At 40.6% G+C, this 144,179-nt stretch overlaps 2 protein-coding genes across 5 annotated transcripts; both read left to right on the top strand.

The window, feature by feature from the left end:
- Positions 1–48,729: 48,729 nt before the first annotated feature.
- FMR1 (FMRP translational regulator 1) lies at positions 48,730–106,234 on the top strand. Of its 4 annotated transcripts, none has more exons than XM_038415854.2 (16): positions 48,730–49,554; positions 60,647–60,699; positions 62,209–62,302; positions 63,456–63,527; positions 63,820–63,968; positions 66,350–66,443; positions 66,531–66,647; positions 72,943–73,113; positions 73,209–73,287; positions 77,071–77,180; positions 78,647–78,709; positions 88,663–88,749; positions 93,333–93,528; positions 96,810–96,989; positions 98,505–98,587; positions 104,303–106,234. In XM_038415854.2, exons 1-16 carry the CDS (start codon positions 49,504–49,506, stop codon positions 104,462–104,464), a joined length of 1,761 nt encoding a protein of 586 aa, XP_038271782.1. In that variant the 5' UTR covers positions 48,730–49,503; the 3' UTR covers positions 104,465–106,234. The 4 variants fall into 4 exon arrangements, with proteins under 4 accessions (XP_038271782.1, XP_038271784.1, XP_038271785.1 ...); XM_038415857.2 differs by having other exon boundaries at positions 49,079–49,554; positions 104,308–106,234; XM_038415856.2 differs by lacking the exon at positions 78,647–78,709 and having other exon boundaries at positions 48,866–49,554.
- A 1,895-nt stretch (positions 106,235–108,129) lies between these two features.
- On the top strand, positions 108,130–143,518 carry FMR1NB (FMR1 neighbor). The gene is made up of 8 exons (XM_043492979.1): positions 108,130–110,021; positions 111,367–111,444; positions 113,875–113,988; positions 115,778–115,918; positions 120,289–120,385; positions 124,251–124,393; positions 125,229–125,289; positions 142,871–143,518. Exons 2-7 carry the CDS (start codon positions 111,369–111,371, stop codon positions 125,285–125,287), a joined length of 630 nt encoding a protein of 209 aa, XP_043348914.1. The 5' UTR covers positions 108,130–110,021; positions 111,367–111,368; the 3' UTR covers positions 125,288–125,289; positions 142,871–143,518.
- The last annotated feature ends 661 nt before the right edge of the window (positions 143,519–144,179 follow it).

Raw genomic sequence — 144,179 nt, 5'->3', positions numbered from 1 at the left:
CTTCTTTGTTCTATGCATGCTTCTCCTTCTGACTTGTTGTGTGACCTGGAGCCTAAAGGAGTCGGGAGACATTCTCCTTCTCATCTGTTCATTCTGAACTTCAATGTGAGCGAGACATGACTCCCTTAGGCTCCTTTGAGAATCCCAGTCTTGTGTTATCTATGGCTTGGTTAGTTTATCTGTAAAATGGACAACGAAATACATACCTTCTAATGGTGCTGTGGGGCTCAATTAAATAATTGCAAAGTGACTTGAACTACATAAATGCAAGTTAGTAGCTCCTTCTACCACATCCCACCTGATTGATTAGGAGTCTATCGCTCTTGTCACTTCACTGACCATAGTCTGTGCTCTGAAGAGTGCTAACACTTCAAACCCCTTGAGCGGCCCTGCTCTCAGCTCTGGTTATTGATAGCTGATGTGATCAAAGAAAATTAAAAATTGTTATTGTAAAAAAAAAAAACAGGCTAACTCCTGCTGTATAGTGAACAAACACAGCGCCCAGTCATAACAGTGCCCCTTGCTGGTACATTTGGGGGCAATGAACTCCTAACCCTTGGAGTTGAACATCTGAGCCTTTACTACCGGAGCTAAAAGATGAGCTCCATTAGCTTGAAGGCAGAAGCAGACTCTCGAACCTCTTCACATGGCCTAGCTACTAGAGGGAACAAAGGGCCACGCTGTGTTAGCAGGGGTTATGCTAATATCATTGCAGCTCACGGGAATTTTACAATCGACTTGAGTGGGATCAAGATCTGGCCTTAAATATCCCTGAGTTCATCCTAGGTACAATGAGTATAGCACCTTTCTTTTTTTTTCTTTTCCTAAAAAGGTTAAATTAATAGAAGCTCAATTACATTGAGGAAGGTTCCCGCCCTGTGGTAGGATACTTTTGTTCACTGTGTCCTCCCTCTCACCATCTTCCATGCCATCTTCTTGAGTGCTCCGAAATCCCTATCTGTTGGCAGGTCCTCTTGCCCTCTTTCCACATAGTACTCTCACTCCCTTGCTTTAGACAGCTGTCAGCTCTGTAGCTGTAAAAATGCATCAATTTACAAAAGACATTGTATCAAATGTATGTCTGGGCCCCTTGATTACATTCTTAACTGCTCATTTTGTTCCAATAAAAAGAGAACGAGAACATAGTTATCTAACCTGCTATGTCTAAGGATTTAGATAATTTCATCTGAATATTTATTGTCTCACAACACTTGATTCCATCACTTGTCCCTGGTACATGATGCATAGGCTTGAATATTCAGCTGTGGAGATAGATGAGCAGATGTTCCCCAGCTGTTACCTGTTTCTGGTGGTCATTCAGTTCAGCGGGAGTCAGCACAGTTCAGCCTTGTGCAAATGCAGCTTCAGGACATCTTCAAAGTTCATTCTTATTCATGCATCAAATTTTTTGCTTGTGTTCAGAATATAAAAAATAAATAAGCGACTGATTTCACAAGGTTTTCCTCCACCCTCATCAACAGATAGGGGGCTCAAGTCACTGCTTGTAGGCGTGCAGCTTGCACTTCTCTGCACCACTGGAGCTGCTACTCTTTCCTCCGCCCCTCCGCCAAGATCCTCCCCCAGAGGAAGGCAGGCTGAGACTGCATGTAGATATCTGTATTGTGACAAACAGAGGGTATCCTCTGTTCCACAGCCATCAGCCCCACATCTCTCAGGAGCAGCAAATTTATTTCAAAAGTTATTTAAAAGAAGAAAAAAGTCTTCTATCTGAGACTTGGAGATTCTCCCCTTTCATCTCCTCTAATGCCAGGCAACAGAAGTCCATGTGTCTGTGACCTTGTGGCTGGATTATTTTAATTTACTGTACCTGAAGTAGATACAATGATGATGGCCGGGGTGGGGGAAGCCATTTAATCTGAGCACCTCACAGTTTTAAAAACATCTCAAGGTCTTGAAATATTTAGCCTCACAAATAAGTGAGCTAGATCAATGCTATTGTCCCCATTTTACAGATGGGGAACTGAGGCACATAGAGGCTAAAAGACTTGTCCAAAGTCACACAGGAAGGCTGTGGCAGGTCTAGAAATTGACCTTAGGCATCAAGTCCTAAAATCGTGCTGTAACCACTGGACTATCCTACCTACATGAGATTGCACCGCAGTTCCCATGTAGGACAAGCCAAGGGGAATATATTACATGAGTGCCTGCAACCTTCTCCGGCTCTTCAGCCACAATCTGATGCATGACAAGGTTCTGGTGCAAGCCTTTAACAAGATAAAAACCCTGAGGTGTCCAGGATAATGTCTTCTTCCAGGGCTTACCAGGGAAGCGGCAACCATCCTGCCCACTGTAACTACCGGAGATTAGGTATAGGTCTTGATGCAGCTGGAAGTGGAGCTTTTAAGCAGCAGGTCCTAGGTTTGGAATACCCTTCCAAGTAGAGATGACTAGGATTGATAAACTCTTTTTTTCTGTTTAATTTAAATTTGTCTTTGAATTTTTTCCATGTTCATCAAGTAACCAAAAAGCAAACATTCTCGAATTTTAAACTTAAAAAAAAAGGATTTTTTTCTCAGTTGCAGAAAATTGAAAACATTTCGTGTTCCACTCCCAAAAAGTGTGTTTGGTCAGGGAGGGAAATTTGTTTTCTCTGTGTTTTCCACAAAAACTAGAACCTTTTGGACAAAAAGCAGATTTTTGTTTAGGAGAAATTTTACTGTGTTGCACTTTGCCGCAAGTAGACCCTTCTGGCATGCTCTGAAAGGTACCTAGCGCGTGTTGCCCCAATGGCTTGATGTAAGGGTCTACCTTGTGTCGTGATTACTCACATAGCAAAGGGCTCAAGCTTCAGTCAGATACAGTGCTGTGGAAAGTGGAACAATATATTATTTTGAAATATTTTTAAAATTAAAAGCTTCCTTTTAGAATCTCCATCTTCAAGCCACCTGTGTATCTTGGCATGTTACCAAAACCTTGCAGAAGAAATAAGCCAAACTGAACACCCAGCTTTGGCTTGCAAGTTAAACTACAGCAACATGTGCTGTATACTGCAATGCTTCTCCTAGGTTCCAAGAGCAAAAGATTCTGGAGAGAGGGGCACAGATTTCAATCCTACTTAGATTAGTCCTTGAGCAAAGAATCCATAGCAAGACTAGATGCTAACAGGATCAAGCCAATTGTGAGCAAATCCCTAAATGATTGGTTAAGCAAAACCAGGATGTTGGGACAGGTAGGAACCCGGAAATAGAAAGGACCTAAAGGGCCTATCATAAATATACAGGACTGATAAATAGGGTGCTGTCGTGTTGGTTAGTGGATATGAGAGAGACAGGTGGGCAAGGTAATATGTTTTATTGGACCAATTTCTGTTGGTGGAAGGTACAAGCTTTTGAGCTACACGGGGCGCTTCTTCACGTCTGGGGAAGGAAGCAGAGAGTCTGACTTAAATAAAAATTGGGAGAGATTGCTAAGCAGAAGAGGTAACACATGTTGGAGGTGGTCAGTTGGGGTAGATGGTTATGCATAAAGGTTAGAAGGGGTCAGTTAAAGGTAGATGGTAGTGTGGTGTGTTACAGATTGTTGTAATAAGCCATAAAACTAGTTTCCTTGTTAAGTCCATGGCTTTTGGTGTCTAGCAGAGTTACAAATTTCAGTTCCTGGGCTTGCTTTTTGAAGGCATTGTGCAGATTTCCCTTGAGAGCAAATATTGAAAGACCAGACACGGAGTACTGTAATCAATTTGTGAAATGTGTTCACTCACAGGTGATACGGTGTCTTCATCTGTGTGAGATCATTTGAGAGGATAGTGATTGTCTGGCTTCACCCCCACAGTTGTTACTGGCGCTTTCATGCTCTGGATGGGGTACACTACATGTTGTGATAGGTATGTGTATGACCCCTGGATCCTCAGAGGTGTGTTGTGGGGGTATTGATCATGGTTGTGAGATCACAATTCATTTCATAACATACCGGTAGTAATGGATCAAGATTTGAAACATAATATGTTTGTGAAATGGGAATTAGTGAAGAGGGCAGGACAGGTCTGATGTGTCCTAGGCAGAAGTCTGGCTGACAGGAGCACAGAGCATCTGTTGGAAGACAAAGGTTGTGATAATCAACCCTGGGTGAGAGTTGCAGAATCAGCCATGCTGAGTGAATCCCATTTTTGCAGGCAATATTTTTTTTTAGATGATAAAAAGCTGACCCAAGTGCCGCTGCCATATGCTGAGCAAAAGAAAGCACAAGGTCAAAATTAACCCCACGACATTCAAGGTTTTACTAACAATGTATAGTCCTCTCATCAAACTGCAGACTCAAGCACCTTTTTGTATTTTTCTAAGTGCCAAGGAGCAACTCTGGGTGAGATGGATTCAGCCATAGCTAGTTGCATAATGACTTCCAAGCAGACACCTGGGCCCCAGTCCTGCAAGTACACATGTGCTGAACTTTGTTACCATGAACAGACCCATTGATCATAATAGCACTACTCAGTCAAGTAAAATTAAGGACATGAGTAAGTGTTTTAAGGATTGAAGACTTAAAAAGCACAGAAACTGCCATACTTGTCAAGGAGGGAAGAAATAGACAGACTCTGATGTACCCTGTATAGCAATACAACTTCAGATTAAGCTGCCTAATACTTTTGCAGGCTACCATCTTGCTGGTTTTTATTAATCATATTGATTACAGAAGTTCATAAGGGCCAACCAAGAATGCGGCCCCATTGTGCTGGGCGCTGTACAAACAGAGTAGCAAGAAGTCCCTGCCCTGAAAAGCTTACAATCTAAATAGACAAGACTGACACATTGTAGGGGAGGATGTAGAGCATCCTGTGTGAACCATGTGATGGTAGAAAATGTCATGTCAGTTCCACAATTTCATGGGGATGGGGGAATTGGGTTTACCTAGAAGGGGCTCAGCTAAATGGAAAGAAAAAGGAAGGGGCTATGGGGGGACAGAGCAGGGGAGGAGAGGGTAAAAGGAGCAGGCATAGAGTAAAGCTGAGGTGAAGAGACTGGGGGGAGCAAACAGCCAATCAGCACAGGACAAAGAAGTCCATACAAAAATGTAGAAGGTTCTCTGAATGTCCCAAAGTCCCTATTTTGGCTGCTTCTGCCATCACTGATTGGTTCCTCTCTGCAGTCTTTTCCCAAGGCATATGGCAGATTGGAGGGGAGTCAATAGAATAGGTGTCTCTATTGAGCCCTAAGGGTTACCAGAGCTAATTCCTTCAGGGAAACCACTTTCCTCTTGCAGGATTACCAGGGAGCATATTTAGAATATTGGCCTTCAAACCACCCTAGCGTTTGAACCTGCTAAGCAGATATTTTCCAAAGAATTTCAGCACAAGAGCAGGGCTTTGGTGAAATGGGTGAATGAGAGAAAGGCAGCACCTGAGAACAAGCTGCTGGTAAAGCATGTTGTAGTGAGCCCACTGCTACCACTCCATTTCTGAATCTGCTGAACATAAAAAAGGAATAATTAGATGAACTAGAATCAAAAGCCCAGGCCCCAACATACCCCACCTTTTAAGTGGACCTGGATTTGTATCTGCATTTTCCAAACAGCCACTCTTTATGAAGGGCAGCACCAAATCCCTGGATCTCAATACCCACCAAAAGCTGAACTGTGAACATTTTGGCTCAAGCCAAATAATTAGGGATGGGTAAGAACCCGACATCCATATCCCAAACCTAACTCTCCCCCTCAACTTTTCCAGTAGCTGTATTCAAACTTCACAGCCTATTCACCTTTCTATTTAAAGATCCCTAACCAGAACCCTGGATCCAAATGCCTCTTTCTTTGAGAGAGTTCAAATCTGGAATCTGAGCCAAACTTGGCAGCTCAAACCCATCTCTAGCAATACCTTCGCCTGTTAGAACTTCAAAGCACTGTACACATTAAGTATAATCAAGCTGCCTGGTAACCTTTCTGGATTAACTGTAATTCCATTCTGCACAGAAGCTTGTGCTTCTGGGAACAAACTCATCATACAGTGGCAAAAAAAAAGGGTTTTCCTCCTCCCCACCTATAGCATAGCCCAACTGGTTAGGTGAACTGGGGTGGGGAGAGTTGTCTTCCTCTGAAGGAAAGTATTCATACTTTTTCCCCAGACAGGATACAAGATTTGATAGACAAATGGTCTATTCCTGTATGTCAAATCCTGTGTTCCTAACAAGTATGCAAAAAGGGATAAAACTGAACAGTATCACCCTAACTGCTACAGCCTCCCTGAACCTGGTGCTTTTATGGAAAAAGGAGAAAGCTGTAGTCACACTTATAATTTTCTCTGAGCATGGAATCTAGAAAACTCCATTGACAAAACTGGTCTCTGAAAAGACAAGCACTTGTATGCCAAAGTGCACGACATTTCACATGCTGTGCTGGTGCACCCTGAAGAAAAGGTATTTTATTGATAAGATTCCAACAACGGAGGAGATCCAATTTTTTTTAAAGAACAGAGTAGAAGACTGGGAAACAAAGAAGTAGACAACAAAAAACTAATACTACTATTGCTTTCCTAGGAAGATGAAGGAAAGGAACTAATAGTTTTCAGAAATGTGCATTTGCTCAGGGCTTTTAAAAAATGGGCTGAAATGTTGTGATCCCCAGAGCCCTTTGGGTATTAGTACCAATGTCCAGAAGAGCCACCGTATATTTCTGGAGATGAACAATCAGAAAACAAATAGCTTATGGAGGCTGTAGGGACTTTGCCACATGTGAAATATAAAGTCACTTATATATTTTTTTTTACCCCAGCACTCTCTCGTGGCTTTATTACAGGAGTGCAAGATTTATAATGGAGTGAAGGGGAAAACTTCATAAAAATGGATATTTAATTTGCATCAGTGTCTTGCAAAGGTCAAGGATTTTCAGGGTGAAATCAAAATACTTTCAAGTAACCAGAGAAACTCGCTGGAGTTTCTGCCGTGTTTTATGTAATTATATTTAATGTGACTATATTTATATTTTAGAGGCCAGTAATTGCTGATCTAGACTTATTAAAACTCATTTGAATTATTTTTTGTTTCTCTGAGGTATCTTTTCTCTGCTTCCAGACATAACTACCATATTTGAATTTTACTGGACCATCATCATTAGATATTCTTTTTTCCTTTTAGGATTAAGCTCATGTAGCTGAAGCCAAAGTGAAAATGCAGAACTGTTGGATACACTTGATGGGCACACCATCTGGTATCTTTTGTTCCTTTTCAAACCATCCTGTTACAGAAAAGCAAATAAGACTGGTCAGTATTATGTGCAGAACAAATTAGGTAAACTGGTGTCAGGCTATTGAAGAACTGGCATTTCATACCTATGCAGCCAGATTTTTGACTGGCATAAATTACATTAAAGTATCTGTATTGAAGTCAATGCTGATTTATACCAAGTATCTGGCTCATGATGTATACATTTTTTTAAAAAACCTTATGTGGGGGTGAATGACAGAGACAGATTTTATTACTTTGAAGAAGCACCAGATTAAAAGCCCTAGCGAATAAGAACATAAAGGGCATGCTGGGTCAGATGAATGGTCTGTCTAGCCCAGTATCCTGTCTTCTGACAGTGGCTGGTGCCAGATACTTCAGAGGGAATGAACTGATAAGAGCAATTTCGAGAGATCCATCCCCTATCATCTAGTCCCAGTTTCTGGCAGTTGGACTTTTAGGGATACCCCTAGCATGGGGTTGTGGACCTGATCCTCTTGGCTAATAGCCATTGATGGATATGTTCATGGAGGATAGATCTAATTCTTTTTTTTAACCCTGTTATACTTTTGGCCTCCACAACATCCCAGTGCAACAAAGTCAACAGGTTGACTGTGCTACCACTGCCCATGGCATGATTATTCTGTGGTTAAACCGAATACTTCATTCTTCACACCATGCATACATTCTTCCCAATGTATCTTACCCTGACTAGTGGGACCACATCTCTGAGTGAAAGGCTAGCTCAACATCCAAGCACCCACACTCCTTAACCCTGTGCTGAGATAGCCACTAGGATTGTCTCAGTGCCAAGTGTTTTCTAACCTCGTGGAAACCCCCGCTAGAGGGCATAGAAGAGAACAGGGCTTATAACAGTGTATCCCCAACAGAAAGAGAAATTTAAGGTCATGTCTAAAATTTTCAAAAGCACTAAAATCCCATTTTCAAAAGTTACAGTGCTTTTGTGAACCTAAATCCCATTGGCTTTCAAAGAGATTTAGGCTTCTAAATCACATAGGTGCTTTTGAAAATTTGACCCCAGATCCTTAGAAGCTTTAAATTACTGCAGCTCTGTTTTTTTAATTTTTTAAGCTGAAATTTATAAATTGTAAAACTTGCCTATTGCAGCGCAAGTTGCTGAAGGAGGCCTACGCCCTGTTGGAGCTACACGTTCTTCTTTGTTTTCCCACCTGCAGTTTTCTCCTCAGACTGTTGCTCAGGCACTTTTGAAGGATTTTGCTGTGTGCGTTCGATGAAGATATTTTCCCATTGTCACAGGAGCAACCTGTAACTTAGCAACCCTTGTCTGCGTCAAGCTGGGTGAGGGAGAAATCCGAAGAAGCCCCTAGTGACATGATAGAGAAAGCGGGCCTTTACTAATCTCTGCTAAAATCTTAGCAGATGCCAATAATCATGCTTTGAAATGACGCTTCAAACACATTTTCTTTTTCTAACTTAGAGGAGAATCTTAACCACATGCCAGCTTCAGAAGTTGTTTTGGAATCCTTTTTTTCCTGAGCCATTTTGGGGTTTCCAGAGCATGAAAACAAATCTTCTGTTTTGTAACAGCTGCAAAACATCACCGTCTCCTTCCCTTCCCCCACTTTCACTTCCGTATTTCCTTTGAACGCTCCCAGGATTCCAAAGTCACTAAGTGAACTTGCCTCAAGTCTTCTAAAACAAATGCATCTTTGGGCGTTGTAAATTTCATTCCAAAAGGAACGTTTTTGAGACAGCACGGAGTGTGCTAATAAATGTGTGCACAAAAACTTAATTTAGGGTGACCAGACATCCTGATATTACTGGGACTGTCCCAATATTAGGGGCTTTGCCCTACCCAACTAACCCTCTCCCCCCCCCCAAAATGTCCCCATTTTTCACACTTGCTTAAGTATAGCTCTCAATAAACAAAAATGATAGGCCCCAGTCCAAGAGAGCACATAAGTACCTGCTCAAATAAATTAGTTAGTCTTTAAGGTGCCACAAGTACTCCTTTTCTTTTTGTGAATACAGACTAACATGGCTGCTACTCTGAAACCTGTCATTATGCAAGGCTCAGAATTTAGCCATATGGAGTGGAAATCTATCAACTTCATGAAAAAACTTGTACAGATACAGACAGACATCATCTTCCTCTCCAAATGCAAACAGATGGACATCATACCAAAAAAACTGAAGGTAAAAAATCCATTACAATCTACATACCACAAAGACTATGCTGACAGCTTGTGCCACACACTCTCAAAGAAACTGCGGAACCACCTGATCAACATCCTCTACAGCAAACAGGGAAAGGTTAAGAATGAGCTCTCAAAACTGGATACTCTCATAAAGAACCAACCTTCCACACAAACTTCCTCGTGGCTGGACTTTACAAAAACTAGACAAGCCATCTACAACACACACTTTGCTTCTCTACAAGAGAAAAAGGACACTAAACTATCTAAACTACTACATGCCACAAGGGGCCACAACAGTGGTTCCCTTAACCCACCCAGCAATATTGTTAATCTATCCAACTATACTCTTAGCCCAGCAGAAGAATCTGTCCTATTTTGGGGCCTCTCCTTTTGCCCCTCCACCCCCACGAACATGATACAGTTCTGTGGTGACCTAGAATCCTATTTTCGACGTCTCCGACTCAAGGAATATTTCCAACACACCTCTAACCTACAGGGACCTTCCTATCAACATTACAAAAAGAAGGATTCTGGGTGGACTCCTCCTGAAGGTCGAAACAACAGACTGGACTTCTGCATAAAGTGCTTCCACTGATGTGCATGGGCTGAAATTGTGGAAAAGCAGCATCACTTGCCCCATAACCTCAGTCGTGCAGAACACAATGTCATCCACAGCCTCAGAAACAACTCTGACATCATAATCAAAAAGGCTGACAAAGGAGGTGCTGTCGCCATCATGAATAGGTCGGAATATGAACAAGAGGCTACTAGGCAGCTCTCCAACACCACTTTCTACAAGCCATTACCCCCTGATCTCACTGAGGGTTACCAAAAGAAACTACACCATTTGCTCAAGAAACTCCCTGAAAAAGCACAAGAACAAATCCGCACAGACACACCCTTGGAACCCCAACCTGGGGTATTCTATCTGCTACATAAGATCCATAAACCTGGAAATCCTGGACACCCCATCATCTCAGGCATTGGCACCCTGACAGCAGGATTGTCTGGCTATGTAGACTCCCTCCTCAGGCCGTACGCTACCATCACGCCCAGCTATCTTCGAGACACCACCGACTTCCTGAGGAAACTACAATCCATCGGTGATCTTCCTAAAAACACCATCCTAGCTACTATGGATGTAGAAGCCCTCTACACCAACATTCCACACAAAGATGGATTACAAGCTGTCAAGAACAGTCCCCGATTATCCCCGATAATGTCACGGCTAACCTGGTGGCTGAACTTTGTGACTTTGTCCTCACCCATAACTATTTCACATTTGGGGACAATGTATACCTTCAAATCAGCGGCACTGCGATGGGTACCCGCATGGCCCCACAGCATGCCAACATTTTTATGGCTGACTTAGAACAATGCTTCCTCAGCTCTCGTCTTCTAATGCCCCTACTCTACTTGCGCTACATTGATGACATCTTCATCATCTGGACCCATGGAAAAGAAGCCCTTGAGGAATTCCACCATGATTACAACAATTTCCATCCCACCATCAACCTCAGCCTGGACCGGTCGACACAAAAGATCCATTTCCTGGACACTACGGTGCTAATAAGTGATGGTCACATAAACACCACCCTACACCGGAAACCTACTGACCGCTATTCCTACCTACATGCCTCTAGCTTTCATCCAGACCACACCACACGATCCATTGTCTACAGCCAAGCTCTACGATATAATCGCAGTTGCTCCAACCCTTCAGACAGAGACAAACACCTACAAGATCTCTATCATGCATTCCTACAACTACAGTACCCACCTGCTGAAGTGAAGAAACAGATTGACAGAGCCAGACGAGTACCCAGGAGCCAGAAGAGTACCCAGAAGTCACCTACTACAGGACAGGCCCAACAAAGAAAAGAACAGAACGCCACTAGCCATCACCTTCAGCCCCCAACTAAAACCTCTCCAACGCATCATCAAGGATCTACAACCTATCCTGAAGGACGACCCATCACTCTCACAGATCTTGGGAGATAGGCCAGTCCTTGCTTACAGACAGCCCCCCAACCTGAAGCAAATACTCACCAGCAACCACACACCACACAACAGAACCACTAACCCAGGAACCTATCCTTGCAACAAAACCCATTGCCAACTCTGTCCACATATCTATTCAGGGGACTCCATCGTAGGGCCTAATCACATCAGCCACACTATGAGAGGCTCGTTCACCTGCGCATCTACCAATGTGATATATGCCATCATGGGCCAGCACTGCCCCTTTGCCATATACATTGGTCAAACTGGACAGTCTCTACGTAAAAGAATAAATGGACACAAATCAGATGTCAAGAATTATAACATTCAAAAACCAGTCAGAGAACATTTCAGTCTCTCCGGTTACTCGATTACAGACCTGAGAGTGGCTATCCTTCAACAAAAAAACTTCAAAAGTTCAAAAAGTTCAAAACTACAATGAGAGACTGCTGAATTGGAATTAATTTGCAAACTGGATACAATTAACTTAGGCTTGAATAGAGACTGGGAGTGGATGGGTCATTACACAAAGTAAAACTATTTCCCCAGGTTATTTCTCCTCCCCACCCCACCCACCACTGTTCCTCAGACATTAACTGTTGGAAATGGCCCACCTTGATTATCACCACAAAAGGTTTTTCTCCTTCCCCCGCCCTTCCTGCTGGTAATAGCTCATCTTAAGTGATCACTCTCCTTACAGTGTGTATGATAAAACCCATTGTTTCATATTCTCTGTGTGTGTATATAAATCTCCTCACTGTATTTTCCACTGAATGCATCCAATGAAGTGAGCTGTAGCTCACGAAAGCTTATGCTCAAATAAATTTGTTAGTCTCTAAGGTGCCACAAGTACTCCTTTTCTTTTTGCGAAGACAGACTAACACGGCTGCTACTCTGAAACCTGTCATAAGTACCTGGTTAACTTTAAGCACACAAGTACTTCCTGTAGTGGGGCGGCTGCTCCACTCCCATGCCAGACTGGGCTACAGCAGGCCAGAGCAGCTGTGCAGGGCAGCAACCAATCAGGGAGGGCCTGTTAGAGATCCAGTCAGGGCTGAGCAAGAGGCAGTCAATCAGGGCCAGGCTAGGCCCTATATAAAGGCTGCCCAGGCAAATGACAGTCAGTCTCTCCAAGACCTTCAAAGGGAAAGGTCTGTCTTGTGTGGAGAGCAGCACCTGGGACAGCGCAGCACAGGCTTGGGGGATCAGAAGGGAATTCCAGCCCTGTAGCTGGTAGGCTGCAGGCCCTGATAGAAGAGCCCACAAGGTTCAAAGGGGAAGCCGCCCAGGGAGGAGAAGTGGACAAGGGGAGTGAAGGAGGGCAGAGAGGCTGCTACCAGAGGATCCCTGGGCCGGGACCCAGAGTAGAGGGTGGGCCTGGGTCCTCCCCTTTCATTACACCCAGCCATTAGAAGTGGCCATAGTGGACTGTACCCGACCTGACAGAAAGGGTTAGACTTTGGGGGTATGGTTGACCACTGTGGCTGGGCAAAGCAGAAAGGCTGCTGTTAACACCACCACCGCCCTCCACCCCAAAAGGGGGTAAGGATGGACTAGGGGGCACTGCCGGAGGGCAGTGTCCTGAAGAGGATGTTGAGAGAAGGGAGCAACGCGGGTCCAGACACCAACAGAGGGTGGGAGACAGATGGGATATTTCCAGCAGAGGGCGCTCCACATGGACTGAGCTAATTCCTGGAGCTACCAACCAGAGACGCTGCAATGGTGAGTCCCAACCCTGTCACACTCCTGCTGAAGTTACACAGAGAAACAAAGAAGATCCATAAATAGTGCAGGAAATGTATGCTACACTAACAATGTGCTTACATTCTCTTCTGGACATGAGAAAGGTGAAGGAAAACATGGAAATAACTTGGATATTTATCCTCTGTTTCTTTATAGTACTTTGAAGATGTATTATGTGCCCTAAGAATTGTTATGATTGTTGTTTTATGGGTCTCCATATTTAGCAGCTGGATGCAAACATGGGAAACTCGGAGGTTGTGGTGTCAATGGCAAATCAGGAAAAGGACTTCAGACAGGTAATGCTGCCTTAGTCAGACACTATGAAGTCAGCTTTTGGAAACAGGAAGCCTCTCTCTGTGCCCTTGGAGCCAGCTGCTTATTTCAGTTACCCAGGTAAGTGTAAATCTGTAGTAACCCCATTGAAATTGATGCACTCTGCACTCATGCAGGTGTAACTCTGCTCCTTACAGTATATTGTTTGTGTTTTCCTTTAATAAAACCTGAAGAAGCCTGAATCATTTATATAAATCTGTATTTGCAACACTCAGACTTTGCCACCCAAAACATGCATTTTTAAGAAGTGCTGTGGCATAAAAACTATATTGTACACCAGAATCAAAGTCGTCTTTATTTAAAATGTGCAGCAAGTAAAGGTCTCAATTACTTCTGCCAAAAAAAATTTTTTTTTAATTTTTATTTGAGGATTTCTTTGGCAGAAGACATCCTAAGTTGTCAAGTTTCTTATAGAATGTTCATAAGACTTTATTTCCCATAGGATAACAGAACATGCTGGAAAGAAAGAGGAAAGCAAACTTCTCCTTACAAGATATGTCACAATTTTATTCTAATCTACCGAGGCACTCAGAGTATGATATAATGCCATAAAATACATTTAAGGTGAGAGAGCACCCCCGTGAGGATCAATGTTGTACTGAGACAAAGATGTCAATGACGGTTCTGTGGGAGCATAAAGTTAGACCAGTATAAAGAGAGAACAAATGATTTGGTTCTGGCCCACTTTAAACTGAAAATCATTTTGGTGTGAATAATGGCCTTTCCTGGAGAGAAAAGGAAAAGTTCTGTGGTGTTTAACGTAAACGGAAACATTTAATGTATTCCTTGTATTTGCATACAGCACCTGTGTGTATTCATGGTTACGCATGTTACATGAAGAATGAATTAATACAATTAGTGTTTCTAATCCTTATGATAACTATGGGGTTGTTCCTTAATGATTTAATACTTTGCTGGATCTGGCTCTAGCTGATGTTGCTGTATCATATATCAGAATGGATAGTCAATGCTAGGGTTCTGACTGGGTAGCAGAGCCTGACTATCTAGGGAAAGAGGGAGAAGGCTCATTCTATTAGACGTTTACCCGAAAGGCCTCCTAAGTGTTAGTGGTTACATCTACACTGCAATAAAAGATCCGTGGCACCACCACAGCAGGCCTGGGTGAACTGTCTCAGGCTTATGGGGCTCGGTCTGAAGGGATATAAAATTGCTGTGTAGATGTTTAGACTCGGGTTGCAGCCTGAGCTCTGAGATCTCACAATGGAGGAAGGTCTCCGAGTCCAGGCTCCAACCCAAGCACAAATGTCTATACTGCTACTTTTGGCCCTGCTAACCTGGGCTCTGAGATAGGATGCATCTACACTGTGATAAAAACATCTGCAGCATCCTAAGAGACAATACCAAAGCAAGTAACCTTAGTTGTTCTAGCCCACTGTGCCTGGAGAATACTGAAACTGCGTGGTGCTCCATCTGGATTTGCTCCCCAAGCTGTGCTCCATGGGAATGGAATAGGGGTAAGTATGATGGGCTGCGAAACAGAGAACAGGGCAGAGATTTGGCCTCTTTAAGGACACAAGGTGGGTGAGGTAATATCATGGACCAACTTCTGCTAGTGAAAGAAGCTTTTGAGCAACACGCAGCTCTTCTTCAAGTCTGGGAAACATACTCAGAGTTCACAGCTAAATACAAGGTGGAACAAATTGTTCAGCAGAAGGAGTTAACACACATTCTAAGACCATTCAAGGTGAAGTGGCTGATTAACACATCTGCAGACACAGGACAAAGGGGGAGTTAATGGGTTACAAAGTGATGTAATAAGCCATAAATCCAGTGTCTTTAGACCATAATTTTTAGTGTCTAGAAAAGTTATGAGTTTAAGATCCCAGGTTATCTTTTGAAGGGGTTGTGTAGATTTTCTTTGAAGATGAGGACTGAGGTCAGATATAGAATGATCACTTTATGAAAGTGTTCACCTACAGGTGACATGGTGTTTTTGTCTTATCATTTTCCTGTGTGCATTCATTTGAGAGTATAGTGATTTGTCTGGTTTCACCCACATAGTTGTAATTGTTGTTGGGGCATTTAGTTTAGTGGATGAGGTACACCACATGTTGTTGTGATGGGCATGTGTAAGACACATGGCTCTTGAAAGTGTCTGGTGGGCGGAGTGTTGATCATTGTGGCAGTGGAGATATGTCTGCAGGTTTTGCATCTGGTGTTCTGGCAGGGTCTGTTGCCGCTTTGAGTTGGTGGGTCCTGGTCTGTGGGGAGCTTGCTTTTGAGGTTGGGAAGGAGTTGAAGGCTAGAAGAGGGGCTTCAGGAAAGATTTCTTTTAGGGTGTGATCCCATCAAATATGAGTTGTAATTGTGTAATACCCCTTATGGGTTCCAATGCAGGGTGATAAGTGACAAATCTAAAAAGTGTGTTAAGATGTGTACCCTGGACTTTCTCCTCAGAGCATATTCTGTGGTAGCAGAGTGCCTGGATATAAGTAACAATTCTTGCTGTGTTTGGGGTGCTTACTGGATCTGCAAAGGTAGGTGTGGTGATCCGTGGGTTTCTTAGACATAGTTGCCTGTTGGGTTCCATTGTTGAAGCCGATTGTAGGTGGCCCATGAAGAGGTTGGCATGTTGGGGAGCCATCCTAGTGCCCATGACTGTTCCCATGGTTTGGACAAAGTGCTTGCTGTTGAACGTAAACTGTTATGAATAAGGATGAAATGGATGAGTGTGGTGATGTTTGTGGTGGATATCTGAGTGTTGTCCATTGTCTTGTAGATATTTGAAGCAGGCAGCAATCCCATCATTGTGAGGCATGTTGGTGTATAGGGAGGTGACATCCATCTAGGCAAAGATAGTGTTCTGATGAGTGTGTTAATATTGCAGAGTTTCTGGAGGAAGTCGGTTGTATTCTGGAGGAAGCTCTCCCTTTTTGTGGAGAGTGGTTTGTACATGGTTTCCACAAGCCCTGATATTCTTTCAATAAGGGTGCCATGGCCAGATACGATAGCTCTGCCTGGGTTCCCTTGTTTGTGTAATGTGGGAAGATGTAGAAGGTCTGTGGGGGATTAGGCTGTAGAGTTTCTCCTGGATGGATGTTCCTGTTTGTCTATTTCCATGCTTTCTCTGGTGACTGTGCAATCATGTCTTATGGTTCTCATGGTGAAGAACTTCAGTGCTTAAGGACTTCAAAACAAAATTTTCAACACAGAAAATGATGTGCACTAACTACATTTTCAGGCAGAAGCATAGTGCAAAAATAGAAAAATACAGTGAGAAAACCAGCTTTTCCATATATCAGTTGGATAGATTGGACCAGATTTTTCAGCTGGTGTAAATCAGCATAGCTTCAGATTGCTGAGGATCTCGCTCTTGCTGCTTTTTATCCTAATCTGGCCTCGGAGAACTATTATAATAGACAATTATAGTCAATCACATTGACACCTATTGATTAAATGTGCAGCAGGTAGTCTACTCTTTCGAACTCATCTAAAGTTGCACCCAGAAGGAGAGCTTTTAGCTTCGCAAATCAGCAAGCCATTTAGTGTTTGAAATCTTGTTTGCATTATAGGTCAATGGGAACTCTTTAGTCCGCTTCTTTTCCTTACCTCTATCCCAGCACAGTGAAAATTTCAAAACATATCACTCAGCACCAGAAATAAGCTGCCAACCTGACTTGTTGCATTTGAATCTGGATCTTCATGAGCAGAGAATCTAACAGACTTCCTAATTTTGTTACACCGCCTTGTGGCTTCCAGTTCTGAGATAAATGTAGCAACAAGGCCGAAACGTTTTTGCTGCCACTCTTATCTCTCTGTAATACTATACTGCTTCTAATTAGTGGTACTTTACAGACAGCATATGTTTCAACTACAGGTGAAGAAGGGAACACGGAGGGAAGGGTGGTCTGCTCAAATACAGGCCTAACAGTCCTAAGACATAGGTTCTCTTCCTAGTTGTGCTACCGACTTCCTGGGTGACCTTAGACAAAGTTCTCCAAAGGGTTTATTGACTATGGTTATCTCAGTTGTTGGGCATCCAACTTGAGACACCTAGTTTGTGATCTTTTTGAGATGTTGAACACCAATAATAATTTGAAGTAGGATCTGCAGGTGCTCAGAACCCCTGAAAAGCTGTCCCTAAGTGTCCCAAGGTGGGCACAAACAATCAGTGGCCACACTTGCAAACACAGCTTTTAGCCTATCTGTGTCTCCATTTCCCCATTTGTAAAATGGAAGTAATAGTATTTCCCTTTGTCATTCTATTATGAAGCAAACAATTGATGTTTTAGTGAATTCTGAAATCCATAAGTGGAAAGTGGTTTATATAAATATTCGTTTTCCTTATTCCTTTTGATAATATCTGAAGTCATAAATGGTGGGGAAAATATTCTGTTAGCTAAAAAGGTCTTTGTTCCTTGAATGGCACACTGATTTTCTCTTTCTAAAATATGGCTTCTTCCAGTCTGGATATCAGCCGCAGTCTATTAACCCTTTACTAGGCACAATTACAAAAAATCTGTTTTAGGGAAACGAATGTATTCTATTACCTGGAAATCACATTTATCCTCCAGTACCCCAGTACTATCTGGGATAGGCTCTATGTAAAAGGCTGGAGAGGAAATGCCCCAAGTTTTGCATGCATATTTGGTTCACGTTACAGAAAGTACACTGATGAAGTGATACTGAGGAGGGGAAGTGGGATGTAAGAGTTCTAGGACCTACTGTATAATGTAGGCATCTAGAGGGGATAGAAAACTGGATTGTGGTCATTAGAAAGGAAGAGATAAATGATTAAGACCTATTAAGGGCAAGATCATGGCCAGTCCTGATACAATGCAGCAGGAAGAGGTAGCAAGGGGGCTCCTCACCCACCATGCGCAGTTCACATAAAGGCCAGGCATAATTACTGCCCCTATGCATGGGACTGCTACAGAGTTGCCCCCCACATCTGGAAGCAATTTTCTGAAAAAAGTGTATGGAGTAGGTTTAGCCCGCTAATCCCCTCTCCCTTCACGTTTCTTTCCATTTAGTTTATCCCCTTTCAACTCAAACCAGATCTCAAACCCTCCCCACAAAAAAAACTTGTTATCCCCTCTCAGCTCAACCCCCCCACACACCCTCCCCTTCCCCTCCACAACAAAGACAGAGACAAACACCTACAAGATCTCTATCATGCATTCCTACAACTACAATACCCACCTGCTGAAGTGAAGAAACAGATTGACAGAGCCAGAAGAGTACCCAGAAGGCCCCTACTACAGGACTGGCCCACCAAAGAAAACAACAGAACGCCACTAGCCATCACCTTCAGCCCCCAACTAAAACCTCTCCAACGCATCATCAAGGATCTACAACCTCTCCTGAAGGACGACCCATCACTCTCACAGATCTTGGGAGACAGGCCAGTCCTTGCTTACAGACAGCCCCCCAACCTGAAGCAAATACTCACCAGCAATCACACACCACACAACAGAACCACTAACTCAGGAACCTATCCTTGCAACAAAGCCCGTTGCCAACTCTGTCCACATATCTATTCAGGGGATACAATCATAGGGCCTAATCACATCAGCCACACTATCAGAGGCTCGTTCACCTGCGCATCTACCAATGTGATATATGCCATCATGTGCCAGCAATGCCCCTCTGCCATGTACATTGGTCAAACTGGACAGTCTCTACGTAAAAGAATAAATGGACACAAATCAGATGTCAAGAATTATAACATTCAAAAACCAGTTGGAGAACACTTCAATCTCTCTGGTCACTCGATCACAGACCTAAGAGTGGCTATACTTCAACAAAAAAGCTTCAAAAACAGACTCCAACGAGAGACTGCTGAATTGGAATTAATTTGCAAACTGGATACAATTAACTTAGGCTTGAATAGAGACTGGGAGTGGATGAGTCATTACACAAAGTAAAACTATTTCCCCTGTTATTTCTCCCCCTCACCCCCCCCCCCCCCCCCCCCCCCCCCCCCCCACTGTTCCTCAGATATTCTTGTTAACTGCTGGAATTAGCCTACCTTGCTTGTCACCATGAAAGGTTTTCCTCCTTTCCCCCCCTGCTGCTGGTGATGGCTTATCTTAAGTGATCACTCTCCTTACAGTGTGTATGATAAACCCATTGTTTCATGTTCTCTGTGTGTGTATATCAATCTCCCCTCTGTTTTTTCCACCAAATGCATCCGATGAAGTGAGCTGTAGCTCATGAAAGCTTATGCTCTGATAAATTTGTTAGTCTCTAAGGTGCCACAAGTACTCCTTTTCTTTTTGCGAATACAGACTAACACGGCTGCTACTCTGAAACATGACTCTTACTGTCATCGCATTGGTCACTCCTCTTGCGTTTTACCCCTTTCCCCTACCCTGTTTCTGTCCTGTCCATTCAGACTGTATGTTTTTTGGGGAAAGAACTGTCTATTATTCTGTACAGTGTCTTGCACAATGGGTCCCTAGGTATTTCCATAATAAACATGATTAATACTAATAACAGCCTAAAGTGAGAGACACAAAGAAGTTGACTTGCTGCAAAACTAAAATCAAAAGGGAAGAATAACTGAAGTTATTTGGGGATAGGCTGAAAGGGATCTTGGATCCATTTTTTTTGTTAAAAGAAAAATAAAGTAATAGATGGAATGGAGGGCCAAAAACAGCAATAGAAATTACAGCTGCACAGCACTTTAACCAAGGAGTCCAAAAGAAACTTAGATGGGAAATAAAACAGAAATACCGCATCATAAAATCAACATATTTGTTGGAAATTTGAGACTCTGCAGATGTTCCAGACTTAATCCACCACTGATAATTCCTATTTATTATAATTACAGTTCTTTTTTTAAAAAATGGAAATAGAAACTGCAATCTGTCTTCCAACAAAACTGCCAGAAAAGACCATTTACAATGCTTGTCCTTCATCTTTCTTTCAACAAAAAGGTAACTATTTAGGCTAGATATTTTACATGTGATTTGTATATAGCATGAAAGCACCACAATTAATCAAATGCATATTTAATTTATCTTTACCTAGGAAGATTAAAATAAACAAGGAAGATGTGAACAATTGAACATTCCTTTGTATATTACAAAATTAGTGGCCACTTCAGAAAACGTGACTATAGGGTGAATTGGAGACAGCTGGGCATAATATCTAGCTAAACTTAGCTGGGCACTGTACCTAGCCAGGCTTAGGTAGCTGCTCTGAGACAGCACTCACTGCTTAGGACTTCATGAAAAACACTTTTTAATCTTAATTTTAGACATCTGCATTTTTAATGCTCAAACAATTTTCAAGTACAGATTTTTGCACGTGCAGATCAGTTATGCAGAGGTCAACCTAATATGCATCACAAACATCAGTTGCTCTCCAAAATGTACATCCCTAAAGTTGGGAGCCACACACTATATACACAAACTTCAGAAGCCAATTACAGGCTGCTTTTTGACAAGTTTTGTGTGTGTTTGTGTGTGTGTGTGTTTACACATTGTACTGTTCATGAAACTCTTAAGTGCATACACAATCCATATTACAAACATTTTACAAAATATATCAGAGTTGACACAGTGACAAGACCACCAAAAACTGCTAAAATTGTAAAAACTAAAACCCTTTCTGTTCAGCCCACCTCAGAGAGAACCCTGAGTAAACAGACTTTCCTATGGTCCCTGAAGGTTAACAAATCTGAATACTTTTGGAGCAAGCATATGTGTAGGAGGTGAGCAAAGTGAATATCAGTGTTGAGGGCCCTCAGAGAATCTTTTGCACCCTTCTAGAAATAACAAACTAGGGAATGTAAGCAGAAGCATCTCAGCTGATCAGCTGCAGTGGTAGAAGATGAAGGGACAAAACCCCAATCTTGAAATGTACCTGGAAATGAACTGGAAGTCAATGCAGGCTATGGAGAAAAGAAGTGTAATGTGTGTCACTCAGAAAGGACAGTGCATTTGGCATTATGGCTGCTGGATTTTATAACGCTTCTTCCAGAGTAACCCTGTGTAAAACACTTTGTACTAATTTATTCAGGCAAATTGATTGAAACTATTGTAGGAACAGAATTATCAGACAAGTCGATAAACACGATTTGTAGGGGAAGAGTCAGCACAGCTTTTGTAAAGGGAAATCATGCTTCACCAATCTATTGGAATTCTTTGAGGGGGGTCAACAAACTTGGAAAAGGGTGAGCCAGTCGATATACGGTACTTGGACTTTCAGAATGCCTTTGACTAAGTCCCTCATCAAAGGCTCTTAAGCAGACATGAGAGGATCATCTCTCTTATCCCATGAATCAGTAACTGGTTAAAAGATAGGAAACAAAGGGTAAGAATAAATGGTCAGTTTTCCCAAGGGAGAGAGGTAAATAGGGGTATTCCCCCAGGGCTCTGTACTGGGACCAGTGCTGTTTAACATATTCATAAATGATGGAAAAAGGGGTAAACAGTGAGGCAGCAAAGTTTGCAGATGATACAGAACGATTCCAGATAGTTAAGTCCAAAGCAGACTGCAGTGAGTGGGCAACAAAATGACAGATGAAATTCAATGTTGATAAATGCAAAGTAATGCACATTGGGAAAACATCATCTGAGCTATACATACAAAATGATGGGTCTAAAATAGCTATTATGACTCAAGAAAGAGATCTTGGAGTCATTGTGGACAGCTTTCTGAAAACATCTGCTCAATGTGCAAAAGCAGTCAAAAAAGCTGTTTCTTCTGGCTGCTTTCCACCAAACCAAGAAGAACTAGCTCTGGTTTGTTCTGTACTGGGCTTCAGTCAACTTAGTCTCATCCAAGCTGCACTTTCAACAAGATATGGTAAAATAAAACAGACAAAGGGCTAGATTCAGAAGGCGGGACTTAGGCATCTCAAGTGGCAGTTAGGCACCAACTCCAACTCCATTTAGGCCCCAGAGGTATTCACAAAACCATCACTCAGCTGTCTGCTAACCCTGAAAGCACCTAAGTTCCCTATGTTTCCACCATTAAAGTCCCCATGGTTTCTAAATTTCAGCAACTGGGCATATGCACAGTGGGCATATGCTGAAGACCCAGAGGGATTCACAAACTAGGCCTTCCCCTGCCTATCTTTCCTTTGGGGACTGATCCAGCAGGTGTGCTCAGAGGCTGCCTTAGAGCATGTCTACAGGATTGGGCTCCACAAAACAGCTAGAAGAGGGGGAGGCATTGGTGGTTCACCCCATCTTTTACCCAATAGCCAGTGGTTAGAGCACTCAAGGAGGATGTAGGAGACCCAGGTTGAAATCTCTACTCTGCCTGATATGGAGCTGGGACGCCGCTCCAAGGTGAGTGCTCTAACCACTGGACTGCTGGGTAAAAGGGCACTACCACTGCCGCCATTGTGGGAAAAACACTAACCGGGCCTACATGCCTAACTACTAGAGAGGTTCATGGTTGTGAATCCTGAGTGTAAAGAGGTATCTAAACTGGGCTGGAGGAAGGCACCTAACTCCCTTTGAGAGACACTGCTTAGGCTCCATCCCTCTCCTTGGTATTTTGTATTGGCTAGCTTAAGCAATTCCTCATTCAGCATTCTGGCTTCCGTGAATCTCTTTTTAGGCACTTTCCCCATGCATTGTATGGGGAGCCCAGGCACCTAACTTGGGGTTGTGAATTTAGTCCCCTTGATAAATCTAGCCTATAGAGCTTAGTGTTATCGGCATATATCATGGCACTACTACACAAATCCAATCACTGTCTCTCCTCGTGGTCTCTTATGTACACTGAACAGGAGGGTAGAACATTACATTCCTCTGACACCTCTTATAAGAGCAATCGATTACTCAATACCAGATTTTGAGACTCACAAAGTCTCCTGATGACCAAACAAATACTGTAATATAAACTTACAGTGAAAAGAGATTTCAGAGTAGCAGCCGTGTTAGTCTGTATTCGCAAAAAGAAAAGGAGTACTTGTGGCACCTTAGAGACTAACAAATTTATTAGAGCATAAGCTTTCGTGAGCTACAGCTCACTTCATCGGATGCATTTGGTGGAAAAAACAGAGGCGAGATTTATATACACACGCACAGAGAACATGAAACAATGGGTTTATCATATACACTGTAAGGAGAGTGATCACTTAAGATAAGCCATCACCAACAGCAGGGGGGGGAAAGGAGGAAAACCTTTCATGGTGACAAGCAGGTAGGCTAATTCCAGCAGTTAACAAGAATATCAGAGGAATAGTGGGGGGTGGGGTGGGAGGGAGAAATACCATGGGGAAATAGTTTTACTTTGTGTAATGACTCATCCATTCCCAGTCTCTATTCAAGCCTAAATTAATTGTATCCAGTTTGCAAATTAATTCCAATTCAGCAGTCTCTCGTTGGAGTCTGTTTTTGAAGCTTTTTTGTTGAAGTATAGCCACTCTTAGGTCTGTGATCGAGTGACCAGAGAGATTGAAGTGTTCTCCAACTGGTTTTTGAATGTTATAATTCTTGACGTCTGATTTGTGTCCATTCATTCTTTTACGTAGAGACTGTCCAGTTTGGCCAATGTACATGGCAGAGGGGCATTGCTGGCACATGATGGCATATATCACATTGGTAGATGCGCAGGTGAACGAGCCTCTGATAGTGTGGCTGATGTGATTAGGCCCTATGATGGTATCCCCTGAATAGATATGTGGACAGAGTTGGCAACGGGCTTTGTTGCAAGGATAGGTTCCTGGGTTAGTGGTTCTGTTGTGTAGTGTGTGGTTGCTGGTGAGTATTTGCTTCAGGTTGGGGGGCTGTCTGTAAGCAAGGACTGGTCTGTCTCCCAAGATCTGAGAGAGCAATGGCTCGTCCTTCAGGATAGGTTGTAGATCCTTGATGATGTGTTGGAGAGGTTTTAGTTGGGGGCTGAAGGTGATGGCTAGTGGCGTTCTGTTGTTTTCTTTGTTGGGCCTGTCCTGTAGTAGGTGGCTTCTGGGTACTCTTCTGAGTCTGTCAATCTGTTTCTTCACTTCAGCAGGTGGGAATTGTAGTTGTAGGAATGCATGATAGAGATCTTGTAGGTGTTTGTCTCTGTCTGAGGGGTTGGAGCAAATGCGGTTATATCGTAGCGCTTGGCTGTAGACAATGGATCGAGTGGTATGATCTGGATGAAAGCTAGAGGCATGTAGGTAGGAATAGCGGTCAGTAGGTTTCCGATATAGGGTGGTGTTTATGTAACCATCGCTTATTAGCACCGTAGTGTCCAGGAAGTGGATCTCTTGTGTGGACTGGTCCAGGCTGAGGTTGATGGTGGGATGGAAATTGTTGAAATCATGGTGGAATTCCTCAAGAGCTTCTTTTCCATGGGTCCAGATGATGAAGATGTCATCAATGTAGCGCAAGTAGAGTAGGGGCATTAGGGGACGAGAGCTGAGGAAGCGTTGTTCTAAGTCAGCCATAAAAATGTTGGCATACTGTGGGGCCATGCGGGTACCCATCGCAGTGCCGCTGATTTGAAGGTATACATTGTCACCAAATGTGAAATAGTTATGGGTCAGGACAAAGTCACAAAGTTCTGCCACCAGGTTAGCCGTGACAGTATCGGGGATACTGTTCCTGACGGCTTGTAGTCCATCTTTGTGTGGAATGTTGGTGTAGAGGGCTTCTACATCCATAGTGGCTAGGATGGTGTTTTTAGGAAGATCACCAATGGACTGTAGTTTCCTCAGGAAATCGGTGGTGTCTCGAAGATAGCTGGGAGTGCTGGTAACGAAGGGCTTGAGGAGGGAGTCTACATAGCCAGACAATCCTGCTGTCAGGGTGCCAATGCCTGAGATGATGGGGCATCCAGGATTTCCAGGTTTATGGATCTTGGGTAGCAGATAGAATACCCCAGGTCGGGGCTCCAGGGGGTGTCTGTGCGGATTTGTTCTTGTGCTTTTTCAGGGAGTTTATCCCCTTTCAACTCAAACCAGATCTCAAACCCTCCCCACAAAAAAAAACTTGTTATCCCCTCTCAGCTCAACCCCCCCACACACCATCCCCTTCCACTCCACCCCCCTCCACAACAAAGACAGAGACAAACACCTACAAGATCTCTATCATGCATTCCTACAACTACAATACCCACCTGCTGAAGTGAAGAAACAGATTGACAGAGCCAGAAGAGTACCCAGAAGGCCCCTACTACAGGACTGGCCCAACAAAGAAAAGAACAGAACGCCATTAGCCATCACCTTCAGCCCCCAACTAAAACCTCTCCAACACATCATCAAGGATCTACAACCTATCCTGAAGGACGAGCCATCGCTCTCTCAGATCTTGGTAGACAGACCAGTCCTTGCTTACAGACAGCCCCCCAACCTGAAGCAAATACTCACCAGCAACCACACACCACACAACAGAACCACTAACCCAGGAACCTATCCTTGCAACAAAGCCCGTTGCCAACTCTGTCCACATATCTATTCAGGGGATACCACCATAGGGCCTAATCACATCAGCCACACTATCAGAGGCTCGTTCACCTGCGCATCTACCAATGTGATATATGCCATCATGTGCCAGCAATGCCCCTCTGCCATGTACATTGGCCAAACTGGACAGTCTCTACGTAAAAGAATGAATGGACACAAATCAGACGTCAAGAATTATAACATTCAAAAACCAGTTGGAGAACACTTCAATCTCTCTGGTCACTCGATCACAGACCTAAGAGTGGCTATACTTCAACAAAAAAGCTTCAAAAACAGACTCCAACGAGAGACTGCTGAATTGGAATTAATTTGCAAACTGGATACAATTAACTTAGGCTTGAATAGAGACTGGGAATGGATGAGTCATTACACAAAGTAAAACTATTTCCCCATGGTATTTCTCCCTCCCACCCCACCCCCCACTGTTCCTCTGATATTCTTGTTAACTGCTGGAATTAGCCTACCTGCTTGTCACCATGAAAGGTTTTCCTCCTTCCCCCCCCCTGCTGTTGGTGATGGCTTATCTTAAGTGATCACTCTCCTTACAGTGTGTATGATAAACCCATTGTTTCATGTTCTCTGTGCGTGTGTATATAAATCTCTCCTCTGTTTTTTCCACCAAATGCATCCGATGAAGTGAGCTGTAGCTCACGAAAGCTTATGCTCTAATAAATTTGTTAGTCTCTAAGGTGCCACAAGTACTCCTTTTCTTTTAGTGAAAAGAGAGAATCTTGATTTTTAGATTTAAGAGAAACTTCTTTGTTTCTTTGTAGTATGTGTTCTACTCCAACAACAAAGACTGTCTGCAACAATGCCATTAATGTTGTTATCATCCTTATTAGCATATTTTTACCACAGGAGACAAGATGTTATTGTTTCTACTCTCTAACATATCTTAGATAAAATGTTCAATACAATAATCCCGAACGCATTTCCTCTGGTAGCTATTTCATTACATTTCCTGCAGATGATGCAATACACAATTTTCTACCTTGTTATTATCATTATAGCCTATGGTTCAGAATGAAGCCAAACCCACAATTTACTGGACATAAACTGATCCCTGTTTTGCATGTTTTATATTAGCCTATCAGGGTTAAAAACATTCCACTAACCCCTATTACCAAGTTCATAGAGACACAATGAGAAATGCCTAGATGCACTGAATATTGCAATTTTCCATAAAAATCTTCAATTAATTGCATAAGTCCATCTGCCATCTCTATAGCAATACCTTCAAGCATCAATTATCCTTAGCTTTTCAAAGAGGGCAAAAGCATCTTCAACACTGCATCTACTGAAAGGTATAGTTTGTTTGACTTGAGTTAAAGATTGGAGAGCTCATGCCATGGTTTTGGGAAAAATACAAAACCAAATTGAATAATCACTTGTTAATTACATGGATGATGGGAAAATCAGTGTTGCAGCTTTATGACTTCATCTGAAACCACGGCAGAGATGGAGAAAGAGAACTTGTGTGAGCTATTTTTATTAAGGTTATAAAGTTGTTCTATTTTTTTGACCTGATAGAAGAAAAGAAATTTTAAACCTGGACTTTTTCAGAAGACACAAAACCAGCCTTTTTTTCCCCCTAAACTTTGCCCAACTATGGTTGGGCAAACAATCATTCTTAGGAGACAAACAACCACAAAGAAGGCTACAAATCTTCAGGAAAACTACTGTATGATCTTACAGAGAGTTAAAAGGGAATATCTGTTGTTTGTTCACTTACACTGTCATCTGATAGAGATTCTTCCTTTTGTTCAAGCAGTCTGGATACTGAGTTTAGATACAAAGGTTCATGCTTTAAATGCCAGCAGTTTCAGCAGGTAGGCTGCTAAGTTTCACCCAATTCAGGTAAGAGTGTTAATGAAGATTAATTCAACATAGATCAATTAGCATAACAATTGTGGGGGATCTCAAATCATGGTTACACCCAGTTGTTGTTGTTCTCCTTCTCCTTCTCCTCCTTGTCTTCCTCCTAGTCCCACTGAGAGGAGGTCAACTCTTCAAGTACTTCTCCATTCCAGTCTGTCTTGAAGCAGTTCCTCAAAAACTCTGCAGCTAAAAATCCTTTTGGATGACATCCATCCACCTAGTCTTCCAACTCTTCTCTTACCCTCCACTTTTAGGTTTAACACAGTTTCCTATATAGTCTTCCAATCCTCTTTCACATGCCCAAATCTACGCCTAGATTCCCTCAGCTCTTCTATAATTGCTACAGCCTTCGCGCTTCCCCTAATTTTTTTGTTCCAAACATGGTCCATCCTTATAACTACAAGCTTCCATTTTAACATTTTCAGGTCCACTGTATTCAAGATCTACTCCTGTCTCTTCTTCAGTATCCTGTTTTGCTTATAAGTTCATTGTTGAGTTCTCCATTAACGGGTCGAACCTAAGTACTTGAACTTCAGTATCTTTGGTAGTGGCTACCCCCCTTCCGCCCCTGACTTACAATCTCTTTGTCTTCTGCAAGGTATCATCAAACCTACAAACCATACACTGTTTTACTTCTGTTGATTGTCTTGCCATTTTTTTCAAGTATGCACTTCCGTCTCTCTAAATCTTCTTCCACTTCAACTGTGCTCTCCCCCATGAGCACTAAATCATCTGTAAAAAGCATGTGCTAGGGTTCCACTCTCCAGATTTCTGTAGGTACATCAAGCGCCAACATGAACAAGAAAGGGCTTAGTGCTAAGCCTTGATGTACCCTGATTCTTACTAGAAATTTCTGTTTCTCCACATGGCCTTCTGACAGTAGTAACAGCCCCCTTGTGCATGTCCTAGAGAAGTCCGATATAGTCTTCAGGTATCTGTTTCATGCTCACATGCCACCAGATGACTTGTCTCAGCACACAGTCAGTCATAAGCCTTCTAAAGACTGAAGAATACTATGTACAGGGTTTTCATCTTTTCTCTGTATTTTTCCACAATAAATCTTAATGTAAAGATAGCATCCATTGTTGATGTGCCTGGCATGAACCCCAAATGATTGTCACGTACATTTACATCTCTTCATAGTCTCTTTTATAAATAACTTTATCCCAGATCTTCATTGTGTGGCTCAGGAATTTAATGCAGTGGTTGCCACAGTCTTGTATGTCTCCTTTTCTCTTAGAACACACAGGAACCACTATTTTTCTCCAGGCATCAGCCATCATGATGAAATTAAACAGTTGAGTCAATATGTTCACTCCTACTTGTCCCAGGCACTTCCATACTTCTGCTGGTATGCCAATGAGGCTGAGAGCTTTCTTATTTTTCATGTTGCTCCATACTCCTGCAAGTTCTTCTAGGACTGGTGCTACCAGACCCTGGTTTGTTTTTATTATACAGCCTGGCTCTCTTGAATTTTATGCATAACCCTTTCAAAGTAACTTATCTTTCATTCCTTAATCTGGTTCTCATTGATTGATGTACTTCCATTTTCATCTTTAATTACTTTGATCTCACCAGTGTTGATAGTTCTCTTGTTGTAGGTCTTTGCCAGTCTAGATATTTTTCTCACCATACTTCATTTGAAGTCAGCATGGCTTTAGCTGAGTTGATGATAGCTATTAAAAGGCATGCATTTGAATTTCCCTTGTATGCACAGTAAGTTAGGGTACAAATATTTTTAAGGCAAGTAATATTATTTGATTTGTAGAAACTCAAGTGTTTTCCAACTTATTTTCTGCTCAATCTTTCCTACTCCCATTGAAATCAGTTGCAAAACTACAAATGGGAGCAATATTGGTCCTGTGGTGCTTTAAGTGTTGATTACCCTAACCTGCTTGCAAATCCTGTGCTTCAGTTTTTCCTAGTTAGTAAGTGAGTAACACACAGATTAGGGCAATGAGTCTATTAGTAATGGGCAGATCAGGAAAGGCACTTGTTCATTAACCATACACCTCATTTAAATGGAAAAAATGTGACATGGTTCTTATAATCTGCTAGGGAGGCTAAGATATGAAAGTGGAACCACCAATAGCAGTTCTTTGCTTGTCATTCTAACTTCATAAATCATTTTAGTTTTAAAGTATGTCCCCAACTCTATCCTAAGAGAATTTTTGTTCAGATATATTATATTTCTTCATCCAGAGAGTGCATATAGCCTTTCTGTCATTTTTCCAGCATGGATCATACCTGCATGCTTTCATGACTGCTTGTCTCAAAATATTAAAATTGTGCTTTAATAACACCTAATTAGAATAATTGGTCCGCTGTACTAGGTCTTGCACAAAAATATATGAAGACATAGTCCCTGTTTCAAAGAACTCAGTCTAAAAATGCCCCATATGTGTTGCAGTTTCCAAATACAACAGGACAAATTGAAGATAGAGACAGAGTAAATCCAGAGTGTTAGCCTTAACTTGCCTTCTCCTTAATTTTGTGACAATCTTACTTTTTTTTCTCTTTCTCCTCATTGTTAACCTTGAGATCTCTTGTCTTCTCTTCACTTCCAACCCTTTGGTCTGTCCCAGTGATCACATTTGTTCCTGACTCTTTATTTCAATTTCTTCTGTATTTCCCTTCTTTTTCACCTTCCCTCTCAACCTTTCATTGTCATCTGATTCCTTCCCTTTACAAAAAACATTTATGTCCTTGTATTCCCTATCCCCAGAAAGCCATCCCTCAGTCCTACCTGCCTCTCCTACTATTGTCCCATCTTCCACCTCTGAACATCAGAACTCACTGGGTGAAATCCTAGCCCCATTGAAGTCAATGACAGTTCCTGCATTGATATCAGTGGGGTTGCGGTTAGGATTTCACCCATTGACTATGCAGTTTATGACCAATGTGTTGACTTCATGTCCTTTCCAAGCTGGCTTCTGACACTTTCACACTAGTGAAACTGTTTTCACTATGTCTTTAATGTGACCTGTGGAACTTGTTGTGAAGGCCAAGACTATAACAGAGTTCAAAAAAGAACTAGATAAATTTATGGAGGATAGGTGCATCAATGGCTATATGCCAGGATGGGTAGGGATGGTGTCCCTAGCCTCTGTTTGCCAGAAGCTGGGAATGGGTGACAGGGGATGGATCACTTGATTACCTGTTCTGTTCATTCCCCCTGGGGCACCTGGCATTGGCCACTATCGGAAGACGGGATACTGGGCTAGATTGACCTTTGGTCTGACCCAGTATGGCTGTTCTTGTGTTCTTAATGACCTCTTCCTGGCCAAATCGCAAGGCCTCTACACCCACCTCATCTTAAAAACATAATAGCGTAAGAATGCACAGTGGCCTGTGCCAGACGATTGGGAGAACCTGCTAGTTACCTCTTTCTTTTGTGAAAACTGACGATTTGTTTCTACAAAGATTCCTATCTTTTAACTGGTTACTGTTCCAAGAGGACCTTTCCTCTTATCCCATGGCTGATTACTTTTGCTTAAGAGCCTTTTATGTGGGATCTTGTCAAAAGCTTTCAGAAAGTCCAAGGAAATTGTATCAACTGGATCACCCATAGTCACATGCTTTTGACACCCTCAAAGAATTCTAATAGAATCTTCCAGTATATTTCTGCTGCTTTTGATACTGAAGAGCTTTCTCCTCTTCTTGGCATCTTATCCTCACTGAGATTAGCGATATTGTCCTATCCTGCTTCTTCTACGACCTCTCTGTCCTGTCCTTCAGAATCTTTCGGTGGGTCTTCCTCCTCTTCTTTCTCGCTCTCTGTGGGGTTCTCCAGGGCCCTGTCCTTGGCCCTTTGCTGCTCTTACTTTAGAACCTATCTTGGAGTGGGAAGGAAAGAGGATATGCCTCATCAGCTCACACACCTTCTACTATCCTCTCTATGTTGGTGACTCAGAAATCTATCTGTTCACCATAACCTGTGTCTCTGACATGTCCTCATGGATGTCATGTCATCATTTTAATCTTAATATGTCCAGAACATCTTTCCTCACAAATGTTCTCTGTCTAATTCCTTCACTATTTTTGTTCACAACGGTACTATCTTCTCCATCACTTGGGCCCACAGTCTCAGGGTTATTTTTGACTCCACTCAAATGGTATAAATGAGGAACTGATTAGCAATATAATTTTTACCTCATTTAAAACCTTTCCTGTCTTCAGTTAGCTACAATCTCCCCACTCTTCCTCCTGCCAAGAAGATAAGCAGACAACCTCTTTGAGCCTTCTTGCTCACAGATTGGCTATAAACATTCACTGATTTCCTCTTTGTTAAGGTGATATAATAAGAGTGAGTAGTGATCTTTCCAGCTATTTTGCTGCACAAAGCAAGTCCAACAGAGTTTCAGCTCATGTGAATTTATAGAATGGATTTATAGTGTGGAAGATACTCTATATGAAACTGCCAATATAGTTCTTTGAGAACAGGTTCTTTCAGGAGTGAAAATGTCTATCATCGTGTCATATAAGAACAATTGGCATCCTACAAGTCTGACTGAGACACCTGCCTTTTCCTTAGACATTTTGTACAGTAACTGCACATACATTTTTTTTCATATTACTGCAAGGAGTTTTTTCTCTGAAGTTTAAGTTCTCCTTCTACTTAACTGAATCCTTCTTGTTCCTTGCTCTTCATCAGCTACTTTTCATCAATACCCTTCTTGTTTAATGTCAGTGTGATAGGTCCTTATGACTTTTTTACAATGTTCCTACTTCCAGGTGACATGGTTTCTAATCCAGTGATGTATTGTAATTGATTCTCCAGCTGCTTTGCTCTGTGTGCTAAAGATTCAATAAAGAGATCAAGGATTGTCACCTAATTCTCTTTACTGAAGATATGGCCTTTTAATCTTCAGTGAAAACTGACTGCATAGGGGATTACTTTTTGACCCATCAAATGGTGCATACGTGCTCTGAAGCATGATTGTACCATAAGTGATGGACACCTGGGGTGAAATCCTGGCCCCACTGAAATCAATGGCAAAAGTCCCATTTACTTCAATTGAGCCAGGATTTCAGCCCAGCACTGTAACTACTACGTAGATATTAGCCTTAGCATTACAACAGTTATAATCTGAGACTCATGAGGAAAGGTCAAAGTCTTGAAAACTTTGTACAGATGCACTAGTCTGCTCACGTGATCACAATGCAGAATCGTCTAGTGCTTAGGACAGGGAACCTAGAGTTAATGGACTGTCCTCTCTAACATCATCCCACAGTGCATTCAGGATGGGCAGTGTCAAATAGTGCCAAGCTGTGAGGAGGGCAGAAGAGATGGGGCAGCAGGGAGCTGGTACAGAGGCACAGGATCTCTGCCTGATGTCCTTGTACGTCCAGCAGATTGCATGAATTTGCAGGACTAAACCACCTGCTTTTCCCATGGCTCAATTATCACCTCCACCTACCCCTATTGGAAGAATTTGGAAGTGACCCTCCATTGGTTTTCCCGAGGGACAGGGATGATTATGAAAATAGTCTACAATAATAATAGAATATTCAGAAAATAAATTTAGGTGTTTTATTTTTTACAGAAGGGTAAATGTACAGAAAAATGTTAAGTACAAAGGGAAGAATGATTCTCCAAGGAATCATTTTCAAAGGAAAATCAATAGTAACGTCTGACATCAAAACACTTGAGTCTTGCCAAGCCTTTTACAAAGGTGTGAATCCCTAATCCAACTTCAGTGCAGGACTGGATGTTTTGACAATGATTTGAACAAAAGCAAAAGATGCTTTATGAAGAGAAACAAACGAAGTTTGCTACCACATGCAGTAACCTCAAACTAAAGGTATGTCAGCTAAAGGAGACTCGCGCTAGCTTTCAGCTAGCTGGGGCGCTACAAATAGAATGTAACGGGGGAAGCATGAGCATTGGGAGGGGCTAGCCACCCCAAGTGTGTACTCATCAGACAGTAGGTATGGATTTGTGGCTTAGTGGCAGCTAGCCTCTCCCGCTGCTTGTACTGCCATGGCTACATTCTATTTATAGTGCACTAGCTTAATGGGAGCTAGCAAAGTTATGTCTCTTTGACATGGCCATCATACACCCAGCATGAAGTGTAGACATACCCTATAAGACAACAATGAAATCTCCATCTCTCACAATCCTTTTTTTTAAATCCTCTCTGTCTCCACGTAAACAAAAACATCTTCCAGAACAATAATGGTGTTTACAATGCCATACCATTCTTTACAATTCGGATCTATGCCAAATATTTCAAATACTATCTTTATTAAAGATCAACACAATTGTTAACAGTACAAGTTATTTTCTTAAGTAGAAAAAGAGAAGGTGTCAAATATACAAGAAAGGGGAATATAAGAAAGGGGAGCTGGGTGTGACAAATCTAAATATATAGCTATTTTCAATGTTGTTTAACATATTATCTGGGTTCACTGTCTGCAAATGAAGTACATTTCCAAGATCCCATTATGCTCATATCATTGATAATCTGTCACACAACAAACAATTGTGCTGCAGCAATTTTTGAGGCTGCATTTTCAAGAACAGATTTTATATTTTCTCTCGCAGTTTTTCATTTGCAATAATTTATGCTAACATATAACTGAATTTGGGCTTGCAAATGAACTTACCAATCAGGTACTTGGATATCTTAATTTTTGTTATTTGGTGATGCAAATATAAAGGCTGGGTCTGAGTACACTTAAAGTATAATATTTGTAATTAATTGATAAATTTAAATTGGCTCCAGCAGTGTTCTTTCACATTTTTCAAAATGGCAAAAAATAAAGACCATTCAAATGGGTCAATTGTTTTCACCAGTTCAATCTGTTTTCATATTGCAATGATGATTTCTCCTGGTTAGAGAATAACAGTGAGACTGCTGTTAATCTTTCATGATTCTGGTTACTAAAGAGATACGGACTAATACTGAATAATCTAGGTAATTGTATTTTTGTGTCATTGGTTAAATGATCATTGCAGTCTAGCTGCAAGGATATATTTCTAATATTTTAATATCCAGATCAAAGGGTGTGGGGAAGGTGCTTTTGGTAAATACATAGGTAATAATAACTAAAAAATGGTTTGCAAAGTTCCTGAGAATATTGCTTGTATATTTCCACCAGTAGGTCATCAGGCCTAGGGCTTTTCTTGGGCATAGTGCTATTACAAAAGCCTCCACCTAGGAGAATTTGATGTTCCAGTGATAGTGGAACATATATTTTTCTTGATACTGTAAATTTGAATGGATTGTTGCAGTTTTTTATGGTATCAAAATGTTTTTTGTTAATTTCTATGGAGTTATATTTGGTTGAAACATCATTCAGTGATACGTCAGGTACTGTACAGTATGTACACTTTTGTGCTGGCTGAGAAGTCTTGGTAAGAGTCCCCAGTTTTGTCTACACACTTATAACCTGGGCTTTGGGCCCTTAAAATGCAGGTAGATTTAGTTCTTTTGGAAACCAAGTTCTAAGCTGGGTTGATAAAGGAGTGTCCTGCCCCTTTGAAAGAAAGCCCGGGACTCACAACCAAAGCAGCCTGGATGCAAATAAGAGGGCTTCTGGCTCTGCACTAGGGATGGCCTATTTCAACAGGAAGGAGGGAAGAAGCCATCCAGGTTGCAAGGTGATCTCTCTCCTGCTCTGAAGACTAGCCTGACCAGATGCAGAGATTTTGGTTTTGGACACTGCTATTCCAAGTTCTCCTTTCATGAGGGTTTATTTAAGGAGACACAATTATTTTGATTACTTTGTTTTGGTTCCTTATTGCCCCAATATGTGAACATGAATTTACTGATGCCCAATTGGGAAAAGTAAGCCAGGATTCAACTGCAGTGCCATACTTGAGCCACAGGGACAGCTCACTCTTTTTTGCAAGGTGTTTCTAGGATTTTGGGACAGATTAAAACAAAGTTTCCTAAAGTTAGGCTCCTAAATCTATATTCCAGGACTTAAGTAAGTGGCCTGATTTTCAAAAGCACTAAGTACTAAGCAGCCCACATTTTAAAATTTTTGCCTTTGTGTTTTCCGTTCTTTGTAAAGAAAGATAGGCTTGTTCCACTTCCAACATGAAGAAGATTGAGGGTTTGGGGCAATTCTATATTACTCTATAGTTGAGGGGTGCTCCAGTGGCACAATGTGTGAGTCCATGAACTATAAAGCAGTACTGGGTGGAGCAATGCCAAGGCTGTGAGTGCAAGTCTTGCTTGGAACACAAGATTTTAGTTCAGAGAGTTAGCATGACCTGTTCTGCAGGTGGTCAGACTAGAAGATCACAATGGTCCCTTCTGGTCTTATATGCTGTGATTATATTATTAATCTTCTTATTTTTTTTAATGCTTTATACAAGATTAAGTTATTCCAGATCATCACTTTGAAAACTTCTCGACTAATGTCTCAATTGGTGTCAGATAGTTTGTTGAAAATATAGTTTGATTTGAGAATGAAGGGAATTATTAAAGCGAGACCTTTGGCTTTGATTCTATAATCACTTACTTCTCAATCTTGTGAAAAGGGAATACTAAATCTAATTTTCACTAGGACAAGGGAAAGTGACACCCTATGTTCCATTTTCAATATATGACTCTGTCTTGAAATTCTGTGGGAATTAAAAAGAAATCTATTAAAGTGAAAGAGTCATGAGTGTTGTTTGTTTCAAGTATTAATAAGTCACCGTAAAGGTTCAATGTATATGTTCTATATACTTAGTTTTCTGATTCTTCACCTGACTTGAAGAGTACTATGAAAGAGCAATCTAGATCCTGGTTTCTGGGACAGTTTCCATTATTCATATATGTTTAACCATTATAATAATGCTTAAAAATGCACCAGCACAATGTAACAGGGAAAAGATTTCCTGCAGAGGACATTTGGAGTGATTATAGATTACTTGGGGTCTGCCTCAAACATTGTTAGTCCTAAACAAGTCTATAGCTACCCTTTATGGCATCATATCATACACTAATTCTACATTAGAATAAAATATATTACACTTCATTATGTTCTAGAATGGGTATGGGAGGCATTGGCACTCTGAAGCCAAATACATATTTCCTCATTTTTCCACATTACCTTTCATTTTAATATTGTAATGTAGTGAGTACATTACAAGACAAACTGTCTTTGGATGTCCTCTTGTGGTAAGACTCAACTATTGCATTTAAAATCTGGATGGATTTTATGGACCTATTCTAGTGATCCACCTTCCAAATCCTCATGTGTGGTTTGTAAAGTTACAGAAAATAAATGTTCATATAAAATGGCTTTTGAAAACCACAAAAACACAGAAAGGTCAAAATAGATCAAAACATCTACAGCATAAATGTATGTGTATGAACATGTAACTGAAATGGCAAGAATTGTGTTTTTGAAAATAAGAATGTTAAATGTAGCTGAAAATAAAACTGAAATCGGGACTGAAAACATGCTATATAGTTTTATTGCTTCTTTTGTTCTTTACTCTACTTTATATTCTCTATCTACAACCACAATATAAGATCACAACTTTGTTTCCTGCAACAATTTAGTGCAGAAGTACAAATCTTCCTGATTCTATCTGCTTTTAATAGGGAGTGAAATGTGACAACCTATTTGTGATGCACTGAACCTCAGAGTAGCATCCTATAAACCCCCCTATTCATCATTTTGTATATAGCTGTGATATTTCATACAAAGCATGCCATGTAAGATACTATATGCTGAAACTCATTGTTCTGTCAAAATACATATCTCCTTAGTATGTATGAAGTTGAGATTTTTTCTATCTGTAACTAAAATATGTTGTGAATTTGGAAGCTGCCTAGCTCTCCACTCACAACGAAGACAATGAGCCAAATCCAAACGGGCATTAAGCGACCATCACGAGCCATTGACTAGTAGGGGAATTGTAAACAAAAGATTTGCAATTCTGTAAGAGACAGTTGTGCAAGCACCACACAACGGGGAATGCTCAACTCTGTGACACAACAAGGCCCACCAGGACATGTCTGGGCCAGTATCTTTCCTGAACATGAACTGAGAGTATAAAATAAGGGACAGTGGCATCATGACACCACCTTTCTTCTCCCCCACCTATGCTAAAGGCAACAAGAACGCTGAGAAGACAAAGACTTCGAACTGAGGAGATTGGTCCCAGGCTGAGAAGGAACTTCAGGAACTATAACATGCCTGCAACATCCAGTGGGGTGAGAAAAGCCATTTGAGTCAAATCTTGCTTAGTTTAATAAAATTTAGTATTTAGACTGTGGTTTTATTTTTTATTTTCTTAGGTAACTATCTCTGACCTTTTTGCCTATCACTTATAATAACTTAATCCATCTTTCTGTAATTAGTGAACTTATTTTAATGTTGTATCTTTATCAGTGAGTTTGTCTGATGTGCTTGGGGAATCTGTTCAGATTACATAGGTTGATGCATGTCCACTATCCTTTGATGAAGTGGTGAACTAACTAATGAGCTTACATTGTGGAAAAGAAGGTCTTGAGCAGTGTAAAACAATACATTTTCTGGGGTGCAAGCATAGGCACCAACTTCTCCTAGTGCCAGTGGGTGCTCGACCCTCCTCCCTGCCTTGAGTCCACCCCTGCCCTGCCCCCCCATCTCAGACTTGCCCCCCTTCCCCAAAGTCCCCGCCCCAACTCCACCCCCTCTCTACCCCATTGGACCCTTCCCCAAATCCCCTCCCTGGCCCCACCTCTTCCCCGCCTCCTCCCCTGAGCACGCTGCGTTCCCGCTCCTCCCCCACCCCCCACAGCTTGTTTCACTGTGGCAAGCACTGGGAGGAGAAACGGGGACGTGGCACGCACAGGGGAGGAAGCGGAGGTGAGCTGGGGCAGAGGGGGTGGGGAGCTGCTGGTGGATGCAGAGCACCCACCAATTTTTCCCTGTGGAATCGGTGCCCATGGGTGCAAAGCTGGAGGTTGGGCATGTTTATTGGTGTCTCCCTCTGTATAGTTAATGAGTAGTTTAGAGACCATACATGCAACTTAGTTGCATGTATATCTGTATGCTGGTGGCTGAGTGAAAACAGCACCTGGAGGTGTTGTCTCTTGTCACTAGCAAAGCATCGTTAAAGCCCAGCTGGAGAGTTAAAGGAGCACAGTGGTCCCACAGTTGCAGGCTGTAACCCGGGGATGCCTGTCACAGATGGAGTGTACTCCCCACAATGTCCCTGCAACAGCTGATTTGGGCCAAGTGGGCCCAATCAGTCAATTAGGCTGCAATCTGGGAGAATTATGCCTGGGAGGAAAAACTTTAATTAGGGGAATCTCACCTGTGTGGGAACAGGTGGGATTTATATAAAGACAGGACATTGGCAGCAGAGGAGGCTATCTACAGTCATTCCCTGGGAGGAGGGAGGTGTTTTGGGAGACTATAGAGACAAGTAGCCCATGGTTACTCCCTGAGAGAAGAGAGTTGAGAGGCTGGCAAACCCAAAGGAATGGGGAGGGCTAATAGTTAAGGAAGAGGCTCAGGGAAAGGCAGCAAGGTCCAAGAGGGGACCACACCTGGGCTGCTGTTTAGGCTCTAAACTTTAGAGGGTCCCTGATCCAGAACCCAGGGTACAGGGCAGACCTGCGTTCCCCTACCAGCCACTGAGAGAGTGGCAGCTGGGGCAGTGAATGGGAGGACTGCTTCAAACCACTTGTGAGCGGGGATTTTGATACACCTCCCTGGAAGGGAAAACCACACAGTGACCTGGCTGGAGGACTTAGCTATGAAGCAGAGGCTGCAGTTCTTGGAGCGAGGGAGGAAAAAAAGAGTTAAACTGTAGGAAGGGGCATTGGCCATGCAGAGCTAATCCCCAGAATGGACAGGAGGAGGCGCCATCCTGCGGTGAGTAGATCACCCCGTCACACTGTTGTATTTAGTTGCAGTGTAATTCTCATCACTGTTATGGGGGAAGTAGTGTATCTTTGCTATGAAGACTACTTGAGGAGTTGATTTCTCCTGGCAAGAAAAGTAAACTTTACTTGTTGATGGGAAAATGCCACACAACTATGTGAACTATCTTCATTTCCATATCATCGTCATTTAGTTAACTTTTAATTGAATGTTCATTATTCATTAACTGAATAATTAACTCAAAGTTTACATTTGAATGCAGGAACACTAGCTATTTAGTATAGAGAGGGCTCCAGTTTGTGACAGCAATATGGTGCTTGCTGCAGATATAACACACAGGCTTAATGTACTAACAATCCAAGAGATGGAACCAACAATGGTGTGTGATATTTTTTAAATTAAATGTTATACTTATCACCAACTTTTTCAAAAACAGAAATCAGAGTTAATGAATCAACAGAAGTATATTAAAATTGTTTGAGAAGGAAATAACTATTAATACCCATTATTATAACACATGGAGAGCAAATAGAAAGGCAGGAAAACAGCTAGACAATTATTTCATAAGGAAACAGCATGACAGAATGATTTCATTTTTTTTTTAAACAGGATAATTGAGTAGCCTTGAGATTAGGCAACAGTCAAGGTATTTTCCACGGTATTTTTTTATTATTATATTATTTCCATAAATTGCTGAATTCAGTAATCTTGTGACTCTTAGACTCCTACTGTGACTTCCTTCGCTCAGTTTCAGAAAGAGAGAAATCTCTCGAACTGCAGCTGCAAAGTGAACAGAAGTAGCTTTAAATCCGAAAGGATTTCCTAAAAAGCCAACTGGATCAGGAAGACCCAGCACACTGAAGAAGACTGAAAATGGTCGGTGGGAAGCAATGCTTGTACAAGTAAAGGATTTGTGGCAAAATAAAGCCTAGCCAGTGCATCCCAATCCCCAGATTACTGAAGGAGTAATTATATGAAATGGGCGAGAAGTGGACATGAGAAGCAATGAGTCATTCAATTAAAGAGTACCTAGAGCAACGATAACACTAAATCATTACCCATATGTCAAATAGAGTATGTAGGATTTTTGTTTTCAATATTGTTGGTTAGATTAATTCTAGCAACTTTCCTCTGCTCTTTTTGTGCTTATACTAGGATTTTGTCAGATACTGTATAAAAAGATTTTAAGTTACCTGGCTGGAGGATAAGATTGAACAGACATGGATGGAATCGTCTGATTTGGTGCATACAGGGCAACACGTGGAAGTCTTCTCTGCTTGAGTCTAGTGCTGCCCTGGGGATACTTGGAGATATTTTTGACCCTGTATCTTCCTGTCTGTCTGTAAGGTTGTGTTATTAGTATGCAACACTGTTGAACGTTCAGGTATGATTGGATAATCATATTTTAAGTGTCTAAGAACACTCCCTCCCACCCCCACATTTTATATGGCCTGGAGACTGCAGTGGCTTTGTTGCTGACCTTGCTACTATAATCTAGGCCTTTTGTCGCATCAAGATTAAATTTATTACAAAAGACTATATTTGGGAACATGTTTCAAATAAACAAAGCATCTGAAGTTGGTGCAGAATATAGCAGGTCTTGTATCACCTGGTGTATCTTTTCATAGTTGTGGTCAGCAGAAGCACTCCAACTCGAGTCCCCTTGGAAAGGAATGAGCTGCTGGAAGGGACCCTTCTATTAAGAGCCCTCAGTTTTGAGACCTGTTATCCACATTGGTCCAAAATTGCCTAAAGGTGTTGACTTTCAGGGAACACTGCAAAGCTAATTTTTTTACCCAGAGAGAGATGAGATGAGGGCTGGCATTTGTGACTGAGTCAGGGTCTTGCTGGAATCTGGTTTCATGAGAGGAAACTCCTGGTTTTTTCTCTTTGACATGGTTAAAAATACAATGCAAAGAGGACTAAAGCTCTGGATGGGCATTTTAAAAAATGGGTTATAAATGTAAATAAACAAAGCCTGAGATGTCTCACTAGTTTTGGGTGAGAATGCCACACACTCAAGTCTGAGACGCTCAGTTTATTAATTCAAACCTTGATTTTAACCACAAGCATTCCTTGTGATTACAATTCTTATTAAAGTAAGAAATGACACACAGAGGAAAAAAGCAGTGGCCTGTTACCTTCTCCTGGAGCATAGGTAGGTCATGATAGATTTCTCCTATGAAGCTCTAACTGCCTCTTACAATCTCCCACATATTATGCACATCCAAATTAGATATTCATTAGCTCTCTTCCAATCACCATTATGTAACTCATACAAGACATGTGTGAACTTGAAATAACAATTTTTGCTATCTTTGCTGTATTTGTGTTAATATTTCTCTCTTTTTTTAAAAAAATTAGTTTATTACCACTGCTTATGCACTCATTGAACATATTTTGGTCAGGTCACTTTGACCTGTTTCTCTGCATAGAAACTTTTTTGCCTGTTTTTCTCTAATTGCCTCTTGAGATCACATTTTATGTATCCGTTGTCTGCCAGTAACTTCATTCCATGTAATATTTTTCCACTTAGGCACATCCTGTGGTTATACAGCAGCCATAAAGATGTTTACCGTAATAACAAGGTCACAAAGACAACATTTCACTCAAACTAGACCAAAGCCAGCCTTCTTGTCGTACTTAGGCATTAGACATGATCCTTTAAAAATAAATTCTCTATACCAGGCAATAGATCAACCCAAGCAAGAACAAAAGGGGCCTTAGGGGATAGGGCTGCCCCTCAGACAAAAAAGACGACATTGTGTCCATCAACTGAGTGAAGGAGTAAATCACAGCTCAGATAGGATTTAAACCCTCAGGTTTAAGAGTTCACTATAACAGTTGGCATGAGGCCCCACTGTACAGGGTGTGTGGGGGATGTGGGTTTTTTGGCCTTATTTTTTTTTTAAGGAACATCCAAACTAGTGGGTTATGGTGTGGGGGGCTTTTTCCCCTTCACCACAAAACTACAGGGGAAAATGCATTTGAAGGTTGGAGAAAATAGCACATTGGACACTTTCTGTGTTCTATCTTGCTGCCACAGGCACTAAGAAGGAACTGAGGGAGGGTTATGACCACTCCACCCTTCGTGCCTTTGCACTGGAGCATGAAGCAACACAGGACATGTGTGCAACCCCAATGGCTACTGCTATTATTTTTTTTTTTAATCTGATAGCGCATGCATGAGAGAAGTGCACATCAACAGTGGGATCTACTCTGGCCCATATATGAAGAACCCACAGTACTTTTTCCAAACCTAAATCTATTGCATATAATTTTTCCATGTACCAGTCATTTTGTTAAGTTTTTCTGGAAGAGAATGGCCATTACCATGAACTTTATTTCTAATTTTACAAATATGTTTTTTATATTTGAGACACTATTGAATAGTTCTGCTTCAGGTGAGACATAGTAACTTGTCCACTGGACAAACACTTTAAAATCCATCAACACTGGCTTTTCAGAATGACAACAAAGGGGGTAATAATGCATCTTCCATATTTACCCCAAATCCATGAAAACTCTCTTCATACAGACCACAGGGTAAGAATGATGGGAAAGGTGCAGAGTCTGAAGATAAATAGCATTTTAGCTCATTACCAACCTAGGGCAAGGTTAAAGAGAAATACACATATACCACATACTAAAGAACTCCTTTTGAGATTACACCATTGAACAAGAAGTGCTTTAGAGGTTCCTTAAAACAAGTGTATTTATACCATTCCTGCTGATGAGAGCAAGGTAGTCCAAATGTGCTGTGCTATAAATAATATAGAATTTATTCCTGCAAGGGGTGGAGCCCTCCTGTGAGGACTGTCAGATCCACAAATTTGAAGGGAAGATGAGAAACCTTGCAGGATTAAGCCCATAATCTGGAGTAGGTAGATGAGTTGGGGAAACTGCCAGAGGCTATGAAAGAATTCAGAAAGCAAAGGAATACTATAGTGTATTTTAATTAATTATTACCACTTCTTTCTTTAGCGTGTGGATATATTTTACTTAAAACATTGCATACAATATACTTCACATAGAAGTCAAGGGATAAGCACTCTTTACCCTACGATGGTAAAAGATTTATTTTGACAGAATCCCTGTGCGTTTGTAATGGGTACTTTCAAAAGGGTCAATAAACAGCAGTCTTCTTTTGAAAGGTGGTTTTGATAAAGTGCTAATCTATTGTGACCATTACATTTAAAAAAATGACAAAGTAGAGACCGTTCAAAGAGAGCAACAAAAATTATCATTCAGAAAATAAGATTTATGAGGAAAGGTTGAGATGTCATCTAAACCAACTGTCTGCAAATATGTAATTTGGGTTTATAAAGAGGATAGGGATTAAATATTCTCACTAGTTAATGGTGACAGAAGAAGTAGTGATGAATTTTAGGGTATTAGGGAAGAAGATAACTAGTATGGCAAGGTTCCAGCTCAAGGAAAGTTGTGAAACTATCATTTGTGGGTGATGGTCAGAGCTAAATTAGACATTGATCAATTTTGCGTGCTTTAGAAACAATAAAATCAATACCACCATGGTAAAGGGAGACTAATAAATTATGGCTAGCAGTAATGTAATAACACCCAAAGGCTTCAATCAGCATTGTTCTAAATCTGGGTGTCAAACCCATAGCCCAACCTAGCCAACTTGATGTATTTACATGGCCCATGTGCCACAAACAGCTTATACAGAATCTAAATGCGTTTTTAAAGTAGGTTTCTAGCTGTCACGTTTATGAAGAAAACACGTGAACCAAGTGTAACCAAATACACTTTTCTTTGTGAGTTCACAGCCTGGAACAATGAATTAGAGGTGTGAACTCAGAAGAAGGAATTATTAAGCACTGACAATGCAATAGATGCTACATAAGAGGAGACAGTCCCTCCCACAATTACAAAACGTTTGTTTATGAAACCAGCTATTTTGGAGTCAATAATTGTGTTTTCCCCCTCTGCTGTAGAATCAGACTGCTTGGGATCCAAATGGCTGTCTGTCCTTTCTTATAAGGAACAGGTGTATCTGTCAACTAGGCATGTGTAATCATTTTTACGGTGTGATTCAGATGTTTAAGGCAAAAAAAAAAAATCCAACTCCACCACATATTTATTTAACAAGGGCCTGCAGGGCAGAAACACAAACCATGTTAAACTGAACGATAGCTGACGGCTGCTTTAAAAAGCATTGTGACTAACATGGTTTGGGATGTTGGTTTTTGTTTTTTATTTTTTTAAAAACCAAGGTGGCCTAAAAGACAGAGGAAAGCTGTGATGTGATTTCTGTATTAAATTCTTCCTTCCTTTGCTTACAGTTGACACCAGAAGAATCTCTGAAAAGATTACCTACATTTATCTCCTCTTGTTTACTTCACAGGTCCTTTAAGTAATTGTTTGATTATATCACATCTTCCTTTGCTGCTAGCACTTGTTCCCACGCAGACTACAATCAATGAGAATCCCTCTCCCAAGTCTTTCAGAAATTCTAGTACCTTTGTTAGGATGTCCTTGCACCTAAAGGCTTATACCATTCCATCTATTTTTGAAATGTCTCACTTGAGACCTAATACTGAGAACAGGAGCCAAAATAGGCAGCGTAATGGTGCATTTCCAGAGTAACTTGAAAGATCTTTAGATACATACACGTTTACTTTTTCTAAAGGTATGCTTTCATATGTCACTGTACATGGTTTACTGCGTAATAAAGATGTTTAATTCAGGGGTGGTAGCCTCGTTGTAAAGGACATGCTCGCAGAACGTTTTAGGCAATATACCTTTAACAAGAAAAGGGAGGGAATGTTTTGGAACTAGACTGTTCCATAGCAACTGAAGACCTGCCCTCGCAGACATGGCAGAGTGGAATCTGAATGTTCTGTAGTAATAGGAATGATGGTGGGCTCCTTATGCTGGTGTTCTGCAAACCGTAGGGCGAGTTTCTTTTCGCTGAGAAAGGTGGTAAAAAGCAGAAAAACAGAAAAATTTCCAGAGAGTGTCTCACAAGGCAAGAGGATAAGTTTATCAGCTAGCAAGTGTTAAGGAAGCATTTCTGGTAGACACAGCAGCACGTCAGAGAGCATGGGTGGAGATTAACTGGACTAGAAATTTAAGACATTTCAACATCTTTTCCTGCCCTCTTTTATACAGGTAGTACAGATACTGGCTACAGGGTCCAAATACCTGGACTCCTTCCTGAACAAAGAAAGACACGCCAATCTTATTGGCTTCAACTTTCTTTTGGCAGAGTCCTATATGTAATAAGTAAGCTCAGAGGGAATAGTCACAATTTTTAGTGGAAAAGCAAATAAGAGAATAAGTATGTAGTCATATCAAATCACCAGTCAAATGCAGAAAACATGTTCACACACAAAAATCTCTCTCCTAATACTAAGTGTGGATAATTTATTCCAACTCTGTTCAAGTACAGTCAGTAATGCAATTGTGAGTAAATACAAACTTCTCATTCTTGTCTTTATGGCCTGACATTTCCCCTTTGCAAGTGACAGTTAACCGAACACAAAAGTTCAGACACCCCATAAAACTTATTCCCAACTATGCATGCCTTGTTTCAGTCCATTTTGTGAACAGACTAGCAGCATTAAAAGACAGCAGTGAAAAGGATATCATACAGTGCTATATCCACCTACTATACTAGTGCTATATCCACCATAATCCAAGCACATACAGTTGTTTCATAAAATACATATAAGAACAGTTACTTTGAACTTGAATGTTAAGGACTCTCTCAATGTGATTCTCTTTCCATGGAATCCTGATGTTAAGGCAACACAAAATGAATATATGTAGTGTTCCCCCTAGATCTCACTGAAAAAGAACCTTTATTTTAGAATGTCTTTATAAACATCTAATTTTTATTTATACTATTAAAGTAAGAGTTAAAGCAAAGGTCAAATATTTGTCCCACTGTGCCTCATTTATGAGGCCAGAAGTTGGCCCTTAGTGACAGAGGCTGATTGTTGGTGAAAGGAAGAGATGAGAAAATCCATCTCACCTACATTAATGTCTACAGGGCTAGCTGCTCCTCTGATCCCTCTCTGGTCTCTGAGTGCAGAGTGCAGTCTTAGGATTTCCTAACAATCCTGCTACTGAAATAATATTATATGTGCAGAGACAAGGTGAGTGAGGTAATCTTTTATTGGACCAACTTCTGTTGGTGAAAGATATGAGCTTACCAGAGAGTTCTTTTTAAAGTCCTGCAATATAGGCACACAGTAAACATTACAGTAACCAGGTCATGACTTAATATGAATAAATGATTGCAGGCAATTCCAAATCCATCACAGCATGATAAAACAAATTAGTTTAAAAAGACAAGTCCTGATGAACATTGTTTCTCATGAGATGTTAAACATTTTTACATAAAATATTTGTATGTTTAATTCCAACAACCATCCCCTACCTGCATACTACACTGTGTATATACACACAGAAATTTGTAAACACTCATGGAAGTGTTGTGTTCAAGAACAGGCTGGTTAAGATGAGAGAGACAATGGGTGAAATCCTGGACCTACAGACATCAACAGTTTTATCACTGATTTCAAAGGGGCCAGGATTTCAATGCATGATTTTTGTGCAAAAACTTATGAGAGAGTTAAAGTTTTTGTCACAGAAGTCATGGCCATGACAAACTTATAACTTTTGGAAAAAACTCTTATCAAAATAGTTGAGGTTCCCCCCCCCTCCTTTTCTTGTGTTTTAGCAGAAAAAAACAATATGCCCCAAAATAGTATGTGACCAATGTAATAAGACTATCATAATGTGTACACACATGCAACCTTACTACTAGCATTTCCTAACTTTTGAGTGCTTTACATAGCAATCTTAGTGTGCTTTTAATATGGTTTTATCATCATTTATTTGTAGTTCACCTATATTGTCATGGTATCTGGAGGCTAATATTAATAGCTCTGATTTAATTATCCTTAAAAACCTATTTTTAAAATACTAGATCCTTTGTTATGATCTCCAAATTGCAAGCAAGTGCCTTTCCCAACCTACTCTAAAACTAAGCCCACAAGCTGTGAATTGCTGAAAAAAACAAATTATTTCCTTTCTGGCTGCGGGTTCTCCCTTCTCCCCTGGATATCTGTGCATGGAGTGTTTCATTTAATATTTATAAATCAAATTTCAGGCCCTATTGTGCATGCAGATCCAGAGTACAGTAGCACCTCAGTTACAAACTCTTGGGAATGGAGGTTGTTCGTAACGCTGAACAAAACATTAGGGTTGTTCTTTCAAAAGTTTGCAGTTGAACATTGACTTAATACAGCTTTGAAAGTTTACATATTCAGAAGAAAAATGCTGCTTTTAATCGTCTTAATTTAAATGAAACAGGCACTGAAAGTTTCCTTACCTTGTCAAATCTTTTTTAAAACTTTCCCTTTTGTTAGTAGCTTACATTTAACACAGTACTGTAGTGTATTTGCCCCTCTCCCCCTCACTTTTTTGTCTCTGCTGCAGCCTGATCGTGTACTTTCAGTTCCAAATTAGGCATGTGGTTGACTGATAGGTGTGTGGTTTGAAACTCTGGTGTTCATAACTCTGAGGTTCTATTGTACATATTGTATTTAAACAGCATACACTACACTTTTAAATAATTCCTACAGCCAGTAGGAGGTAAAATCAGATACAGCCCTAAGAAAGACAGTATTTCTGTAACTCTCAAAGGAAGCCATTGAATCAAAAGGAACATCTGCAAAACATGAACTTTCTGTACTATCGAGACTGACTGTCTTGATGTCGGATGACTGAACAGCACCAAGAACTTGTACCATAAATCATGAAGATTCATCCAGATCAGCTGTGTACAGTCACGCTGTGCAGAAGCAATAGATGTTACTTCACTTTAACCGTAGGCATACATTTTTATATGCTATTTTGGGATGCCGTTTGTCTGAAACACCTATTTGTTGTACTGCATGGTGCTTTCGACTAATGTCCAAGCAAAGAGAGTGGAAATTACTTAACACCCCTAACACTTTATTCCCCAACAACGCCACCTCTATGGAACAGGGGCTCCTGAAAATCTCTTGCAGATTTGAGCTGCGGCCCATTTAAACTATTCCCGAAGGAGAAACAGCTCATGAGAAATGGCAGGGGCTAGACCCAAGGCACCCCCTCCATTTACCCTCGGCCTGAGGAGCCGAGATGGGGTTAGATCTCAGCACCTGCCAGGTTTTAAATTCAGGCCGAGCAGGAAGCGCAAACCCCGGGATTAGTCCGCGCGAGTCAGCTGATTACCCGGCTTGGCACTCAGCGGCAACGGGCCTTCTTTGATACCCACCAACCGAGCCCCGGGCACCCCCCGCAGACCGCTCCGCTGCATGGAGCCTCCTTCCTCAGCCACCCTTCCCCCGCCTCCATCCTTCGACCCAAGGCCTCCCTGGAGGGCCGGGCCGGGCCGGGCCGCTCACGGAGCTGAGGGGCTCCTTCGAAAGCCACGGCAGGCCGCGCCTGCCCGGCTCACAGGGCCTCCTCAACGGGCGTTCCCATTGGCCGCCGCACGCGTCGATGGCGTGCCGCCGTTGGGTGGCGGTGCAGTCGCTCAGAGCGCGGGGGGTGGGGCGCCGTCGCGCCGTCAGGTTCGGTTGCGTGCCGCCGCCCGCGCAGCTGGGTGTGAGTGAGAGTGAGAGAGAGAGAGAGGGAGGGCGGGGTGCGGCGCGGCCGGCTGGCCGTTAGGGGGCCGCGAGCGGGGCGTGCTCGCGCGAGTGAATTCCCCGCCCCTCCCCCTCCCCAGCGGAGCCCGTCACGTGACGCGGGTTTAATGTTTACATTCTAAGCGGGCGCCCCTCTCCCCTCTTCCCCGCGCGCCGCCGGGTGGTGGCCGTTTCGCTTTCATTTCCGGGCAGCCGCGGGCGAGGAACGGAGCCGAGCCGCCCCCGCCCGTCCGGCTACGGAGCGAAGCGAGGCCCCCCTCCCCCGGAGAGAGAGAGAGAGAGAGAGGCGGCGCCGGGCCTGGGCATCCCGCACCGAGCCGCCGCGGCACAACATGGAGGAGCTGGTGGTGGAGGTGCGGGGCTCCAATGGGGCCTTCTACAAGGTACCACGCGCCCGGGCCGGGCCTCGGGGGGGGGGGCTTGGGCAGGAGGCGGCGGCGGCTCCTCCCGCCTATGGGGAAAGGAGAGAGGCCTGGGCTAGACGGCGGCCTGGGAGAGCCGGTCCCCCCCCACCTGAGGGGAGGGAGCGGAGCGGGGGACGAATGAGGGAGGCCGCCTTGGCCAGCCGGGAGCTCGGGGGCCCGGAGGCTTCGGGCCTATGAGACCTTGTGGGGGGAGGGAGGCCTGGGCTCGCCGCTCCCGGTGTGCGAGGGGGAGATGCAGAGGGCCCGGCTGGGCCTCTCCCCTCCTAGCGCGGCGGGGGACCAGCGGCTGAGCAGAGCCTCCGCGCCAGGGGCCTTGCATTGCACCCCGGCGAGCCCCTGCCGGGCGGCCCCCCCCCCCCCGCCGCCGCCGGAAGCTCGTTAACCAGGCTCTCGGGATGAAACGCCACTCCCGGTGGCGCTGTTCATGCTGCGGTCAGGGATGCCCGCGCCGACCTGCGTTGGAGCATCCCTTGGCCTTCAGGCCTGCTCCGAGGTCCTGGAAACGTTACTGACCAAATACGTCTCCCATTGAAAATGTGGTTTAGCCTGTTCGATGTGTACGTGGTGGCGAGTGTGCATTGGTGGTGGGGAGAGCCTTCACTGGGGCTGGAACACGGCCCCTGCCAGCGATTCCTGCTGCTTCTCGTTGTTGCCACTGTGGTTACATGAAATGAAGAGCAACAGGACATCACTTGGGTTGCAGTGGTCTGTGATCCGGAAGATTTAAAAAAACAAACAAACAAAGCCATGAGTAAAACGTTGGGCTAAGGCCTACTCCCGTTGGAGTCAGCTCTAGTGGATTCAGGCCCTTTCCACTGAATGCATCCGATGAAGTGAGCTGTAGCTCACGAAAGCTTATGCTCAAATAAATGTGTTAGTCTCTAAAGTGCCGCAAGAACTCGTTTTTGCGAATACAGACTAATACAGCTGCTACTCGGAAACCTGTCAAAATACAAAATGCATCCGATGAAGTGAGCTGTAGCTCACGAAAGCTTATGCTCTAATAAATTTGTTAGTCTCTAAGGTGCCACAGCTACTCCTTTTCTTTCTGTCAAAATACAGTTAACCGTAATGGGTCTGGTCTGTTCCTGCAAGGTGCTGAGCACTCCACTCATATGGGTGTTGAATGTTCTTACTGCCTTCAAGAATTGGGCCTAATAATATTCAGCTGTGTCCTGTGTTTGTTAATAAACTGGAGGTGGATAGGACTGAATAGTTCATCACATATTATAACAAGTGAGAGGTAGGAAGGAGGGTCAGGGACCTAGATAATATTGAGTTCCAGTGGTCTAAAATGATGCCAGTATATACAGATTTTTAAAAGTTAATTCTGTTTAAAATATTTGTTTTTTTCCTTAAAATATCTGGAGGGAGACATTTTCATATTTGGTGCCATCTCATGTGTTTTCGTAGTAAGGAGAGAATATATGAGCACTAAATAGAGCAGCTGTTGGGTCTGGAGTGTTCTAATTGAAATCCCAGATCTGTATATAAGTACCAGGAAATAAAATATTGAACACTTACAAAAGTCCCTTTTTTATTTTCTTCGTCTTTTCTTCATCTTTTCTTTATGGGGTTGATGATAATTGTTTAAAAGATAACTGAGAATATGAAGTATGAATTTTAGGAATTAAAGAGGGTTTTTAAATGACAGTAGTTTTTTATCTAATTGTGCACCAGTAATTAAATGCATTATATATAGTAGGCAGGCTTTGTAGAAAGAGGTCATTTAAAACATGTACTATCTGGTTAATAATTGATTAAAAGTATATACTACTGTGACAAGATTATGAGAAGATATAAAGTCAATTTTATGTACTTTATGTGAATGACATCAGTGCAGAAAGTTCTCTGCTTGAGAAATATTGTAAATTTTTTGATCCCTTCAATTTTTTTTTTTACTCTAGACTAATAATAATAAAAAAAAAAAAAAAAAGGGGGGGATCAAGTAACCCAGCACATTTTATTTTATTCCAACATTTCTGGTCCCAAAACAAGTTAGGTATATGATGAATGGAAGATTTCATTGGTTCATGAGTTACTCTGTTTGTTCCATAAACTGAGATTTTGTTTACTAAATGTGAACATCATTTAGTACATCCCAACTATTTTACAACATTTCTCTGAAAGAAAATTACATTTTTCTTATATTTTAGAATTCATATAAGCTCTTTTTAGCAAATAGGAAGGGTAAATAAGAAAGGTTTAAAATGACAAGCAAAATGATTAACTCTGATCCAAAGGTTACTTAGAGAAAACAATACATACATTATAAATGTAGAAACCAGTTCTTAAATAAGAAGTTATTCTCAAATGTTTAAGGATTAGTATTTAACAGAAAAGGCATAGTTTATCCATTCCAGTTGTATCTTTTTTTATATTACCATAATACCCAAGCCCTTTGCACTTATTAATTAATTCTCATGCTGCCCTGTCAGATGTCAGATTATCCCTATATTACAGACGGGGAAACTGAGGCACAGAATGAAATGGCTTGCCTAACATCATACTAAATTTGTGATGGGGGCCAGGAACAGAACAGCTTAAACACAAGACTATCCCAATGGGAAAATAAGAAAATTCTTCAAGCAGCATCTTAATGGATCCCTCTAGAGTTATAATATTGTAAAACTGTTCATCATCCCATTTCATTTTATGGTATGTTATGATCTAGTGATCATCCTACAGTTAGTACTATAAAACCACCTTAATTCACTCTGATTGGAAGACCCTTAGCAAAAATACTGTAAATACATTAAATCAGGGTACATGCTAGTATGTATGGAGTACACGACAAAGGATGAAGACATTTACTGGCATGAGTTAGGGAATGACTATGTATTTGAGTGGCAAAGCTTACAAAGAATTATTTAGGTTATCCCAAATGAAGGTCAGTAGTATCATCATATCAGTAATACCAACTATCAGTAATACTACTTTTTTGCCATACATATTAAAAGAAAATGTTTTAGTAATATACTAGAGAGCTTTTAAAAATGTTAGATATTTTTTATCCCTTTACCAGATGCCAGGGTTGTTTTTAATATTGTATGTCCAGTTGTATTAGTGGAGGAGAAAAGGGTAACTTAAAATTGGGGAAGCTTTTGTTTGTATAGTGGGGCTTTGGTCTGTTTGGCATCTAATATTTACTTCAGTATACACACAGTTTAATGACCTAAAATAGGTTTTATAAATCTTACTGTCACAAACTTAAGGACAGATACCTCATAGCCGGTCATAGCTAGAAATGAGTACCAAATCACATTAAAAGGTAGGATTTCTAGCTTTCAAATTAAAAAGCTCTCTGGCCTGGTTTTTCAGAAGTGATGAGAACTCTGAGCTCTTATTCACATTGCAATGGGAGCTGAGAGTGCTCAGCAGACATGAAATATAGGACGCTTATTTCTAGCGGTTCTTGTTGACATGAGATGTTGAACTTAGAACAGTTGCTGGACCCATTGTCACTCAGACCCGTTCAACTGTGGGTGGATGTTCCATGTTTGAGGATAGAAAACATTTTTTTACACTACTTTGTGTATATATTTCTTTTTCAGTGGCTGTTTTAAAGCTGTTCAGAGGTTTGTAGCTGTAGAAGAGCCTGACCCAAAACCTCAGATTTAAAAATATATGAACTTTAGGCATATTTGAAATCAGCCTGACTTTTGTGGCTGAGACCTGAATCTCTTTGGACGGTTAAAAATTTTAAGTGCTGGCTGATATGGCATTAATGGGCATAGTGCAGGTAAAATAGTCAAAGATGCAAGATAAATGCATTTCGTCGCACGGACATCATTAATATATATGTACTGTACAGTGTTTTATTTTCAGAGAGAAATACTTAAGTACACTTACAGTTTTTGAATGGCATGTGTTTCAGTGTGGAGTGTCATGGTACAAAATTTACATCTAATGGAAAATTTATACTAGGGAACAAATTAATAAGCGGGTTTAACCCACTTGTTCTGCAGCCTCATATACAAAATAATTGGTGATGTTTTAATGTCCTTCCCTCTACACATTTATTCCCTGTCAATGTAGTAAGTAAGAAGTAAAAATTGCAGTTGAGGACAGTGACAGTTTTAGAAAATTGTGATCATTTCAGTTGCATAGGGAAAATATAAAGGATGCTGCTAATAATATAACTATAGTTTATTTTTCTACAGTATATTAGAGAACTGGTTTTAATATAATATCTTAGTACTTTATATTTTCAAAGAATTAAACAAATATTAACGCCCTCTAGCGCCTCCACAAAGTAAGTAGATAATTTTTATTATCCTAATTTTGTAGATAGGTTAAGTGACTTGTTGAAGGCTGCTCCCTGAGTTATTGATGGAAATATGATTTAGAACTAAGGAGTTCTTGACTTCCAGCTCTGTGTTCAGTCTTGAAAACCATGATGCCTATCCATAAGTATTTTTCTGTAATGAATACAGATGCAGTGGAAGGCACAATACAATATACAAAGTAAGACATTCAGTAGTGTACTTGTTTCAGTTTTATTTAGTTTTACTGAAAATTACCAGTCTTAGGTCTTTTACTGTGTTCATAATTTTTAAATGCATTATAAAACTATATAGCTTAATCCCATCTCCCATAATACTAGTCTCACATGTAAAATTGATGCCAACATAATATGTTGATAAAACCTTGGTATCTTTTTCTCCTAAAATAGGTGTGTCTGTGGGACTTCTGTTGGAAGTGACCAAAGAGGTCACTTAAAAAAACACTTAGCTGTGAGCATATTCAATTATTCGAATTAGATAAGAAAATGTTGTATGTTTAATGCCAGTGGGGTTGGAATATACTGATTGCTTTTCCAGAAAGACACTCCACTACCTCCATTATCTCTTGCAGATGATATGCTATTAGCATCCTGTCAGTCTGTAACGTGGATCCATTTTTGATCTCTCCATCCACTTCCTGTCTCTGGCCAAATCTTGCCATTTCTTCTTCCATAACAATATTAAAATCTGCCCCTTTTTTTCTTTCCTAATGGTTAAATTGCTTGTCTATTCCCTCAATTACTACAATTTTTATTTTGGATTTCTGGATATTTAACTTGTCTCCATTCAAACTGCTAATGTTAAAATCATCTTTGTCATTTATTGTTTTAATCCTGTCACATCCTACAGAATTCCCCCCGGCTCCCTATTGTAGTTCCTTGTCCCTTCTTCGAAGGTTACAGAATTCATCCACAACAGATATCTCCAACCTTGTCTTCGTTTATGTCTATTCCCATCCCCTCCATCCTTCTAATGGTGCCATCCTGGACATTCCCTTTGTTTCCTTCCCCTGCTGCTCCTTTGTGACTTTTTGCCATTCTGCTACTCTGTGTGGAATGCTTTTCCCAGGCTTGTTAGCCAAATTGGCTCACTTTTCTCTTTCTGATTCCTTTGAAGAAAAAAATTACTTCAGCCATCCATGTTAAATGGATGTTAAATGATTAATTTAACCCCCCTAACACTTAATTTAATAGTGTGGTCAATATGTGCATATGCCATACTGAGTAACTGAACATTTTTCTTACCATAACCTTTATCCCTTCTCTTTCTCTTGCCCCTCCCCTACCCCGTCTTCCTGATCTCCAGTTATTACATCTGATTTTACACTTTAAACTCCTTGGGACAGGTACCATATCTTGAATTGTTCATGTGACATGCCTAGCATGCTCTTGGGCACTGAAATAATATATATATTGATGTTTACAGTAGCATAACTTTTACATTTGTAAAATGACTGATAATGAAATTTAGGCCATATTATTTGGATCACTGAAAGTAAAACTGTATTTTGCAGAGTTTGTGAATGTTGACACATTTGAGACCTCCAGTAACATCAATATGTTGCAGGGACAGGTTTTATTTATTTATTTATTTTTGTTACTAATGTCAAGCCCAGGGATTTAATGTTGTTCAGTTGCCATGATGAAAGTGTACCACATTAAGTTTTTCATGTCGGGGAGAGTGAACAACTTTAGTTATTTTCAAATGTTCTGGAGGCTGCTCTTTATTATGTGCTTTCTGTTTTTGTGCTCTATGGCTCTCTAGCAGTAAGGGCAAACCTTTCTGCTCATTAGTTCCAAAAAAAAAAAAAAAAATATGGCCACTAATAATCTAAATGTTCTTCTCATGGTCTGTTCCTCCCTCCCCTAACTTCTTTCTGAGTATCATTCCTCTTGATGTTATATCTACTCCAACCTTTTATCTTCCCCCTGTTTTCCCTCATCTTACTCTCCCTCTACCTTTAGTATGTTTCACACTCTACTATCTGTCATGCATGTTTGCTCAGGCTAGTCTTCCATCCCTCCTTACCCATACACCTATGAGCCTGAGATATACATATCTCTGCATCTTTATATTCCAGTTTTCCCAGGCAATCCCTGCAGCTTATTGATCTGTGAACAGTGTGGAAACTCTCTACGTTGTTCTCGCAAAGCCTACCTACTCTATTTTAAATGGGAATGGATTTTATTAATTCCTGGCACTAGACTGCTTCAGTTACTATCCTCCATGGCCCCACTGCCACTGAAATTTGAAACTGGACTTGTACTAATATATTAAAAAATGTATAGTTTATCAGTACATGTACCCTCTATATCATACTGCTGTGTTTAAACTGACGTGCATTTTAAGAAACCCTGCCATTCTGTGCTTGGGCAGAGGTTTTGTGGTCCCAGCTAATGTATTTTGTCAAGCATCTTTCTCTTTATAAGTTCTGTAATATTGAAAAATAAAAGAATGTTTCAGAATATCATAAGTTAGCTAGAGCTGCTTGTTTATGCTGTAGCAAAACCAAATTTTTAATTGAATTTATTCCCATGACTGACTACTTTTTTAAACTAAGTATGAACTGAATTGATTCATACCAATTTATATCATTTTCAACAGCGCTTGCTGTTGTGCAGGTACACTCAACATTTAACTTTATATCGGCATTGGGACTAGGTGCTTTTTCCTCTGGGCCATCTGATAGAGGATCAGAGGAAGACTGTGAAAGACATTAGAGAGATTTGGCATCCACACATACGGACATCACAGCAAGAGCAGTTGCATATGGGTATTGCTCTTCAGCGTTCCTGGCTTTTAAGTGTTCATGTCTCTTGGTTGAGGCTTAAGCCACGTTGAAAATTTCCTTTCTGTGGAAAATGTATATGGTAAGAAAACAGATGAGATCCAAAGAAAATAATTGATGCTAAATCCTTTGCACAATCTCTGAGTCATCTTCAATCAAGCTAGAAAGGTTCAACAACCTCCTCTTTCAGCTACCACAGACAGTAACTATGGCAGGGGGTTACCATTCAATCTACCTGAACTTCAGACTAAAGCCTATGAGAAGAAAGGAAAAAACATCCCCCCAAAGGTTATTGTCCTAATCAGTTGCTCATGTGACCTTCATTTTTGCCAAGCAAAACATTTGATGGATTGTTTTAAGAACACAGAGCTTGTCTTCAATTTGACTACCCCTCTTACTGTAATTCCCTTTCTAGGGCCATTTGGGCCATTTCCTTATCCGATGTGGTGAATTAACACATTATTCTAGCAGTTGTTGAGTTTGGATAGAAGAGCCAATTACTCTCTCAGCTCCCACCCAACCCTATCCCAGTTCACTCCATGCCATTTCCTGTATTTTTCATGGACCATGTTCAGTGTTTAGAACAGCTTCAGGAGTCCTTAAAGAAGGCGAAGTGCTCAGCACTGTAAAGGGAAAGACTTCTACTCAGTGTTTTTTCGTACTAAAAAAGACGTATAACATTCATCCTATTATGGTTCAAAGAAAATCAAAAAGATTAATTAAGAAGTTCAAAAGTTCTTCCTGCTGACACTGGTATCTGTCTTTCTTACTTTTTCCCTCAAGACTAGTTTGGGGCTCTTGATTTAAGATGTGTATTTTCATGATGTAATCAGATAATTTTGATAAGATTAACTTTGCTTTTGCATAGGTGACTGTTACTAATAGTACATAGACCTGCTCTTTTGCCTTTCTGCAGAATGATAGGTTTATACAATGTGTGGTAGTGATTACAGTATACTTCAAATGTCAAGGCATCCATGTCTGTTAATATCTAGATCAGAGGTGGGCAACCTATGGCCCGCAGGCCACATCTGGCCTGTGGGACCGTCCTGCCTGGTCCCTGAGATCCTGGCCCCGAAGGCTCACCCCCGGCCCCTCCCCTGCTGTTCCTCCTCCCCCGCAGCCTCACCTCATCGTCGGGGAAATGCTCTGGGCGGCAGGGCTGCAGAGCCGGACTGACCCGGTGCTCTGTGCTGCACAGCATGGCTGCCTGTCCTGGTGCAGCTGCGTTGCCAGCCACCGGCGCTCCAGGGAGTGGGGGGGTTGGATAGAGGGCAGGGAAGTTCAGGGAGTGGTTGGGGCGTGGATAGGGGTTGGGACGGTCAGAGGGCAAGGAACAGGGGGGTTGAATGGGGGCAGGGAACAGGGGGGTTGAATGGGGGCAGCAGTCCCGGGGGGGCAGTCAGGAAGGAGGGGGGGTTGGATGGGTGGGGGGGCCAGTTAGGGGCAAGGGGTCGGGGGGTCAGGGAGAAGGGGTGGTTGGATGGGGCAGGGGTCCCCGGGGGGCCATCAGGGAACAGAGGGGTTGGATGGGGCAGGAGTCCCAGGGGGGCTGTCAGGGGGTGAGAAGCAGGGGGTGTCGGATGGGGGCGGGGGCCGGGCTATGTCTGACTGTTCGGGGAGGCACAGCCTCCCCTAACGGGCCCTACATATAATTTCAGAAACCCGATGTGGCCTTCAGGCCAAAAAGTTTGCCCGCTCCTGATCTAGATCAATAGCTGATTCAGACCTGCACATGACAAACGTTTGAAAATGTAAAGGAGTACTTGTGGCACCTTAGAGACTAACAAATTTATTAGAGCATAAGCTTTCGTGAGCAAGTGAGCTGTAGCTCACAAAAGCTTATGCTCTAATAAATTTTAGTCTCTAAGGTGCCACAAGTACTCCTTTTCTTTTTGCGAATACAGACTAACACGGCTGCTACTCTGAAACCTGTCATTTGAAAACGTGTTCACTGTTTCAGAATGGGGCAAGTCTATCCTAAGATTTGTCGAATACATATCCTTAATTGCTGCTATCCTGGATTTACCATAAGCCAAAACAGAGGAAAGATGGATATGAGATGTATGCAAAATTTGCAATACCCATATGGGTGTATGTGAACCTAAAGTTCTGTTGTCTTATGTAAATACTATTTCTATACCTATCTCAGCATGCGTGAGACACTGAGCTCTGAAGTTAATTTGTTTTCTGTCATGCCAGAGAAAAATATTAACTGTATTTTTGGTATGTATGGAAAGGGAGGCTTTGTAAGTGATATGGCCAAATTTTATAATCAGTTTGTGTCCTTTCTGAAGGTACTTTGGTATAAATAACTTTAATGCTTCCTTTAACATTCCTTGAGTGCTTTAAAGGGTGGGCATACTGTGAAAGGGGCTCCAGAGACTAACGGTGGCTTTGCTCTTTTTCACTTTGCTTTGACCTCAGCTCAAAAGAGATTATTGCAGTTCATTGCAGATTATTGAGCCAGTATTGAACTTCCTGCTAGAATCACAGTTGTACTCATGTACACCTGTGTCACTTCATTTTAAAAGTAGTCGCTCTTGATTCTCTTGTTTGATACTTAGGTGCTTCTGTTTTGGAAGAAAAGTGAAGTTACTATGGAATCTGAATTATAAAAGTGTCCCCTCGTTTCACTAAAGGTCTCAAAATTGGGGGAAGGTTAAATGTTCCACATAATATTTGGTGTAAATAATCTTTAACACGGTCAGTGGTCTAGATTATTTTCATTTTACTGATGTGCTAAAAATACCATCACTGTTAGTAGAACAAACTAGCATAGTCCTTTCATTCATGTCCCTCTTCCCCATCTACTCTCCTGAATACAAACATGAATCAACTTCTTTTATGGACAAGTGCAAGCAGAAAACCCATGCTACCTATCATCAATTATCATAATTTTTCAACACAATTACATTTATTTATTTCTATTTAGACATTTGCAAAAGTTCTTTTGTAGTGCGTTTAGTTAGTGGAAGAAATTTCAAAATTTCTACCCCTCTCCCTTCCACATAACCATGATTATCTGGAGGCTCTGAATAATACCACGTAACTTTCTATGCAACACTTTTCATCAGTACATATTTCATCGGTGCTTTACAAAAGTGATGAGTATCAATATCATAATTTTACAGATGGGGAAATGTAAACACTGTGAAGCACAGGAAGTCAGAGAGGATTTCCCATGATCACCCAGCAGGCCAGTGGTGGAGCTGAGAATAGAATCCAGGTTTCCTGAATCACAGTTCAGTTCTATTCAGTAGGCCCTCTAAAGTCTTTTCCTCCTTATCCCAAAGGAGAAGCTTAGGGATGAAATATTTACAGAGCCATCACCTCAGGAGGAAAATGGAGGGAAGGATATAGTGTGTCCCACTTGAATTAATCTAGAAAGGAAGTTGCTGAGTGCCAGGCAATAGCATTGAAGGGAATCTGGCTAAAGCTTGGGTGAATTGGGTATAACTGGGTCTTGTTGGTGTTACTGGAACCTGTTTTGGGAACTGGGGAAGGAGCTCAGAGAGCTGAGTACTGGGATATGGGGTGAGGAATAAAAATTTGTTGGGATTTTTGATTCACACTACAGTTCTACAGTCAGAACTACAGGAAATGTAGACTTTTAGGCAAACCTTATTTAACACAACATATTAAGTAACTGTACATAATGCATTTAACATTTATACATTGTTTGTATAATGCACTTCCTTTTAAGAAGTGAAAAGAAAATAGTGCATGTATGATTTGAGTACTGCATAAGCACATCAGTGTACTGGTTGGTGCCCATAAACCAGGGGAGTACAAAGATGTCAGCAACTTTCTCTATAGTCTCATCTTCTAGGAAAATACTGCAAAATTAGAGAGATCTGATTTTAAAACAGACTTAATTTTTGAGTTTCAGTGGTGTCAGTGGAAAAAAGCTTTAAGATGGCAGTATTTTTAAAATATAGGCGTTATCCATAATTCTACTATTTTTTTCATATAGGCATTTGTAAAAGATGTACATGAAGATTCAATAACAGTTGCATTTGAAAACAAGTAAGTGTACTGCTGATGTTGTAGTTTTTCACAATGTTTAAATCTAATACTGTGTCTCTAACTTAGTAATACATAAATAGTGCCTATTTCAGTATGGGTAAAAGCATTTAAAACATTTAAAATCTGAATGCTTATGCTATTGCTCTTCACAGTAAAAACTATTGTATTTTATTTTAAAATTTTATTTAGGAAAGATGTAATAAAATAAATAAGTTTGTTTTATTAAAGACAAAGGTAAACATTGCTGTATTACTAATGTTATATATTATGTTTGGATGGCTCAAAATCAGTTCCATGAGTTAACCTGTATCTCTTGTTACTAGACTTGTTAGACTCACCAAGTTATTCTGAGTTGATTTTAAAATGTAGCAGAATCAACACTGAGGCCTCTGGCAGCCCCCCTTGCAAGAAATCCATGTGCTACCCACCCCTTTCCATTTTTTTAAGAATACATACACTTAGAGGCATGTAAAGAGAAAATCTTGGTAATATTCTGTATTTATGTATCTGTTGTTTTTTTAATGGAGGAAAACAATGCACACCTCTATATACTTTCTCCAGCATATATTTGTGGTTGAGGTGATATCACTAAGTGTATGCTGAGACATTCCTTTCTAGCTCCTATTAAAGGCATGGGTGTTATAGGACCTGAGGAAAGAGTGCATTTGAAGGAACCTTTAACTTAAGTTATACTTATATCTGAAAAAATAATTTACATACTATCACTGTTAGATATTAGAGAGAATTCTTTTTCTGTTTTTAGTTTGTACAATAATACTGTGTATAGTCAATTTTACTGTTTCTCCTATAAAGTCATTGAACTTCCCTATTAATTTGTTTGGTCTTTCAAATGGCAACAGGGAAGAGAAAAACACATTATTTAAAGATACAGAAAAATGTGATTGTTAAACCAAAATAAGTTGACGTGAGATTCAGAGAAGGTGTAAAATCTGAAATTTAACTTGTTTTAAAAAGCTAGATTTCCGAGCTGTCTTTTTCTTTAAGCTATTGTGCTTGAATATCCATGTTAGCCTGGTAATAAAGTGCATACTGCACATATTTCTTAAGTTGATGAATCTCAATACTTTACTGCACCCTTTAAAGCTGATCATTTATTGATCTGTTCTACTCAGTAAAGTTGGATTATTTTTTAAATTAAAAATAGAAGAATTTGGAATTTGTTAGTATAAAAATAGAACTTCTAGATGTTTGAGGGTAACGTAAGCAAAATACTGTTTTTTTTGGGGGGGAGGCAGAGGGGATTATTTTGGTGGTAAGATCCCTGGTACAGTTTTAATACTTTTTAGTTTTAAGATGCTTACCTACATTTTTAAAAACTTTTCTGCACATTTCTATAGTAGATTCTGTTAATTTAAATTTCATGAAGTTTTTGTGTGAAAATGTATGAAAAGTAAAGATATGAACTTTACAGGTCTAAAACACTTGTCATCCTTTTAAAAAGAAAGTGAAAGTACATGGGCTAATCTATCACTGTATTTTTGTTTTCAGCTGGCAGCCAGAGAGACAAATTCCATTCCATGATGTGAGGTTTCCACCACCTGCAGGCTATAATAAAGATATAAATGAAAGTGATGAAGTAGAGGTATGTATTATGTTTTAAACAATACCTTTTTAGTGACAGGAAAAGAATGTCAGCTAAGTAACTGGGAATAAGTAGAACACTTGGCCATCTCATTGATATCAGAAGATAATGCTGAGTCTATTTAAGAGCTTCTTTTGACAGTTGTAAACCACATCCTTGACACTTGAGGGATTTGTATGCTACAGTTGTTTCCCTGACCTCCATGGTAATGATAGCAATTGGCTTACAAACAGTACTGTAAATTAGATCCTCGTGTCTTCATTGATGAAGGAAACTGTGTTAGTATGTGCTTGGATTTGAATCATGTTAGCCAGAATTGTTTCAGCAGTATAGACAGGGCCTATATGTATAAAGTAAAACCTCAATATAAAAAAGCAACTTTGTAATATGTACTAAAAAATACTGCAGTGCCCATTGATAACAGACCTGCTAACTTGATGGGTTTTCAGACCTTCCTTTCGATCTCTGGGGGAAACCCATCTGCTTGTGATTTAGCTGTCTTCCTCACTTCCCCAGTTGATTGACTGGGAATGCAGAGTTGATCTGTGGGATATGGAAATATAGCTTATTTTGATTCAGAGAGCAAAATAAACTATGCCAGCAAAACCACTTCTTTACTGATAAAACTGTCTGCACTAGGGCTTTTGACACATAGCTATGATGTATAAAAATAGCATAAAATCATCACATCCCTAATTGACATTGCTATGCTGGCAACATTTTTTAGTATAAACCTGGCTTTATTGATAGGTTCTATATGTCAATTTGCTGACTATATAATATTGTGCACTGGCATGACCCATACAGTACCTGTATGCATTTAGAAGAGTTATAGATGAAAATGAAATATTAGCTGGCCTATAAGTCTGAATTCCGTTGCTTTTTTGAGTACTTCAGGATTGTCCTGACTTTTTTGCTGATTCTTATGGGCTATAATTTTTATATTTGCTATGGTGTTTGAACTAGGCACTTTTACATTTTATGGCTCTCATGTAATTTACTGTCTTGAAAAGCTCTTGCATAGCAGAGACAGATTTAGTAGTAATATCAGTCATGACTTGTGATGTGTTTTATGCAAATTCTACACAAGTTTCTTTATTAATATAAGGTAGCTCTCATCTTGCAGTGTTGTACATTATACTTTTTTGTTTAGGTTTATTCCAGAGCAAATGAAAAAGAACCATGTTGCTGGTGGCTGGCTAAAGTGAGAATGATAAAGGGTGAGGTAGGAATATATATACATACACACTTCAATTTTCTTGTATTTCTCTTTTCTTTTGCAACTGTCTGGACATCGGATTTGAAGATGTTTCTCTTTTTAAATTTATTCTTAAGTAACTATGTAGGCTATCCCCGTAGCAGGAAGTTTGATTAGGAGTGTCTTTTTACCTAAAACTAAAAAAGTGCAGTTTATTTGCACAATTAAAGAATACTTCACACTCAATGCAGTCATAGCACAATTCTTGTTCTTGTCATTAAACATGTAGCTTGGATGATTTTATTATTTTTTATATCAGTTTTATGTAATAGAATATGCAGCCTGTGATGCTACATACAATGAAATTGTCACAATTGAGCGTTTAAGATCTGTGAATCCCAACAAACCTGCAACAAAAGATACTTTTCACAAGATCAAACTGGAAGTACCAGAAGATTTAAGGCAAATGTAAGTACAAATCTGTTTGTATACATAATTTATTTTGAAATTTTGCTTGACTGTAAGAACTCAGAGAAGAGGGAATTGAAAATTGTCATTAATAGTTTAAATGAGATTTTTCTACATTTAGCAGATGAAAGTGCAGAAAATGTAGACATTACTAACAATGTCACAGTTTAGACCCATTTCAGGAAATAATGTCTGAAGTGGTACTGCAAGCCTGCAGAAATAAAGAATTTTTTTTCTTTTGGGTTTTCATAGTCTTGAACAGTATAGAACCATGTGTTGATTTTTGTTTCATTGTTCTTCTGTTTACTGATATAAATAGGAAAAATGAATTTGATAACTTGATAAGATGCATTCAATTCTTATTTGAAAACTACATGAAAATACTTATTTTTTTGAACTTGATAAGCACATTGGATATGACAAGTGTCTCTGTAAATACATGTTTAATGGCTGAGGAAAATCCCATGCTGCTTATTAAGTTTAGGTTATTTTAATGATGAATGTATGGATGAAATAATTGAATAGTAATCAGTAATGGCAGAAACTATCTACTGGTTTGAAATAAGAACAACTAATTGTGAGGCTCTTCTGGAATGCTGACATGTCAATTACCTGAAAATTCCGGAGAATGTAGTTCAAAAGCCTCAGTTGAAACTCTGACTTCCCTTTGTAGCTTTAAAAGATAACCCAAAACAGAACTGGAGAAGGGGTCTTATAGAAAGAAGCTATTCTATTGCAGAAGACTCCCCAACCTTCAAAATTGTAGGCTTAGTGGAATATTCTGTAGTCCACTTAGTGAACTTCTATGCACCCTGCTGCTACTCATTTATATTGAGTAGAGAACTGGATGCATTTACAGTGCTTTCATTTGTTGTATCATCAATTCTGGCAGGCAAAATATAGAATCCTAAATCCTCCGTCCTAACAGATACATTAAAAAAAGGCAGCTCAGTTTCTTTTTAAATATTTAAGATTAAACAGTCTTTTAAAGAGAAAAGATCTTAACTTTTTTCTTCTAAAAAGCTCATCGTTTCACTTTTTGAAAGCAGTGTTAGATGAATCTGTCATGTGCAGGAACAACATATGAGCTGCAATGAATTACAGAGAAATAATTTCATCTCAGATTTCTGGTGAATCATATACCTTTGCATTTTAACCTGAGCATTTCTGTTGAAATAGTTCCTTACTTGAAGCCTCTCTGTTTTATGAAATTTAATTGAAAATTCAGCTACTCAGTCAAATGCAGAATAACTGTACTTAATACAGTTTAGATAAAGTTTAGTAAATATTTTTCTGAAGTACAAAGTTAAGACTATAAAGCTTGGCTATGGGAAAAATGAGTGAAAAATCTTAATATTCAACCATTATTTATATAAGACACCACCTATCTTAGATTATTTTGTGAAGAGAACCCTCCTGAATCACTTGATGAAGAGTTCAGGATTTGCTTATGCCAATACAGTAGGTGGCGAGAGCTATCTGTGAAAACTATCCTCCTCTTCCCAAGTGATAAATTATTCAAAATTAAATGTGGTCGTTATCACAGAAATATGGACATGTAACCAGATATAATTAAAAAGTAAATGACAAAACTTAACATTCAGAAATGCAGAAGAAAAATATATTTTACATAGGACCAAAAGAATGACGTGCGTTTCAAGGTTCTAATGCCACTTTCTGATGGTTGAGAGTCATTGTGTGGGAAGCCTTTATTGATATGTGAATGAATTGAATCCAAAGTGTCTAGTCTTAAATCTACTATAACCAGTAGAATTAATAATAGTTCCTTAATTTTTTCTTTAACTAATAAATTATATTTTCTACCATCAACTATCAATAATTTTCATTTAATAGAAATATATTATCCTTTAAACAAGTTTAGTTTGCACATACCCATGCTTGTGAAGACCAAAAAAATACTTGGAACACTAATCTTTTAATCTTGCTTCGCATCTTCAGAAATTACGCATGCATGCATGCCTGGAAAGACAGCTGGAATATCTCCTTTTACTATTTTCTATATTTGAATCAGGAAGGAAGTTCTGCCTTCCCCTTTGTTTCCCACATCCCCTCCCCCAAAGATTGTCTGCATCCTTTACAGAAGAAAGGAGTATCTTTAAGTTTAGATTCTTCACACAGCAGATTTGAACTGCTTTTTATTCACATATTTTCTTTGAAGGTGCTAACTCTGGTTACCATATCTGCTTGTGCCAGTGGAATTATAGTTCTCAGATATTAATTTAGCATACCTACAAAACTACCCTTGTGTTCTACAAAGAAAATATTTTACTATTAATAGTTTCAAAGATGAAACATTTTATGATTGAGCCACAAATACATCAAATAAACATTCTGTAAATATGTAACATTTTTATTCTTAGGTGTGCCAAAGAGTCTGCACACAAAGACTTCAAAAAGGCAGTTGGAGCATTTTCTGTAATATATGATTCTGAAAACTATCAGCTTATCATTTTGGTAAGTACTATTTCCCTAACTACCTATTGTAAGGGTTTGTTTGAACAGTGGATTTATCAACTATTTTGTTTTTTATCAATAATGTAGTCCATCAATGAAGTAACAACAAAGCGAGCAAATATGCTGATTGATATGCACTTTCGAAGTCTTCGCACCAAGTTATCTCTGATATTGAGGAATGAAGAAGCTAGTAAACAGCTAGAGGTATGTTATCTGTTTCTCCGTCAGATAACCTGAATACTGTACTGAAAACACTTGTGCATTTATAGGTGGAAGGAGTTTTTTTACATGGGTGGTGTTATAATTAAATACTACCAGTATTCTCAGTGTTCTACCAGGTGCAGGTAGAGATGTAGTCCCTGACAGAGCAGTTTACAATTTAAGGGTCTAATCTTGCATCTAGTCCTACTGGAGTTAGCAGGGTATGTGTAGGAGTGAATAATTGCTTCATAGCATTGGACCCTAAAATGCCAAGATTTGAGAACACTATGCTAGGGAATCCAGAGATCTGTGATAATTTAGAACGTTTGTTTGTTTTTAAATATAGATGGCTGTGGCTATAGCATGGCATCGACATGGGTTAATGTTTGTAGCCCTCATAGGAAAAACAGGTTTCCATATGAGGTTTTAAAATGTTTAGGGTGGGAGCCTGGAATTCTGGAATATGAAGGGCTTTAAAGTGTGGCATAAAAGAGCACAACAATGAATTGGAGAAGAAAATTAAGGGAGTGATGAGACTACTGATGTTGGCAGAGCAAAGGGGATAGTATTTATAATCAGTAGATACAATGTTCACAAATCAACATACAACAAATATGACATACTGTATTCTTACGATTCAAGAGTATGTTGAGTGGCTGGAAGCTCACTTGTGTTTTACGTGGGAAAAGAGTGGGCAAGCAAATACTTATTTTGCTGTATAGTAGAATGAACTTTTTCTTAAGTGTAAATCCTAGATAATATCCACATTTGTAAAGAATTTTGAGATTTACTGACAAGAACTGTGTGTCAAGTACCATTATTACTATGTAAAATTTCATATTGGCAAATGGCACCTCTGTTCTATTATGTTGGAGCCTATAATTTCAGAGGTTTTAATTTCTCATTTTAGCATAATGAAACATATTATAGTGCAGGACTTCACAAGTCAAGTGAATTACACGAATGTTGCTGTTGAGTTACATCCCACAGGTTGAGAAACTAAGAGTAGTACAATTCTGAAGACACTAGCACCAAGCCATGAGTTAAGAGAAGAGCAACTCACTCCCACTGCCATGCTGATCTTTCCTGACCCCCACTGCTCCATTTTTTTTCTCTGTCCCATGCAATGTGACGTCCTGGGGAAGTGGTGCTTCAGAACACAGCCTCTTGAAGTGTTACTTCCCCAGAGCTAATAACTGTATGGATAGGAAGCAGAAACACCTTGTTCCTAAACTTAATTCTCTCTCCTCCTCACGTACATCAGCTATTACTGACATCCTTCAGCTTCCACTCAAATCCAGCCATTGGATCTTGTTACTTCAGTTCTGAAGCTCTTTGCAAACTCAAAGGATTGGGGAATTTCAGTGAATTCTGACCACAAACCATGAATGGATTTGGGGTCCTGGGTGGAAAACAGTTGAGAATCCACTATAATAGTGAGATAAATCTATAGCTGTAGTATAGTGGGATGAAACTTGGCTGTGATATCTATCAACAGTATTTTTTTTTAAATGGCTTAAATGATTTTAAGTGACCAGAATGTATCTTTTTCCATGCATTTTTTTTTTTTTTGCCAGTATACATAACCTATCTATTGGCAGTGTTTACTTAAAACAGTTTTATCACAGATATTTGGGGGGGTTTGCTTTGTGGCTTGCTACTTATATACACTTCCATTAACATGGTAGTAATTCAAAATAAACTGATGTATAAAGAATAATAACTGTTTCATTTGTTTCATATTTGTCTTAAAGATCCATCATATGTTAATATGACTAATTCAGTGAACTGAAAGAGATCACCAAGCCAATTTACTATTGGTAGAAATTGTGAAGGGACAATTTTTATTTCCAAAACGAATTTTCTCCTACATATGCTTTCATGGGCTAGCAAGTTTTGTTGTTGGATTTTTTTACGTATCTTGTATTTATTTGTTCTATCATCAGAGAACAAAGGAACTAAAATGCAAAATTGTTGTGCAGTTATCAGTCACCAAATAAATCAGAATTTCTTTTTTGTAAGCTAGCTACCATACTCACTAGCTCTGTTACGCCTGGACATTTGGGGATAGTGCATAATTTTACCTAAGAATTTACCTCTGTGTGGTAGGTTGAATTAAATGCTAAATGATCTTATTGCGAAACTTCCTTGTTTGTTTTTTACTGTTCTTAGTTGAAATTTTAAATTTAGTTTTTATCATAACTGCAATTGAATACTTGCAACAATTCACTTAAATTTGATAATTTCACTAGTGAAAATGTGTTTTCCTCATAATAAACATGACCAAAAAAATGCACTTTTGCATATGTCTAAAAATTACTCTTGCAGTAACGCAAGAGTTGGGCATTGTACCACTCAGTCACTCTTCAGCAGAACATTCTCTCATAAGATAATTAATTACATCTATGGTTTTTTATAAGGCATGAGAAGTCTTTGTAATGGATAGTTGTCAGTCAATATTTTATTCTTTGAAAATAAGATTTTGTAAGAAGGATGCCATGTAAATTTTCTGATTCCACTGATATTTCCTTAATTACACCTTATATATTGTTACCCCAGTCACAGAGCAAAACAGTGCTTTTTAATATATAATCTTTTAAAATGCAGTTCTACCCTGGAAGGAGATTTGTAAGTTTCATTGGGTTATTGTACTTCAATGATTTGAGCTCAGATTTGCTCAGTTTTACTAATCAAAATGAGTTTTCCTGAGTCCTAGTCCTGCAAACTTGCCTTCAGAGCTGAAAGTTGACTTTTAGTTTTTCTTTGTGCAAAATCTCCAGTTAAAAAAAAAAAAAAAAATTCTGCAGACCATTTTATGCCAATAGTTACACTTGTATAGCTGCATTTAAAACTAATGGGACATGCAAAGATTTAACAGTAGTTAATCTGAAGTAAGTTGCACTGCACAGGAGTAGGCCCAATCATTACTGCCCTGCTGAGACAGGGTGCACATTTTATCTTGTTAAGGGTACATGATTGTCGCATTCTCATTCACGTTCTCTGTTGCACCACTCAACTCTTTACTCTGAGTTTGGACTTTCTTTATCTGTGGAAGTGCTATGGATGATTACTAGGGCTGTTGATTAATCGCAGTTAACTCATGCGATTAACTCAAAAAAAAAAATTGATTGCGATTTAAAAAAAATTAATCACGATTTTAATTGTACTGTTAAACAAGAGACTACCAATTGAAATTGATTACATATTTTGGATGTTTTTCTACACTTTCATATATATCTTGTATTCTGTGTTGTAATTGAAATCAAAATGTATATTTTGATTACAAATATTTGCACTGTAAAAATGATAAACAGAAGAATTAGTATTTTTCAATTCACCTAATACAAGTACTGTGTTGTAATCTCTTTATCTTGAAAGTTGAACTTACAAATATATAATTATGTACAAAAATACTACATTCAAAAATAAACATAAAACTTTAGAGCTTGCAAGTCCACTCATCCGATGAAGTGAGCTGTAGCTCACGAAAGCTTATGCTCTAATAAATTTGTTAGTCTCTAAGGTGCCACAAGTACTCCTTTTTCTTTTTACAGATTTTACATGACACAGTTGCTACTCTGAAACAAGTCCACTCAGTCCTCCTCCTTCTTCAGCTAATTGCTCAGACAAACAAGTTTGTTTACATTTACAGGCGATAATGCTGCCCTCTTCTTATTTACACCGGAAAGTGAGAACAGGCTGTAGCCAGCATTGCAAGGTATTTACGTGCCAGATATGCTAAACATTCGTATGTCCCTTCATGCTTTGGCCACCATTCCAGATGACATGCTTCCATGCTGATGACAATCATTAAAAAAAAAATAATGCGTTAATTAAATTTGTGACTGAACTCCTTGGTGGAGAACTGTACATCCCCTGCTCTGTTTTACCCGCATTCTGCCATACATTTCATGTTACGGCAGTCTCGGATGTGAGACTTGTAAAAATAGCTACAGCACTCAACCCAAGATTTAAGAATCTGAAGTGCCTTCCAAAACCTGAGAGGGACGAAGTAGGGAGCATGCTTTGAGAAGTCTTAAAAGAGTAACAATCCGATGCGGAAGCAACAGAACCTGAAAGAAAAAGAAAACCAACCCTCTGCTGGTGGCATCTGACTTAGATAATGAAAATGAACATGCATCGGTCCGCACCATCATTTGGATGGTTTTTGAGCAGAACCCATCATCAACATGGACGCATGTCCCTTGGAATGGTTGAAGCATGAGCATTTGGCACGTAAATATCTTGTGATGCCAGCTACAACAGTGTTATGAGAATGTCTGTTCTCACTTCCAGGTGACATTGTAAACATAAGCAGGCAGCATTATCTCCTGCAAATGTAAACAAACTTGTTTGTCTGAAAGATTGGCTGAAGAAGTGGGACTGAGTGGACTTACAAGCTCTAAAATTTTACATTTTATTTTTGAATGCAGTATTTTTATACATACGTCTCTACCCCGATATAACGCGGTCCTCAGGAGACAAAAAATCTCACCGCGTTATAGATGACACCGTGTTTGTATCAAACTTGCTTTGGCCCCCTTGTTCCCTGACTGCCCTCTCCAGAGACCCCCGTCCCTAATCACGCCCAAGACCCCACCCCCTATCCAACCCCCCTGCTCCCTGTCCCCTGACTGCTCTGACTCCTATCCACATCCCCCCACCCCCTGACAGGCCTCACCGGCAGAGGCGGGAAGAGGAGCAACGCAGCCCCAGCCCGCTCCATTCTGCCACCTCCCAGCCGTGGCGCTCTGCTTTCCGCCGCCAGTGAGTGCAGGGAGGTTGAGGAAAGGATACCCTCCATACTCGCTGGCGGCGGGAAGTGGAGCGGCGCGGGCCCAGCCCGCTCCACTTTCCGTGCCCTGGCCACAGCCATGTCGCTGAGGGGTGGGGGATTGGGAAAGGTCCTGCAATCACCTGCGTCTGGGAGCTGGCGGAGTAGAATGTGCTGGGGCTGGGCTGCTCGGCTTCCGCCACTGCCAGTGGGTGCGGGGGGGAATCCCTTCCCCCGAGTGACATGGTTGGGGTGAGGGAAGCGGAGCGGGCTGTTCCCGGCCCCCTGCTAATCCCCTGGGCGGTCCCAAAAGTGCCCCCCCATACACAGCTTCTACTTCCCAGACCCTGACCGCCCGAGACCCTCTACCCCTTAAGCAGCCCCCTGGCTCGTCACCCTTAACACGCTGCTCAGAGCAGCTTGTCAGAGCTTTACCGTGTTGTATGCAAATCTGTGTTATGTCGGGGCAGAGGTGTAATTCTATATTTGTAAGTTCAATTTGCATGATAGAGATTGCATTACAGTACTTGTATTAGGTGAATTGAAAAATATTATTTTTGTCTTTTTACAGTGAAAATACTCATAATCAAAAATAAACAGTGAGCACTGTACACTTTGTATTGTGTTGTAATTGAAATCAGTATATTTAAAAATGTAGAAAACGTCCAAAAATATTTAAATAAATGGTGTTCTATTATTGTTTAACAGTGCGATTAATTTTTTTAATTGCTTGACAGCCCTAGTGATTACTGTACCAAAATCCCTACGGCTTTTGTCATCTGTCGAATTCTTGTTCAATTCTGCAAACTCATCTATTTTTGCATTGTCTTGCATAGAAATTGATTCTTCATTTTTGCTCTTTGTGGACAGTATGTATCCATATAGTTCATTTTGTCATGGTCGTAACTTTGAAGCTGGGGACTGTTTGAGCAATTAACATTTTTTTCTCATATTTTCATGGGGGCACTTTTTCAGTTTTTTTTGGGGAGGGAAAGGGGGGCGGATTTCTTTAACCCCAGAGTAGCTCATCTTTCAAGTTTATTATCTTGTAAAAACATCCTCTCTATCTGATTTTTTTACCTGCATCTGAAAATGACAATTAAGCAAATAGATTCCACTTTCTACCACTGAGTGACACATTTGATAGATGCAAACCATTTGTAAGGCAATTTCAAGTGTATATAATTTCTGATAGTACTAGTATCTAGATTTCTTTTAAGATTATTATACATGCAGAGAGATGTATTTTTGGAGAAAAGAAGACTTGACTGTAATTTTTCTTTTTCTCCTTATATTTGGGATTACCATCCCTACCCTTCTTAGCTCAAAATTTGGTGAAGGCTTCAGTCAGTTTGTCTGTTTTTTTTAATTGTATATGTTTGGCAGTTTCTCCTTGAATTTTAGAAATTAACTGATGTGGAAAATAGGGAGGTAGCCTACATATGTGTCTGGTTACCTGAATCAATGTAAATTGCTATATTTTTTTAAAAATCAAAGTTAACTAGGAATGCATTCTTTCTTTAGAGCTCAAGGCAGCTTGCATCACGATTTCATGAACAGTTTGTTGTACGTGAAGACCTAATGGGTCTGGCCATTGGCACTCATGGTGCTAATATTCAGCAAGCCAGAAAAGTACCTGGTGTGACTGCTATTGATCTTGATGAAGACACCTGCACATTCCATATTTATGGAGAGGTAAGCTTCCAGACAAATAGTTTTATTAAATTTTATTAACATGCTCTTGGGAAAACACAGAACCCCTTTTATGTTTTTTTTTTCCTATTTCTTAGGATCAAGATGCAGTGAAAAAGGCAAGAAGCTACCTTGAATTTGCTGAAGATGTTATACAAGTACCAAGAAACTTAGTAGGTATGTCAATTTTGGTGTTTAGCTCTGAAATGGTAGAAAAAATTAGTTGAGAATTGTTTTAACTTTTAGAAACAATACAAGGAGGGCAATCTAACATTTTGGAGATGCTTGCTTTTTTGTTTTGTGATTGGGTTTTTGTTACTCTTTTATTGCAGAGAAGTTTTCAGCTCCCTACAGAATCTTGTAAAAAGTTTTATTAAATGTATTGGTTTTGCTGAGAAACTGAATCCTGATTCAGTTGCCCTCAGTGTATATAAGTTGACTAGAATTTAGGTTGAGAAACCCTGGCTAAAGCAATCAAGTGAGTCACAAGGGAATATGACTCTCCCACAGTCACTTTTTGATTGCAATTGTGAAAATCCATTTTAGGAAAAAACAGACTTCTTTGTAGTTTTATAGTTAACGGACAGTCTTTGTTTAAAATTACCCATTCAGTTACTTTAATATGCCTTGTCACTTGTTTTGGAATTCTGAACCCAAAAGGAGCTTGCTAACCAAAAAACAGCTGAAAAAAGTAGGCTGGTTTCTAGATTGTCAAGGATATACATGCATTTCTTGAACTGTGTTGAGAAATATGGCTTCTGCTATACAACAAATTAAATGGCTTTTTCACAGAATTTCCTGCTACGCTTACCTTTCCTATTGCCCTTTACCTGTGAAGCTTTTATATAGGGGCAGCAATGGGACTAGGAAAAGATCCAGCATCTAACACCAGTTTTCCAATAAAAAGTGTCAAGACTCTAAAACATGTATCAACCCCCAGTTAAAAAATAGCTTAGTGAAAATTAATTCAGCAATATCCATGTCTATAAACCAACAGAAAAATGTCATCTAGGTTTGCTTGCTAACTGGAATGAGTTTAAGTAGCAGATAACAAGAGTACCGTACATACTCATTCATGAGCCGAATATTTTTGGTAAAAACGTGACGCATCAAAGAGCGGGGGTCGGCTTATAAATGGGTCTACACCAGAATTTGATGATTTTAAACTCTATGAAATCATTGAATTAAATATCTAATACATTGCTGTTTCGTTTACCTGGAGCGTCTGCAGGCCTGTGGCGAACTGCGGCCGCAGGGAGCTGAGGGGCTCCAGGCCTGCAGACGCTCCAGGTAAACAAAACATCCCGACCTGCCAGCGGCTTACCCTGATGGGCCGGGAGCCAAAGTTTGCGAGCCCTTGAAATACAGGGTTGGCTTATAAAAGGGTCATACAGTTTTCACTATTTTTACTTATCCATCTTGGGGGGTTGGCTTATAAACGAACGGGCTAATGAACGAGTATATACGGTATATGTTTTTGGAGATACTTGTGTGTACCAATCTTTGTAAAGGCAGACATCTTCATTTCATGTTGATTAGATTTTGGAGGCAATACTGAAGTGGCATGGTCTGAATCTTGTGAGATTTTAGACAAGTATCAGGATGTTACTCATCTGTTTAATTGATTTTAATAAATGTTACTGTGAATTTCTCGCAACCGTAGTTCTCACTAATAATAAGCAGAAGGGGTTGACTGACTGAATTTAATTTGGATTTTTAATTGATTCCTGCTCCATGTGTTCAGGACTTAAAAAATAAAAATATTTTAAAAATAAACAACATTTTATATTTGGGCATTCTTTTTACTTCACATCTTGTTTCTTGACCCACAGAAAGAATATACATTTATTAATGTACCTATTAATATATATCCAAAATAAGTGATATTTGGAGGAACACTAGCTCTCCTTTTTTCCCCCCTTTTTCAAAGTACACATTTAGATTACCCGTAGCTTGACAGAAAACTAAAATTTTCAGTCTAGGTTAAAAACTGCTGTCAGCACTCAAATTATTTGTAAAATATAATTATATGTAGTAATATTTTTGTAACTTTTTGTTTAGACTATAAATTTAATTTTAAACTAAGTTTTTATAGTAACTGTTGTTTCTTAAAAGTTTAAGTCCACATGAAAACAACCTGCCTGCTTAAGGACTATGTGAATTCTAAAAATTGAAGTATAGATTCAATGAAAATCTATGTTTCATACTGATTAATAATATATATTGTTGAATTTTTAGAGGAGGGGGGAAGATTAGCATTTTAATAGTTGTTGAAATAAGCAGTTTGCATTTTGAATTACTTAGTTTATTGTTGTGGTTGGAAATTTGTAATTTGTCCAATAAGATTTTTTGTAGCTCTCTTCATATGCATCTATTATATTTACCAGTAACTTGCTAACATTTACAACAGATTAAATAAAATATTAAAGTATTCAAAAGAAGCTTTTGACTCACTTGGCTGCTAATGAGCCTAGAGCAAACATTGTGGTCAAGAAAAACAAATTGGCTATACTCGTGTCCAGCTTTCTTTGAATATTTTCAAATTAAAATGGAGAATATGAAAATGAGCCTAAAATTGTCATAAGTAATACTTGGGTTGAATTAAGATAAAAATTGATGTATAACTTGCATGTAATGTAAAAACCTGGCCCTCATAAATATCTAGGAATTTAAGAAAATATTAGCAAAATTTCCGTTTTGTTGTCAGATATGAACCATGTTCTGTGTGAGTAAAAGTGAGTTTTAATCAACTTGTTCTTGCTCGATAAAATCAGACCAGCAATACAAATAAATAGTTGTCTTGGATTGAATATTTTTTGCCCTTATTTTTAAAACTCGTATCTTGAATGTATTTAACAAATAGAGTTAAATTCTAAGGCTGTTTTCTGTTAAAGATTCTCATCTTCTTTGTTTGTTACACACAATATCTCATTTGCATTAATCTTTTTTTAATTAAAATTTTAAATATTCTGGCTAACAGTAGGCAACTTGTTAATTATTTTTATAAAACAGCCTGGCTTCGGAGACCTAGTTTATTATTTTCTTATTTTAGTTATAAGAGCAGCATTAAACGATTGTTTCCATTGTTTTTTAATAAGCTTTAAGTATTCTCAAATTAAAACTTCCATTTCCTTGGATAAATTTCAGTTCCTCCAGTTTATCTGAGATGCACATTTTTAGTTATAAAGCTTTTGTGTAAGACTAATTCTGAATAGTTCTTTCCAACTGTCTTTTTAAAAAATTACTTTCTGATAACAGAAATATCTTGCCAAACATGTATATCAAAACAAAACTTGCTTCTGAGGATTTGATTAGTCTTGCCATCTGAACTTCCTCTCTGATATCAAAAAAATATAACTTAATAGTGACTAAAATTTTGAAAACCTAGCAAATCAAATTTTCTTTGCTTGTTTTCCCACTTTTCCCATTGGTAAACTTTTGTAGTATTGTAAAAGGAGAAAATTTGCATTCAGCCCCAGCATATATTTGTATGGCAATTTAAAAAATTTAAATTAAGTCCACAAAAGCAAGAAAAATGAGAATGAAAAACAGCATGAACTTTCACTTTGACTAAGTAAGATATGTCACATTAAGACTAAATAGTCATATTCCACAAATGTAGGATTTTTGTGATTGAATTTCCTTTGTTCTTTTAGTTTTCCTTGTTTTTCTGTTTATCAAATACTCCTATCTAAATATTTCTAAACTTCCTTAATTAAATACTGTTTACCTATAAGATGATATGGCTGCTTTGGAGTGGTTACCAAAATTTATATCTTAGGTTACTCAGACATTTTAGTTCATGGCTCATTGACTAAATTTTGGTTATAAACTGTTCGGTCGGTGTTGGCAAGCCCTTTGTTTTGGTATTAAATTCTACTACTAAACTACTGTATAGTAATATTTTCAGATTTTGGGGAAGAAGCCTAAGGTGGAATGTTCTGTATACTCTTTCTGTAGGAAAAGTAATAGGAAAAAATGGAAAACTGATTCAAGAGATAGTGGACAAATCGGGTGTTGTGAGAGTGAGAATTGAAGCTGAAAACGATAAAAATATTCCACAAGAAGAGGTATGTTTATAGTAAATGTGTTCTGTGTCTGTTAATTGGTGGTGATGTTGCTATATCCAGCAGTAAAATAAGTTCTTGTGGTAAGAGAGTATACAATTAATGTGTTTTTTCTGATGGAGCTTATTTTTCCTCACTGGAGTTGAAAGGGAACTTTTCACATATTGGTGCAGGTTTTTATGACATATCACTATTGGTAATCTTTTGTCCAAGTCTTCTAAGTTGGTGATGTATAAATTCACCTTTTTAAAATCATTTTTTATTTCTATTAGAAGCATTAATACAGGTTTTACAGTGTAATGATATCCCAGAAATATACATATAAACATATTTTCACACTCATTAATAATTTGCTTTAAATCTGATATCTTGAACATCTTCACAGTTCATTTTTGTTAATATTTTTGATGCATTAGTTAAGTCTGGTTGCACTTTCATTATAAATCCTTTACTGCAGGTGTCGGATTATGAGCTCACAATAGCTAATATGTATTTTTAAAAAATGTTTGGACAGTTGGTATAGTGGTATATACCAGATCTGCTATAAGAAGAATGCGTAAAACTCTGTTTACATTTAAAACCGACTTTTGACCTGATAGAGGGTCTCAATGAAGCCTTGAACTGCATAACTTGAAAATTGGACTTTTGTGGAAGAGGGGGTGGCAGGCAAAGGAAATTTATACCACAAAAATACCCATATTTTAAAAATATGAAGATTTTATCCCAAATTTCAAAAGGAAAAGCATAGTTAGTTTTTGTTTTGTCTTTTTTCAGTTTAAACCCTCATTTATTTACCTAGCATCTAAAAATTTACTAGGTAAGGAACCTTTACTACTAAGAATAAGATGTGAAATCTTTTTTTTAATTTGAACATTCTTGCTGAAAAGTTGAGACAGTTCTGACACGAGCACAGCAAAATTGTTACGGAAGAAGCAGTAGCCCAATTTCTAACCTGCTTTAATAGTGCTTGAACAATTATTTAATGTAATGAAAATATTTAAATGCATTATCAGTTCTTCATCTGACTGCAACCCAAGATAGCCACCTCCAGCATTTAGAATTAAAAGTTTTACTTGTATTTTTAAATTTTATATATTTCACATTTTACTTCTGGTAACCAAATCTTCTTTCAGTGTGAAGTTTTGGATTGTTTGGATGAACAAAAGGGTCAATATTTTATTCCAAGCTAAAATTCCATTCTTAACTTTAATGGCATTACTGTGTGGCTGATGCATAAAATATAAAAATAAGGTCCCATTGGAGCTTCAAAATTCAAGCAAGAGAGTAGCTATGACCACATTTAGTACATTTTTAGCTTGAAAAAGCTTATTTGCATATGATTTTCAAATCAAAAATACAGTTGTTAAAGGTGAACTGAAAGGCTTTTACCTGCCAAGTCCAGAGTTCTGTGTATCTCCTGTTTATAGATAACCACATCACTAACACTTGCATTCCTTACACTGCTTTAGGTGTTAGTTGTTTCATCAACTGTAACAGGGGAAACACAGAAACCTGAGATCAAATCTAGGCAGGTAAGAATCATTTCATCTTCTAAGTTCTCTTGTTTTTAAACTGTGTTTGTAATGTAGCCTAGCATACTTGATTAAACTTTGGATACCATAGCTTATATTTTGTAGGGTAGCATTTCAGTTAATTTTTAAAGCTTTAAAAGCAGTTTTAGGTTCTCATTCTTGTACAGTGATTCCAAGATGACGTTCACAAATTACATGACAACATTTCATAACTTCTGTGGTTATATAAAGAAGAGCCACAGGTCTTCTTTTGAAGTAGTGATACTGTAGGTGTCTTATCATTGTAGTACATTACATGCATGGTATATGATTACGTACAGTTTGTAGTCCTCCCAAAAATACCGGGACAAAATAATGTAGGTTTAAGTCTGCCTGCTGCAGAATCCTTCAGTGATGTCAAAGATAGGGTGTAGAGTTTTTGCCTAGAATACAGAAGCAATGTTCGGTTAATTAAAAAAAAAAATTCTAAATCACTTTAAGAGAGTAGAGTTGGTCTGGTACCCTGTGTGAGTAAATACTTGTCTTCGTGTTGTGACAGTTTTATATGTATTGAAACAGAAGTTTGAAAGGATTCCAGTTCTTCTACTTATTAAAAGTTAAAGGCCAGTACAGATGGAGAGATGCACTGTCGAAAACCACAACTGGCAGTTTTTATTATCTTTAATGTAATTTTAAGTCAATTGTTGTATTTTACTATGGAGTATCAGTTACTGGGCAACCAGAATGGCAATGCAATATAAATTAATGACTTTCTCAATTGGAGAGTGAAATATAATCACACTTGAAACTATTCCAGACTATGAGAGAGTCAAGATGAAACATCTGTTTTTGTGGTTTGAGGATTTCTGAGGATGGTACTAGATCAGAGCATAGGTGTGATAGGATAACAAAATAAACTTATTCGTTTTGTTCTTAATTATTTGAATTTAAATAAATTTACTCATCTGATGTGATGGGCATGTAAGTTAAAAATAGTTACCAAACTGATAAACCAATGACAAATTATGAACTTGCCTCTCCTTCCAACCTGTCAGTGATAACATAGACACAGCATGCAGGCATTGGCTTTGGTTTCTAAGGCCTGGGATACACTGTGGGGAGGTTTGAACTAAGATACGCAACTTCAGCTACGCTATTTGCTGATGGAGAAATCCCTCAGGCAGCTATTTGCGTAGCTGAAATCGAAGTATCTTAGTTCGACTTACCTGGCCGTCCTCACAGCGGCAAGTTGACAGTGGCAGCTTCCCCGTCGACTCCGCTTACCCTCCTGCTGAGATGGAGTACCCGTGTCGATTCAGGGATGGATTTATCACGTCTAGACGAGGCACAATAAATCGATCCCTGATAGATCGATCAGTACCCGCCGATCCGGTGGGTAGTGAAGATGTACCCTAAGGCTTTCTAATTGCTAAGCTTTGTTTCACCTATTATCTGGCAGGTGACTCCCCTGGAAACTCATCTCCCTAAATCAGGAGTATTTGAACTGAAACCATCCTTAAATTCTTTGGAAATTTACTCATTTTCAGTAACCTAGGGGGATATTGAACAAGCTTCGTAGCTTGCTTTTATCTCCTGAGTAATCTTTTAGGGTTCTTCACAAGTGAGTAGTTGCCACTGTTTTAAATACCTTGTGAATGCGCTGGGATTCTGCACTGACTATACCCAATCTAGTATTTACATTACAAGCAATTGATGTTGAGCCCTGTCTTCATGACTTTAATCAGCTAAAGTTTTTGTGATGGAGTCTCCAAGTTTTTATTTGGATTTCTTGGAGAGTTGACAGTCCTGCAAAAAGTTAACTTGTTATTATAGCAGTATGTGTCTAATAACTGCAACAGTACAACTAGACACCTTTCTTGTCCGCAGTAGAAGGGAATGACTCAGTTACAGTAACAGAACCTCTGTGTGGGTTGTCTGTTCTGAAGTATTTATAAGGTCTTGAACTGAATTCGGCAGATTTTTCACAATGGGCCCACTGGTGCTGGGACAGACTGGAAGTACTTATTGGGTTATATGCTCCAGACTGGCAGTCCCTCATTTATGTATTACTAAGGACAGAATCGGATGATTAATTCTATACCAAAGAAAAGATTTTATTTTTATAGCTGAGGGTCCATGGCCCATAGGAGAAGATATCTCAGCTAAGTTCTAGTGCACAGCACCAAAGATTACTTGTCACTTTATTTTTCTGCAAGTTGACATTTTTATTAGCCTTGTTATGGCTTATCAGAAGCCTATAAATTATTTCATCAGTGCCTCCAGATACAGGGTTGGAAAGCAGAAGAAGCCAGAATGTTTCCCTTCCTGCATTTTGCAGAGAGCCTGGGAGTGAGAAGGGGGATTCTCACGTCTGCTGTCTATCTCCTGCATAAAATGTGTACACTCGTGCATCCATAGCTAAAATTAAATTTACATGAAACCTAAACGTATGAAAAGAGAATTCACAGATAATGTACTTAGTCTTAACTCTGCCCCGTGGTGATGTGATGAGAAAATTGTAATCTCCAGTTACTTTATCTAATCTTAACTTTAATTTAATACTGACCACCAAAATTAGAATAATTTTATTTTAATCAGACTTGCTGTGCCAGCTTTGTACTTCTTTGTTACACACATTCCACGTGAAAAAGAATACTTTGGTTCAGATAAATAGCATACTACCTCCCCTTGAATATCTGTTCTTTGAAGAGTCCATGTGGGGGCTCCATTTAAGTGTCTTGACGCCCTGCGCTTGTAATCAGAGATTTGTGGTAGCAGTGCCCGGTTGGGCCACGCACATACTGTAGCCATCTCAGACATGCGGCGAGTGATTACATAGCAGTGCACAGCCAGCCGCCCCCCAGTTCCTTCTCTACCACTTTTGGTTTGAGTTGGAGCAATCAGCAGCACTTTCTCCTACTTTAGAAAAAATGTATAGTAGATAATTCATAGTCTTAATGACAGGTTTCAGAGTAGCAGCTGTTAGTCTGTATTCGCAAAAAAAAAAAAGAGTACTTATGGCACCTTAGAGACCAACAAATTTATTTGAGCATAAGCTTTCTTAAGTTACAGCTCGCTTCATCGGATGCATTCAGTGGTAATGTTATCTTAGTTGTAGTTAGCTTCCCTATCCCCTTGCCCTACTCTAATTTCATTGGGGATAAGAAAATTTTTTCCCCTTCTACCTCCCCTATCTCTCCAGCAAGCATACGGCCTTAGCATCAAACAGGGATTACCCCATTTTTTTCTTTGAGACCAACTCAGACGTGCCAGGCTCACCTGGTCTTAAACACTGCCTGACTTGCAGACTGTCCATACCGCTCTCTGACAGCCACGCTCAGTGTGCGCTTCCCTGGCGAGACGCACATTACTCAAAGGTGCAGAAAGCTGACAACCAAGACAAGAAAAGCCAGGGATCTCCAACTGAAGCTCCTCATGATGGAGAAATCCATCAGGCCAGCCTGCGACCCCAAGTCCAGGTCACCCCCTGGCAAACAGTCGCCAGTGGCAGCCTCTGACGGGCTTTGCTCCAACAACTGCCAAGGAGACTGCTCCTAGAAAGGCTAGAAAAAAGCAGTCGCAGATATCCCCGCACCGAGAATCGCCCAAACGAAAGCGATCTGCTACTGAAGGATCTTTCGCGGTACCGATGGCACCGAGAGCATCAGACTGCGAGGCACCAGGAATGTCTGGCACCAAGAGTTTCCGATGAGCTAAAGATCCTATGTGGGCAAGCTCTAATGGAGGTTCACATACTGAAGTGAAACCTTCCAGCGTGGCACCCATGGAGCCAAATTGATCTTTGGCACTGAGCAGTACAATTGCACCACCTGCTGTACCTATGCTGCACAACTATAAATCCTCGGCTCCAGCAGCTTCAACTCATGCTCCTAGGCCGTCCGCTATGCCATCTCCTGCACCGAGCCTCACGGTACCACAGCAATTCATGAGGCATGTGGACCTGATAATGACCTCAGCACCTGAATCTCTTCTACTCTGAATCGAGGGCACCCGAACCAGATTGGTACCAAGTCAGCTGACTACTCCCTGTAGATAGCCCCTCCTGTCTCCAGTGATGAGGACGAAAAGGATGATGCAGCAATACACACTCCTCGCCACTGCTCACCCAAGCCATGACCATCTCATCACCAACCAGCTCAGATGTACGAGGATGGTATGGTCACCCATGGGCACCTCCCCCCATACCATTCCCACCTAACTGGTCATACTGGAATCCATGGGCAATGTATAGGGCCCAAAACCGCAGGCCCCCTAGTCTGCCTAGGTCCAGAACAACCCGGTCCCCTTCTCCATCTCTCCCAGCACCCTTGGAAACGCAAGAGGAGGACACTGAGGAACTTGAGGACACAGCCGAACATAACACTTCACTGCCTACTCACTTCTCATTTTCAGACAGAACCATAATGCCACGACCCCCTACTATGGGGGATGATTTCAAATCATTTCAGGACCTCTTCAGAAAGGTTGCTGAATCTGTAGACATTTTGTTGGCACCGCTACCAGCAGCCCAGGATAAGCTCATGGACATATTCCTGGCATCCCCATCAGCAAAGATAGCCCTGCCGATAAATGATGCTATTATGAAGCCTGCAAAAATCACCTGGCAGACTCCAGCTACTGCAGCTACTCATGGAAGAGGTCTGACAAAAAATATGTGCCAGCAAAAGGAATTTTTATTCACACATCCCGCACCACACTCCTTAGTGGTCGAGGCGGTCAATCAAAGGGGGAAACACCACTCCCAAATGACCCCATATGATAAGGATTGGAAAAGGCTAGATATTTTCAGGCAGAAAGCTTATTCCTCCGCTACACTTCAGTTCCTCAAAACCAATTATGCTGCCCTGCTGACCAAAAATATATATGCACAATTTGTTTGCCAAAATGTCAACTTTTATTGAAAATTTACCAGATGACAAAAAAAAACAGTACAAGGCAAATCTTTCTGAAGGGGGTCTCATCCTGAGGGCAGCCCTTCAGGCTTCCCTTGTCTCTGCAGTCACTGCACCATGATCCATTGTGACATCCGTGGTCATGCGCCATGCTTCATGGCTCCGCCTCTCCGGGTTCCCAAGGGAGGTCCAGGCAACAGTTGAGGATTTACCTTTGGAGGAACAAACTATATTTTCAGACAAAACCGATGTTTCGTTACACACCCTAAGAGACTCAAGGGCAACCTTAAAAACCCTTGGCATTTACGTATCTATAAACAAAAAGAAACGGAGCAGGTTTTCTAATCGGAGATTCCAGTCTACGCAATACTACGCAGCCCCAAAGACAGTACAACCAACAGCGTACCAAAGACAAAACAGCAGAACCAAGATCAGCTTTTGATGTTTCAACGGTCCATCTCTAAACAGTCATTTTGAAGGTGTGGTCGAGGGCATGAGACTTCCACACTCTGAATCCGGAACCAGAAACCGTCCCCCACCTGTTCGGAGACCATCTGTCACCATACTGCCCAGCCTGGAACACCATCGCAACAGAATAATGGGTTTTAGAGATTATCCAGAAGGGCTACTCCATCCCTTTATTTCTTTCCTACCTATCCACTCTCCTTCCTTGTCCCTCTTAAGGGACTCCTCTCACGAGCACCTGTTACAACAGGAAATAAAGCACCTCATACGATTAGGTGCCACTGAACCCGTACCATTATAGATTTTTATTCACATTACTTTCGAACTCAGAGACCAGCAGGTGGAGACCCATGCTGGATTAACGAAAACTCAACAAATTTGTGAGAACACGACTTTTCACAGTGGTGACTCTAACCACAATAATTCCGGCATTAGAGAAAGGAGATTGGCTCTCAGCCCTCGAGCTTCAGGGCGATTATTCTTCTTATCACCATCCATCCATCACACAGAAGATTCCTGAGATTCACCCTAGGGAAACGGCATTTCCAATACAGAGTACTACCCTTCAGCCTTTCCACTGCCTCAAGGGTTTTTTCCAAAGTCCTCACTGTCATTATAGCTTTTCTCCTCAGACAAGGAGTGATATTTCTATACTTAGATGACTGCCTTATAAGGGCACCAATGCAACAAGAAGCAATAAATGCCGCTGAGAGCACGATAACCCTGTTCACGGACCTAGGGTTGCAAATGAATGTACAAAAGTCCACACTGGTTCCTGTCCAAAAGTTGGAATTCCTAGAAGCCTACCTTGAGTGTCTTACAGCAATGTTACCCCAACAAATGCTTTCTCACTCTAGTCAACCTAATTTAAATGGTGATGTGCAGCCCACAGACATCCACTAGAACATGCTTACAACTCTTGGGACATATGTCAGCGACAATGTTTGTTGTAAAACATTCCAGAATCCACATGAGATGTTTGCAGACCTGGCTTCGAACAGTGTATAAATACCGCACACTCTCTCAACAGACTCCTCACAGTGCCATGCAGAGTAAAAGTGGTGGACACAACCAAAGAACATCTGTGCAAGAACCAAAGTGGTTAACATGGTGGGCACAACCAAAGAGCGTCTGCTCAAGGATCCCTTTCCAACAAAGACCTCCAACCACAACAGTCACGACAGACACTTCCCTAATAGGTTGTGGGGCACATCTACTCACAATATGATCCAAGGCCACTGGTCCCTAGCAGAGTCCAACCTGCACATAAATTTAGAGCTATGGGCTGTCTGAAATGCATGCAACAACTTTCTCCCTCTAATCAAGAACAATGCCATCAAGATCCTGATGGACAATATATCATGCATATTTTATATAAGCTGCCAAGAAAGAGCACGATCATACTCCCTATGTACAGAGGCAATATGCCTTTGGAATTGGTGCGTTACCAACAATGTAAAGATATTGTCATCCTATCTGCTAGGATGTCAGAATACAACAGCGGATCTACTAAGCAGGGATTTCTCACAAACCCATGAATGGGAGATGGATCCTGGAATTCTCAAATCGATAGTCAAACTATGGGGATTCCCCACCATAGACCTATTTGCAACAGCTCAGAATGCCAAATGCCCACAATATTTCTCCAGAGCAGGATTAGGACACCACTTCCTAGGCAACATTCTTCTCATAAAATGGGAGACGCCACTGATGTATGCATTTCCGCTGACTCCACTCCTAAGCCAAGTCATTCACAAGATCAGGCAAGACAAGTCCAGGGTCATTCTCATTGCGCCCACATGGCCCAGACAAACGTGATTCCCATAACTGCGTCAGATGGCAGTTAAACTGCCTCGAACCCTTCCCTTGGTACCTCACCTATCACAGGATGCAGGACGCATCCCACCCTTGCAGTACTCCACCTCAAGGCCTGGTTACTCCATGGCTGACTGGGGTCGAGAGTAGGGATGTAATGTTAACTGGTAAGCATTAGTCTTACCAGTTAACCCGCGGCCCAGCTAGCTGGCTGGCCCCAGTGGCCCCCACACCAGCTGGAGTGGCCTCAGCCATGCCACTCGGACCCAGCTATCTTGGCCAGAGCTGCACCAGGCCTGGCCAGCCCTTTAATCGGTTAACCATTTAAACAAAATATTTTTAATTGTTTAAACAGTTAACTTTTTAAACGTAATTACATTCCTATTTGAGAGGGCCTTTTCTGACTAAGTAAAAGATATATTACTGAACAATCGAAGATTAAGTGCAAGAAAGACATATCCATAAGTGGAAACGATTCTGCACCTGGTGCCAAGGCAAACAGATCTTCTTACCATAGTCATCCCCCCTACCGAGGATTCTTGATTATTTATTAGGACTTAAAAAATTGGGGCTATCCACAAGCTCCATTGGAGTACACTTGGCTGCTATTACCTCCTTCCACAACAAGGTGGATGGGGTCACTATTTGCTCACCCAACAATTGAACACTTCCTTAAAGGCATTGAAAACACTTATCCCATAATAAGAAACCTTACCACCCATGTGGGACCTCAACCTCATTCTTGAGGACTCATGGGAAAAACCATTTGAACCCCTTGCAACTTGTTCTTTGTTGTGCTTATCCATGAAGGTGGCCTTCTGCATTGCCATCATGTCCACAAGACGAGTGGGAGAGTTAGGTCCCCTAATGTCACACCTGCCTTATACAACATTCTTTAAGGGATAAAGTAATCCTGCAGCCACATCCTATATTCATGCCCACGGTTGCCTTCCCCTTTCATTTAAATCAACCCATTTACTTACCTGTATTTTTTCTGAAGCCACGTATGGACGAGAGGAAAGCCTCCCTCCCGTCCACAAGTGGCTTTGGGAAAAAATACAGGCAACCATGGGTATGAACTTAAGATGTTCTCAAAGCATTAGCTTTCTACATTGAAAGAGCAAAAACATTTAGAAAATCATCTAGACTATTCGTTTCCATAACAGAAACACTTGATGGGTCAGATCATCTCAAAATAGAGGCCATCCAAATGAATATCTGGGTGTATCCATTTGTGCTACCAAAACAACAATCTACAACCTCCACCGGGAGTTTGAACGCACGCCATCAGAGCGTTGGCAGCGTCTGTGGCCTATCACTGACATTTACAGATCAGCTCCCTGGGCATCAGTCCATACTTTCACTAAACACTATGCTTTAGAACAACAATCCGCATAAGATGCTCACTTTGGACTTACGGTCTTACCCACTATCAATAGACTGACTTGGAAGCCCCTCCCCTCCACTGAGAGGCACTACAACAGTCACCTACAGTGGAGTACCCAAAGGCGCACTCCTCAGAGAGAAAAAAGAAGGTTCACTACCCTCCCATCTCCCCCTACTTTGGAGTTTCAGGCTGATTCTCTGAGATAGAGAAGGAACGGGGAGGATTGGTTGCGCACCGTTATGTAACCACTCGGTGCGGCGCGAGACTGCTATGGTGCATGTGCAGCCCAACTGGGTACTGCTAGCACAAATATCCAATTACAAGCGCAGGGCATCAAGACACCTAACGTGGAGCACCCACAGAGACAAGTATCTTGAAGAACTGCACAAGGTGAGTAACCTTTTCTTCCTGTGAAATTCTAAGGGACTTTAGCATATCTCTGAATTTGCCTATGAATATGTACCTAAAGCCCTTAAAAACAGTCCTTGTTACAAAAATAATACATCATACAAAATAGTTATAGAAAATACAGAAGGGAAGATGGAAGGAGTTGTTACAACTACAGAATTAAGGTATTTTAACTTGCCCGTAAATGTGAGTGTTCTCAAATTCTGGAATTATTGTTTTCAGCTTCATAATTGAATTTCTTAGGTTTCTAACAAATGATTGTTTAAACTATTTGTGTTTTTGAAAAGTAATGAACATTCAGACCACTGATGGTATGCCTTTAGTCCTAACTTCACCTTAATGAAGATTTTTTTTATTTGTTCGCCTTTTACAAATTACTTTATAGGATCCATTTTATGCACAGATTGGTTGGGCTTATGTTTTAAAGCGCTTAAATGGTTTCTTTCCTGAGGTGGTAGATTAAAAGAACCTTGCACCTAGAAGTTGGTATTGTATGGAAAAACATTGTTTATATTGAGTTTGAGGGAAGATGAGATGGCTGAATAGTTTTGCTAATTGATTTTTTAACATGGCTCAGAAAGTATGATCTAAAAATATGGCTTTATGATGCACACTACCGAAATGTAACTCAGTCTAGAATTTACTTACCCAACTACAGAACTTACTTGCCCACCGTTATTGTGATAACTGTTAATGGACAAAATGAGAGATGAATTTACTTTTTCCTTCCAAGATAAAATTACTATTGTTGGATGAGTGGAATATTGTAAGGCTAAGTTTACTAAAGGTACAAGTAAATAAGTATATTTTTACTGCAGTTAATATAGGTGATGTCAGTTGTTTATGAAATTTAGAGTTTGAGTGTCCCCATTATGAAGGGGGGTGTTCATATATTTTGTAGTCATGCTTTAATATTTATTATTAGGATCACTGTAATTGTCTAAATATCATTGCAAGGATTTACAAAATATATAATTGCTTTTCAGGGAATGGTACCATTTGTATTTGTGGGAACCAAGGACAGCATCACTAACGCAACTGTGCTTTTAGATTATCACCTAAATTATTTAAAGGTGAGGAAAAATATATTACACTATTTCAAAGCTTTTGTAATAGTTGACAAGGAAATTTAACAATTAAAAAGGGTCTTAAGTGTTTGAACATGAGGTAAAAAAAGTCTTAAACCTTTAGGGTTCCTAGAAAAGATGATTTAAAAACTGTTTTTCTCTCTCTCTCTCTCTCTCTGTCTATAATCACAAGGAGCTACATAATCACAAAAAATTGCTCCTTTAATTTTAATAGCTATGTTGCGGCTGATACAGGAACAGAAGACATATACTACCTCTCTCTCATACACAAGTGTTTTGCCAAATGTGCCTGCTATTTTGTAAATTTAACCAGGATCGTTTGAGGAAGAGGAAGGTAGGGAGACAAATTAGAAGGGATGAAGAGAATGAGAGATGGCTGTAATTTCTGAGTAAAATCACCTAGATCCATCAGTCGTTCAGCCCTCATGTAGATTGCACCAATCATAACACATCTTCCATTCTTCTCTTACCTTGGCCTTCCTTCTCCATGTGCGGCCATGCCTTTTCATGATAAAATCCTCCCATCTCTTTGGAGGTCGGCCAAGTGGTTGTTTCAGTTCCTGTGGGTACTACTCAGCTGCAGTCCATTGATTGTCAGTGAGCCTAGCTACATGCCTGGCCCATCGCATTTTATTATACCTGCTTTCAGTAACAACTTCCAGCACTCAGCTCAGCTGTCTGATCATTTCATTAGAGACTCCATCACAGATTGAAATCTCCAGAATTCTTCTTTCCATCGCCCTCTCCGTGACAGACAATTGTTGTTACTCTATCTTTGTCAGCGCCCGTGTTTCACTGCCATACAACATTGCCAGCAGTATGGTTGAGTTGAAGAGGTTGGCACGTGTTGCCTTACTGATTTTTTTTCCTTGGAGGACATCCTCGATAGAATTCAATGCATACCAACCAGCTCTCTTCCTTTGCGAAAGTTCGCCTTCCTGATCGTGGTGCATGTTAATTTCTTGGCCCAGATAGACGTATTGCTCAACTTCTATTTGTTCTCCCTTGACTATCATTTGGGCCTTTTGGCAAAGCATCAGACTTCATAAATTTCATTTTAAAGCGGTTCATTTTCAGTCCGCTGTGGCTGGTTTTTGTGTCGAGTTCTTGCAGCATGTTTTGTAGTTTTAATAGTGTTTCCGTCAATCAAGACGATATTGTCTGTGAATCTGAGGTTTTTAACTGCTCTCCTTTGATGCTGATTCCACCATTCCAGTTCATTCACCTCATTACCATTTTGAGGCAGGCTGTGAAGAGTTTTGGTAAAACCGTGTCTCCTGGCTTCACACCTTTTTTGGCTGGGATTTGCGACGGGAGCATCAAACCGACTTACAGGCGTAGTGCAGTGAGAGTTTGCTTGCTTTAGTAGTTTGAAATAGTTTGTGTCAATGCTGTGCTCTGCAAGAGCTTTCAGCACTGTGCTGATCTCTACGCTGTCTAATGCTTTTTCATAGTCAACGAAGGAAATGCATAGAAGGAATTTGTATTCCCTTGAGCACTCCACTAGCTGGTTTATAGTGAATATATGGTACATTGTGAAGATCTAAAGAACTATTGTCCAATATGCCTACTCTCACATGTCTACGAGCTGTTCACCAAAATAATAGCAAACCGACTTTTACAGAGTATGGACAAGCAGCAGCCGAGAGAGCAGGCAGGTTTTCGAAGGAATTTCAGCACAATCGCTCTTCTTGTACAGCACATGGTTTTGGATTCCTTCCAGCTAGATGGTATCCTCTGCATTTCCAAGTAACAGTTAAACCTCTGAGCAAGGGTTTCTCAGAGGTCTTGGCCTCCGGCTCTTATTATTTCAGTTGTCAGTCCTTCTTTTTCTGGAGTTTTTCCTTCCTTCATTTGGTAAACTGCATGTTGAAGAGGACTGGGAGTATGTGCTCGTTGGTCTGTTGAAGTGTTAGTAGTGGGACATTCTATTTGAGATGCAAACAGTTGGGTGTATAAATCTTTGCAGACAGTTCTGTTGATTTTTTTTTTCCATCCTTGTTCTTCAGCACCGTTATTATTGACCTGTACAGCGTCAATTCCTGATCTTCAGCCATCTTTGAGAGCCTTTCATTTTCATACTTCTCGAAGTCCTCCTGTAGTAGTCTTCTCATCAGCTTGCAGAGAAGGGAGTACTCAAGTTTGTCACTATCATCTTGCTTCATGTTCCTCTGCTTCTCTAGCAAATTCCTCGTTTCTTCTGAGATTTTTTCCCTTCGCTCTTTTCAGTCTTCCTTTCTCGGCTAATTTCACGCATGGCCTCAACTTATCAGCGAAGTTTTTATTGTCCTCGTCGTATTTATATAAGACTCAAGTCTTCCTTGGAAATGTTTGCTTTCAGGATTGTCTCGTCTCTGATTTGCCATCTGTAGCGCTTTCTTCTCCACCTTTTCATTGAAGTTGAGCCTCGCTCTCAGCAAACGATGGTCACTGCCAGTGTTGAATGATGGCACTACTTGAGATGTCTTGTATGAAGCACTGCTTATCAGTCAGATCTCATTCTTGTTCTTTGCAGTGGGCGCGATCCTTGTCCACCTCTTCTTGGCCTTCTTAAACCATGTGTTACCGATGAACATTTCTTTTGTCTCTGGCAAAGTTGCCAGTCGTTCTCCTCATGGATTCCATTCGCCGATGCCGTATCTTCCAATGAACTTTTCGCCTTCTTTCCCTCTTCTGACCATGGCATTGAAGTCTCCCATCGCAATTGTACACATGAATTTTTGAGTGAGATTTTCCTTGAGCTCCTGAGAGAATTCTTTCTCATCATCATCTTCACTTGTGCTTGTGAGAGCGTAGATCTGAATAATCATGAGGGTGCTGTTCTTCTTCAGTTGGAGGTGTAGCACTCCGATGCATGATTACTTGAACTTGCAGGAGATGATTTTTTAAGACCATTCCTTGTTGACGATCAAACCAAGTCCTCCTAGCAGTTCTCATGCCTGCTCTTTTTCCCAACATGATGGTACTTCCGTCTCTCCACTTCGCTTCCGTCTCCTTTCTTCGTTGTGTTTCGCAGAGACCAAGGATGTCGCAGGCTGCCTTGCTACCGCCTCCTCCGTTAGATGGTTGATGAAGTCATTTCTTGTCAGTGTCCTGCAGTTGTAGGTACACACTGAGAGAGCAGTCTTTTTTTTTTTTTTGCCCCTCAGATTCTTAGCAGCCCCTAGTCAATCGAACTCCCCACCGCAACCATGGAATGCATTGAGGGACACGCAAAGAACTGGGGCGTATTTATTTGTGGTGTTGTAGCCATTTCTTCAACCACTTGCTGGCTATGCTGTCGGTGGCACATTTACCTCCTCAAAATCTTACTGCAAAATCCTACCACAGCGCTTCAAAGTGGCACAGCAGTGACCCTGGCTTGTCTGACAGCGATGATAGTGCACTGTATTCTCCAGTAGGTCCTACCATGCTATTAAGTTGTCAGACTGCCAACCCAGGGAGGGGACAGTTGTCCTCGTTTTTTGAGGTTGGGTGCTGGGTAAAATATTTGGAACAAATAGACTATATTAGTGAGCATTGGGAAACAATGTCTTCTACATAAACTTGACAAATTTCAAGTTTTTTTTAGAAAGCTGTGCTAATTAATCAAATGTTTGATAAAACAACTGAGCTAATAGTTGAGAATGGAATTGATTTGACCTGTGCAGGAATCCTCACTAGATTGTTCTTTTGTGCTCCTCCCTATTTCCTTGAACAAAATAGTGGAACATGAAAAGAAACACCTCAGCGCAAGGCATACTCTCTTAAGAACCACATAACTACTCAATAGCCTAGACTCCACAGCAGAGCACAAGGAGCATTCAGGCAATGACCAGAGGAGAGGTGTACCAGGAGTGCAACTGTCAGCTAGTTGTTTCACAAAAGGAGTGTGTGGGAGCAAATGTTAAATCCCTAATATTTACATAGATGCCATCTGACTTAATTGTTGTTGTTTCCAAAGATGGTAAAGTTTTACTTAAGATCCTTAAGTGGATAGGAACAAGTCTGAGGAAACAGTTAAGTATCCTGTCTGATTCTTGGACTCCTAGGATAATGATACTCAACCAAGGTGACTTTTCTCAATGCACTTTCGCTGTTGACCTTTTGCCAAGGAGTGGATGAACAGCATGCATAATCATATCTTTAAATGATCTAAGTAGTGGTTTCTGAGCTTCTGATTGTGACTACCTTGTCCTCCCCATATTTCTGGAACCTGGTATAGAAAAGATAAGAACCACTGAGCTAGAGGAAGCACATGCCTCACTTCCTCTGCCTTTGAACAGGTTGTTTGGCTCTTAAACTTAAATGTGAAATAGTTAGGGCCAGAAAAGAAAAAGCAGCAGCCTTGCAGACTTTTCTAGCAACAACTAATTTTGCAAAAGTAAGGTATTTCTAATATGTTGATTTGAAGGTTACTAATCTCTGTTTCTCAGGAGTGAGTTTATAAAAAAAAAAAAAAAAATACACACCTCTTTCATGGCATGTTTCTCTGTGGTTCATTTTCAAAAACTGGAAAACAATCCTAATTTCCACATTTGGGTAATAATTGAATAGCAGTTATGTGACAAATTGTTTATTTTATATAGGAGGTAGACCAACTACGTTTGGAAAGATTGCAGATCGATGAACAGCTCCGACAGATTGGAGCTACTTCTAGACCACCACCAAATCGTGCTGACAAGGAAAAAGGATATATGACTGATGATGGTCCAGGACTTGGGCGAGGTAGTCGACCCTACAGAAACAGAGGGCACAGCAGACGTGGTCCAGGCTATGCTTCAGGTAGTAACTACCAGTATGTCTATAATTTAAGATTGGTCTTCTGGACACTGACTTTGTTGTCATAATTTTCTGAAATTTTAATCTAGTAAAACATAGGGCTTGAGCACTGTATGTTTCAGGGGATTAGTAGTGGAGCTTTTAAAATTAGACTAAAATTGTTATTCATCAAGAGTACTATTTATAGGAAGGCTGCCCAATATCCTACTTGGAAAAAACATGTAATTATTGTTCAGTGATTATCAAACTTGTATATGTGTTATCTATCTTAATACGTTGAAAGATAGTAATAGAAAAGAAGCAATTAAATGGACTGAAGTACTGAAAACAGAACCCTTTTGAAGTAAAATGTAAACTTTAAGATTTTACAGGTAACTAAAAAAACTGTAGTTCATCATCATGCTCATTTGCTTGTATGTTTTTCCTATCCCTAACCTTTCAATGTGGCCTTTAGATTGTAAACTTTCCAGGGCAGGAACTGTCTTTGTATTTGTACAGCACCCAGGATAATGAGATTCCAGTTCGCATTTTGGGCTTTGGGCACTACCATAAAATAAATATTAATCCGATTAGGTATCAAATTTGTGCTTATCTGAAGAAGCGCATACAGTTGTTTTCTTCAGATTGTTTAAGATCAAATGTGCCACTCAGTGGAACTTTTGTGTGTTCAGTGGAAAAGTGTAATCGTCAAAGTGGAACTACAATGATACTTAAAGCTCACATGCCACATCTCCCAGCAGCTCTTTAATATCTTGTTCATTCAGAAGCAATCTGTTCATTTCATACCCAGAAAATGGCATAAATCAATTGGTGATTATGCCATAACAACTGAAAGGTAAAGACTTGAACTTGATAAGACCATTGCAGCCTTCTTTTACACTAACATCTTCAGTGGAGCACAGAATTAACTTTTTAAAATCAATTACTGAAGAACTTTGCCCTGGTTAATACTACGCTAGACTGATACGCTCACAGGTCCACTATTAAAAGCTGCAAGTGAAGAAATAAAAGGGCGTAGATAAATAAAAGAATCAACCTTGACACTAGTGCAAATGGTCATTTAACATGATAAATGACCGATGATAGCTACAAGCATCATACAACGAAAACTTTTTTCCAACTTAATACTGATTGTTCACCTGAAAAGAAAACTGCAGAATATTATTATTATTAGCTGAAGATTCTACCAAGAATACAAGTAAAAGCGTAACACAGGTCTTTGCCATTTACTTGGACAATTAACAGAAAATGAAAAAGATAAGAACTGAGGTGAAATCATTCCAAACTTTTGGTATATGGAAGTTCAGTATGCTCTTTAAAAGCCATTGAGAAAGAAGATATTCCATATCTTCAGCCTCATAATTAGTTGATTGAAAAAGGGGGGATTAATGTCACAGTTTCCCAGTGACACTTGCTTCAATGAATAGGTACCTACATTTATAAAAGCAACAGAAGGGAAAGTTTAGCATGATTAGACAGATTCCAGGCTGGTGGTGGCTGGTAGTAGTCTCTGTAGAAGTTTGGCTTGATCTCATTAAAGAACTATAACCTCACAGAGATAATTTTATCTATATCTATATATCTAGAACTCTAGATATATAGATAAAATATTGAGAGGGAGAAGGGGTGTGTGTGTGTGTGTGTGTGTATGTATGTATGTATGTATGTATACACTTTTCTACTAGAACTTTACAGTTGCTTAACCAGCATAGGGGGTTGGACTAGATGATCTCCTGAGGTCCCTTCCAACCCTGATATTCTATGATTACAGATCCTAAATGCAAATGGAGATCATATATTGAATCCAGAACAGGAAGAGGCAGAACATACGACCTGGACAGCTATCTGGAGTTTGTTCCTTCTCTTGTAGCATTTAGAATACAAGATCCAGATTTCTGCTCAGAGTCTGTTTTTGAAGAAGGCTGTTAGTTTACCTCAAAATGACAGAAAAGTGAAAGAACAGTCATGGAAGATGGGAGAGTTTAATTCAGAATTTTGTCAATTTTTTAAACTGACCTCCATTTCTGTCCAGCCATCAAAGTATTAGTCATGTGTGTTCTTAGCACATTTGAGATGGTTTGGTCAAAATTGCATAATATGCTAGGTAATGGAAAAAAAGCAAATAAGTTGATAAAAGCATATTATCCAAGATTTAACTAGCAGTACTCTTTATGTTGCTATTGTGTTTAGAATTTTCACTTTGGATGATTTGTGCTTTTTTCAGTTTAAAGAATAAATATGCTAGTGAAGTGAATTATATACTATGTGTTTCATTTAATAATACCTTCCATGCTTGGAGTGGGGAGGTTCTTTGGGTTTCTTTTACTATTTTCTGGGTGGGGAGAATACAAGACAGTTTGGGGGGTTGGAAAAAATAACAGCAAATTTGATTAAGAAATTTGTTTTAGTCCTTGACCCACTTCTGCTTCCCACATCAGGCCACCACACACTGTCTTCTTTTTACTTTCTCCATTCAGGGGTTAATAGGCCAAGAAGTTCAAAGATAGGAATCTAAAGGTAGGCTCCTAAAACGCACACCTAAAAAAATGGTCTGATATTTAGACGTGCAGAGCACTTATCAGCTCCAACTGAAATCAAGCTCATTTTAAATGAACGTTGTCCTGGCAGGGACAAATTGAAGTGGATTTATGGAATTTCCACCCATCCACTAACTTTGAGTCTTTATTCAGCAGTAATATGCTTTTCGTCAAGTTTTGAAAATCTAGCTTCAGCAGTACAATATCAGGTAAAAAAGTGAATGAGCTAGTTTTTAGTTATTTCTCCAAAGTTCTACATTTCAAGATCACTTTTAATATGGCTATTGCAGTGTGCCACTGAACTTCACTGGAGTATATTATATACATTATGAATATAACATACAGAATACTGGGACCCCAAAAACCTTTTGATAAGGAATGAGTGCTATATTCAAACTTGGCTTTATCTATTCAGAGTGTGATCTTTAATTTTGAACTTCATAAGTTTACCATTAACGACAATTGAATTGAATTATCCCTGCCTGGTGGGTAAATATAGAACATGACTTGCCCCTGGGAACTGGAAGATTTTCTTCTGAGGTTGACATTCATGTTACCTAAGTTAATTGGTACATAAACTCTCTAACTAAGAGCTTTATTTCTGTCAACCAAGTTCTACTGATGATGGTACAAGAATTTTAAGTTCACTCCTAAAAGGAAGCTTGTTGCAGTGTTGGTTGGTTGGTTTTTCTACAGTAGTCCATTAATGAAAATAGACAATGACTTTTTTTTTTTAACTCTTGATAGGAACCAACTCTGAAGCATCAAATGCTTCTGAAACAGAATCTGATCACAGAGATGAGCTTAGTGATTGGTCGTTAGCCCCAGCAGAAGAAGAACGAGACAATTATCTTCGCAGAGGAGATGGACGAAGACGTGGAGGTGGAGCACGAGGCCAAGGCGGGCGGGGTCGTGGAGGTTTCAAAGGTAAATTGAGATTTAATTTTGAAAAAAGAAAAGTAATGCAGTATTGGATTTTTGAATAAAAAATTCTGCTCCATTCACTTCTTCATTTCATCATTCTTTTGTGTAGTATTCCTGAACTGTGAAATATGACATGTTCTGGTTGCCAAATAATAGTGTCACTGTTAATTTAATTAAACTAGCTTTACTAAACAAATGAGAACCACTGTTTTAGAGACCCACAGATAGCAATACTTTGATTTATAGAAGTTAATTCTCCCCTTTAATAAATGACTTGGATTATAGTTTGTTGCTCTCCTTTTTTGACACTCTGACAGTTTAGCTTATATATTGCAACACCCTTTTTCAGACCCAAATCATTGAAGGGGACTTGATGTAGGCTGAATTATTTAGTGTTCGTAAATCACTTTGAAGGTGAAAAGGTGTTAAGAATACAGTTGCTGTCCAGACTATATTGGAGTTTACTGAAAAGTTGCAGAGTCTAATTTATAACTCTCCCTCCAACATTTGAATATTGAATACTGCTACTCAAAAAAGAATGCCACGTATGGGCTCGCAAGCAGTAATCTCACATACTCATTATGGACCACACATCACATTATCTCAGTCTTTTATACATTCCACATATCAAAAACATGGCTTCCCTCCCCCACTCAGTTGTCTAGAGACTCCACTGTATATCATTCACCTTCCCAGTAAAAATCTGATCCAAAGCATATTGAAGTTAGTGGAAATATTCAATTGACTTCAGTGGGATTTGGATCAGGCCTTTTATGAGTCACTCAGTTTTTGTCCTACTCTTGGCCATATAACACTAATACGTACAGTACTCTTGCAGAAATTGCCTGAGATATCCCTACGCCCATGTTTTCTTCTTATATCTGTGTATGACTAAAACTTAGTGTTGTAATTTATATATGCAGTAGGAAAGAATTAGCAGGAGTAAAGTGGAAGAAACAAGCTTGAAGTCTAAACCTTAACTCACATTCTCACTTTTAAATAATATTTGATAAATTTAACATTCTGGTGATGTACCATAATTTACAACTTGAAGCCTTCAGAATAGAGATTTTCTTATTTCTTTTCCATAGGCTACTTTTTGTTTACTTTGACATATCAAGTGCAGGGAATGGTGCCACATATGATATTTTTGGGAACAATAAAGCTGAGCTTGGAAAATAAATAAGCTGTCAGTAGAAAAATTTAAATAGGTAAAACCCTACAAAAATTGATTCTTCGTCTTTTTCATTCTGTGGATCACTTTCCCAATCCACAGGATGGTTTTGTTCCATTATACAGACCTCCACAGAAGATTCTGTGAACCAGCGATGGGCTGTAGTTTGTCAACTTCTGCTCTACTTTATCTAAGCATTAAGAATATTTTTTGATGCTATTTAGCTTTAACGTAATTCCATGTTGACTGTGTACTTTTAACTGCTTAGAGAAAAATCTAAGGGAAAAAATTTACAAAATCAGTGCTGAGAAGCAACTTCGCTGAATATTGCGTTCTCTTTATAGGAAATGATGAACAGTCACGAACAGATAACCGTCAACGTAATTCAAGAGATTCTAAAGGGAGAACAGCAGATGGATCTCTTCAGGTAAATGTTCTTCCTTTGTTTAAAACCTGCTACCTGTTACTTTCATCGTGTGACCCCTGGTTATGTGAAGGGGGAAATAATACTTGCCTATTCGCTTTTTCCACATCATTCATGATTTTATAGACCTCCTCTAAAATCCCCCCCCCCCTCAGTCATCTCTTTTCAAAGCTGAATAGTCAATCTTTTTAATCTCTACTCATATGGAAGCTGTTCCATACTCGCTTAATCATGTTCGTTTGCCCTTCTTTGTACCATTTCTAATACATTTTTTTTTTTGAGATGGGTGACCAGAACCACTCTCTGTATTTAAGGTTTGGGATTTATATAGTGGCATTATAATATTTACTGTCATCTTATCACTCTTTTTTCCTAATGGTTCTTAACGTTGTTAGCTTTTTTTGACGGACGCTGCTCATTGAGCGGATGTTTTTAGAGAATTATTTACAATGACTCCAAGATTTCTTGAGTGGTAAGTTAGTGTAGACCCCATAATTTTGTATGTATGGTAGGATTTGTTTTCCAATGTGCATTACTTTGCATTTATCTAGACTGAATTTCATCTTCTATTTTCTTGCCCAGTCACCCAGTTTTGTGAGATCCCTTTGTAAGCTTGGCTTTAGACTTAACTATCCTGAGTAATTTTGTATAATCTGTAAACTTTGCCACCACACTTTTTTTTATCCCTTTTTCAAGATCATTTATGAATATGTTGAACAATGCTGGTCCCAGTACAGATCCTTGGAGCACCCCAGTATTTACCTCTCTCCACTGTGAAAACTGACCATTTATTCCTCTCCTTTGTTTCCTGTATTTTAAGTAGTTACTGATCCATGAGAGGACCTTCCCTCTTATCTCGTGACTGCTTAGTTTGCTTAAGAGCCTTTGGTGAGGGACCTTATCAAAGGCTTTCTGACAGTCCAAATACACTGTGTCCACTGGATCCCACATGTTTGACCCCCTCCGAGAATTCTTGGTGAAGCATGATTTTCCTTTACAAAAGTCATGTTGACTCTTCCTCAACAAATCGTGTTCATCTGTGTCTGATAATTCTGTTCCTTGCTACAGTTTCAACCAATTTGCCTGGTACTGAAGTTACGCTTACTGGCCTGTAATTGCCAGGATCGCCTTTTTTAAAAATTGGTATCTCGTTAGCTATCCTCCTGTCATCTGATAAAGAAGCTGATTTAAATAATAGGTAACATACCACAATTAGTAGTTCTGCAATTTCATACTTGAGTTCCTTCAGAACTCATGAGTGAATACCATCTGGTCCTGGTGACTTATTACGGTTGAGTTTATTACTTTGTTCCAAAACCACCTGTGTGGAAATCTCAATCTGTCACCTAAAAGGAATGGCTGAGGGAATCTCCCTCACCGCTTTTGCAGTGAAGACCGATGCAAAGAATTCATTTAGCTTCTCCACAATGGCCTTGTCTTCCTTGAGTGCTCCTTTAGCGCCTCGATCATCTAGTGGCCCCACTGATTGTTTGGCAGGCTGTTTGTGATTTACGTAAAAAAAAAAAAATTGCAACTCATTCTTCATTTTAAATTCAGTTTAGTTTCCCTGGTTTTTCCTAGTTTTCAACAATACCGTTTGTCTCCTCTTGTCTTATGTACTTAGAACACAAGTACTATAATGGGGGGAGAAGAGAAGGAACTATAAAAAATTAGAAAAAGCCATTATTGAATGCATGAAAAATTAGTACCCTGTGGTAAGAAACCAGTATAGCTTTCTAGAGGGGACAAGGTATATCTTTAAATTTAGTTATGGTATTAAATTAAACATTTGTAATGTTTCATTGCCAATGAACTAGTCAAGCAGTGAGTAACTGTTTAGAAAGCAAATTAAAATCCACATAAAGGGACACTGAATTCTATAGTTCATTTTGTTTCAAATCTTTTATGACAAGTAAATGTTCCCTTTGAGGTGTTTGACAAACACACCAGCCTGGGAATGTGTGTTTTCCTGTGTATGTAGTGTCTTCTATGGAAGCACCTCCAGTGTATTTCAGGCCTTAGGCATGTGCAGAGTGTCTTCTGACACTTAGTAAGAGCTGCCCCAACAGAAGGAAAAGATGAGCTGCTTCTACTTCCTCCTGCATGGTGATATGTGAAGTCTCTGCTTGGAGAGTTTGTGGCAACTTTGCTTGGGAAGGCCCCCCTGAAGAAATAAAAAGCCATTTCTGAGAGGCTCCCACTCCTAAGTAAGGTGAATAGGTTTTGCCGAGCCAGGGCCAAAAAGCTATTTCCTGGATGGGGTGAAGTGGAGTTGGTAGAGTTGATGCCTTCTCCTCCACACAAACAGGAAGAATAAAAACTTTTGTTTGAGGAATTTTGCAATGACATATGATTTACAAGTGTGCATTTTCTCTTTGCTAAATAATATTTTTGAAGGAAATAAAACTGAGAAATCTTCTATTGGGAAGAGACTTAACCTGTTCAAGTCCTGGTCCCATTGGGTATTTCACACTTTATTATGCATGTGCACCATGGTCCGAGTCCAGAGAATTCTAGCAAGTAGCCTCTGTTAGAATGCACATGCACAGCTGTTTTCCTCTTGCTCCAAACCAAGGTTATAAGGGGCGCGGTGGACCATTGTCTTTTCAGTTCCTTATTACCACAAAATGGCCTGAGTCGGAATCTTCAGTGTCCGCAGCTCCTTCAGTGTTTCTTCAATGTAATCCATATCATGTTGTGAATATTTCTTAGTTTTGATAGTTTTTACCATTTAGCATAGTTAGTGTAGTTTAGTTAGCTTTTCCCCATTTTGGGAAGCTTTTCCCTGTGGACAAGGACCCCAGAGTCTTGGGGTTTACACACTGCATATCCTGATCTCCTCTCCCCTGTCCCCCATTTCCCCCCCCCCCACACACACACTTTCTTTTCAGTGAGCAGCAAACATCAGTGTTGCCTTTATTGCCTTGGTGAGGCTCATATCTCAGCTAAGTGCAGTATCTGCCACTCCTTCCCTTCCCAAACGTGTGAGGTTTGAGAGCTCCAGCTGAGTAAACATCTCATGGTGAAGGCCATGTGACTCCAGTCGGATCTTGGCTGGGGGGACCCTCCGGTACTCCGAGCTCAGTCAATAGGCAGTCCCCCTCCAAGCATGAGCTCAGGAGCCAAGGCTACAAGTTCTAAACCTTAAGAATCCCTCTCAAGGACTTCTCATGAGAGTAAGGGGCACTCAGGCAAGGACAGATCTTTACTTCTGGGAGCAGATTTTGAAGAAGATCCTTCCCTGACTCCATCCAAGTCTGATGAGTCCTTGTACGTGAGTCCTAAGGACCTAGGCCCACTTAAACCTCCTCAATTGAGTGTAACATGAAGAAGTAAGGAACCGTTGGTACCGATCTCAGTTCAGACGCATAAATCTGAGGATAGTCTACGAGATCAAGAGTAGACTGTGCCAGTACAGGCGTGGTCCTAAAAGGACCCAATGTCCGCTGTAACCAGGGAAGTGTCAGATCCAACGGTCTCGTTCACTGGTATCCCAGAGATATTCATTCTGTTCTCAGTCTCTCTGGTCAGGCTTTGTTCCTCTGGTGTGTTCCTGAATAATCTGCTTCAAGAACCCTGTTCCCTCCATGAGCCAGAGCATTTGACCGATAGCTCCACCAATTGAACAGGAACCTGCCTTCTCATTGGACTACTCGAAGGTTCTAGATGAACACACACACCTGTCAGGGATGGTCTAGATAATACTTAGTCATGCCATGAGTGCAGGGGACTGGACTAGATGACCTCTCGAGATCCCTTCTGGTCCTATGAGTCTGTGAACCGTCAGCCCCGCATAGGGAGACTAGTCTGGATAGAAGCTCCAGAAGATCTGGGTTCCATCATCCACCCAGATATGACTTCCTAGCAAACCAGTGGTTCCCAATGTCCCGGGGTCCTCCCCAATGGATCAACCTGGCATACTAGCATTATCGGTGCCCCTGGGATCCTTAAACTAGACCACCTTGGATCTGTGCATGAACTTTACACTCTCCTAGCCAACACCTACTAACTCCGTTTGAGTATGAGGAAGAAGCTGAGACAGATCCGACAGTCCCAGCAGATGTCTCCTCCTCCTCTTCAGTTGAGGTGGTTGCTCCATCTTCACCATCTCTGCATTGATGATCACAGGCAATATCAAGAGCTCCTCTAGAGATTAACATATGAGCTTCAGATCCAGCTTGAGGAGATCCAAGACACATAGCATAAGCTGTTAGATATTTTGCAACCTTCAGGGCTGAGAGGTATTAGTTTGTCCCAGCCAAAGAAAAGTTCCTGTTTTCTCAGCCAGCACCTGACAAGCAGCCACTGAGAGATCTAGGCTGCTACATCCCAAGGCAACACATTCAGACAAGGGAACAAAACTCCTTGATTTCCTGGGAAGACAAGTCTTTTCTTCAGCAGGTCTTTGATTGAAAATTACTTACTGCCTGGCACTGTTAGCAAAATATGATTTCATCAACTATGCAAAATGTTAAGACTTCAAGGACAAACTCCCCTAGGACGACAGATCTCAATGCTAAGCCCTTATTGATCAGGGAAAACTTATAGCAAAAACATCTCTTCAACGTTGCAGTGGCTGCTGCTGATACTGCTACCAGTACTGCAGATCTCTTTACCAATTGTATCCTTGCACTCCTTGTTTGACTACTGTTTAACAATCTCCCACATATAGAATACATATAGGGACCAGCACTCAAAGAAGAAATATAAGTTAATTCTACTACCCTTCCTCCATCCCCTCTGCTGCGGATCATGACTGGATTTACACTAAGAAGAGAAACTAAAGACACCAGTCCACATTGCCTTGTACCCTCAGTCCAGAGCACAAGGAGAACAAGTGCACATGTGTGGACCAAGAGACACTACTTGCTAGATTCAGGCATACTGTGCAAATGCGTACCCACCTGTCGAATACAGATAGGGACCACACATCTTGAAGAACCTCCAGTTACAGGTAAGTAGCCTCCATTTTATCAACATACCATGAATTCTTACTCGTCTGAGAGCTGTATGAGATATTCTAATAAAATAAGTGCTTCAGAATGTTGATGAATCCTCTGTAATTACTGGCTAATCAGAAGGTAAATAAAGTTTGTTTTTTAAAAAACAAAAAACAGTATGCCAAAAATGGATTTAAAGGTATTCTATTATCAAACTAAAAATCTTGCATTTAAAACAAAATTCTTCTTGCCCACTTCAAAAGCCACAGCTCTTTTTGACTGATTAAATTCAATCTTAGCAAAGAGTGGCAGAGTGGATTTTATTATTGTTAGTATAGTTTCATCACAGCTTTGTAATGTTGATTTTCAAAAATGCTTCTTTCACTGTATGACTAGGAATATCTTGATTGATTAAAACTGAAACAACCTTAAAATCTTTCGATACATTTATATTTTCAGTTCTGCATGAACAACAAAACTATAGTAGACTGATCCGTTTTGCTTTCTGGTTCTCCTATACTAATACAGTGCATTATGGTGTTTGACTTTCCAACACGCAATGAAATGTATATATTTTTAAAAGTTACAGGTGTTCATTGAAATATTTTTTTAAAAAAATCATAAGGGGATTTTGTTTCATACTTTTGTAAAGCTAGCTTCCTTTTTGAATAAAATCTTAAAGATTGCACCTAAATTATTTGACACTGCTCTCTTTTAACAGTTAACTTCAGGAGGAATATTTAAAGGGTATGCTTTATATAACTGTAACTTGTTTCAGATCAGAATTGACTGCAATAATGAAAGGAGCGTCCACGCTAAAACATTACAGAATACCTCCAATGAAGGTAGTCGGCTGCGCACGGGTAAAGATCGTAATCAGAAGAAAGAGAAATCGGACAGTGTGGATGGTCAGCAACCCTTGGTGAATGGAGTACCCTAAACTGCATAATTCTAAAGTCATATTTCCTATAATGTTTCAGTGATTCTTATTCCACGTTAGAGAAACTTGTTAGGCCAAAGACAAATAGTAGGCAAAATGGCGCAGGGCATGAAATGAACATAAAAGTTCTGTTAGCCTTTTTTAACATCAGCAGTATGCAGTTGTTTTCAGAATAAGAAGTTATACAAATATTTGCATAAAAATATCTGAACTTCTGAAAAATGCTTTCAAGTACATCTTGCACTTCAAACAATGAAAGATTCTTTTTGTTTGTTTTAAAAATACTGAGCTGTGCATTGGTATACTTTTTGTTCAGTTGTACCATTTTAACGCATTGGGTCAAAAATCACTGCTCAATTTCAATTTTCAGAATAAATAGTGTTTGCAGTAATAAATTGGGCTTCTGTTTTCAATCTAACTTACAAGTTCTTCATGAAATGCTATGTCGTTTTATGTCCTGTGTCAGTTCACGTTTTGGTCCACTTTTTCAGTATTTTAGTGGACTCTGAAATATGTGTGATGTAACAATTGTCATTTTCATTAGCAAAAAAAGTTGTATGATCTGTGCCTTTTTTATATCTTGGCAGGTAGGAATATTATATTTGGATGCAGAAATCAGGGAAGATGAGTTGGAAACACTAAATGTAAAATATATGTAGCAAACCTTGTCAGACATTAGTACTTTATAGAAGAATGCATGCTTTCCATAATTTTTTCCTTACATAAGCATCAGGTTAGGCAGTTATAAGAATAGGAAATTTCTTTTGCACTGAAGATTTGGCAAATAGTGTTATTGAGACAGGGGTGTAATTTTTTTGTAGACAGTACAAGAAGTTTAAAAAAAAAACTTTCCATTTCTGGGAAACTAAAAATTCATTGTTACTGAGGGAACAAATGTAACTTGTTCACAAGCTAGTAATGTGTGCCTGCTTTTTGGCCAGATGACCAATTAAAAATAACCTTTCTTCATCCTCACAAAAGTTTTTTGAAATTGTTTAAAATTTTAATTTGGAGCTTATCTCAAGGGAGATAAGAAGAACATTCCCACATGTGATAACCTGTTAAGTGCAGGGAGTAGTATAGCTAACTAACATTAGAGGCAGGAATAATTCATAATTTTTTGAGGTACAAGGTCTGATTCACAAGCAGGTTTGGAAGGAGTTAGGGAACTTGATGAAAAGTACATAAAGGGGGATTTAAACGTACTTTTTTTTCTTTTTATTTCTGATCATGAATTAAATTTACTGGGTAAAACTGAGCGAGGACTTTCATTTTAATCTATTCTATTTTTATTAAACTTACTCCAGTAGGAGTGCCACTGATTATGTACAGAACTGTACAAACATGATCTTGCCTCTGATGTATCTTGTGAGTTTTGTTTCTTTGCTTTTTTCATTCCACTGTTTTTCCTTGCATACAAGTACGCATATAAAAATGGCAACAAACTGCACATGATTTAACACACATAAAAATGTCTTAAAAAAGTATTGCCAAACATTAATGTTGATTTCTAGTTATTTATTTTGGGAATGTATAGTATTTGAAAACAGAAATTGGTACCTTGCACACATCATCTGTAAACTGTTTGGTTTAAAATACTGTAGATAATTAACCAAGGTAGACTGACCTTGTAATGTAACTGCTCTTGGGCAATATTCTCTGTACATATTAGCTACAACAGATTGGATTTTATGTTGACATTTGTTTGGTTATAGTGCAATATATTTTGTATGCAAGCAGTTTCAATAAAGTTTGATCTTCCTCTGCTAACTGATGTTGATGCAATCCTTATAAATGATTGCTTTTAAAAACAGTCAACTTATAACAAGTAGAGAGAGCCTATATTTCTCTGTTAAAGTTTAACTGTAGCCATTGTTCCATATGTTGTAGAAAGCTTCTGAAACGTTACCAGTTTTCAAAAATTGGCAGATAATGCTAAAAAACGGGAACCTCTTTGGTGAAATTGTACAATACATGTTGAGCTATTACAATATGCACTAGATTTTTTTTACACTCAAAGGCTGAGTTCAATAAGGTGCTAACTAGGTTATATGTGAATTACTAATTACTAAAACTTCAAGTTGATGGGCTAATCACATTCCATTTTCAAATGCATTTTGGGGTAATGACATATTTTACAGTATTTCTGTGTGCTAAAGTTAAACATGTATCCCTTTCCATTCAAATTTCAATGTTTTTAAGTGTTAGTAAATTTCAAAAACATAAATTGTAAATCTAAATGTAAATTTTATTTTGAAAAATCATGCATTGTTACAAAGCTTGAAAGTGCAACATGTCTGATGCTTGGGTTCAGATCCTACTGGTAACTTATAAAGTATGGTCTAATGGATTAAAATTATTTTAAAAAATAAAGTTTTTTTTTAAACAGTGAAAGGTATTTGTGAATGATGCCAAAGATTTAAGCTCAATAGGATTAAACACAAACCCTCTAAAATAACAAATGTATCTTCAAAAATAAGGAGAAAATCACTTTTCTTTGTTCCCCAGCTGTTTTTTATTGGGAGGGAGGTTTGAAAGTTATTGTATAGCCTCATCAAGGAGGATAGGTGTTCTATTTATTGCTCATAAGAAACCTAGTATAATCAGAGATTCCCTCACCCTCCACCCCCTCCTTAGCAGAATTACAGGGGGAAATTCCCCATGGGGAAAACAAATGACTAATAAAACTAATACTGTTCTCCTACTAACCTTCACTGAGTGCATCTTGGGGTATAATTCTCAGTTTACAGTTCCCCTGTTTACCCTCACGGAGTGCAGCCTGGCAGATGAATCACGGCCAGGCACTAGGGATATGCTGAGTACTCAGACACAGACACACCCCACACAAAAGGAATTCTCTACTCACAAGAGGAAGGCCAGCAGTCCAAATCAGATTTAGAGAAACAAATAGTAAAATATGTTTAAATATAAACCACCACAGGATAGATTGTCAGGTAAGAGAGTACTCAATATGGTATTCTGAAATTATGCTTAGGTCAGCAGCAGCCCTGATCTAGCTATAGTTACATATTCCTCCTTATACAGCCTGGGAAGGTGTAATACAGGGAGACTGATTTCCTGCCACACTTAAAAGATTGGAGAAGTATCAGACTGTTCTCCCTAGCTGTTGTGGATTACCATGCCCCAATGTGCAAAGTATTGTTCCCAGTTTCTGTTGCAGGTTACCATGTCTCACCACCACCTCTACCTCCTTCCCACAGCAGATGACTATGGAGTCATGAGAGGGACAGCAGCTCAGATGTGGAAGAGGCAAGTAAGAAGGGTCCTTTTTGGCCCGCCATTTATTTCTGTGCCAGTCTCCATTTTATAAGGCCAAGTTGTTCCTCATTGTGCAACAGTCAAAATTTAATGTGGTATCACTACCAAAGAGAAATGTGGCCATCTTCTTTGGTGGCCAGGGACTATGCATTTCTAACTGGGGGAGAACTTTAACTGAAAGAGTGGCCTTGTTATTCAGATCCCCTTCGGCCCCCGGTAGCTACATTCTGGGAGGTGTCATCTCAGTTGCTGCCTTTGGGCATGAAAGCTCTGAAGTGGCAACAACAACAAAAATATGAACTGTCAGCTGATATCCTAAGTGGCCCAGTTATCCTTTCAGAAGCAGTGCTCAATTGAGTGAATGGCATTGCAAGGTATGGTCTGTTTCAACCTAAAAAAAAATCACACGCCCTAAAGGACGGGGGGGGATAATGGGATTCAGTTCTGATTCATGCATGTATATGAGGCTTTGATCCTTGGGATCTGGTGCTCTGGCATATCGGTTCCCAGCTATCTTTGTGGTGCTGTGGAAAGTTTTATGGAAAGCTGAGGTTATTCACTCATCAGAAAAGTCAATTTAGACTCCTGACCCTTGCCAGAATTTAGAGAAAGGAATAGAGGTTATCGGGCAAGTTTGAAGTGTGTGAAGAGCAGCAATAGAAAATACTTCTTTATATGTGATACTAGAGCAAATGTAAGATCAGTAACTGCACTCTTGCCCCAGAGCTGGAGTTAGACGCCTGATCAGTGCCAGACTGTCGGGCAACAAAAGGGCTACCAATAGCTTTGATGAAATGAGGTCCATCATGGGTATAGTCCAGAGAGAGTACCCTGTGGAGCTGTGCAAGAATTTCAGGAACAGCTTTGTCCCATTGCCCACTTAACACATGGAAAGGTCACAACATGAATGAAATCATCCATCATCTACTTCAGAACATTTTAATCTGCTCCCAATCTTATTTCTAGCCTCAGAGAATAGAGACTAGCAGAAACATCTAAAGTTCCTAAAGGAGTCTTGTGTTCAAAGCATACCCAGTTTACCAGCCTCAGACCTTTGCAGATGGATGGATGGCATCCTTTTTAATTTTCCCAACTTTGATCATTACATTTTGATCTTGCATGTGCCTCTAGAATATCTGTACAGGATCATGTTAGCAATAATACTGGCTTTTAGGGAAGAAGGAAATTCATTTCTTTCTTCCAGGATACATTTTTTGATTAGGGTTTTGTACAGAGAGTTAAAGGGCAAACACAGTGATATGGGAATGGTTGTCAGAAAAAGAGAGCACAGTGTTCACCAGTTGGAACACAATGATTCTCCTGTCCTGGATGGAACAAAGTGTCCTATCTCAATGTGCACAGTGCACTCAGAGATGAACACCCAAAATTTGCCTGGCAGAAGTTAGCTTTGCAGAATGGCCCCAACACCCAGAAATAGATCACTCACCGTAAATTAATTTGGTGGGCTGGTAGGAAAGTAGATTTGAATTAGCCTGACCATGGAAGTTTTCTCAACTGAAGGCAACTTTAGGAGCTTTGGGCGTTTCAGTGCTCTCAGCGACTGACAGGTCCAGCTGCCTCCAGTCTGCAGTAACTATTGTAAATGATCTGTGGACCTTATTACACAAAGGAAGTTTTCAGGTAAACAAAGATTTCCATAATCCTACAGCCCAAAGTGAAACTCCTTAAAATCTTAAAGGCTCCAGAAAGGCACTTTTAGTCAAACGGCTTCAGAAAATAGAGAAGGATTTGTGTTTTAGTTCAATTCACTCAGATCTGTTAAGTCATCTCTCAACTCTCCACTGATGCATGCATTTGGGAGTGCTCAGATATAGTCTCTTTACAATAAAGTTGAAATTATCAGATTATGTCTTGCTGTTTCCCATGTTGGTGCTGGGGGTGGGTGGGAAATAAGGCCTGTGCCTCTAGGACTAGTACAAGGACAGGAGCTGTCTTAAGTTATTAGGCCTTAAGTTACTCTGTTCCAGTTGGTACTGGCTTCTTCGGGGAATAAAACTCCCTATCCCGCATCTGACTTGACTTCTCCCTTTTCCCCCAGATCTCTGACAAAAGACTCTGGCGCACTGCTATCGCCTGTGTATTCTCTATTGTGACCTATCCCATTGGTAACAGAGGTTCCTATTGTCATGGACATTGCTGCCTTACTATCCTTCCTCGCCTGCCCTGGACAGCTTTGCAGTGATTATACCTGCACAAGGACTCCTTGGCTGAGACATACCTCCCACATCTGCCGGTTTCTGCTATGACTGTGGTAAAGGTAGATAGAGAGCAGAGATGTGTCTGGATCAGTGAAATCAGGAATTTTCCTCCACTGTCTTCTGGCTCTGTGTTCCTGTTCTCTGACACCAATCCCAGGGAATCCTTTTCTTTTTTTCCCATCTCTCCTGCAGTTTCCATTATATTTTCATGAATATGTTACAACACTTAATTCACCTTTGAGGCCTTTCCTGATCTGTCCCAAAGTAAGGAATTCTCACACAATTCTTGGTGGAACTTTTTACTGAGCTTCCAGTAAATGGCCACCTATCTACTTTTTGGTTTTTGTTTTTTTTTTGGTTTTTTTTTAAGTATTTCTACAATATTAATCCATCCCACTGCACAAGTGTTTTTCTCCTCCTTGAGCAGCTTCTCACTGGGTTTCCTTGATCACTCAAGAGAGCCATTTTAATATCTGAATAAATGCCATCTTACTTTTATATCAGTTTGTGCCAGCACCTTGCACAAAGGTGTCCTGATCCCCTCAATTGGAGCTCCTAGGTTTTACCACAATACAAATAATAATGATGGGCCTTTCATCCTCAGGATCCCAGCATGCTTTAAAAGCTTAATCTGTATGACATTAATTGAAGAGAGAGTCATCAGCAGGGGAGAAAATAGGTTAACAGCCAGACCAATGTTGCACAGCATCCTGCAGAGTAGTAGGGAGGGAAAATGTTGTCCAAAGATACCAGGTCAAACCAACTGTTAAAGTGCCATGAAACCTTTTGTGACTAGGCAGGACGGACAGGATCTCCGTTGTAACGCCTTCATCCAAAAGCCCCTCATACTCTGACAGGATCTCTATTGACCAAGCTTGGAAGGATGAAGAAATTAACTCACTGAGCGATGACTAGAATCTCAAGAGCCAAAGGCTTTGCTTTTTCAATCTCTGCCTCTTAACCTGGACTAACACCCTGAGAGAAGATTTTTAAAAATGACTAGAGCTTGGGTTTATCTCAGTTTTAGACATCCACCCTGAGATTCCCTCAAAGGTGGAGTCTCTTTTCTTAAAAAAAAAAAAAAAAAAAAAAAAAAAAAAAAAATGCTGAACGCCCTGCCCTCCCTCTGAAAATCAATCCCCTTTTAAGGTGTCTCACATTAAGCACCCAAAATTTCAGACACCCCAAATCTCTAGTCAATTTTGAAAACCCCTGACCATCACATTTTGGAAATGCTTTGTTTGTTTCTTTGTTTCTTTAATGGAGGAAGATATGGTTTCTTCTACTGTGGCTCTCTGTCCAACTTCCTATGCTGCATTTTTACAAACCTACAAAAAGGAAAAATGCAGAAAGGCTTTTGAGATATGGTGACTTAAATGCACGTACAACTCTGATTTGTTGCAGTAATGATGCAAATGGTGACTGGTACTCACTTTTGGGGGAACTATGTGATTTTGGTGATGTCTTCTAGCATCTGTCCAAGTGAGTATTGCAAAAAATATTTTAATAGAACTAGCAAGTAATTTTACTATTGGGAAAGTAAGATGTTGTCTCATCGATGTTATTTTTGGCTGCAATACGCCAAGTGCTATAGAAATTCCAGTGTTTCAAATTGCACAGGATGCTGCAGATTGATTTATGTTAAATATTTAATTATCTCTCCCCAAATTGTTGCCCATCTCTTTTGCCTGTCTGTCCAGGCTTTAGATGGGAAACAGCTGTCTGTTGTCTTCTACCAGGTATTGAATTTTATTCTTTTTTACCTATTTTATAGATTTTTTCTGCCATAAAGAAATAATTTAGTGATCCCATTTGACAATCTGACTCAGCCTGTCAAAGGGTGAAATCAGGAGTGCCATAAAGCCTGTTAAGAAGTTACGTGTTTGGGCCCTGTACAATGATAGCACAGAAGGGTTAAGGGGACTTATGGCAAGCCAAGTTGTCAGGCAATGTGTGCTATGAGTAGAAGCACACCCTGTAGTGTCAAACATGCATAACAGAACAACGCACACATGAGGGATCCACGCTCACATTTGACCCTTTGCTCTTTGGGATGTCGCAGCACACTTTGCCTGCGGGGAGAGGAAGAGCCATTGGTTGCTCCGCTGTGAGCACTTTTCAGGAGTGATATTGAAAGGGTTCAGACACATCTGGAAGAGTCCGTTGCTCTAACATGAGGGGAAATTACTTTTTAATCACCTTCAACTCCTAATAGTCTAGGGAGAGTTTACATCCAGCCATGGATGCACACATTCAGAATCTCCATAGTACAAGCTGTGTTTGTGCATAGAGTCCTGCCAATTTGCTGATATCTGCTTTATATCTATAGCTATGGATGCGAATACAGATATCAACGGACCATTTTTACGGATGCAGATCCAGATTTTAAATCTAGAGCCCTGCAAATCTTCAGATACCTGTGGACCATTTTTGCGGATCAGATACAGATATAAATTTTGCAACTGTGCAGGGATCTACTTGTGTGCAGGGTAGTTCCAGCTTCGCAGCTCTCTCTGTTCTTAGTATGGAGCCCCATGCATGTTCCTTTAATAGGCTTGAATTGTTCTCCATAAGAAGGGGAAACATGGGCTTGACCAGATTCATCAGCAGTATAATCAGTTGTCCTGCCACTTGATTACAGGAGTAACCCCATAAGCTGATAGCAATAGTAGGATCTTATCCTCTTATATGGCCTAGCCTCTGGAGGGGAATGTGTAATTTCAGTTTTTCCAATAAATGGCCACAAATTTTATTGAAAAGTAAGATGACTGCTAGCCAGCTAACATTTCCACAATATCTGGCACTAATATCAGCTATGAGATGCTGGAACTCAACCTTGTGTTGACTCATGAGTCCTGGTGATTCATTACATTTTGCTTCTCAGGTTTCACCACCTCTCCTTTTAATCCATCTGTTGATATTGCCTCAGTGGTATTGTGTAATGAATTTCTTCATTTTCAATTATTATCTTTGTTGTACCAAGAAAGAGGATTGTCTTGTGGTTAAGACACTGGCCTGAGACATAGGCAGTTTGGATTCAACCTCTGCCTTTGCCACAGATTTCCTGTGTGGCCGTGGCAATCTCTCTCTGCTTCATTTCACCACTTGTCAAATAGGGATAGTGATGATGATTCCTTTCCCCTACTTTTGGGCTGGTCTACGCTACAGCTGTAAGTCGACCTTAGTTACGCTACTTCAGTTACGTAAGTTACGTAACTGACATCAACATAACTTAGGTAGACTTACAGCGGTGTCTACACTGCACTGTGTTAACGGGAGATGCTTTCCTGCCAACTTACCTTACGCTTTTTGGGGAGTTGGAGTCCAGAAGTCAACAGGAGAGTGCTCTGCGATCGGCTTAGCAGGTCTTCATCAGACCCTCTAAATTGATACCGCTGCATCAATTGCAGCAGTGTCAATCTATAGTAAGTATAGACATGGCTATTAAGTGTGACCTCTGTGGGGCAGAGACTGGTTCTTATGGTGTGTTGGTACAGTGTACAATGAGATTCTGACCTCAAGTGAGACCGTAAAGGGCTGCTATTATACAAATAATGAAAAGGAAATACATCTATTGTTATATGGTGCAGGTTTTAAGTAATCTACAGCTTGTGTACGAACAGTAACACTTTAGAACTTGACAATTTCTGATAGAAAGGGTTCTTTAGTATAATTTAAATTGTACAAAGCTATAGTTCTTTGTTCATCTTGCTTCATGAAGCAAGATGAACAAATATAATTAAATAGAGCCAAAAAAGACATTTATACTTGACCCTGCTAGCTATCAGTAGGCACAATTCATAAGGAATATAAATGCCTTTGTAATAAAAGATAATCAGTATGAAAATGTCATTGCATGTAATTAATTATGTATATATTGATAGTAATGAGCTAATCATTATGAGCTTTCAGGTTTTGCTTCACCACTTCAGCATGTTGCAAAAAGAAGTGAAGTGGCACCCAACAAACCTAAAATGAAGCTAGAAGATATATCGGAAGCTCTATTAAATTTCTTCAATCCAGGGAGTAAGTGTTGCTGTGATCATTGTATTGTTGTTTCTTTTTTTCCCCCTGCATTCAATGTATTTGAAACATTCATCCCAATTGGTAAAACCTTGTTACAATGTAATGTAGCAGGTTCTATTAGAAGTGACATTATAGCCATGTGACATTATATCCACATTTGGAACATAAATTTGCTTTCATAGTTGCATGATTATTGCCTGCTGTAAGGTCCTTCACTCTAATGGCATGTTATAGTTATGTTTGCAGTGTTATATTCATGCCATGTAACACTGGACACTTGCAAAACAGTGCGTGAAAGGAAGTAGTTGATGTGATTTGTCCATAAATATTGCTATAGACATTGACCACATGATACTTGATGCTAAAAGGTCTGATTCTGCAGTCTTCACTCACCCAGTGCTCCTTTGATTTTAATATGGGACTTTCAGATGTGCAAGGAATGCAAGAGTAGTTCCCTAATGAGATCTGAGAGCAATAAGGAAAAGGGAAACCATTATGGGCAGCACTATAGGTATGCATGTCCTCAACTGGTGTCAATCTGCATAACCTCACTGAAAGTCATTGGAACTATACCAATTTATACCACCTGAAGATCTAGCCCCATAGACATAACAGAGTAACTGATTTAAATGCCTGATCCTGTATTACTTAACTGAACTGGCCATTTACTTCAATGGGTACAGGATCAAGGATGCAATAAAAATGAATTTAGCAGGATCTATATGATGTCCCACAATTGCAGTGTAAGTGCCTGATAACCAAGGGAAGATACATAGTCGTAGTTTTACTGAATGCCCTGTTCTCCCCATGCCCCCTTTAATAATTTCTAATGTTTATATTTGTATCTAACTCTTTTATGTGAAAGTATATATGCTTTGTTTGGGAAATAGTTACTTTCTTGAACACTGCAAATACCAGTTTTACAGAAAAGTAAACTGCATATAACATGTTGGAGATGTCCCATTATTCATAAATATTTTATACATTTAGACCTTTATACAGAGTTTCTGAATAAATTGGGTATTAAATAGCAGATTTTAAATATATTTCAAACATACTGTAGCCATCTGGATGATATTTTCTTAGGTTTTTGTCCTTGCTGGCAGAAAATGACTTCCCAGTAGGTGCATACCATTAAGTATCAGGCAAAAAGAGAGATAGGTAGATGCAGCATACCGTGTGGTGGGTCTTTCAGAAAACCATACACTAGAATGAAAGCTTATGAGGGTTTTTATGTTGCATTTTCTTTATGAGAAGATCTCTGCTCAGAAAGCTAAATCTCCTTTTCTAGTTATTTTTCAAAACTTTAAAAATTAGAAGCACATGACACTGTGCTATTTAGATTATATTTTTCTTAAATAGATTATTAAGGTTTCTGTTCCTAAAACATCAACAGTTCTTTCAAGGTGTCTTAAGTTATATGATCTAAGCTTCCTTTGAGCTTTAGTTGTTGTTGCTTTATTTATATCTTTTATTTAATTTATTACCACCACAGCACCTAAGCATGCGCCAGGACCCCAATGTGCTAGGTGCTGTACAAATACAGAACAGAGATGATACCTGCCCCTAAGAAGTTTATAATCTAATATGGAGTGATTGTTCCATATCCAAAAATTGATTATACCATTCCCTTGAATGTGTTCCCCATGAAAACATGCTGAATATATATAATTATCATAACATTATAAAATATACAACTCTATAATTCAATAAAATTATAATTATGTAATTATTTGATTGAGCATTGTTCTGAGAACTGAAACATCATGCTTTATTTAATTTTTGAAAGCTTGTCGTCCCAAAGAAGATCAAACAGTAGTTGCTTGCCACGCAGGAGAGAATATTAACAAGACTGCTTGTCTGAAAAATAGATGTTGTCACTCTTCAAAAAAAAGCAGTCAACTGAAGTGCTATACCCCACTCAAAGACAGTAAGTTAGTCTTGTGAATTGTTGCAGAATTCTCTTAGAATCTGAGCAGATGATGCATTTGGCTGTGTTCTTCTGTTCTGTTTATTACCCTAACTTTTCAGTGTACCCCTCTGACAGGTAAGCTATAGCTTGTTGTCCTGGTTGCATATAATGTAATAAAGGGGTCAGATCATGTAGACAAATATCCAAAATATTTAATAAATTTTTCTTGCTATTGTATTGTTTAACAGTGTCATTAAAACTGCAATTAATCATGATTAATTTTTTTGAGCTAATCGCATGAGTTAATTGTGATTAATTGACAACCCTAACGGATATGGGTTTATGCACCGCTACAGACTAGGGACCGAATGGCTCGGCAGCAGTTCTGCGGAAAAGGACCTAGGGGTGACAGTGGACGAGAAGCTGGATATGAGTCAGCAGTGTGCCCTTGTTGCCAAGAAGGCCAATGGCATTTTGGGATGTATAAGTAGGGGCATAGCGAGCAGATCGAGGGACGTGATCGTTCCCCTCTATTCGACACTGGTGAGGCCTCATCTGGAGTACTGTGTCCAGTTTTGGGCCCCACACTACAGGAAGGATGTGGATAAATTGGAAAGAGTACAACGAAGGGCAACGAAAATGATTAGGGGTCTAGAGCACATGACTTATGAGGAGAGGCTGAGGGAGCTGGGATTGTTTAGTCTGCAGAAGAGAAGAATGAGGGGGGATTTGATAGCTGCTTTCAACTACCTGAAAGGGGGTTTCAAAGAGGATGGCTCTAGACTGTTCTCAATGGTAGCAGATGACAGAACGAGGAGTAATGGTCTCAAGTTGCAATGGGGGAGGTTTAGATTGGATATTAGGAAAAACTTTTTCACTAAGAGGGTGGTGAAACACTGGAATGCGTTACCTAGGGAGGTGGTAGAATCTCCTTCCTTAGAGGTTTTTAAGGTCAGGCTTGACAAAGCCCTGGCTGGGATGATTTAACTGGGACTTGGTCCTGCTTTGAGCAGGGGGTTGGACTAGATGACCTTCTGGGGTCCCTTCCAACCCTGATATTCTATGATTCTATGATTCTATATCCAGAGGACTGTCAAAGACAAGATACTAGACTAGAGTGGTTCTGGCAGATTTGCCATTGACTTCAGTGGGAACAGGATCAAACTCTGAAAAATTTCAAAAAGAAAAGGAGTACTTGTGGCACCTTAGAGACTAACAAATTTATTAGAGCATAAGTTTTCGTGAGCTACAGCTCACTTCATCGGATGCATCCGATGAAGTGAGCTGTAGCTCACGAAAGTTTATGCTCTAATAAATTTGTTAGTCTCTAAGGTGCCACAAGTACTCCTTTTCTTTTTGCGAATACAGACTAACACGGCTGCTACTCTGAAACCTGAAAAATTTCAGACATCAATATTACAATGGAAGGTAATTTCTAGTTGAGGTGGGCCAAACTTTACAGCTCATGTAAACTAGCATATCTCCATTGACTTGAATGCTGCTATACCAATTTATGTGAGCTGAAGACCATCATCATGTTCCCATTACGCCACTGGCGTTTAGGGCAGTGACGAAGCTCCTCCACTCCTATCTTTTTTTTGTGGCAAGTCTTTCAGTGGTTCCTCAGCTGTGCCCCAGGTTTTTCAGCTCGGCTTCCACAGCTCTTTGCCATGTTGTTTTCGAGCAGTCTCGTTTTCGCTTGCCTTCAGTTTTCCATCTTCTTGCTACTCTGGTGATGGAATCAGTTTCCGTCCGAAGCACATAGCCAATCCATCTCCAGTGCTTCCTGGCAATGATGGTGCTCATATCTTGTTGGCTGCACTGTGTCAATAGATCTTGGTTTGAGATTGTTCTGGGCCAAAAGATAGAGGATTTTTCTGAGGCAGGTTGTATGGAATGAAGACAGTTTGGACGTATCAATGTTTCTGCATTGGTGAGAACATAATCCTCTATCTGTACTGGTGATGGTGAGGCAATATTAAAGGTCATATCATCTGTCCTGTTGTGGTTGATTTTCAGTACAATTTGCTGGCTGAATGCATTGAGTCGTTTTTTCTTGTATGTGGTGTTGAGTATGTGATAGGAGAGCGAGATCATCTGCAGAGCCCAGATCTTCAAGGGATGAGAAGGGTGTCCATTTAACGCGTCTTGGCATGTCTTCTGTCGTACGCCACATTACGCAGTTGACTTGAAAACTGAGCTTGCTGTGATCAACACTGCATGTAAAGTTGGAATAGAAGCTTTTAATAATGTTGATTATACAGAGAGGAATTCCATATGCCCGCAGAATGCGCCATAGCCTGGTCTTGTGAATGCTATCAAAAGCCTTCTCAAAAGGCTTCTATGAAATTTATGTAGAGTTGCCGTTGCCATTCTAAGCATTGTTCTATTGTTTCGTAGAGTGAAGATCTTCTCTGTGCATCCACACCCTTAACGAAAACTGGCTTGCTCTCTTCTGAGAACACTATTGAGTGTCTCTAGACTATGATCTTGCACAATATTTTGCTTGGCACAGATAAAAGTGTGATGATATGCCAGTTATTACAATCACTGAGAGTTCCTTTCTTTGTTATCTTCACTATAACCCCATTTGTCCACTCACCTGGCATTTTTTCCCTTTCCCAGACTGAGGTGAATAGAGGGGCCAGGATAGATGCGGCTAATTCAGGATCTACCTTGAACAATTCTGCATGCAAGTTATCCTGGCCAGGAGCTTTCCCATTTTTTAAGGATTTGATTTATTGAATGATGTCTTCCTTAGTGGGGGTGTCTGTACTGTTATGAAGATTTGGCCTCATATTTCCATGAAATCCCAAAGAGATATTCATAAGTTAATTCAGTTTCTATTTATTTGAGCACACAGCACTAATAATGGAAACAGCAAACCAAAGATCAAATTATGATACCTTTACTCCAGTTTAGTAGCATCTTATTCCACTGGCTTGATTCCACTGGCAGTGATTCCACTGGCTTGAGGGGGAACTATTCACAGAGTAAGGTACTATTCAGTGCGAGTAAAGCTACCAGAATCTGTAAATTAGTGAGAGGCATGACTCAGTCATAAAGGCTTTAATAATATTCAGTCTACGATTTTGCTATGTTATGTGTAAAAAGACCGGTCGTCATAGTGGAGACAAGAGATAGATAGATAGATATATATAGATATATAATACAATGAATTACAGCTCTCTACTTCAGTTCAGGACATGCACTGAAATGAACGTTAACATTAAATGTGCTTATTTAGTAGCAACTGCTTGATTTCTCATTTAAATTAAGCTTTTATTGTTTGGAAGTAAGCATCAAGGGCCTAATATTTTACCTAGTTGTAAATTCATTGGCTATGTGAATACTCCAGGATGTAAAACACATGTCCAAAGAAAACACACACACTTATGGCCTTGTAAACACATGCTTTGTGCATCATAACAGCAGAGATCAATCAGTTGACAAAAAGCAAACACTTAACAGACATTAGACTCAGGGCACTCACATTTCTATAGGGGACTCGAGGGCTTGATCTTGGGAGTTTTGCTATTGACTTTAGTGGGAACAGGCTCAGGCCTTAAGAAAATGTTGCAAAAGCTGGAGCTGGGGCTGGGGGCCGGGACCCGTCAGGGGGTTGCGAGGTTATTACATGGCGGGTCACAAGTTGTCAGCCTCCACCCCAAACCCCGCTTTTCATCCAGCATTTATAATAGTGTTAAAATTAAAAACTTTTTTATATATTTATAAGGGGGGGTCGTACTCAGAGGCTTGCTATGTGAAAGGGGTCACCAATACAAAAGTTTGAGAACTACTGAGCTAGAGACATCAATACTGCAACAGTGAAAGGTAATTTCTAGCAGAGGTGGCCAGAGGTGCTAGAACTAAGGGTCCTGGGTGTGCTGCTGCACACTCTGGCTTGAAGTGTTTCCATTAGATACAGAGTGTACAGCTTGATTCAATGGCTCTCAGCACCCCTACTATAAAAATTGTTCCAGCACCTCTGGAGGTGGTTCTGAACTGGAACAGCAGCCTAAATTTTCAGGACTGGCTGGTGATTTTGTGTGTCTTAATTTTTGGGGTGCCCAATTTGAAATACCTTTAAAGGAGCCTCATTTTTAGGCTCTGGGTATACATAATCGCAAGTTACTTCTAAAAAAAAAAACCTGAGGCTTCCCTCTGAACCTATCAAATATCTGTGGTAATTGGATTCAGAACAGATTCCAGATTTGATCTTTTTAATCTGGACTCATTTCTAATATCTGCTTATTTTGCTCACATAACAGGATTAGTTAAACACATCTGGTTTTCTTACTGTTGTTTTCTCAATTGCATCAGTCAAGTATGCTTGAATCTAGCTCTCTAGATCACACAATTAATATATACTTCTATTGAACCAACAGGACTTCAGCTGACACTGCGACTGTTTGCACTTGGAATAGGAGGAATGATTATTTTGGGGTGTCTGCCATTTTTCTGCTGTACATATTTACAGGGAAGGTAAGAAAATATTGTGTGACACTGATCTAAACACGTATCACACTACCGCAATAACTTGGAAGTGTGGTCTGTAGACTTGTTTAAAGCCATTAAGGGGGAAGAGGGCAGTCAAGTCTATTGCATAAACATAAAAACAAAAAAATTATTTTAAAATCCCCACAAAAAGTAAAAATAATTTGACTTGGAAAAAGTTCTGGCCCAACAGAAGTGAGAGCACGGCAAGGGGAGTGCTTCTGGGACACATGCAGGGCTGGGAGTGAGTGGGGAGTGACCCACCTAGGTCCTTCCCAGTACCCCATTGTTTTAACCATTAAAAGAAATTTGCTAGAATTTCTGTTTGCCGGAAGCTGGGAATGGGCGACAGGGGATGGATCACTTGATGATTACCTGTACTGTTCATTCCCTCTGGGGCACCTGGCCACTGTTGGAAGACAGGATACTGGGCTAGATGGACCTTTGGTCTCACCCAGTATGGCCATTCTTGTGTTTTTATTTCTCCCATTATCCTCCCCTAACCCAGAGTAAAAGGGCACCAACAAGTACCATTCATGAACACAAAGCTGACAAACAAGAAGTAGAACAAACCAAATGACCACTTTGGGCCAGATTCACAAAGATCCGTAGGCACCTAACTTCCATTGAAATCAATGGAGTTAAGTGCCTAAATAATTTTGCCAATCTGGGTCTTAGTCTGGCAGTGCCTCAGTTATTTAAAGGGGAAGCTGCAGTGCTGCATACCTAGCACCAGCTGGGGTGAGGGCATGAATAGCAGCCCTGGTAACCCACCCAGCTCTTGCCCAACCCAGCATGGGCTGGTGTCTAGATGGTGGTTCACCATGGTGTCCACTAGCAGGTATCCTAGATCCAGAGAAAACTCAGAAACAGCAGTGAAAGCGGGGGGAGGGGAAATATTCCCCCAGTGCTAAGAGTGGTTGATTGTTCTTTGTAATATAAGGGTAAGTGGAAGGAAACAAGAAAACAGCCCCATATTTGCACCATCTCTCCTCACTGGTAGAGAAAGGGCAAAACCTTTTCTTTCAGCTCAATCTTAGAGGACACTTCTGCAAAATGGTGAAGTTATTTAAGGTAGAAAAATGGCTATTGCACAGGTAGTGACATGCAACTGTGGATCGGGAGTGTATGAAACATTGAGTGTTATGCGAACGGTTTACAGTATTGATATTATGGTGCCGTTCGGAATATATATGCTGTTATGGTAATGGGGAAAGATATATATTCTCCTAAGGTGGACATTCATATTGAATGGATACCACTTCATACAACACAAATAGCTCAGTTAAGCTGACAGAACTGCCTTTTTTTCTTAAGAATGTTTTCCAAGTGTGCAATTTGCTGTACTGAAAAGATAACAGGAGGCTGTGTGTGGGCATGCATACACGCACTCCCGCTAATGCTGCGGCTTGCCAGATGGCTATTTGCTGGAGACTTCCACATTTAGACAAATCCTGCTGTGCCAATTGCTACATTACAACTTATACTATGCTCAACAGCTGATGTTCAGAATGCAGAGAGCCATACTGAACTGTCAGTGTCTCTTGAACCAGAAGGCGAAAAATTAGCATAAAATGATCTTCAAAAAATTGCTTGAAAATGAACTAATGTTTGTTCTTTGAGAGAACTCACGTTAAAGTTTAAGTGCTCATTTTTGTGCTTTTTTCATTATACAGTTTAACTAGAAATATTGCTCTTTTGCTAAGAGGGCTTTTGTAATGTGGTGATTAACCAGATGCTAAATAGTTTTTATTTCCAGCATCATATATTGGAATTCTAGGAAAGAAGCAAACCTATAATGTAGTAACTTTGATAGAGTTTTGGTAGCCTAAGAAGGCTGCTGATAGAGGAGGGGGCCCTTGACAAACATTCTTCTAATGGGCCATACCTTGGTATCTGGGAGGAATTTCTGATGGCTACATCAGCATCCCAGAGACATGGCAGAACAGTTGCCAGTGGAGTCTTGCATGCAACATTAATGTTGTTTGTAATGTAGCTGGTGGGGTGGGAGCTGTAATTAATTTCTAGAGCTACAAAAAATTGGCTTCCGTGATGGCTGGCAAAACTCTTGGAGCATCAGGCAGTGGATTCACCAGAAACACCATGCTTCTCCTAGGCCTGCCTCAAACCTCCCAGTAACAGAGTACATAAAGAGCTCCTGCAGAGTTGAGCTCCTCATCAGCTGCCACGAATTATGCCATTTTGCACAGCAGAACTTGCACCAGTTCTGTATCTAGGGACCTCCACATCTACAAGTAGAAGGGTTTCTTTATATGCACTCTAGCCTTCACCTCTGGTCCAGTTCTAGCTCAGGTCACCAATTTTCTGGTTGTCTTCCTAGTTCTAGACATCTCCAGATCACCATACACTTGGGCATAGTTAGAGATGATCGCTTGTCTACTCAGGAGATGCCCCAGCACTGGGATAGCTAAGGTACTTGCTGAGCTCCGACCCGAAGTATGCCTCATTCTAGTCAATGCTATAATTAGTCACTACAGTCAATGGGTTTTGTTCTTCATACTTCCTCACTAATGGTCTCTATCTCTGCCTTCTCTCATGTGGGAAATTTGAGCTACACAGGATACACTTCTGTTATTTCTCCCCTACTTTTTCCTCTCTATTCTGTTGTCCCTCTCCTGGGCTTTTTTTGATGTTCCCATCCCCATTTCACATAATTTTTCCTTTCTTTGAGTTCTGGTTCTTGTACCATGCCCATCACCATGGTATCTGAGCTTCTCTCTTTCATTGCCCTGGTGTTTCCTCTTCTGGCTTACCCATCCCACCTCCTGCCAGGATAAGTGGGAAGGGTGACCTACTGGGTAGATACTTGAAAAATACATGGATGGTCTACAGCTGAGTCCTACTGGTATAGATCTTTATTGAGCACCTTTCATTTCATACTTCAGAATTCCTAAAGGGGTGCTGAAAGATAGTTTGGTGTTTTGTAGCTATGCAGGAACTTACTGGCCATATTTGCCGTACTAGAATAATTGATCGACACTGGGGATGGTTGAGCCTCATGGAGTTTGTAATTTTGCAAATCTCATGAACTATCTTTGGGAATTTCCAAAAGTAGCTCCAGGTTGAGAATCTTCCCCTACCCCCATGTAATATCCATGTTTTATCAAGGGTGATCAAATACAAAACTAAATTTAGCTAAAAGGGAAACCTATGCTGTAGGTTAAGGATAGAAGAATACCAAAATGCTAGACTAACACCAGTGGGCTAGATCCTCAGGGCTGGTCTACGTCGCACTGGCTACAGCAGCCCCTCAGATCATTCCAGCAACCAGGGACTGTTGGAGTGCAATTCCATGGTCGTTTCCTTGGCCATGTGATCTACCCAAGGAGATCCCAGATGGCCACTTAAACAGATTTAATGGGATCAAGGATTTGATCCGCAGTATCTACATTTTCATTAGATTTTTTTTCCTTTCTTCCTCTTCGCTTCCATTGTTCAGTCTCTCCTAAATAAAATATGAAGCCAATAAATTTGAGTGAACCATCTGAACTCACATTGTTCTAGCTGGTTCAAAATAAATATGACCATCTCTAGTTCAAAGATAATATGATAACTAAAGTAGTTGATGCAAATGGATTTTAGAGAAGACTGGGAAGGAAGTGTGGAATGTATGGTGAAAAAGCAGAGAAGTCCTTGGAAGAAAACCTCAGAGATGGGAAAGCCTTTGTCCAGGTGCTTTTCCTAGCCTGAAACTCCTTTAACTTCTAGGGCTGAAATTCTGGCCCTATTCAAGTCAATGGGAGTTTTGCCAGTCAGGATTTCGCCCTAGGTCTTGTGGATTTTCCTCGTTTGTATAGGACTCAATTTCAGTTGCAGTTTTAATGTGTTGCAGTAAGTGTGCCAACCCTTTGCTAAGAGCAAACAAAGAAGTTGAGCAAATTGTGCAGAAGCAAAGAGATAGGAGTGAAAACATTGGTGGCTATTTACTGGATTTACTTAGAGAAGATGCTAAGGACCACAAGCGCAAGAAGAAAGGTAGGGATTTGATTTAAAAGTTAATCTGAACTGTTAATTGTTAGAGTATTACCTCAGTGTTCAGTTAGTGTTGTTGCCTTGTGCCTATTCCTTAACTGTACAGTAATAAACATTGGCAGCCAGCCTCTAGATCAATAAACTATGCCAACAGGCTCAATTTATTAGGTATCACCCCAATTTTTTGGCATGGGAGAAGCAGGGGATCTGCATGGTGAAAAGGAAAAATCCTTTCCTCTTCCCTAGGATGAAGAATGACACTGGAGTTTCACCATGGCCAATACTGAAGCCCTGAGTTTGCAATAGCCCCCACTGCTCCTTCAGGTGCATCTGTGCACTGGTGGATCCACTGGCCCTGCCCTCACTCCTCCCAGTCAGCCCCAGCTCTGCAAAAACTCTTTTGTGTTGGGTGCATGGAGGAACCAACCAAAGAGTTGGGTTAACCTGTTCACAGGAGGTGAGGAGCCATTGCAAAGACCTGATAAATCCTATCCTGCCACGCCAGCATGGAGAAGGATGGGCAGGATTTAGCTCTGTGGTCTCTCCATGATCCTTTAGGGTCAGATTCTGCTACCCTATCTTGCACGGAGGAGCACTTTACTTCACAAGTAGCCTCATTGAAATGAATGGGACTGATGGTGGAGTAAAGCGCTGCTCCCCCTGTGTGAGGATACCATAATCTGGTCCATAATAAGTAACATTTAACAATAGAGTGAAAAGGGCCATCAGTCAATGATAAAACCTGAAAGCGAGAGCATTAGTTTAGAGCAAAGGAGATTTTAAACACTACCCTAACTCTGCCTTTATACTGTATTCGGTATTTCTTTTTCCTTTATAGAGAAAATGCCAACTGATCTTGAGCAGCCTGGGCAAGACAAGGATGCCAGTGTAACCTGAGTGTATGTCAGAAAACGAGTTGTTTTGTTAGTGTCAACATCCTGTGATAACTGATGCTGAGTTTTTGCACCAGAAATTCTTAATATTTGATAAACTTACAGCTTTATCATCTTATCCACCTCCATTTCATTTAAATATCTCCTGGGAGGAACACCATCATTGCTAAGCAGGCTTACGCTACTGGGGCCAGTTCCTCAGTCAGTGTTAGTCAGTCCTCCATTAATAATATAGTAGAGTCCTCTAAACTGTAATACCCCGAGCAAGGCAAGTAAGAGCTCCAACGAAGAGAAGAGATCAGTTAAATTAAGTGGTGGTTGCCATTCACTACATTTGTTGCCAGAGTGACATCCCAGTTAAACTCATCTGATTAAGTGGGAGGTATGTGATTATAATGCCAGCAGTTTACACTTACATAGCCAGCTAAATTCACTATCCTTTACTGGAAGGTGTAAAATCTACATGTAAAATTTCCCTGAAATCAGGAGATTTAGGAGGACAAATTAGCTGATGTGGCCTGGGTTTCGGATTAGCATAATTTAATTAATTAAGCCCCGTGTATCCTGAGGGGCAGGTATTGCTAGATATCCAAGTGTAATGGTTGGAACAAGCTTCTGTTGTGTTGATGTTACATTTTTTCTTAACATTTCACCTCCAGTAGTGGTAGCAGTGGCTTGGTAACTTAAATCACCGTGTCTCAGGAGCTTTGTCAACCCTAGTGAATTGTGCCATTAGAAGTTGAACTGATGTGATTGAGTCAGTGTGAGTAGCTGTGATGCAGTGCACAAGCCACCCTACTTCAGGTGCAGTTCTCGCCTGTGTCCACACGCAGCACTCGAATCAATTAATGCAATTGCACAGTCACCTGGGTACTTATCCCATGGATTCTGACACAGCTCCTTAAAGCACTAAATTGTGGGAAGTCATGCACGGTGTTCTGATATCCTAAAGGATTTGTGGAACTCTTAACCCTTAACTCTTGGAGAATTGCTGGCATTTGGGCAATTTATTCCAAAAAAAAAAAAAAAAAAAAAAGGAAGCTCAGGCTGGGGTGATCAGAGCTCGCTCTCTGCTAAGTGAGCATATTTGGTGACCTGAAGACCTTAAAGTTCAGCACAGATTGTCCAGTTAGTTCCAAAGGCAACAGTGTAGAGCACATGGGCAATCAGAGACCAAAATTAGTGGTTCATGGATCTCAAGCTACTGCTCTTGGATGCAGGCATTGCTCTCTCTGCCCCATGCTAGCCTGTTTCAGGCAGAGCAACACTTTGAGGCCATGATCACGACTCATTAACTGGTAGAGCAAGTTGTTCTTAGGACTTGGAATGAGTAGCACTGACTGCAGAATTTCCAAAGCAAGGGAGACATTTCTGTGCCTGTTTGAGGAACTTTCCACCACATTACAGCACCAGACCACCAGAATGAGGACTCTGATCACAATGGAAATAAGCATGGTGATCACCCTGGGAAAATGGCTAACTTGGATGCTTACTGGACGCCAGTTGTGGATTGGGAAGTTCATTGTTCAGGGTGTTGTGCTGGAGGTGTGCATTGGCAAAACTTCAAGTGCTGCTGGAGGTGTCATTAAGGTGACTGGAGGGCTTTGAACACTTAAGTTGCCCAAACTGTGCAGGTGACACTGAGAAATAACCCCGAGCCCATTCTGAGCCAGCCATGTCAGTCCAAGAAGATGGGAACATCGATGATTACCGCTCCATGGTGATGCAAGCACTAGTGGACCCTCATAACCAGTTCTTGGAGATTTTCATCATTTGGTGTGCATAAAATGCACAGTGCCAGAATTTTGAAGAACTCGGCTCTTTTCAGGAAAGAACAGCATGGGGCACTCTTCACAAGCCAGAGAATAACTATTAATGTGGTCTCCGTCCTTACTGTGATTCTCGGAGACTGCATACCTATTGATTCCTTGGACTTGAAATCATACCATTATCACAGCAGTCATGACAGACACCACTTTAACTGCAGAGGCAGCAGGTGGAAAGTAATTTGTGCAGGGAGGATGGGGTAGAGGGGCACATGCATTTGGGTAGCTTATGGTAAGGAAAAGTAGCCTGCTGCAATGCAATGACAGTGCAATCAGTGGCCTTGCTAATTATTATGCACACCTATGTGCAGGCCCTTTAGAACTTGGTATTGCACCTACTGTCAGTACCAGGTGAGCGACCTTTGGCAGAGCTGCTTTAGGTATTAATTTTGCAAACAAACGAGCCAGTGATGCTTTTTATGTTGTGCAGGGGGATGACAGTGACTAGTGTTTGCATTTTAGAGCTGACTTCTATATGGTGTATTTGCTGGTCTAGATGATGTTTTCATGAATTGTGATGTCTGGCAAAATGCATTTAGACTAAAATGAAGAAGAATTTCCTTGTCCATGAACTTAGGGGCACTGTCATTGCTGAAATATGCATGTGACAAATCAAATATATCCTCGTGGCTGCTGCTGATTATGGGATAGAGAGCTGTGCTTTGGAGAAAGTTAGGTTTTCATTTGGTGCATCACGATTTTGATTTGAAGAGTAATAAATTCCTTTTGTTTACATATCATTGACAGTACGGCTGCTTTCAGTATCACATAATGTCTTGACAACGAGAGGCACGCTGATAAAACAACTTTATTTAACATCAAACAAGCAGCGTGGCTACAATAACTGTCTGGCAGCACCATACCCAAATGAATGGAAGCAAAAAATATAGGCCACTGGCAGATACTACAAGGAATGGAAATGTGGTACAGTTGGGCTTCTGTTCTCCCTGGTCTGACTATAGTCTGGTGTAGAGTACATTAACTAGGAATGCAAGGAAAAGATGTGACAATCCAACTTGTGGGAAGTTGGGGCCAGAAACATCTGAGTTGGAATTTTCAAAGCCAGGTAGGAAATTTAGCCACCCAATTGCCAATGAAATGGAAAGTTGTGCAGCTAAATCCCCTAGTCAGCTTTGATTTCCTTCCTCCCCCACCCCCAAAAAAGTTCTGTCTCCAGATTCTTCTAATCTACTCTCACTCTCACCGTTATCTCTTCTTTATCTAGCTCTAGAAAGAAGTTAGTCCTCCTCCTTTACATTTTGGCTCTAAACCTCTGACTGCCAGAAGTTGGGACTGGATGACAGGATGGATCACTTGATAATTACCCTATTCTGTTCATTCCCTCTGAAGTATCTGGCAATGGCACTGTTGGAAGACAGGAAACTGGGCTCAGAGGGCCATTAGTCTGACCCATTATGGCCATTTTTATGTTCTTATGGCCCTTAGATTTGTCAGGCTCTCACAGCCTCTTGCGTTGCAGGATGCCTGCTTACTTTTGGCTAGTTGATGGTTCACCATTTCCCACATGCACTGGCTGAATACCTCCTACTTTTATCAGAGTACAATTTGCAACAACCTTTTTAACAGTTCATGTTTTGGTCTTGTGAACTTATGAGAGGTTTCTGTAGATTTACAAGGGAATTTGTATTTAAACCTCCTTCCTCTCAAATGCCTCATCTGTGAGAGTAAAGTCATAGGGCTTGGCCATGCTTAAGTGACATTAACTTATCACAAGCTCAAAATCTTTGTTTGGAAGATTTTTTCCTCCTTGTTCACAACTTTGCTTTGTAATACAGGTGAGTTCCAACTCCTAGTAAATAGCAACACATTTTGAAAAAGACATTGAGGTTGCATGCCCCTTCAGGCTACTAAATACTATACTTGGTAGGAAGTATCTGCAGGCTCAGGCTCTTAGTAGTTTAATGTTATCTTAATCATTCACATTATTAGTATTATAATTCATTAGCTGTATTGTGGTAGCACCTAGAAGCCCTAGTCATGGACCTGGACCCCATTGTGTTAGGCACTGTACAAACACCATATTTCTCTGTCCTGTTCACATAGTTTAAGACTTTTTGCTACAAATTGGCTCTAAAAAGGTTCCTTGCTTTCCAACTGGGGAAGACTAACGTTCTCAAAAAGTGAATCACAAGTTTGATTCATTTGACCACATTGGATCAGTAGTTATCCAGCGCCAATATTGTGCTCTAAAATATGTTAAAATGTAATCAGATAATTGCTGTCGGTACCAAAAATGCCATGGTGTGTGTCTCGTTATCCTATGTTGTCACTTGAACGTCACATTACAGAACATTAATTCACACCCACAACAGTGATGGTACTTGTACTGAGGGCAGACTCGTACTGAGAGATACTTAGATCAGCTGTTATGTCGCAAAAATTGTTCACCCACATTTGCTAACTATCCAGACTATCAAAAATTTACAACTCCTATTTTGTAAGGGTCATTTCTGTGAACGTGGTAAACCTGTCTGGGCCTGATTCTGATGTTACTTATTACGCTAAGCCATCTTGGTATTCCTGAGTCTCCCTCTGTGCAACACAACTATTCATAACAATACCAGCCATTCTCCATGGCGTTGAACCAGCCTTGAACCCCTTTTTGCTCAATGGGTTAGGAGGCAATCAAAGGATGCATATTGATTGGAAATGTTTTCTCCATACCTCCAACACACATTTCCCCCCCCCCCCCCACATCTCAGTGGTGGAACGTGACAGAAGCTGTAAAACATTGTGGGCGCAGTTCCCCAAATACAATCGTGTGTCATCCTCAAGAGCAAAGCTTCCATCAAGTGAATTTACAGGCTTTAGAAAACGTTGTAGATGTTAGAATAATCAAGAGCCACAAGATGGCACCGTAGGAAAACGTTTACTCGGAGGCTTTATTTTTGGCTGGGTATGATGCAGTGCTGCTGCTACTCTTTTTTTAAAGAGGAGGAGGCCTTGTGGCACCTTAGAGACCAACACATTTATTTGAGCATAAGCTTCCGTGAGCTACAGCTCATTTCATCGGATGCATTCAGTGCCGCTGTATTTTCCACTGAATGCATCCGATGAAGTGAGCTGTCGCTCACGAAAGCTTATGCTCAAATAAATGTGTTAGTCTCTAAGGTGCCACAAGGCCTCCTTTTCTTTTTGCGGTTACAGACTAACACGGCTGCTACTCTGAAACCTGTCTTTTTCTTTTAAAAAAAAAAAAAAAAAAATCTCTGTTGATCTTTACCTTTTACACCATGGTTCATCAAGTCACAAGAAGGCAGAAATGGTACAGGAGAGCAATGGTTATGCAGTAAAAAAGACAACCTAGTACAGCATATGATGACAAGGCTTTAGGAGACTTGCAAATGACTGCTTGTGGCTTCAAGTCTGATGTCTGTTCTGTGTAGGTGAACCAAAGCAAAACACCTCTGTCATGTTTTCTTGTCTTCATAAAGCTTATGTAAATACATGACCGGCTCTAGGTTTTTTGCCACCCCAAGCTCCGAGGGCGCAACTGCCCAAGCAAAAAAAAAGGGGGGGGGGGCCGAATTGCTGCCCCTGGAATTGTGCCGCCCTAAGCATGTGCTTGCTTTGTTATGACTTTCTAATATAAAGAGTGATGCCAACTCTCACAGTATTTGGTGCTTTACTTTAAAGCCCAGCTCCTGGAGTCATGAGCATTCCATTTTTTAAAAATGAAGGCTAACTCATTGCCCTGGGAGCGGCAGAGAAAACCTGGAAGACACTAACCAAAAAGACACACAAACTCAAAGGCAGACAAGACTCAATTTTTTAAATAAGCCTCACGATTTTTAAGCCAATCTCATGATTTTGGGGGCCTGCTTTGTGATTTTTTTTTTTTTTTTTGAAAGCATGAGGTTGACAATATTGAGAAACGGATGCTTTGCTTAGTTTATTTCACCTAACTGGATTGCATGTGAATTCAGAAAAAGCAGATAACATAATTAGTGGCACAGTATAAAGACGCAATAAATAATTATTTCTATCTTGTTACCATGCCAGGGATACAAGGTTGAAATGCTACCTGTCCTTTGACCCTTTTCTGGCACAAACTGGGAACAATGCAGAGGTGGGATGCTGGGCCCTTGTGGGAAGAAAGTGCTTAATGTTCCTCTACAAAAACCTTGCTGGCAGGTTCCAGAATGGCATTAATTTCTAGAGGCAGGTGTGCTGAGCTCGTTGGTTACAATGAGCAGACTGTCATCCTGCCCTACGCCTCTATGGGTAGCTGGAATAATATGGGAAAATGTGGATATTCTCAGCGTTTGTGGGGCTTGGAGAATTGTAGTGGGGTGGAGAAGATATTAAGGCCAATAGAGTAACAGTGTCTTCCTTGGCCATATCTGTTTCAGTTCATCCCACAATCTCTTTTCATAAATGTGGTGTTTGTGTCTACCTGAACTCAATGGGCTAATAAATTGACAATCTGACAAAATATGGTGTAAAAAAAAACAAAAAAAACTCAGCCAGGATCTGGTCTTATGTACAAAACGAGAGACCAGAAATAGACTCATAATTTGATCCAACATGGCATTTTCATGTTTCGATCCTCCACAGTGCCCGATACCAGAATTGTCCATTGATATTGTTTATTAATCATTAGGCCAAACAGCCCTGTGAGGAAGGGCAGCCATGGCAACCACATTGCCTCTGGCCACTGAGCCATGTAGCCCTGCAAGAGAGGGCAACCACATAGGGCTACATGGCCTAGTTGCCAGAGACAATGTGGTTGCCCTCTCCTGCAGGGCTATCTGGCACAGTGGCCAGAATCAGCCAAGGAGGGTAGCTATCCTGACTCTGGCCCCTGGGCCATGCTGTCCTGAGGCTAAGGGCGGGCAGGTAGATGCAGTCATGGGGCTATAATGCTCCCTTCCTGCCTGAAGAAGGGGGTGGGGCATACTTGCCCTGTGACAGTTCCCATGAAGCAAACACACAAGGAGTATGCCAAGTCAGTCATTAAAAAACCCAAGTAAATATTAATGGGTAAACAAGTTTGCAATATTCAGTCAGCACTAATATTAAGACTGGTGATATTCTTAATTCTATAGTACTGATTCCTTCATCTCCCCTGGGCAGTCCCAGAAGCTGCCAATTACAAAATCTGACTTAATCTGCCATCTCCTTGATTACATGCCCTAGACTTTTGTTGGCCAACAATGTAGCTTGTTAGCATTGACGTGCTCTCCTGAGATGTCATATTTTTTTGTCCAGGACCTCAATCAACGCTGCTAATGAGCTGACCCATTTTTCAACTTGGCAAAGCCAATAATGAGAGCCCTAATCAGGCCCCTATGCTCCCCTCTGCACAGCCAGGGGGACAAACAGCTTCCAGGCTTTAACTCAGATTCAGGATCTGTTCATTTTTCCCCCTCGGTCCATGATGCCAGTGGGCTAGGACCAGAGAATAAAGCATGGTCTTGGGGATCTGCAAGTAACTGGGTCCTGTTTCTATGGATCGTGGCTACTTATGAGGAGCAATTTTCCATTCATGCTCTCCTGCAATACTTCACCACCTTGCCTTGGTAGCAGGACAAGGCCAGTAGCCATGCAGCCATTGGTTCCCTGTCCATGGCTGTGCTATGTGAGTTTTACTGCAGATCTTCCACGTTTCTTCAGTAGGAGCTTCCTGATGAGCGTGCTTCCATCTCAGCAACGTGTCCCTTGCCCTGCTTGCTTTTTCTGTGCGTCCAACAATCCACATGGATTTTTTGCAGGTGCTGTGTAGACAAGAAGCCGTGCAGGGCAGAGCAGCATTCTGCAACCGGTGGCTTTGCTTCACCTCCTCCAGCACAGGCTTGACTCTGTGGTGACCAAAGGCACTCACGATGTGCTGATGTCAGCTTTACAGAGGGCTGCCCTCCAGACTAGGAGTTTGCTACAATTCTTATAAAAAGTCCTGCTGCAGCCCTTTTCCTTTGTTTTCAGGTATCTGATTTTAAGTCTATAATGCCAGAGATATTCAATATGCTGCCTACTGTAGATCTTCAGCTGAGATGAAATGAAATGAATAAAACAATCAGACTTTAAAAAAGATATTTGGTTTGATACAGCTTTCTGCTCTGGCACTGCACCCAGACTATAGTGTCAATTCTTATAGACTCTTGGAGATTTTTCCATTTTCTTATTCAATGCATGAGATCTAGCCTTTGCACATAAGATCTAAAGGCAAAATAAAGAAGGCAAGACTCCAAAAATATAGATAATATTTTGCACCAAGGACCTGTGCATCTTTGGAAACCTGCACCAGTGAAATTGAACATGTTGCACTGGTATAAAATAGGTTTCAGAGTAGCAGCCGTGTTAGTCTGTATTCGCAAAAAGAAAAGGAGTACTTGTGGCACCTTAGAGACTAACCTGGTGGCTGAACTTTGTGACTTTGTCCTCACCCATAACTATTTCACATTTGGTGACAATGTATACCTTCAAATCAGCAGCACTGCGATGGGTATCCGCATGGCCCCACAGTATGCCAACATTTTTATGGCTGACATAGAACAACGCTTCCTCAGCTCTCGTCCCCTAATGCCCCTACTCTACTTGCGCTACATTGATGACATCTTCATCATCTGGACCCATGGAAAAGAAGCTCTTGAGGAATTCCACCATGATTTCAACAATTTCCATCCCACCATCAACCTCAGCCTGGACCAGTCCACACAAGAGATCCACTTCCTGGACACTACGGTGCTAATAAGCGATGGTCACATAAACACCACCCTATATCGGAAACCTACTGACCACTATTCCTACCTACATGCCTCTAGCTTTCATCCAGATCATACCACTCGATCCATTGTCTACAGCCAAGCGCTACGATATAACCGCATTTGCTCCAACCCCTCAGACAGAGACAAACACCTACAAGATCTCTATCATGCATTCCTACAACTACAATACCCACCTGCTGAAGTGAAGAAACAGATTGACAGAGCCAGAAGAGTACCCAGAAGTCACCTACTACAGGACAGGCCCAACAAAGAAAACAACAGAACGCCACTAGCCATCACCTTCAGACCCCAACTAAAACCTCTCCAACGCATCATCAAGGATCTACAACCTATCTTGAAGGACGACCCATCACTCTCACAGATCTTGGGAGACAGGCCAGTCCTTGCTTACAGACAGCCCCCCAATCTGAAGCAAATATTCACCAGCAACCACACCACACACAACGGAACCACTAACCCAGGAACCTATCCTTGCAACAAAGCCCGTTGCCAACTCTGTCCACATATCTATTCAGGGGACACCATCATAGGGCCTAATCACATCAGCCACACTATCAGAGGCTCGTTCACCTGCGCATCTACCAATGTGATATATGCCATCATGTGCCAGCAATGCCCCTCTGCCATGTACATTGGTCAAACTGGACAGTCTCTACGTAAAAGAATGAATGGACACAAATCAGACGTCAAGAATTATAACATTCAAAAACCAGTTGGAGAACACTTCAATCTCTCTGGTCACTCGATCACAGACCTAAGAGTGGCTATTCTTCAACAAAAAAGCTTTAAAAACAGCCTCCAACGAGAGACTGCTGAATTGGAATTAATTTGCAAACTGGATACAATTAACTTAGGCTTGAATAGAGACTGGGAATGGATGAGTCATTACACAAAGTAAAACTATTTCCCCATGGTATTTCTCCCCCCCACCCCACCCCCCACTGTCCCTTTGATATTCTTGTTAACTGCTGGAATTAGCCTACCTGCTTGTCACCATGAAAGGTTTTCCTCCTTCCCCCCCCCCCCCGCTGCTGGTGATGGCTTATCTTAAGTGATCACTCTCCTTCCAGTGTGTATGATAAACCCATTGTTTCATGTTCTCTGTGTCTGTGTATATAAATCTCTCCTCTGTTTTTTCCACCAAATGCATCCGATGAAGTGAGCTGTAGCTCACGAAAGCTTATGCTCTAATAAATTTGTTAGTCTCTAAGGTGCCACAAGTACTCCTTTTATTTTTGGTATAAAATAGTTGCTGGAGTAAATTGTGCTGCTGCAAGATTTGTCTACATTAGGCGTTTAAACCAATGTATCTACATTACTTAGTGTGGCTACCCCAGTGCAATTTTCTCTAATGCAGGCAGGCCCTAGGAATCTCTTATCTTCGTGTGATTGTACAAGGGGCTGGTAGCTTAATATAAGTCAGTCTCCTAAATTAAATGGGGTTTGATAAGTTGTGACTGCTAGTCCCATGAGGGAGTGGTGGGCAAGCAAAGATGATGGGTGAGAGAGGGAGAGCAGTCAAAGGGTTCTCATGGGACAATGTCTACCAAGGAGGATGTGAATGAAACTGAGAACCCAACTGGACCAGCCACTTTTGTATAAGTAACTGGCTAAATCCTGCTCACCATGCACCTATGAGTAATACTGGTGAAGACAATGGCCCAAATCCTCTGAAGATATTTAGGCTCCTATCTCCCACTCCCAATGCCTAAATACCTTTGAGGATCTGGCACATGAGACTACTCAAGCAAGCAAGTTTGGCTCCCTCTCACAAAGAGGCCAGAATCCAGAGGCAGTATCCCCCCTAACCTGGAAAGAGGGTGATGGAGAGATCACATGTATATGTGTGGGAAATCCTTTGCTAAAAATGGAGATGACTTTTACCTCCATGATGATTCCATGACATTTCCATTTAGGAGATCATCTCACTTAGGCCCTGTAGCAGGGTGCTTTGCCCTGTGAAGGGCCCGCAGGTCTTGGACCAGCCAGCCCTGACCTGACATGTAACCCCTTTAAGAACAAGTGTTTGGCCCTGGAAGAGGGACTGATCAAACACAACTGGAAGGGGTTTGGATGATTGCCCACAGGGTGCCTGTTTCCTGTAAAGAACTCAGGTTGAGAAGGGGAGCTACAGAAAGCAAGTGTTGGGGGCTAGACAGACTGTCTCTAGGAAGAAGCTTCTAGAAACAGGAGGATTGACCCAAGAAAGCCCTTAGGTCAGGGAAAGTAGCTGTTGGATTTCTATTGAATGGTTTTATTTTGGGGTTTGCTAAGGATAGTTGGTGCAACAAATGAACAGTGACCTGAAGAAAGGACCTGAATGGATGCTGAGTGTGGGGTTTACTCCTTCCAGGGCTGAGGAGACAAACCAACAGCTTCCAGCTGCTTTCTTAAGAACTGGTTCTTTGATGTGCTGGTTCCCGAATTGCTGTGAAAACTACTGTAGCACCTACTGAAATGCAGTGATTTCTGAGCTGGAGAGCCTCAATTAATTGGCATGCTGCACAACAGTACAGAGACAAATTTTGGCCAAGAACCACAGGGAGAAATCCTTACTCTTATCAAAAAATGTCAGGAGATATTTAATGCTCATGCAGAATGAGGCAGAACTCTGCTTCTTTGTTAAGGTCATATTCAAACCTCATTTGCCAACTTGCAATAAGTTATGGGATCGAGCTGATCATTCCTATCAATAGACTGGTCAAACACCAGAGCCACACCTAATCCCAGCCAGCCACTGGAGCTAGTTCGCCAGCAAAAGCTTAAAAGCAACTCAAAATCCTACCACGCTAGCAGTTGCTCAAACGGTTGTTTTACACATGCAATGGCGTCATCCAGTTAAGATCAAGCTGCGCTTCTTTGCCAGCAACTGCTAGCAAACATTTGCCCACCTTCCCTGCTGCTGAGTAGTATCAAGATTAGATGCAGGGAGGCAAGCAGGCTTACAGCTTCATCTGTCTGCTCCACAGGAATGCAGGAGCAGAACAGCATGGCAGGAGGAAAAACTTTTGAAATCATCAGTTATAAGATCTTACCTTGAAAGGGCTAGCTGTTTGTCTGTGGGAGGGGAGCCTTCCTCTGTCTGAAAAATAACCCAAGACATCCTCTCTCTCTCCCCCCCAACAAAGTAATCATAACTGTGTGTTTATTATTCACCCCGGGCAAGTGGGTGGCAGAATTTTGCAGAACTGCATCAGGAAGTGTAGGATTATAGCTAAAAATGGGTCATCGTGTAATGTAAATCTTGGCCTTACCTGACTCTGTTAGGAATACAGTACAATAATTTTGGGAGCCTTTAGTACCTTTTGCAATATTTGTAAGTAATGGATAGTTTTCCAATAACCAGCAATCCTTCCCCCTCCTCTCTCTGGCAGGAAGCCACTTTTTCCATCTACTTAGGAAAAGTTTGAATGACATGGGGGCGCGGGGGGAGGATTATATTTTCAGAAAGGAAAGGGGTAGGAGCACAGAGAGTTGATGTTTCTGAGCATTTATCTCAATTACTACAAGCTCTTGGAAATAGATGAAGTATGCCATTAAACCCCGGTTCTGTTAGTAGAGTTGTAAGGCTAAAATCCCAGCAGTGAGCACTTCCACCCACCTCAGAGCAATGGCTTTCAAGATGTGCAGCATCTGTCATCCTATGCCATGTGTCCCATGCAGGCTCGCATTTTTCAAGGCTATTGTTAAGTTCAGGATATCACAGCCTTTTTGGCCAGATAAAATGTGTTTTAAAAAAAAAATCTAGGTTGTTACTGCATAGCAAGGACTAGCAATCTGACTGAGCTCTTCCTGGCAGCAGGGTTGAATGAGAGTCAGGGATAAGTTGCCCTGCACATTGGGGGAGCAGGGCACTCAGTATCTTGCAAGAGTGGGCTTATTTTTAAATGAGTTGCAGGGGCTGAGTCTACAGAAAAGGGGGCATGTCAGCAAATTACCCCCACTTGTGCATACCAGTTAGGGACCCACCTAACTACTCTTCTTTCGAGATGAGCAGGAGTTGTCAGCCTTCATGGTAGGAAAGTAGTAGAGTCTCCCAAGATCTAAAGGTAGTTTTGGTCCTCATAGGCAGAGGTGATTGGTAGGCATGACTCTTTCCCGGTGCTTTCTGCTGGTGTTTTAGATGAGCTGAGTGGAGTGTTTACAGGGAGGACTAGACATCCTTTTCTTTCTTCCCATCCGAACCCCTCACATCTCCCTTCTGTCCCCTGTACATCTGACTCGTATCTTGGTTACCATGCTGAAAATCTGGTCCCCTAACTATTATAGTTCTAAAAATACTGCCATGTTGTCCTTTATGGTCTATGATGTCACAAATTCTCATATTAAGCAATGCCGAAATACCCCGAAACCATAGGCTCAAACAACCTACTGGGCCCATAAAGTGCCTTCAAAACAGTCAGGACTTTACAGATTAAATATGAAAAAGACGAACCGCTCCAAAGCAGCCTTTGTGGTCTATAGTGTCAATAATGCACATTAAAGAGCCCCTAACCAGATATTTACACAATAGACCTAATGGCTCCACGTGAGCTGTTATGGTCTAGTGGTTAAACAATATGAATAGTCAAGAATGCACACGGTAAATCCACAGGAGTTTCTTTGATCTGTTGTGGCAATTCTCATGTTCAGTTACTTCAATAAAATAGCCTACATTTAACAAAAAAAAATCCTCCTTTCTTTTATTCACTTTAAAAAAAAGAAAAAGAAAGAGAGAGAGAGAAAGTAAACCACAACGGCTACATAAAGATATATTAAGAGTCTGTCAAGGCCACACAAATCAGAAAATTCAAAATTGGACCTAAAACTCCATCCTTAGTTCACCATATTGTGCCAAGGTATTTACAGTGTACATGGGCTTTCCACATATCAGCTGGTGTCATTTAAAATTAGAGTTAAAGGGTATAGAGCTAGGTTAATCTATAACTCAAAATTTTTTTTACAGTTACTTTAATATAGTCTTCTGTAGTTAAATAGTATCTCTCTAGGCCGGGAGGGACTTGCCCACATGTAAACATCCTAGTCATATTGCTTTCTTGTGAGTCATTAGCTGTCTCCTATGAGTTGGGTATATAATTTACTACTTCCATAAAAGACTGTGGAAGCAAATTCACAGCCAACCACATTATCAGGACTATTGAGTGTACAGCAGCTTGATAACAAGGAAGAATAGGCTAGGTGGTTCATAACAATACTTAGCCCTTCTATGGCACATTACCTCATCGGAGTGCTTTATAAACGTCTAATCAATAATGTTTTCCTCATCGCTGGAGATTAATGAAGGGGCCATCTGATTCTGCTGCTTTTACATACTCAATTGATGGTGAAGGACCCAAACATTTTCCCTTCCATTCTTTTGTACCTGTTCTTTCAGGGAATTTTTGACATTTCAGAGGGAATTTAGTTTTCATGAAAATGAAAGAGGGGCTAATACCTAGTGCTGAGCTGGAGATATGCAGGCAGGCATCAGACAGGCTCCTCCATGCAGTGCTGTCAACACACTACCGGGTCCTGACCTAGTTATTACAGCACTGAAAGTTTGTATTGGGTTCCCCCTCTCCACCAGTTGGGTTGCAGGTGGGTGTTGTTTGAGACCTCTTGTACTGTGCCCTCACCCTTTTTTTTTAATTCAGATACCCAGATGCTATATGCTCCATGCATTACTGACATGGATGAAGGAACGATTCCTTGCTCTGAGGAATGTTGTCTGAACAGGCAAAATTAGGACAAAGCTGAGGCTGCGGGAAGCAAAGTGACAGGGAGATTATCTTTGGCGTGCGGTGGCACCAGTTCCATGGGATTGGGGTTGTTGGAGGGTCGAGTAGGGCGTAAGGCTTTCATGGAAGAAGTGTGTTTTGAGGAGGGATGTGGTGGTCAGAAAGGGAGTTCAAGGTGTAGGGGGCTGCACAGGCGAAGGCATGGGAGGAGAAGAAAGTGATGGTTAGGCATGAGAATCTGGGGGAGCAAACAAGGGGCAAGGGGAGACTCAGGAAGAGGCTGAGCTGAGCAGAGCTTGTCGGTGAGGACACACAGCTTGAAATTGAAGTAAAAGGCAGGAGTCATAAAGGGCCTTGACACGGGGGTGGACGTGGTCTGGGGATAACCTGTCCCTGCATGCCCCCCAAACTGAGGGTCCATAATTGTGAGGGAGCACAGCAGGGAACAACCAGTGCTGCAGAAAAGGAGTCAGAATGAAGCTACTACAGCTCCTCCTGCCTGTCACTGGCTGTGGGTGGGAGGAGGTGGGGCAGGAAAAGCTATCACAGCAGGCCCACCCATATTGCACAGCTCAATCAGTTCAGCTCCATAGCTCCATCAGCCACTGGCTTCTCCATAGCAATCCTCTGCTTCTAGTCTAGCCAGCTGCTTGCTCCATTAAGCAGAGAGGAGCTAACCTGTACAGCACTGGCTGATCCCTGACTGGCCGCCTCTTCCTCAGGGAGTCACCGACAGAGCAGGTAAATATGGGGAGAGAATGAGCCCCAACTGAGCGGTGGGGGGAGTGAGTGAGCCTCCTTCAGGGGACTGCAGCAGGGTGGAGAGAGAGAATGCGCCTCATCAGGGGAAGGCTGGAGGTTAAGGTGAGGACAGACACCCCCACCCTCCTACACACACACAGGAGATAGGGAGATTTGGGGGAAGTGAGGGCAGGGGGGAGGGTCATGGTGAGAAGGCACACTTACCCTCCCACATGCACACAAGGGTTTGGGAACTCGGTGGTGAGGAAGGGGGGAGTGGATTTGAGGATGCAGAGGGTAGGCCTCTGGTGCTGCAGCTGCCGGCTGTATGAAATACCATGACGGGATTTATGAGTAACCAAGAAGGGCTTAGGGGGATTCTACCCTTCTCGTTTGTGACTTTGCACTTCCCGCCATCTGTAAGTGGCCTTGAAAGATTCCTGATGCTTTCAGAATCGGGATATTTGACTCTGGGACACAGCATTTTTGGAAGCAATTTAATAAACAGATTTGATGCGATGAGTAAATGCGTCATGTCAGCATAGGTGCATTGCTAATGGAACTCAAGCTAACACAGTGTGATTTCCCCCTCCTTTCTTCTGTAGTAGCTGGGCCACATAGGAAGGTTTGAGTCTGCTACTGCTTTCATGCTGCTGACCCTGGTCCTTTAGCTCAGAAAGTCCAAGCTTTTTTAAACGCAGAGGTACTGGGTTCAGTCCTGCCTATGACCTGACCGTGGTCATCACTACCATAGCGTATTTTGGAACTCTTATACCCCTTCTCTTTATGGAAGAAAATTCTTGCAGTAAGGCTGTAGACAACTACAAATGTCCCCTGTAGACTTTAAGTTGCTTTTCTACAAAGTGTAAATGTGAAACATCGAAGCTACTGCAGTTGGGGGATTAAATTTAGTTCCAAAATATTTGACTTGACTCTGACATCGCAAACCACTTCTGAAAGAAACATTTATTCATGAGTTTGAGTATAAAAAACCCATATGCCATTTACAGAAGAAATTACTTATGAAGGCATCAAATTTTATACTTAAAAATAAGCTTTGAAAACAAGACCACCAAATGACAAAACAGGCTATTTAGAGCCCAGATGGCGGCATAAAATAAATAGCCATTTCCTTAGTGGAAGCATAGGCAATTTGGCTGCATGAAGCTGCAATTCCAGCAGAGATCCTTGAAACAGATGTTGATATTGCTTGTGCATCAAAACTTTAGCAAAAAGAAAGATGTTCAGGTAGCATGAATGTACAATAACTGACAACCTTAGATTTTTGTCCATGAGAGAGACCTATTTAAAACCAAAACATGACTTTTCTGGCGCATTGAACATAAGCACATGCTAGGATAAGGTTAATACAGGTGCCTAGTCTGGTCTGGGATACTAAAAAGCTTCAGTGTTTTTTCTTTTTAAAATATCCCACTGCTCTATCATTAGTGGTAGAAAAAGGTAAAGGGGAAATCCAGGATGAAACTGGAAAAAAAAATCCTCATCTTTATCCATGCAAGAAAGAAACATGAAATGAACTAATTCCCTACCATTTCAAAAATACCTCCTATTGCTTCTCTTATGTCCAGTTAACTTAATGTCCCAATAGCCTTTAATAAGACTGTATTTAACAAAACCCTGTGGACAAGATTCTGATATTTTGGCCATATTAAGCAGTTTCTTACACCAGGTTTATTCCCTTTGGCTTTAATGGAAGCAAGGTACTGCCCAGGATAAGAATGGGATTGCAGTCTGCTCCAAATTATGTTTTGGCTCAGGCTGTTCATGAGAAATTTTAATGCCAGAGGTAATTTTTTGGAGACAATGCTAAGCAACAACAAAAAATTGTATTTTTGAGTGGAACAGATTTTCTCCAGGTGATGAGCACCAGCAGTGGCAGCTCTGAAAACCTTGAATTCTTCTGATATAAAAAACAAACATGCTCATAATTTACCATGAATCAGCTCAGTACTACTCCCAGCTGATTTCTTGAACAGCAATGAGGTATGCTGCTTATGGCTAGTGCTTCCCTCACATTTGGTCAGTTGTCCAACTTCAACCCTATTGCAGTATATAGAGGTTATGATGGCCCCCACTGAAGCCAATGGGAGTTTTGCCATTGGGTCCAAAGCATGCTGGGGTCAGGCTGTAAAGGTCAGGTATGACTGCCCCAGCATGGATGTGCTGGGGTGAAGATAGGAGCAGGTAGCCCTTGTTAAAGGTTCTGTATAGGAGACGGTTATAACGTGGCTGCTTGCATTCCCATTGTCCATCAATCCGTGCAAAGACTGCTATTGAATCCAGTGAGCTTTGGATGAGGCCCTCAGCGTCACCGGGAGTGGTGGCTCTCCTTGGCAGCAATGAGGGAGTGTCTTGGAGGGGTAGAGTGTGGGTATGGTCCTCTTTCTAGGCAAGCAACTGCAGGGCTGTGTGGAGAGGTAGCTGCTGCTGGTACGTCTGCTTTTTCCAGCACCACTTGGAAGCTTCCTGCACTAAATGCCTCTAGACACTCTTGGGTATTGTGCATGCATGCTCTCCCCCCCCCCCCCAACAGAGTGAGTCAAGCTCTTGGAATGGATGACCCAGTGGTTAGGGCACTAGCCTAGGACTTGTGCAACCTGCGTGCAATGCTCTGCTCCACCGCAGACTTCATGTGTGACCAACAATGGTGAGTCGCTTGGCTACTGTGGTGATGGGGGAGCCGTGTAAGTTCCTCCAATAGATAACTGAGCCCCCAGGCCCAGACACACTGTTTTGGGTTGTCGGAGCTTTCTGTTTTCATGAGAACTTTCAGCCTATATCATTAGATGGAAATAGTGTCAGCCTAGTTGCAAGCTGCCCCCTTCCCTTCTGCCCTTGTGGAAACCCCTCCAGTGGTGCCTTGTGAGTAAGGAGGGAGATTAGGATGGGGCAAAAGGGTTTGACTACCCTTTGTAGCAGCACAACTCGCCTCCGGCCTCATAACGAATCCTTGGAGTACATGAATGCTGACCCTGTCAGAATTAACATATTCCAGTTTCCCCACTACTATGTGATTTCTCCCCCTGACCCTGCCCTGTACCTCAGGGTGATGTCTGGAGCTCAGCACTCAGGGAGCAGAGCTTCTGCAAGAGACACAGGATTTGTGCTGAAGGGCCTGACTTACTGCAGGCTTCCCAAGATCCATCACAGGGTCTCAAGAGATCCATGCATTTTGAGAGCCAAGCCCAGGGGCAATTCTTTGCGGGGGCGACTGGCTCCCTTGAAAGTGATCATCTTAAAACCTTCATGTCCAAATTTTCTCAGGTTATTCTCCCCTACATAGGAGTAATTCGAGTAAGGATGATTTGGTCTGTAGTTACATAGCGGCTCTGTCACCTCTGTATACTTAATGACCTGTGGATGCCAAAGGAATTTTGTACATCAGATTAAGTGATGTCATTTTATTTTTAAAAAAGTTTGAATAAGATTATCCTCTCATTTAGTCGCATCCACCTTCCTATAACAGTGCCTGTGCAGACCACAGCTGCATTTGCCCAAAGAAGCTGTCAAGGTTCCTTCCCCACTCTGAACTCCAGGGTACAGATGTGGGGACCTGCATGAAAACCTCCTAAGCTTACTTTTACCAGCTTAGGTTAAAACTTCCCCAAGGTACAAACTATTTTACCTTTTGCCCTTGTACTTTATCGCTGCCACGACCAAATGTCTAACCGGTATATTACTGGGAAAGAGTCCGTTTGGAAACGTCTTTCCACCAAAAATCCTCCCAACCCTTACACCCCCCTTCCTGGGGAAGGCTTGATAAAAATCCTCACCAATTTGCATAGGTGAACACAGACCCAAACCCTTGGATCTTAAGAACAATGAAAAAGCAATCAGGTTAT

This window comes from Dermochelys coriacea, chromosome 9 (assembly GCF_009764565.3).
Source record: "Dermochelys coriacea isolate rDerCor1 chromosome 9, rDerCor1.pri.v4, whole genome shotgun sequence".
Lineage (NCBI taxonomy): Eukaryota > Metazoa > Chordata > Testudines > Dermochelyidae > Dermochelys > Dermochelys coriacea.
Note: the sequence above shows the minus strand (reverse complement) of the source record. Positions and strands in the feature narration are given on the sequence as shown.

Bases quoted from the DNA above. Each gene is read 5' to 3' on its own strand.
- FMR1 (XM_038415854.2), top strand. From the start codon at position 49,504: ATGGAGGAGCTGGTGGTGGAGGTGCGGGGCTCCAATGGGGCCTTCTAC. The intron at 62,303-63,455 runs GTATGTATTATG...TTTTTTGTTTAG, and splicing joins ATGAAAGTGATGAAGTAGAG to GTTTATTCCAGAGCAAATGA. The intron at 96,990-98,504 runs GTAAATTGAGAT...TTCTCTTTATAG, and splicing joins GGGTCGTGGAGGTTTCAAAG to GAAATGATGAACAGTCACGA.
- FMR1NB (XM_043492979.1), top strand. From the start codon at position 111,369: ATGATGCAAATGGTGACTGGTACTCACTTTTGGGGGAACTATGTGATT. The intron at 111,445-113,874 runs GTGAGTATTGCA...ATGAGCTTTCAG, and splicing joins GTCTTCTAGCATCTGTCCAA to GTTTTGCTTCACCACTTCAG. The intron at 113,989-115,777 runs GTAAGTGTTGCT...AATTTTTGAAAG, and splicing joins AAATTTCTTCAATCCAGGGA to CTTGTCGTCCCAAAGAAGAT.